General features: G+C 38.8%; 3 protein-coding genes across 6 annotated transcripts; all 3 read right to left on the bottom strand.

Annotated features, from left to right (window-relative positions):
* Nucleotides 1-13,862: 13,862 nt before the first annotated feature.
* LOC121317074 (toll-like receptor 5) lies at nt 13,863-24,035 on the bottom strand. Its single transcript, XM_041252661.1, has 2 exons — nt 23,873-24,035; nt 13,863-17,272 (listed from the first exon to the last, which is right to left on the bottom strand). Exon 2 carries the CDS (start codon nt 17,263-17,265, stop codon nt 14,668-14,670), a length of 2,598 nt encoding a protein of 865 aa, XP_041108595.1. The 5' UTR covers nt 17,266-17,272; nt 23,873-24,035; the 3' UTR covers nt 13,863-14,667.
* Nucleotides 24,036-29,847: 5,812 nt separating this feature from the next.
* Nucleotides 29,848-67,020, bottom strand: LOC121317072 (sushi domain-containing protein 4-like). Of its 4 annotated transcripts, none has more exons than XM_041252657.1 (9): nt 66,890-67,019; nt 66,321-66,490; nt 61,393-61,596; nt 60,277-60,456; nt 51,657-51,845; nt 41,641-41,832; nt 36,792-36,936; nt 34,029-34,414; nt 29,848-30,792 (listed from the first exon to the last, which is right to left on the bottom strand). In XM_041252657.1, the coding sequence occupies exons 2-9, from the start codon at nt 66,457-66,459 to the stop codon at nt 30,767-30,769; spliced, it is 1,461 nt and encodes a 486-aa protein (XP_041108591.1). In that variant the 5' UTR covers nt 66,460-66,490; nt 66,890-67,019; the 3' UTR covers nt 29,848-30,766. The 4 variants fall into 4 exon arrangements, with proteins under 4 accessions (XP_041108591.1, XP_041108593.1, XP_041108592.1 ...); XM_041252659.1 differs by having other exon boundaries at nt 60,277-60,426; XM_041252658.1 differs by having other exon boundaries at nt 60,277-60,450; nt 66,890-67,018.
* A 44,920-nt stretch (nt 67,021-111,940) lies between these two features.
* On the bottom strand, nt 111,941-113,854 carry LOC121317069 (thrombomodulin-like). The gene has a single exon (XM_041252654.1). The coding sequence runs from the start codon at nt 113,733-113,735 to the stop codon at nt 112,107-112,109; it is 1,629 nt and encodes a 542-aa protein (XP_041108588.1). The 5' UTR covers nt 113,736-113,854; the 3' UTR covers nt 111,941-112,106.
* Between the last annotated feature and the right edge of the window lie 18,057 nt (nt 113,855-131,911).

Raw genomic sequence — 131,911 nt, 5'->3', positions numbered from 1 at the left:
GTTTTGTTTTTTGCAGTTCTCAAATAAATAGTTATAAAATAGATGAAAAATTGTTCTTGGTTATTTTTTTTTAGAGATGTCTTAGTAATTCACAATACATTTGGAACCTGAGTGATTGCTCTAAAGTCACTTTAAATAAACAAAACCAATACATTAGTGCATTTTTTTTTTATTTTTGTTTTGCTTTCTATCCTCGCCTTATATAAATAGTTATAGATGAAAAATTGTTTGTTGTTGTTTGTTTTCTTTGTTAGGGATGTGATTGATTTACAATAAGTTTGAAACCTCAGACTACGAGCTCTCTAACATATATATATATATATATATATATATATATATATATATATATATATATATATATATATATATATATATATATATATATATATATATATGGAAGGTTATATTGCCTCCTGAGCCATAAAAAAAGGCATAATAGCACAGTAGTGATGTCAAAATGTCATAATTCCTCTAGAACTGGGGTGTCCAATCCTGTTCCGGGAAGGCTGTTGTCCTTCCTGGGTTTTGTTACAATTGTACCCTAAATTACTTAATTGGACCAATTATGTGCTTAATAGAAGCTTAATTGGTCCAATTATGTAATTTAGGGTGCAGTTGGAACAAAAACAAGGAGAGACAGCGACCTTCCACAACCAGGATTGGAGACCCCTGCTCTAGAGGAAAATATACTTGAACTTTGACCCATTCAACTCCTAGAGACCACTTTCAATTCATACCAAAAATGACTCGTTTTCAATCACTCGACAACACCCACAGTAGAGAAATCTTCATTAATGATCAGAAAAATGAAAATATGTTTTAAAAAAAAAAAGTTGGACGTAAAGCTGGATAAATTCTCCCTGAGCAGGTAGAAATTTAGCGGTACTAAGGGGTCGCAGTTGTGTGAGTACAGCCCCTCTCACGCTGGATATGAAACCTGAGCTGGAGCGCTGTGTTTCTGTTTGTGTTAAGTGTCGTTTGTCTTGAAGAGGAGGATTGAGAGCCATTAGCTGCAGCCACAGGGCCAGCACCACACATGAAGCACTATCGTCACTGCACTGTACAACACAGTCATGTACCACATCCTGCACTGAAGATCACAGTTTTCCTGCACAGAGGACTGTCGTTACTAGAGTATTACAATCGTGTTTGGAACTGAAATTCAACCTTTGAAAACTTACCCTATACCATCATTGGTATATGGTTGGATTGTTATTATATATTTTTTGTGAAAACTGTGAAATAAAAAGGATGTTTTTGCACTATAAAGTATTGCTTGGACATTTCACTTCATCCATGCATCACTCACATCCTGACATTGTGGTGTTTGTGTGGGATTTGAAAGATGGATCCAGCCATGGTAGCCACGCTAGAGGCAATGGAGCATCAGTGGATTGAGGAGGACAGAGGTAGAGAAGAAAGAGAGGCTCATAGGCAAGCATAGAACTGGCAGGAACTAATTGGTATGATGGAGAGGATGGCTAGTATGACCCAGACCAGTCACAGAAGGGCGGCCCCGGCTGAAAAAAACGGAGCCCAACCCAACTAAAATGACACTGGACGATGAACCCGAGACATTTCTGGTTGCGTTTGCGCATCAGGCCACAGTGGCCAGATGGCCTCGGGGGTGATGGACCACTCAACTAGGCCCCTGCCTATCGGGTAATTACACATTAGGCCGTCTGGATTACGACTTCATCAAGCAGGCCATTCTCTGGCATCTGGACATCACAGAGGAGACCTACTGCCACTGGTTCTGAGAGTAACGGAGGTCATCAGAAATCAGGCCCTGTGTGGTGGCACTGTGGCTGGCGGATCAGGTGACCAGGTGGCTCTGCCCCGACACCAGAATCAGCGCTGAAGTGGTGGAGGACATTGCCATCGAGCAGTTCAGCCAGGTGTTTGGGCCAGACATCCAAGCCTGGACCAGCTGGTATCTGCCCACCACACTGGAGGCAGCAGTCCATCTGGCCGAGGCATTTGAGTACTCCCTGCCATCATACCAGCTCATTCCTCTCTGCCAGCAAACTCAAGTTCCAGCTGCCGTGTTGAGGACAGTGACACCTCTTTCATTACGCACCTGTGATTACTAGAGTACAATTGTGTTTGGGACTGAAATTCAACCTTTAAAAACTTGCCCTTTACTTGCCCCTATACCATTGTTGGTATAGGGTTGGATTATTATTATTATTATTATTATTATTATTATTATTATTATTATTATTATTATTTGTGAAAAGTGTGAAATAAAAATATGTTTTTGCACTATAAAGCACTCTTTGGACATTTCAATACATCCACGCACCACTCACATCCTGACATATACATACTCAGTACCCCAATGACAATGCTCAAACTCCTATTCTCAAGCACCTGGTTTCGCAAAGTCAAATGGGAGTCAAAACTCCAGATGATGCTGGAAGGAATGTGAAGGCTAACTTTCTTGCAGTACATTAAATAATTCCTCACAGAGCACTTGGAGCCTTTTTCGCTTCATGCCAGGTGAACTGATGTGAAAAGCAGTTATGCCATATTAAACTTCAAAATCTTTACAGTTACTCCAGTTTCATACAGAGGCAACCAAGGACAGTAGTTAAATGATCCTGCTGGCATTTTTTTTTCGTGGTGGTTGGCACCGGGTCAAACTGAGAAAACAAAGTTATTCCACCCTTTCTAAGGAAACCAAGACATTGATGAAGCCACACCACTAACATTATTAATCTGCTTATGACTTCCTGTCATCTGAACAGTAGTGAGAACCCTGAAGGACTGTGGGTAAATAATTTAAATCTGCTATTGTATAAATAAAGCAATTTCATTTTGATCAATCAATACAATAGGCTGCCAATATTCAATTGCAAACCATGGAACATCTACTATAAATGCTGCTACTGTTTAATTCAAACAGGGCCCTTTATGTACCAAGACTATGAAAAGCAGTTATTGAACAGCGCATTTGGGTCTCACTGTAATGTATTTGTTGGCCTGTAATGTTTGTCCAACGAGTACAATTTTAAAATTGAAACAGCAAACTATGTTTATTGTCTTGATACAGCAATCTGAAATAATGACCTTTCAGTAAAGGCAAGCTTGCAGTGTTTCGGAGTTCCAGTGAACTACCTGGTTAGAAAATAAAATCAACAAAACGTTATCCATTGCTGCGTGACCACAACTCTCAGTTTAAAAACAGACCCAAATGCAGTTTGTATGCATACACATTTTCTAGATTGTTGTTAAAGTAGACTGTCACAAAAATGGCTGTAGTGGGGAACGTCAGACCAGAAGAAACACACAGTACTACGAAAGGAAATGATAAATGGATGCTCTGCTGCGCATTTTATTATTACAAAATAAAACGGGACAAAAACAGAACACTGCACTGGCCGCCAAAACAAAGACACAAACAAAACGGACTAACACTAAACAAAAACACGGTGAGCAGGTATTTTACTTCTATTATTGATCACAGTTATTACCTCCACCTCCTATCCCGTTCTCCACTCACCGAACACACAATTCACCGAGTGAGTAAAATGTGCATCTATATATACTGTTGTGCTGGGATTCAATTACCAATTAATTATTCACTTGAATCCCAGCACGTGAATTAATTATGTGCAACCTCGTGCTTACATATTAACTACTTTAAATGCACGTGAAGTGATGTACGATCCCGTGCCTAAATACAATTATACATTTTTAAACACACATGAAACGCAGACCCGTTTATATCCCATGTACCAATGCCTATACACCAACACTTAACACACCACATGCAACATATATAACAGAAAATACACACAGGGGCGGGCACTTTGTCACAAAGACAAAAATACTATTTTAATTCAACAAAACAGACAACAAATGTTCTTTAAATAACTCCTGAGCTAAATCCATTTAAGGAAAGCAGCTGTATGCAGGTGAAATAATAAAGAACATATACTACAAAGGTTCTTCTGTAATTGTATCTGAACACTTAATTCTGCCTTTAATGCTAAGCAGTTAATCACCTGGAAAGATATCCTCGGAGGGGTGGGAAAGGAATTGTGGCAGCATTGGTATGAGGTTTAGTTCTGGTGTTTGCTGATACTGGGTTTGAATAAAACGACTGGCCAAGTTCCCAGGTCAGACTTAACCGTGCCATGTGCCTTTCCTTTGGCTTTTTTATATACACAAACCTAAGTCCTCCATATCGATCTGGTTCCGATCTATTCATGTTAAACCAATATGAGTGCGGTCAGACTTGAACTTTGGGGTTAAGGATGTCTGCTCAAAAATAACCTTTAAAATGTCACACTTTACCTGCTTCATAGAAATCCCATCATTAAAGATGAAACAAAAACTTGTTTGTTGAAGTTTTAAATCTACCTGGAACATTGTAACTTCAAACAGAGTTCTATGATCAAATATCAGACTTGGTGCATCCAGAGGGTTTTTCCTTAAATAGCCTCATGAATTTATTTTGCGGTTTGTTCAAACATATTTGAACTACTCTACAGAACATATTTATACAAAAATGAGCCTCTCTGATCCAAACATAAGCATTCTCCAATAAATATGCCTGTAATTCAAGTTTTTTTCTCTTAAGAACATAAGAACATAAGAAAGTTTACAAACGAGAGGAGGCCATTCGGCCCATCTTGCTCGTTTGGTTGTTAGTAGCTTAATCTCATCAAGCAGCTTCTTGAAGGATCCTAGGGTGTCAGCTTCAACAACATTACTGGGAAGTTGATTCCAGACCCTCACAATTCTCTGTGTAAAAAAGTGCCTCCTATTTTCTCTTCTGAATGCCCCTTTGTCTAATCTCCATTTGTGACCCCTGGTCCTTGCTTCTTTTTTCAGGCTGAAAAAGTCCCTTCGGTCGACACTGTCAATACCTTTTAGAATTTTGAATGCTTGAATTAGGTCGCCGCGTAGCCTTCTTTGTTCAAGACTGAACAAATTCAATTATTTTAGCCTGTCTGCATATGACATGCCTTTTAAGCCATAATGTGGCAATTAGAGGCAAATACATTTCACCACCTTTATATAAAAAAAAAATATATATATATATATATTTTTAGAGAGACTATTAAGACCATGTTTGCAAACTGCAATATAACATATCTATTTATGTTTATGTTTGCCGGTGAAGCCATTGTGGTGTTTTATCAGGCTTGTATGTCTGTGTATACAACATTCTTACAATTCTATCTAGCAATTAATGATGAATAAAACAGATCTTGCAACAATCCGTAACTGCACTCAAATCACTGTCTTGTAATAATGTTCTGCAAAGAATTCAAAGGAATGACAGAGCTATGTTGCATGATGTATTTCCTCATTTTTCTGGCAAGTTTCCTTACCTTTTCTCGTTCTTTGTCTACATAAAAGAGGGAAAATCGGTCTCTTCCGGATCTGAATCATAACCTTTTGGTTTACCGTTCTGCTTGTTTGGTTTAGGTCGTCACAATAGCGAAAGGACGTCAAAATGGAATCAAGACATCAAAATAGTTATATATATATATATATATATATATATATATATATATATATATATATATATATATATATATATATATATATATGACTGCCTTAGCTTGTTGGCAAAATACTTGTTAGTCTTTAGGTGCTGTTTATGATTCAGTGCAATTCTGTTCTGTGGTCCAGCTTATATTTTCTGGTTGTCAACTGTTGCTAACTAAAAAAGAATCACTTAATATATTCATGTTTCATAGTGCATTATGTGAGCTTGTTATTTAGCTACACTATTTCAGATTTTCCTCATTTTAAATTGGCAGTTTTTTAGGTTTTCTTTGCAAATATTTCAAAATACATACATATTCATTTCAATAACACAACTGACCGTTCGCATCTCTGACATAACCAGCCAATCAGAAAGCACTTAGTTACGATATCCAACCACTATAACTTTCACCATGTTACGATGTAGGGTTTTCTTCAGTTAGTGTAAAATGGTAAAAAGGAGTGCCTGGGGAACTTCTAACAGCGACTCAAGGCAGGCAGAGCATTTGAAAGGTGGAATACATTGCATTAATTTCTTTCCCCAAACCAAAGACTCATTTTGAAAAACGTGAACTGTGGATCAAACTTTGTGAAAGGCCGCAAAAATAGCCTAGGTAGGAACTGCACCCAATGTGTACTGAACCTTTTAGGCTCGATTTTAAACTCTCAAGATTTTATTTTCCTAAATGGTGCAGTTTGAATGCTATAGGAATTGTTGTATGCATGTATGACTGCATTGCTTTTGAACTCTCTGTGCAGTCAGCCTTGTATTTTTCAAAATGTGTCCAGAGTACTAATACTTACTAGCCTGTAAAAATTAATTATTAAAAATATATCATAACCTGTCTGGAAATGACTATGTAATAGGAAATAGTTAGGAGTTCCACACTGCCTCAGCAGAGTGGGGTTGTATAGTAAAAGGATACTGCAGCTGCCAATCTCAGCTTTAACCGAGGAGTTTAAGTGTGCCAAGGTTTGATTGAAAATGACATTGGTAGAGTCGCACAATGAATGTGTGAGGGAGGCAGCACCTGTGTTGAAAACTGAAAGAAAGTGGGCGGCAAAGGAAGCAGTGGAAGATGCAAAGGCTGCCCTTCGTATCAGTGATATCATGGGCAGTGTCACAAAGACGGCTGCAGTGGGTGATGCCAGACCAGAAATAGGAACAACACAAAATAAACAGAGAGGTGGAGTTTTGGTGAAGCTGAGCACTTGCTTGCGCTCAGCATTTAATAAATGAACAGAGCAGTAAATAAAAGGTTTGAAAGACAAACAAAACACAGGACATGGCACTTGAGGACAAAATAAATAGACAAACAAAATGGATTAACACTAACAAACAGCAGACAAACAAAACACGTTGAGTCCGAACAAACACACAAGTGTCGTGCTGGTCCTTCCAGCAGTAAATAGCAATTTTGTGCTTGAATTTAAGTTACTTTACTTTTTTACTTTCTGCTCTCCACACCTGTTCTCCACTCACCAAACACACAAACCCCAGAGTGAATGAAAACATGCTGCATTTATGCAGCTGTACCGAGACTCAATTGCTAATCAATCATTCAATTGGAGTCTCGGTACAACTGCACGTGAATTAATAAAGTGCAATTCCCCGTGCTCACATATTATTAATTTTACCTGCACGTGAAGTGCTGTGCAATCCCTGTGCCTAAATACAAATATACAATTTAAATCACTTGTGTTCATAACCCGTATTATATCCTGTGTACCAACTACAATACACCAACATTAACACACTACATGCAACATACAACACAAATAAATAGCCCATGGGTGGGGCACTTTGCCACAGGTAAGTACAGCATGGAAGAGCAGGCCTTGGTCTCAGTTCAGCCCCTCCTACATGGCACAAAGTGGCCCCAGCTCAACGAAGGAAGCTGATAGTCAACAAAGTGCAAGAGCAGGAGGAGAGGATGAGGTGCATACAGGCAGTTTCCCAGGCCAAGCAGGCAGGATGGACGAGGTGCGAGAGTGTGGAACAATGCAAGATCGGCTGGCGAGATCTATGGACAATGGAACAGAGCAGGATCAGTTTCCTCATCAGGTCAACTTATGATGTTCTCCCATCACCACCTAAAATTAATCTATGGGTAGGAGAAGATCAGTGGTGTCCTTTGTGTTCATCACCAGTTACATTAAGACATATTTTGACAGGATATCAGGTGGATCAGCCAAGGATGGTTTACTTGGCGTCATGACCCGGTGCTGCGATGTTTGGCCTTATCATTTGAAGACAAGTGCCACATGACCAACAGGTTACCACCAATTCCAGACACACGAAGAACAACTGTCCAGGGGAGCAACCTCCAAGAAAATGTATTAAATCCAAAACTTGTCTAGGACAACTAGAAGTTGCTAGAAACTGGAAAATACTGGCAGATGTTGGACAAGGGCTTATTTTTACACCTGAGATTGCCTCCACAAACTTTCAACCTGATATCGTCTTGGATATGATCTGGATCAGCACACCTTGTTCACCTGGTACAGTTAACAGTGCCAAGGGAGGATGCTGTGGATGAGGCGTATGAAAGGAGAAACTTCGGTACACTCTACTGGCTGCTGAAGTGGAACAGCAAGGATGGGCAGTCCAGGTTTACCCAGTGAAGGTGGGTTGTCAAGGATTTGTGGCACACTTCACAACCCGGTTTCTAAGACATCGGATTTAGTGGTCAAGAGTTGCGATGCATAGTGAAGAACTTATCTGGAGCAGCAACTGGCTCTGGTTGAGACAAAAAGATTCTGGTTTGGGACCTCATCGATGTAAAGGAAGGTAAATAAGATGGGCTTAGCTGAGTGGGAAACAGAGTGGGGGTGACGATGGAAAGCCAGAATTACTGTTGAGCATTCTTAAGGTGTCATGGGCTAATCGACGAAACACCAAGGTAGAAGGTGCCCACTTGAAGACCCCAGAAAAGTATTGTACTCAGCTCAGTTCAGACGGTTGTCATGCTGATGCGCTAGGGAGGCCACACAGTGGTTGATCCCTGGAGTCAGCATTGCAGCCGTTGTGTGTGCTGATGCGCCAGGGAGGCAAAATATTAGCATGAAGTTTTAACACCTACTCTCATGTAAAGGAAATCATACAATACTCTCTGTGAGAACAAGGTATTTGATAATCACAATATAATATTGACTAGTGTAAAAAGCTACAGCAAAAATGATGGTCTAATGTTTTTTTAGCAAAGCCAAACACAAGGGTTTCAGCTTGACTACAGATAATAATTAGTTATCCCCTCTGCAGAGTATTTTATAATCAAGTGCTGTGAGGTATCCTGGATACACTGGGTGCATTAAATAACAAAGAGACTCAGAGCTAGAATTCTTCTGCTCGCTCAGATCACGATGAAGTCTGCTCTGTATCGCTCTGAGTTCAGAATGTGTGGGACTGAGTATGCTGTTAAGTGAGTTCTTTCACTGAGCAGCTCACTTATTTAATACACCCACTGTAAAACAGATGAGACTGAGTTTTACAGACTGGTTTCATAATGCAGATGGAAACATGGCATTATACATAGGCTTTCAATGGATGCCAAGCGGGCAATTAATGGTTTTCATGGGATGTTAAGCATGTGTTACTTTATTGGGTGCTATTCAAATGCTGCAAATGCATTAAACACAGTGTACTAAATCCATCCAATTCATCACTGCTCTTTAATTCCAACTTCACTAGCTTAAAATCAGTGAAGGCTTTAAAAACTCCCCTCCTGACTTTCAAGCTTGTCCATGGGGCAGTGCCAGCATATCTGATTGCTAAGTACTCTTCCAAGCTGAAACTTGAATATAATATATCACAAATCCAAGTCTATTCTAAAATCATACAGTACTTGACAGAAGTTTATTGCATTATAATAGGTTGTTGAGTTGCAGTGATATTGTTATTTTTTATATAAGTGGTTCTACTTAGTGTATGTATTGTTTGGGTTGCCAATCTTGGCTGTGAACCCCGCAATGTACCTAACACAAATCTTGGAGAATATTGTTGTGTTAGGGAAGTATATAAACGTGAAAGATCGAGATTAAAATTATTTATATATTGAGTAATAAGTATGTAATAAAAAAGATAAAATGAATCAGTTGCATTAAATCACTTGTAAATCTGAATCCCACATCTTCATCTCAAAGAAGAAAGTATAATCCATCCCTGTTACATTTGCCCTTGAAAGCCAAGCATTTCACGGGTTCAAACAAGGTACCCATTGCTGTAAAGATAATAACAGACTATTGTTGCAGCTGGGAACCAAGTTACTTTATGTAAAATTGTACATTAGGTTTATAGTGGAGCCACTGGTTAACCACCTGATTTTTAAGCCCAGGTCCAATTTATTAAAATCAATTCAAAATATATGGTACCTAAGTTAATTTGTGATGGTTGTTTGGGGCCTACTGTATACTACATTTTATAAAGCCTGTAAATGCAACATTAAATTATTTATCATATAGATGTTATTGAGGCCGCTACTTGAACACTACCTTCCATAACACTGAACAACTACACAATGGATTTGTTGACACCAAATTGTGGTACAGTGCTGTTTATGCTCTTCTTTAATACAAGTATTTATTAATAGTATATAAAGTACTCTTCAGTTATGTAACGGTTTGTAACAAAACAACAAGGCAATTTAATGTAACTACATCATTCACTATTCATTGTCTGTCCTTTTGTTTTTGTCAGTGTACCCTATGTCATTTTCTCTATCTTTCTTTTCTTTTTTGGCAAGTAATAACTATATAGTCAATTTGTCATCACATTGAGTAATTCTGGCTTCCCCAATGCATTGTCCCGGATTCCTCAGTTTGTCTTTTAAACTGCAGGTTATGGCTCGTTTTGATATCCCCACACTAAACCAAGAGAATAATTTAATCTGCAAACAGGAAAACAAAAAAACAACAGAGAAATCTGCATTGATATAAATCCTGTGGAGACATGCCAGTATCAAAAACAGGAAGGAAAGATTAAAGGCTGTGATAAAGGTTATGTTAATTTTACCATAATCCTTAGAGAACTGACTCTGCAGTATTTTGAATGCAATTCTAATGTGGTGGTACTGCAAATAACCCATTATATGCAAATGTACTGAAAAGTAACTGTGTCAAAATTATACACTAACTGCAATACTTTTAAATAATACCGCGGCACATTTTTGAAGGGGAATCCATTAATAAACAATGTTATAATTTGGAATTCTAAAGGGAAAGGTCAGGACAATCCATTATCAATAATAGATACAGTGGTACTGTTGAACTGCCGGGGTCTCCCTCTGTAAGGACATAGATCTGTTTAATTACTGTGACAGCAGGGAATGTTGCAAAATATCAAGACATTTTGCAGTTTGTTACCCAGTGCTAGAAGGCTTATTGGACGAAAGTTTATATTCCAGCAGGATAAAAAACCCTAATGATTCTGCATAAAATCTACAAAGGAATTTCTGAAAAAAGGAAGATTACAGTTATGGATTGGCCATCTCAGTCCCCAGACTTGAATCCCATCGATTGACTTAAAGGCTGCTGTTGCAAAAAGGAAACCAAAATCGACTGCAGAACTGAAAGCTGCATGTGTTGAAGAATGGACAAAAATGTCTCCGGAAAAATGCAAGGAACTGGTTTAAAATACAAAAGAAGACTGCAAGCTGTAAAGGAAGCAAAGGGTGGGCACACAAAATACTAATATAAGGATGACCAAATACTTTTGTCAAAGTATGACATTATTTTTTGCATGTTTTTTTTTCATTTTATGTACGTTATGTAATAATCTGTTCTTTTAATATACAGCTTAATTTCTACTTTAATTTATATCTTTCAATAGAACAATTAGAAATTATAGAAATCACTGTCTTTGTGGTTTTTCTCTTTTTTTTTTTTGTAACTGCCGAAATACTTTTGTCTACGACTGTATGTAATGATATACACATTTAAACTGTCAAGTTTAAATGTGTATATCATTAAAGGGCCATGTTGTAATGTAATGTTACTTTCTTAGTTTATCACAATTATCACAAAGGCACCATCTTTTGGATAAGAGTGATCCTTTTTTTTTTTTTTTTTTTTAAAGTGTATTCTGCCCTCTAGCTGTCAAATCCTATCAAGTTTCTGTTTGTGGTGGTTGTCTTTTTTCTTTTAAAGATGAAGTCCCTTATAATTAGCTTTTAATTCCTGTTGAAATTACTCAAATAATTGGTGTCAATCTCCCATTATTTAAAGCTTGAGTAATGTCTCAAAGCATGTAGTGTGTGTCTTATGAAAATTAAAAATAAGCAAATATTAATATTGGGTCAGAGGTCAAGGTCATCACATTTGAGCTTGCTATGTTATACACCTTGCAATAAACTAAATATCTCATATGGTCTCTGATATGTGAAGTGTTACTAATGCACCAGAAAGAAAATGGTTGTAAGACAAGATTTCCATCTCTGCTGCTCGCCTTGTCTTTTCCCTTCCTCGTTTCTCCCATGTTACACTGCTGCTCCGCTCTCTACACTGTCTCCCTATCGCTGCTCGCATCCTATTCAAAACTCTTGTACTCGCCTAGCGCTGTCGTGACCTTTCTGCTCCCTCCTGTCTCCAGACTATTATTTCTCCCTACACCCCCTCTCGGCCCCTGCGCCCCCCTTCCTACAGAGGCCCCTCCTTCGTCCTCAGTGGTGGAATGACCTACTAACAGATATCAGGACTGCTCAGTCCCTGACCATCTTCCGGCACCTCCCCAAGACACACCTGTTCAGACAACATCTGTAAACATCAACTCTTGCCTATGCTGGATTTTATGGCACCCAGTTGTACTTGCACCAAACTGCTCCATGCCTTGCCGCATTCAACTACTACTCCCTATAACTACTCACTGTATCTTGTATTTGATTTTACTGTTATAGGTAACCCTACTCACATTTTCTGAAATTTCTTATCTGAAATCATTCTCATCCATTTTATCATATTTAGTGTGTGTTCTAACTGGACTTTACTCATATGAGCAAATATTTACTATAAGTTTTAACTGCTCTTTGTCAAACTCGCTCTTAAAATAAATATTTACTATAAGTTTTAACTGCTCTTTGTCAAACTCGCTCTTAAAATATATTGTATTCTTTATCTTGCTCTTACTTGAATTTGCTCTTATTGTACTTTTCATAACTGCTCTTATCTGTATTATGATATTTTATAAAGTGATATTTTATAATGTGATAACTTGTAATGTGATAATCTATAATGCAATAAGGACGTCTGCTAATAAATAAATAATAATAATAGTCCTTGACATCCAAAAGTAATGTTCCAAATGTAAAACCATATGATCTATTTCATCTGGAATCCAAAATGTCAAACACAGTACAAAAAATATTAAAGTTTACTTAGTAAAACTCTTATCAACAAATTAGTTACTACAACTTGTGTCAAAAGGATGACATTTGGTTCACTCATTGTGTTTGAAAGTTGTGCTGTTGTTTTTACAGTTATGCAATTCAAATTAATTAATAACTTATCTTGATAAAGTTTAATGAAAAAGAACAGTGTTTCTATTGTTCAAATTTCAGAAGCATTCTGGGAACTGATCTATCGAGTTTTGCTGCATTTTCAGCTTCCAGATCTTGTTGTATGTCATACAGTTTTGTTTATATCTAAAAACTGTGTTCAATTGTTAAGAACACTGCAGGAAAAGTCTGTTTGTCTGAATAGGTTATGTTGAAACATGAAGTTGTTTTTTTTTAAAAGAACATAAATATGGAGGTACACGGTATAGTGCTAGTATGAAAATTGGTTTATACAGTCTTTAGCACAAGTAAATGAGAATCTCCAGCGAATATTTGAAGGCATCTGTCTGTCCGGATGTAATTTTTGTTTTTTACTTAGTGGTCGGCAATTGTTTTGTTTTTTTATAATTTTCTCCCAATTTGGAATACCCAATTATTTTTAGGCTCAGCTCACTGCTACCACTCCCATGCTGACTCGGGAGCGGTGAAGACGAACACACGCTGTCCTCCAAAGCGTGTGCCATCACCCGACCGCTTCTTTTTCACACTCCAGGCCCACCATGCAGCCACCTCAGAGCTACAGCGTCGGAGGACAATGCAGCTCAGGGAAGCTTACAGGCAAACCCGCAGGCACCTAGCCAGACCACAGGGGTCACTGGTGCATGGTGAGCTGAGGACACCCTAGCTGACCTAAGCCCCCCCTGAGCGGCACTCAGCCAATTGTGCACCAGCGACGTCCAAGCTATAGGGCGCATCCTGCACTCCACATGGAGAGTCTTTACCGGATGCACCACTCAGGAGCCCCTGGATGTCATTTTAACATGTGCAGAAAGTCCATATAGGTCATGGTATTCTATTTTTTCATTTGCAGATATGGTGGGGGATGTCTGTCACCAACATAAAATATGAAGTATTACTGTTTTGCTAAAGTGAAACCTTTTTAAATGTGTATAAGTCTTTTCAATGCCAAAGACTTAGGAACTGCCATGTAACACAATCAAGTGTATTTTATTACAAATCAAGTAATATTCAAGGTATTGGCTTGTGTTGACAAACAGATATTAATACATTCAAATGGCAAAATATTGAAATAACAAAATACATAATTTTATCGATATGTAAACATTTCATATTACCACATGTACAACTTTTATAAAAAAAAAAAAAAAAGCAGAATCAAGTATGAATTATGTTTCAATTAGAACAGTTCATTGATCATTTAAGTAATGGTTCTATAAAAGCCTACATTCAGAAAACACTTGGTTACTTATTAGATGGCTGCTGTCAGCACTTAGATCTGAAGAATACATGGGGTGACTGATGAGAAGGGGTCACTGAGGTGAACTATTCCCAGACAATTTTTCTCCCAAACCCATGAGAGAGAAAAGGTCAGTGCAACAATCCCTGTGGGCCACGATTTGAAACGGCAAGTTGGAGATTGTACGCGCTACCTTGCACTTCATGCAGTAGTACCTTTACTGGATGAGCCGTGACCCTGCTAAACGCTGTACTGTAAAAATAAGAACACATGGAAGTAGAATGGTCACGTAGGAAATGTAGGAAGAGGTACTGTTGAACCAGTACAACCTTTTGGGCCAAAATAATTGTTTGGTTTTTTTTGAGCCAGCAGTGGAATTTGAATATATCTGACATAAACCTGTGCTTTTTTAAATAATCAGGTTGCAACTGTCACATTGTGTAAGGTGATGTCAGTTTGCTTTTTTTGCTTTTTATCATGCAGAATCATATTGCTGAGTCTATCATAAAACCAGTCTATGTCTTGTATGTCTTCCGGCCAGTGTAAATAGTGTCTGCTTCGAACAAAAGCTCGGATTTGACTACATTTCATTAACTTGAACTGGGGAAGTCTTCCAACTACCACCATGACAAGAACATCTTTCAGTTCAGCAAAGTATCGACTTTGGGCCAAGTTGAAGGCTTCAATGCACCAGCCATCTCTCAAAAATTCTCTGGTCACAATGCAGACGGTTTTCTTACTGTTCCAAATAGCATCCCGTATATTTGAGATATGGTCTTCTCCCGGAATGAAATCCCTTGCCTCAAAGCACAAACGAAAATTGTTGTTCTCAGAAAACTGCGTGTCTAGCTGTTGAAGTAAGGCGGCTTCTACCCATTTAAAGTCTTTGTTACTGAAACATATGTATGCATCATACTTGTAACCGTCCCTACCAGCCTCTTGCTTAGGGACAGCAAGCAGCTTGTTGGTCATTTTTTTATAAAAGATAAAGCACAGACCACGGAAATGTGTAAAAATAATGACTGATGTTATAATTACTATCAGAGTAGTCGTGCAGCCAGTAAAAAGACAGAACTTTAATTTTATTAAAAGCCTTTGATCATCTTCGTCGCATTCATCGAAAGTGATGTTGGCAAGTGGAATCCCTATCAAATGCTGAGGAAAAGAACAGTACATATCATTGAAATCGCTAAAAGAAGTCACATTTGTTTTACTTATCCACAGTGTGAAGTTTTTTAAATGGCAGTCACAAATATATTGATTCTTTCCGAGGTCTAGAAACCTAATAAAACTGAAGGTATCAGGGTTGGGTGACAAAAGGATGTTTTGAGATAAATCAAGAATCTTCAGGCTCCTGGGGAATACATCTTTAGGAAGGTGGGCAAGCAAGTTGGAGGAGAGAACCAGCCTCTTCAGAGAAATTAGCCCCTTAAAAATGTCTTTCGGGAGAAACCGAAGTAAGTTTTGGTTAAGCTTAAGTTCAACCAACTTATTAAGGTTATCAAACATGTCTAAACATGTTTTTGCTTCCCATGCAACCTGCAACACGTTGTCTTCCAAGTCTAGGTGTATTAAGTTGTTTTTCTTTGGTATTTCTGAATGTTGAAAACAATGAGATAGTTTATTATGTCTCAGCAAAAGATATTGAAGATTTGGAAACTGCATCACATCATAGAATAGACTAAGTGATTTTAATTTATTTTCAGATAAGTCAATAAATATAGAACTGTCTGAAAATCTTTCAAGGCCATATGTTGATTGAATTCTGTTGTCACCCAACAGAACAAACTGAAGATTAGGAATGGCAGCAAATAAATAGAGGTCAATGATGGAGTTTCCCCGAAGGTTCAAAATAAACAAATTTGACAATCTCCTGAAAGAGTTCCTCTGAATAACACCGATATGATTGTTTGCCAAGTCAATTTCAGTAACATTACTAAGACCATCAAAGGTGTATTCAAAAATCTCACCCAAAAGGTTACTGGAAAGGTTCAGTTTTTTTAAGTTTTGAAGACCAGCAAATGCATTGTTTTTAATCTGGTTGATTTTGTTTTTTGATAATATAAGGTCTTCAACATATTTAAGTGGTTCAAATACAAACGGGTTAAGTGCAAAGATAAAGCCTTTCGACAAGTCTAGACTCCGGACAAAACTTTCTGCAAGGCCAATAAATGTCTGACTGTTTGGATCTTTACTGTTTGAGAACCCAAATGAACTCCCGAGTATAGTAGGACCGTAGACAATGTGGCTCATACTGGTCCCCTTTGTGGCTAAAAAGAAGTTCCTTGTTTCGTCAGTACCGAACCCATTCAATGACATGTCCAGAGTTTTAATGGTAACATTACTTAATGGGTTTCCACATGCCATCCAGTCAAACTCAGATTCTTTCATGTTCCGTAGGGGGTTGGAGGCAATACTGAGAAAACTTAATTTTTTTCCAAGGAAACTATACAAATCTCCTTCACATATTTTTTCTATTTGATTAAGGTTCAAGTCCAAGAAATTAAAATGTGTCATTTTCTGAAATAGCACGTTAGGCTGCAGCCGCTCTATGTTATTGTAACGAAGGTCGAGAGCCTCTAGCGAGACCAAATCTCTCAGGAACTCTTCTTCTAAAATGGATGCCGACAGATTATTCCGTAGTAAAATAAGTTGCTGTAAATTAAACAATCCTACAAATGCATCAGGGTGTAAAACAAGATGCTCATTGTTTCCCAAATGCAGCACAGCAAGGTTCGGAAGGTTCTTAAAAGCATGTTTTCCAATACTTAGCGACTGTGTCCTCTGCATTCCAAGGTCTAATACTTCTAATTGCTCCAGTCTTGGGAATGAGTTTTCATTCAGAACCCTGATGTAATTCAGAGCTAGGTAGACTTCAATGATGTCGGAGGGCAAATCTGGAATCTGAGTTAGGTTCTTGAACTGACAGTTGGCAAAGTGCTTCACAATAGTGCAAGGTGATTCTCCATTTACCAAGGCTGCTCCCAGTACAACTAGAAGATGATGAAACCACATAGTGTTCCTAAGTAAAACACAAAAAGAACATTGTTAGGTATAAAATGGAATGTATTTAGAAATACTGTTTAGTACAGTAGGATGTTGCTAAACTCTCAATTAACAGAAAGTAACTTTACAGAAAGACTACTCTAGGATAAATAAATAGTTATGTAGTGTATTATACTGAATATACAGTGTGTGTGTGTATATATATAATTTTTTTTTGGATGTACACAAAAGGTTTACATGAAAAAATATTTTTATTTTGTGTACATTCAAAAACAAAAATTCATTTTTAAGCACTGCATTTATACTGTACCTCCTTTCAAACACACACACACACACATATATATATACAAACACGACCAGTTTATATCAAGTATATATTATATATATATATATATATATATATATATATATATATATATATATATATATATATATATATATATATATATATATATATATATATATATAATATATATATATATGAGTGCTGGGACGAACACAGGATTTTCATGTTCGGATATTTGTGCATAATTTAAATATTCGTTCGTTTTTCAAAAAGTAACAAAAGCCATTATATTGCTCTGTACTCAGGCAGAGACAGCATAACAGCAGGAGCAGGGGGCGTGGCCGTGGCCCCTGTGTGTGCGCCTTTATTTTACTATAAGACTTTACAATATGTAACACGTTAAAATTGAAAAGTATCCCAGGAGTAAAGTTGTGTAGGGCTTACTTTACCCCAGTGAATTAACTACAAAACAAAGAATCACAAATAACAGTTCAAGTTAAACATTGTTTTGTTTATTCCTGAAATAAATAGTACATAAAGCTGAGACTGCATTTTATTTATGTTTTCTTTTTTTAAATTCCTTGCCATTGTTGTTTCTTCACAGTAAACAGTGGCCATCGACATGTTTTCATAAAGTAATAACATGAGGTTTACTTGTGCCATACTGTAGCTGAACAAGCAAACGAAAACTGAAATTTAACTTTAACACTTCAAATAAAACAAACGTGGAAATGGTGTTGTAAAGTGAAAGGGCAAAAAACTCAATAGCAGTAGTGTTAGCTTCAAGTACACAGCGCACTGCTTGCCCATGTCTAAACAACTTCCGATAAGAAAGCAGGGAAGTGCCCTTCAAATGTGGTACATTATGTTGTTTTTGGTCTTTTAAACCTTGTTTTTATTGAATTTATCATATTTTTCCACTGTTAAGAAAATAGTGTGCAAATATTTATCATATGCCATACGCTGGGTCGTCTACATTTTTTTTTTTTTACTTCTGCATCTTCACGGTGGACTTCTTATTTTGTCTTGTTTGTTGTGAATTGTTTTTTTCTTTTCAGATTAATTGATTGTCTGTTTCTAGTTTAAGTTTGCAAAAAAATATTAAAATGTATAATTCATTGTAAATGGTAAACCTTTGTTTACAGCATCTGTAAACCTCACAACTCTTGACTATACTGGACTATGTGGCACCGAATTGTACCAGTACTTGCATCATCTTGTACTTGCACTTAAGTGCTCCTTACTTTGCCGTATTCCACTACTGGTCTTAATTATAACTAGTTTCTGTATCTTGCCCTTGATTTTACTTGTATACAGTGCCATGAAAAAGTATTTGCCCCGTCTGATTTTCTACAATTTTGCATATTTTTGACACTGAATGTTACCAGATCTTCAACCAAAATCTAATATTACATAAAAGGGACCCTGAGTGAACAAATAATATGAAAGTTTGATACTTATTTCATTTATTTATTAAAGTCATGCAACACCCAATGCCCCAGCGAAGTAACTTACAAAAATGATGGTGATTAAGTAGATTCAAGAAAATGCACAGAGTCCTTTTCTTCAATCAGTTGCCAGGTTTATTGAAATATGCAGGGAGTCTGGTCCCAGGTACAGGACAAACAGAATACTCATCATTACAATGTTTGCATGACATTAAATACCCTTCTGTATAGATGGTCCACCTCCCCTTTCTCTGACACTTAACCAATGGTCAAGGTAATTTAATTTATTGTGTGAGTGTGTGTGTGTGTCTGTGTGTGTAGTCTTGTGTGACAACCATTCTTCACACTCCTGGAGACAACAGGTCCATACATCTGCCTTTTGTTATCTTCTTGCGACCCCCTTTGATCCTAGTGGCATTATCTCTTTCGATCTCTCTGAAGTCTTTAGAGCCTGTTCCCTTCTAGTCCACAGCATTGTTATCTTGTTAGCTTGCAGTCAATGTTGGGCAAGAGCTTGTAGATGCAATGTCTCTATCAATTGTTAGCAGTACATGCAATTTGAAACAAACAGTCTGCTATCTGCAATATTAGTCTCTTTTCAGAAAAGAACACCAGTATAGCTCTGCCAGTCCACATGCGTAGCAAACTCCTAATCAATTCTCGATCCATGTTTTCCAACACCCAGTGTGAAAAAGTAATCATCCCCTTAGATTCAATAACTGGTTATGCCACAATAACTGCAACCCAATGCTTCCTGTAGTTATTGATCACTCTCACACAGCACTGTGTAGGAATTTTGTCCCAATCCTTCATGCAGAACTGCTTCAACTCAATGGCATTTGTGGGTTTTCCAGCAAAAACTTGTAATGATCACTCTGCACAACTGAGAAGTAGTTGCACTGTCCTCCCTAAGGAGATACTACTGGCCCAATATCTATAACTAAGTCAGCAAGATTGACAGACAGCAAAAGCAGGGACGTCAGAGGTGTCAATTTCACAAACAAACGGTTTATTGTTGTGAACTATAATGTAATAAATGGAATATAAGGACAACAACTTATTGCAGAGAACATTTAGTGGAAGGTACAGGTGAGTAAGAAAGTAACGTGAACTAAACAAACATCCAAACAAACTAACACTAAAACGAAATGAATGCGGTGTCCGGTGGGCATCCAATAAACCCACACACACAGAAACACCACACCAATAGAAAACAAACACACCAACAGGCAAAAGAGACGAAGGTAAATGAATAAGTATATGGGAAAACCAAACACAAATGAAAATTTATGAAATTTAGGCCTAACAAGTCCAGTGAAGCAATGCACATGAAATCCAAAGTAACAAAAGAACAAAACCAAAACTACAGGAACCAAAGTATCAAAGTAGAAATAAACCCAGCAAACCGAAAAGGAATAATCTCACCAACAAATAATGAAGTCCCAAATCGAGTCCTGTACTGATGATGATGGATGAAGATTGATGAAAAAATAGCGATTGTAGAAAATGGTGAGTCTGTTGAGTAGTACTGGGTTGAGTGGTGAATAGCCAAGTATCAGGAGAATCAGGAACAAAATGGAGACTGAACACACCAACAAAAAAACAAACCCTAAACAGACCTTGAACAGCAACTAAACTTCAACTAGGTAAAAAAAAAAAAAAAAGAGATTATCAAAAAAGTAAATGGATGCACCAGTATTTATCTAAAATAAAGTTAAAGTTACACTGTAATTAAGTAATATGCTGTTTGTTTGTAAATGGATTCCTCAAGCAAAAAAGGAGTCTCTCCTGGCCTAGCCAGCCAGCTTTAATACCGGAGCTGGCTTCCAAGGAGCTCTGAGATTGAAGGAGTGTATAATTGAATGAGCTAATGGGGGGAAAGGATGAACAGAGGGTGATAGCAAGGAACTATGGGAATTTGAGTTTTAACCTGGCCAGGCTACTGACCCTAATTAAAGGGACATGTGGGTGAAACTTACACCCACTTTATGGAGCAAGTGAATTGCTACAAACTGCTTGTTTCAGGTCCTGCCACAACATCTCAATGGGGTTTAGGTTTGGACTTTGACTAGGCCATTCCAAAACTTTAAATTTGTTGTTCTTCAATCATTCTGATGTAGACTTGCTTGTGTGTTTCGGATCGTTGTCTTGCTACATGACCCAGCTGCGCTTTAGCTTCAGCTCACGGACGGATGTCCTGACATTCTCCTGTAGAATTCTCTGATACAGAGCAGAATTCATGGTTCCTTCAATGATGGCAAGTCGTCCAGGTCCTGATGCAGCAAAGCATCCCCAAGTCATGACACTGCCACCACCATGCTTGACCGTTGGTATGAGGTTCTTACTGTGGAATGCAGTGTTTGGGTTTCGCCAGAGATAACGGGGCCCATGTTGGCCAAAAAGTTCCACTTTTGACTCATCTGTCCATAGAAAATTGTTCCAGAACTCTTGAGGATCATCCAAAGGTGCTTTTTGGCAAACTTGAGACGAGCATTAATGTTCTTCTATGTGAGCAGTGATTTCTATCTTGCTACTCTGCCATGAGTCCCATTTTTGCGCAGTGTCTTTCTGATGGTTGAGTCATGAACACTGACTTTAGCCGAGGCGAGAGAGGCCTGCAGATCCCTGGATGTTGTTCAAGGGTTCTTTGTGACTTCCTGGATGATTTTATGCCTTGCTCTTGGAGAGATTTTGGCAGGACGGCCACTCCTGGGAAGATTCACTACTGCTCCAAATATTCTCCTTTTGGACAATATTGCTCTGACTGTGGTTTGGTGGAGCCCCAGAGCCTTAGAAATGGCTTTGTAACCCTTTCCAGACTGACAGGCATCAACAACTTTTTTCCAGAGGTCTTCAGGAATTTATTTTAATCATGGTATGATGTGCCTCTGGAACTGTGTGCTGACAACTTCACTCTGGTGGTAAGGGCCAAAGTTAGTCAGATTTATATTGGGCAGGGCTGGCCCAAATCAGACCTGATTGTTAACCAAAGTATTCAAACAGCTGACCCTAACTAACCCTTTAATTAGATTGAGTTAACTAGGGGGGACAATAACTTTTTTTCACACCTGAAGATTGCATGTTTGATTACCTTGCACACCAAACAAATGAAAGAAGCACCAAACTTTGGTGTCATTTTTTCTCTCAGACTCCCTCTAGATACTACTACAACCCCCCAAAAAAGATCTGACCAAATTCAATGTGAAAAATGTACAAAAATGTAGAAACTCAGACAGGGGGCAAATACTTTTTCATGGCATTGTAGGTATCCGTATTCACATTTTTTTTAACTGTTCTTATTTGAAATCATTCTCATCCCATTTATCATACTAACTACGAGTTCTCACTGGGTTTTATTCATATAAACAAATATTTTGCTGTAAGTTCAACTGCTCTGTCGAACTCGCTCTTAAATGTAATTATTTACTGCATTCTTTATTTTGCTCTTATTTGAATTTGATCTTATTTTCTACTATTTTACTGTGTTTATCTGTAATGTCACATTTTGTAATGTGATACTTTGTATTGTGATATTTTCTAACAAATGTAAGTTGCCTTGGATAAGGGAGTTGCCTTGGATGATGATGATAATAACAATAATAATAATAATAATAATAATAATAATAATATGAAAACACCCATCAAATCGCAATCGCTTGATTTATAACACTACACCCGTAAGAAATTGAAGTTACTTTCACCTCTGCACTCAATCCAGTTCTTTCAACTGTTTTCATTTGGATATTTAACTAAAAATAAACTTGTATAGTGTAATACTGTAAACGTGTGAGTTCTGTTACTTATGTGCATGTGAATGCCATGGTGCAAGCACCACTTGACACCCTGGATAAATCGAGACTAAATGGCATCCCCATGCGGTGTCAAGTTAACAGAGGTTGAGTTTTGCAATATCACAATCCAAGGGTTTTCAATTAGTTTTAAAGTATGTGGCACATCTAAGGTAGTAGGTGGCACCCATCTCATTAAGACGCGTAGCGCCAAGAGGTGAGTGTGCAGGAGCGGGGGTTCCCAGTTGAGGTTTTTGGAAAAAAAGGGATTCAAATGGTGCATTCTGCCATATTTTGGCATGGTTTAAGCATGTACTAGACTAGTAGTCGTCTGCTTGTGGTGTCTGACAAAGTACATTAGTGCAACGAAGGAGCTTTATTTCAGCACTACTCACAGCTAGGTAAGATCAACAAGACAAGATGGCCTTTGCGCATCAAAGCCCCTGCAACATGACTGGATGAAAATGTGTGTGGAATTGGTGACTTTTAAAGGTACACTTAAATGTTATGCTGAAAAATGTTGTTAACATTGGTTTAATAATATCTGGTTCAGTTGCACCTAAATTTTTTTAATTTTTATTTTACATAAATGTTTGAGCTTGCTTGTAGACCTGTTTCTGTTTGGCCTTTGTAATTTCAGAAACAGTAACCTTTCAACTCTATAATTGTGTACACATGACCCTGTGTCTTATTTAATCTAATTTAAGCAAGGATGCAATAAGGTCGATAAATGGCAGTCCAATAACAGGAAGAGAAAGATAATGGGAAATGTGTTTGCTGTCATGTGATAACACATGGCTCCGATATTCAACTACTCAAAAAAATACAAAACACTGTCATATACAACTTTTTGGATAGTGTTACTTCTATAATTCGAACACATCTATGTTAACTAAAGAATGTTTTATTTAGCATCCCGAATGATCAAAAAAGTTTCCAGTTACTCTACAGATGAGCGACGAAAAATATGATATTTTCATAACTGTTTTCAATTACTCTAAAACCTAGTATAAGTTGTCAATAATCGAGAAAACATAAAGCATTCTACACGCCATATAGCACATTCTAGAAAGCAAGCAAATAGTTTACTATACCTTTTTTATGGAACGACGTTCACACTACACAAATGAAGACAACAAACGTTTTCTGCCAATGAAGAGCTGTATGAAAAGTTACATTCTCAAGTTATCGTCGGTCTGCGTTTTGTGTTTACTCCTCCCCCTTTGTAAGAGAACTGACAACGTTATCCAAATAAATAAATAAATAATAAAGCAAATCCCAAGCCATAAAAAAAAAAAAAAAAAAAAAAAAAAAAAAAGTTTTAAGTTATTATTATTATTTTTTTTTTAACAGAAACGTTGAAGCTTTTTTTTTTTTTCAAATACTGGTTATGAGAACCATCGTTTGTATGTACAGGAACAGTACTCTGCACACAGCTAGAAATTCCAGCTCTGACCAGTTTAAGGTTGTGTTTTGGAACAACTTAACTGGTTAACTGGTGATCTGATCTTGTCTCAGGTCTTGATGGTCTTGAACTACCTTGTCCCAGGTAGTGCTGATTTTTTAACAAGTGATTTACAAAACTTGTTTAACAAAATGTAATTTAAATTTTTGACTCAAAGTAGCCACCTTTTGCAGATATAACAGTCGAACACACTCGTGGCATTCTTTCTACAATGGAAAATAAATATTGTTCGGAAAGTTCTTCCCAACACTGTTGCAGAAGTTCCCACAAATGTGTTGCACTTGTAGGTTGCTTTGCTTTCACCCTTCTGTACAGTTCATCCCAAACCAGCTCGATGGGGTTTAAGTCTGGAGACAGTGCTGGCCATTCCATTCCAAACAGTAACCTTTCAACTCTGTAATTGTGTTCACATGACCCTGTGTCTTATTTAATCTAATTTAAGCAAGGATGCAATAAGGTCGATAAATGGCAGTCCAAAAACAGGAAGAGAAAGATAATGGGAAATGTGTTTGTTGTCATATGATAATACATGGCTTGGATATTCAACACAGCATTATCTTAATGTTAGCACTTTACTGCATATTATACAGTATATTCGAATTATGCTTGAAGCTGTTGTCCTGTGAGCCGCCTATCATGCAAGCTGTTGACTCTCAGAAACTTGTCTTCTGATTCCGTTGTGGCTTTGGGTCTGCCAGATCTCTTCCTGTCAGAGTTTCCTCCAGTTTCCAAGTGACTTTGAATGATGTAGGAAACTGTACTCACTGACCCTTGGCTTTCTTTGCAATTTATCTCAAGAAAAGTCCTATACTTTTAAGGATTATAATGGTCTGTCTGTCTTCCTTTGTTAATTGCCTTTTTCTCACCATTATGATAGCAATATACTACTTCCTGCAGTACAATACTGTCCAAATAATGCTTAAGGTGTAGTAACACAGTCTGTTCCAACACTGCTTTTATACAGACAGAAGATTAGTAAGTAATCAACAAAAGTTGGGACACCTGTAGGAATTGTTGGCATCAACATTCAAGGCTTAATTTACTTCCATTGCTGCAGAACAGTTGTAAGTTATTAACCCATTACTTGTTCCCTGAAAAGGCCTTTTTGTATAACTCTGAAATAACAAACAATAGGTGTACAAATGTCAAATGCTCTGGATAAAAGCATCAGTCAAATCAATTAATGCGACATATTTTTCGGGCTTGCTATTTATTAATTTATTTATATATTTATAACATAAACATTTATTTCTACATTTATTTATTTAAAATATTTATTTCTAAATATATTTATTCCTCTATGCATTTTTAAAATAATGTATTTATGTTTACCTAATACATTATTCCTTTATTTATTTTTAATTAAATGTGGAACTACAATTTATCAGAGTTAATAGATTTAGACAAAGAAGATACATGCCACTCTTGTGTACAATTCCATTCTGTGGTATAACCAAACAGAAAACTAGATATTTTCAAACAGGAAATAGAGCATTTCTAGAATTGAGCCGAACCTTCAGGTTTTCAGCAAAAGGTGGCATGGATGTAAGCTTAAAAATTTAAGGCATTTCAACAACTGCACAGCGGGCTAAGATCGTGTGCTCTACAAGGACGTCATGTTGCCCGTTCAAACAATGTTTTTTTTTTTTTTTTTGGTGCAATGTGTGTTGTTTTAAAACATAAATAAATTGTTTAATATAAATGCCGTGGATATCAAACTGCTTGCGTTCCCTGGTTTATTTTGACGTTGACCAACATTTGGAATCACATGATTTTGCATAGCTGGGGATTTTTCAGGTTCAGCCCACCGCTACCACCCCTGTGCTGACTTGGGAGGGGTGAAGAGGAACACATGCTTTCCTCTGAAGCGTGTGCTGTCAACTGCCTGCTTCTTTACACACACAGCCCTGGGCAGCTTACCACAGGCGCCCGGCCATACCACAGGGGTCAGCGGTGCGCGGTAAGCCGAGGATACCCTGGCCGGCCTAGCTCTCCCTCCCCCTGGGCGGCGCTCGGCCAGTTGAGCGCCGCCCCCTGGGAGCTCCCATCCTCGGTCGGCAAAGAAATCGCCTGGACTCGAACCAGTGACATCCAGACTAGACCACAGGCACATGATTTTGGGAATAAACACAATCAACATTGCTAGATGAAAGGATGGAACTGCATTGTTTTCAATGAATTTTTAACCCTCTATTATATATTGTAACATAAAGGTAACAAACCTATTTGTGTTGCTTAATACACATAAATCAAACTGTCTCGAATTGACTCAAGACAGACAGGTGACTCGACATGACTCAACGCATGCAAACTCTGTGCCTTGACTCGAGTTTGGCATGTCAAAGACGCGACTCAACTCTTTACCACCCTGTGACTCTACTTGACTGGAGTCCCAATTTTTGTGACTCAGTTACAACACTGGTGAGACTAAGGTGAACTGTGCATCACAAAAGCTTCTGCAGTCACTTACAGTTTTACTTCTCATCCAAAGGACGGAGCACAAGGCGGTTAAGTGACTTGCCCAAAAATATCAGAAGTGGCTTCTGACAGTCTGAAACTTGTTGTCTCCGTCTGTTTTAACCTGATTTATCCTGAACGCTGTTTCCATCATAAAATGAAACACTTTTCTACATTTTTCCAACAGGTAGAATTGGTGACCTTTACATAAAGGTGGCGGAATAACTATTTCTTATTTAAATGAGAAACCTATGTGTTAATGACTCAAATGACAGTTTAAGTCATTTCAGGATTTTGATCAATGGACAGGTGGGATTCAAAGGTAGTAAAGGCAGAGAAAAGCAAAACAGACATGTTTCAGGAGATATGGAGAAGCAAGAATATACATTTAATAGAATAAATTAAGTTTACATTTTTAACAGAATTTAGGTATTTTGCATTCAATACATGAAAATAAATATGTCACTAACTTACATCCTGTCTGGGCTGTTACAGTTATCAGTTACCCTCAGTTGACTATTATTGGGGGAACAGTTCCTAACTTTGATAAACAGAATTTCCAGATACAGGTGCCATATTGTTAAATTAGGAGTTTTTGAGAGGAGTTGGCTGTAGTTCCGTAGTTATGATTAGCACATCTAGTGGCCAAATCATATTCTTCCATTTCTTCAACTGGCTTGCGTGGATCACTGAATCACGGCTGGCATGCTGCTCCTCACTTTTGCTGCTCTGCTACACTGCCACATACCCAGCAGTGGAAATGTTGGTAGCGGGTTGAAAGACAGGTGTCCAGCGACTAGCATGGGTCAAGGAAGCAGCACGGGTCCCGAGGGTCTGCATCTGCTATCGCCTCGCAAGGGTCCGCACCTGCCGTCGCCTCCCGAGGGTCTGCACTTACCATCGCCTTCTGAGGGACTGCTCCTGCCTTATCTTGCATCGCCTAGGGATACCAGTTTGCCATCGACCGGGGATGCCTGCACGCCATCGCTAGTGAATTTGTTGTTTCAAGAAGCAGCAGTTTCACTGCCAGACATTCTGTGGCCAGAGGCCAAGAAGAGGGATTTGCCAGCTACAGAGAAGGGGTGGGGAGCTGAGTAGACCACCACCCCTGTGCCACAACCCGGCGCCTGGGGGTTGGACCCCTTGACCTGGGTGTCTGGACCTATGGTTGCTGGGCCTGACCTAGGGTGCGGCACCACCATACACAGTTGGCTGCCTGGAATACTGTGCAGACCTTTGCCTGTTGAACATGACATTGTTTCTTTGTTCTTCATTTATGATGTCATATCAGTCAGCGCGCTGATATCTGTTACCCATATACATGTCAGTCTTGTTTTACCATTCTTCTATTAAGAATAAAATCAATCCCCATTATATAGGGCCTATATGTAACAAATTAATGCACTTGCTCGTCACATGTGATTTCCGACTCCGTCATCAGTTTTCTGATACAAAGACCATCTCTTCAATGTTACCGTTAATTTCAAAAAACTTTTTCTCTGCATGACAAATCAGTCTATTTTTATTGCGCAGTTACACAACGCTTTCTCCTGTTTCACGTGACAAATGCAGCCAAAACAAAGTGAAGAGACAGTCTACGGTAGTACAAAGTTGTAATACTGTTTTTTTTTTTTTTTTTTTTATCTGATCTTTAGTTGTTTTTGTGCATTTTCATTTGTAAGTGTGACATTAGGGTCTTATCGAGCACTATTTTCTGAATACTGACTTTGGATACTGTTTTAATTTTGGAAACTGTTTTTTTTTTATTTATCTTTTGCTAAATTGCATTACCTTTTACATTGTACGCAGTTCTACGCATGGGTAACATTTTGATTTAATTTTGCTGTTGGGTCGTTAACAGGAATTTCACATACTGCTATGATACGTACCAGATTTAAAAGTATGTACTGCAGTCCACATGTCGTCTCTTTTGGCAAATGATATTTTTAGAATCGTATCGTTCTGAATTAAAATATTGCTGGAAAATATAGTACTGTACCAACAAAACCAATACGGTACAACTAAATGAAAGCCTACTTATTTTAAAACACAGTCCTTTCAGATATGTATTTTTGATATTGTATCTTTTTTGTGTTCCCTGAGAAACGGACAAGGGTTGGAACGGGCCAAAATGAATCGGATATGTGTCAGACAAGTTTAACCATCACTGAAGTCAAAATTTCATATGGTCAAATATAGGTGTCCTGACTGTATTGGTGAATATTTATTTTAAATAATTGAAAGCCTACATCTCAAGGAGTAAGTTTCTATCGATTCAAAAAAAAAAAAGAGAGAAAAGGAGGAACAGACTATCAAGGAGTACATTTAAGCTGTAATCATGTCCTTGTTGCAAAACATGAACAGAATTAGGCCCACAGTCAAATATTGCTCAACATTTGTTAAGCACTTCAGTGTTTGTTTGAACTTTCTTGAGATTACCTTTGAGTATTTTGTAAGTTGACTCAGGCTAGATTTTTGTTTATGAAGCCCTAATCAGATATTGGAATTACACTGTTTACAACTTTGTTTGTAATATTGTTTTTATAATACAGTGCCTATAGAAAGTCACATTTTGTTCTGTTAACTTCTCAGTTTCATGCATTTAAATGAGGATTGTTTTTACACAATCTCCACAGAAATCATGTAAATCGCTAGTTTAACACAGGCAGAGGCCACTTAACTTGGTGTGTGATTTTGAAAGCGATTGGTTACACCTGAGCTAATTTAGGATTGCTATTACAAGGGGGTGGACACTTACCCAACCAAGCTATTTCAGTTATTTTTAATTTTCTATTTCTAGAATATTGTTTTCACTTGGATGTTGTGGGGTAGGATGTGCAGATAAAAAAAAAAAAAAAAAAAACACATTTTAATTCCAGGCTAAGGCAATAGGTGAACATTTTGAAAGGGGGTGTAGACTTTCTATAGGCACTATATACAGTTTACCAGTTGATTTCAAAACCACTTAATCATGTACATAGACCAATATCAGTTCCAATCTTAGTAAAGATACTAGTATAAATATGAATTATGTAGCTGAGAGCAAAAGAAGAGTGCATGTTTGGTTATACAATGATAAGACTTCTGTATATAGTATTGTGGCACAGTGGTTGATAGTGTGCAGGTGATTAAATAAGACAATTAGAATCCAGATGAAAAGGTTTTTTATTTAAGTCCAGTGCCTGACGGCAAAACAAATATATTAAAAAAAACAATCTCGCCTGCACATTGTGTAGTCAAATCAGCGTTGCCAACCTTGCCATTTTGTTTTTACTGACATACAGATTTACAGTGGGCTTTTTTTTTTTTTACTGACAATTTAAAAAAATAGAAACAATAAATATTATAAAATTGGTTAGTTGTGTACTGACATTTCTTTAGGTCTCATTTAATTCTTATGGTCATACATGGACATTTGCAGACTGGATCATTTGCTTTGTTGGTCTGAAGCCCTGTTGACACTCATTGCCTGTGGTGTGAAAGATACTTATCAAAAGTATAGGTTATATTCATTTTGTCATATCGCTGCAGTTTTGCTTGTCACATCATGTCTTGTGCTTAGCAGCCTTTACTCTTTAAATCTTGTGATGAGGTTTCAATAGATGTATTTATATGCAATTATTATTTTTCCACTAGCTACCTCCTTGGAAAGTACGTCTTGAATCTCATAGGTGTGATCCTGGTATGAAAATTGTTAAACACACAAAAACAAAACCACACATTAATTCCAAGAATTATGTATGAATTGTGGAAGGTGATCCTCGTTGCATGTGCACATACATTGTATTACAGATATGTTAGTTGCTTCCATTTACATCCATTCTTGATGCTCTTTTTGTGCACTGTTCCTGCAGGATGGTGATATCTGTTAAATTTGTCAACCAGCATTTTTAGCAAAAAAAAAAAAAAAAAAAAAAAAAGCTGCTGTTGGGAAAGAAAGAAATAGTCTAGAACAAAAACTGAATCAAAGCGATGATTCCATTTGACCACAAAGTGTTCTTAGATTTGTGTCCCATAGACTGGTATCCTTTCCTGAATGCAGTCCTCTCTTTTAAAGGATGAAAGATTAACAGTCTTCGACTAGTGGGATTTCTGGAAGGAAATGAAGAAATACATTCATGTGAATTAGTACACTGTAGTTTAAGGGATTCATCATAAACAGTGTATAATACACCTATACATGTGTTACCTATTTAAAATGGGTCCTTTAACTGTGTTGTGTTATAAACTGGGTTAATAAACAAGTCTGACGTCATACATTAAGATGCTCAGTAATGGAGCTTTAGTTTGAACTATATTCATTTTAAAATGTTAAGTGACAAATCTTCATACAACTGGGCTAAATTTTTTTTTAGAGTAAAAAAACCCAGATGTCTCAAAATAAATAGTGTGTTACTTTTTTTGTTTTAATTGCACTACTAAAATTGTAATATTTAGTCTTTTTTGATTAACATTATTTTGAAATGTTCACAAAACGCTTAAGTAAATAGCCATTTGAATACAATATTGCTATTCTCTATCAAAAAGAAAAAGCAAGCAAATGTATTTGTTAGATTCTTATTTGCAAATACACACTAATAAAAATAAAAGCAACATTTAAACTAGATTTTTCCTAAATAAATTGAGTATTTCAAGACGGTATGCTTTACACACTGAAATTAACAGATGCATACATTTTACTAAGGCCCATAGAATTCAAAATGCCTATAGGCATGGTCTCTAAAGATTAATTATTCATACCATTTGAAAATGGTCCGCATGAATAACACTATGTAACACAATTTTTGTTCCTGGGTAGTAAGTGTTATTTCCTAATTGCTTATGCCTCAAGTATAGAAAATGGCTATTATTCCCCAGAAACTTTGCTTTTGTGACCAGGACGGTGATATTTTGAAATTTACCTATTTCCAATGAGAAAATGGGCGAATTTGTCTTTTCGTTCACATGGTCAGAAAAAAACAACATATGAATCCAAATTAACATGTATTTATACAAAGTAATACAAAAGATTTAGAAGTGAGTAGTTTTTCGAGACTTACGATTATACTGTAAATAAATGTGGGGAATAATAGCCATTTTCTATACTTTTGAGGCATAAGCAATTGGGAAATAACACTTACTATCCAGGAACAAAAAAATTAATTTGTTACACGGTATAACCTGCTTGACCTCAAACCGGACTCATGGATGGTTTCTTAGTTTGGTTGTTTATGGTGACTCCAGTTGCTGTGGAAGAGTTCACACCAAATTTACATGTCTGTGTGTCAATGATGTTAACTAAAAATAAAAAAAAAAATTCTTACCTACCAATGTGATGGACGTGCCTGCTTTTTATCGCAGATTTCAGTAAAACTGCACCCCGATTAGTAAACAATGCAACCCCTAGACAGGGGTATGTAATTCTGTATTTTAAAATGAACCAATAGGACTTCAAGTTGTAAAAAGCTTTAAGCCGGTCAAAAAAAAGCCTCGATTTGCTGGCTCAGAAGGGACACAGGGAAGGAGGAGGGGCTAGAGTTCAGCCAATTACTGTTCATGGAAAACTGCTGTTAAACTAATTAAATACAACACAATGAACATTTTACATAACATTTTTAGTTATTTCAAAATCCAGACCAATAAGTATGGCAGAACAAGTCCAAAACCAGGTTATGCTTTTGAAAAACAAATCTAGGGTTCTAATTTAAAACAAAATCAAAAAGCAATTCAAAAGTTGCGCATTTCTTTCAACAAATGCAAAAGTGTAGAGAGAAAACAGATGGGGAATTTTGCATAAATACAATTTCAAATTTACAAATACACGCATTTAAAAATTTTTTTTAAATTAACTCGAATGTTATCATTGAACACTTGAGCTGGACATTTAAAATGCTATGTGTGTCTTCTGCAGTACCAAATCCAGCCAGAATAAACACATTGTATGAAGTGAATATTTCCAAAAGCTAAATTTGAAAGTAAAAGGTGACATTTATCAGTCAAAGACTTTTAGCAAACTGTTTACATGTTAGTGTTTAGTGCAGTCGTCTGTTCATGTTAATCATCTGCCAGACAATTAAAGCTTGTTGATGGGCACTCCCTGTATGATATGAACACACTCAATGGGTCTGGAATAGAGAATCCAATTCCAGACACTTTCCAATCCCAGGAGTTAGGGAATGATTTTTGTTTTGTTTTTATCCTGCAATTCCTTTTTTATTTATTATTATTATTAATAAGAATAAAAATACCGTGCTTTTGCTTCTATTAGCCTAATAATTAGCGGCGTACGAGTAGGCTAATGCAATCACTCGACAAAGGAGTTCTTCAATGAATTGGTCACAGTGAAAAAAACATGAAGCACTGCAAGTAAAAATAACACATTTGCATCACTCCAGCTCCAACACAGAAGTGAGTGATTTCACTGTCTAAGCAGGGCAACCCAGCTGCCTGCTCAACTCAATAATACTGTTATTTAAAAATGTAAACGTAGATAAAACACTGAACTGATTAAACTACTAGCACTGAACATTTAAACTCCAGAAAGTAAATGTACCTAGCAAATACTACACATTTTTAAAAGCAACATCATACAATGATTCGCCTACAGACTGCAGAACCACAGCCTGCTGTTTAAATATGTAACTTAGCTATGTGTGCGCTCAAAGCTCACTCACTGTCAGCAGTGGGCTGGGTGTTTAGTTAACCTCACCCAACAGAAAGGAAATGTACACCAGTAGGGATGTGGTTTTAGCTGAAAGTTGATTCGACATTGTTAAATCTATTGTCCACCATTACAGGCTTTTGCTCACGTCCATGCTAATATTATAGTGCTGTTTACCAACACATGCAAGCCATATGCTATGTGCCGAGTATCTTTAGAAGTTGATATTATATAATGTAGAAAGAACTATGATAGAAAGAACATCTAATACTATTTCTAAATACTCAAGTTTTTTTTTTGTTTTGTTTTTTTTTTACAGCCTTTCTAGTTAATTAAAACAAGTTTCCATTTTCAAAGCACTATGTAAAAATGAACCACATCACTGCCATATTATTTAATTTCTGGCCATATCAATAGTACAGGCACGTACTAGGCCCAAATTTTAAGGCTTGTTCAGATGAATATTTTGTTTTTAACGCTCGCTTTGATTTGCGGTTCATGAAACCTCTAACTGTTTCAGAGATTATTTATTAGTTTCATTTTCCACTTCAAATCACAGTTTGATATCATAAGTTCTGAAACACTCAAGCTGCATTTACACAGCTGTTTTCTGTGGCATATTTGGTTCAATTGCCATGTTATTGAGTAAGGATTTGCTTAAAATAACAGTTGTCATGTAATAACTTACCATCTGCAATGTCAATACTTGGACTTGTGGAAGCAGTGTCTGCTGTTGAAGTTATCACATTGGTTCTTTCTGAAAAGTTGTTCAATCCCCCAGGACACGAGGATGAAGGACATATACTTTGAAGCTGTTCAGAAGAATCATAAAAGCTCTCACAGGCTTCATATTCACTGGATTGTGGTTGTATGGCACTGCTGTTTTCAACAAAATCTAGATAGGCAGGAGGACCCTGGTCCTCTGAATGTAGGGATTCCCCTTGGTCAGCAGAGGGCGAGAAGCCTGGCGGCATAACATTACTGGTGTTCACAGCTTCATCATAAGAAGGCAGCATTACTGGGATTCCATCCACTACTACAAAATTAGGATCATTTGGACCTCGCTGTCCATCTCTGTGGGAAATATCACAAAAAAAAAATAATAATAAACTTTTTATATAGCAGATCTGACCCACTGTTTATGCAATATACATTGTTGGAGTAAATTAAAGTTTGAATATATAGTGCCGTGAAAGTATTTGCCCCGTCTGATTTTCTGCATTTTTGCTAATTTTTTACATTGAATTTGGTCAGATCTTTGGTGTGCAAGGTAATCAAACATGCAATTTTCAGGTGTGAAAGTTATTGCCCCCCCACCAGTTAACTCAATTAAACAGATAATTAGGGTCAGCTGTTTGATTAACAATCAGGCCTGATTTGGGCCAGCCCTACCAAATATAAATCTGACTAACTTTGGCCCTTACCATCAGATTGAAGTTGTTAGCACACAGGTTCTAGAGGCACATAAGGCTGTGGGGCTCCACCAAACCAAAGTCAGAGCCATATTGTCCAAATGGAGAAAGTTTGGGACAATAGTGAATCTTCCCAGGAATGGCCATCATGCCAAAATCTCTCAAAGAGCAAGGCGTAAAATCATCGAGGAAGTCACAAAGAACCCTAGAACAACATCCAGGTATCTGCAGGTCTCTCTCACCTCGGCAAAGGTCAGTGTTCATGACCACCATCAGAAAGACATTGGGCAAAAATGCGATTCATGGCAGAGTAGCAAGGTGGAAACCACTGCTCACTAAAAAAAACATGAATGCTCATCTCAAGTTTGCCAAAAAACACCTGGATGATCCTCAAGAGTTCTGGAACAATGTTCTATAGACAGAGGAGTCAAAAGTGGAACTTTTTTGGCCAACATGGGCCCTGTTGTGTTTGGCAAAAACCAAACACTGCATTCCACAGTAAAAACCTCATACCAATGGTCAAGCATGGTGGTGGTAGTGTCATGGTTTGGGGATGCTTTGCTTCATCAGGACTTGCCATCACTGAAGGAACCATGAATTCTGCTCTGTATCAGAGAATTCTACAGGAGAATGTCAAGCCATCTGTCCGTGAGCTGAAGCTGAAGAGCAGCTGGGTCATGCAGCAAGACAATGATCCGAAACAAACAAGCAAGTCTACATCAGAATGGTTGAAGAAATAAGAAATTTGAAGTTTTGGAATGGCCTAGTCAAAGTCCAAACCTAAACCCCATTGATGTTGTGGCAAGACCTGAAACTAGCAGTTTATGCTTAAAAATCCATAAATGTCACAAAGTTGAAGCAGTTCTGCATGGAGGAGTGGGCCAAAATTCCTCCAGGGCGCTGTGAGAGACAGATCAATAACTACAGGAAGTGTTTGGTTGCAGATATTGCTGCTAAAGGTGGCATAACCAATTATTGAGTTTAAGGGGGCAATTACTTTTTCACACGGGAGCATTGGGTGTTGCATAACTTTCATTAATAAATAAATGAAATAAGTATCAATGTTCTGTTATTTGTTCACTCAGGGTCCCTTTTATCTAATATTAGATTTTGGTTAAAGATCTGATAAGTGTCAAATATGCAAAAATACAGAAAATCAGACGAGGGGCAAAATCAGTCACGGCACTGTATACATATACACCATATTCCTTTGAATTTAAATGCACTTTAACCGTATTTTGCTTCTCAAATTCTGTATCTTAAATTTGAGTACAGTAGTGATGCATGTATTAAAAAAAAAAAAAAAAAAAATCACCAAAAAAAGACGCGACAACATGAGAACAAAAATGTCACTGCCCAAGTATACAAGCAGCAACGTGATTTACTGCCGCGAAAAGACGAACCAATACTACTGCCCTATCTCTAATCATCCATTACATACAGGCAGCCACTTTCAAAGAAGCACCATTAGCTTCTTGAGGAATTCAAAAGAAAAGATTTTACAATTTCAGTGTTTCTAACAAACTGTTCCAGCTTGGACAGATCAGAAATGCTGATCAGACGACCTCCGTATTTTTGGACATGCCAAACAATACCACAGTTCACAAATTGGGGTCCACTTTCTATTTATTTTGGATTTATAGCTATATCCACTCATTCACTAAAATGTATATAATTGGTATGTTCAATCCTTTAAACATACATGATCACTTTATGCAATAATGCATAACATTATTTTTCAAAATTCATACAATTTATTGTATAATATCAAGTGTGAAATTAGAATCCATGCAATTTATTAATAGCTCTAATGCAGCTAATTGTGGAAAATATAACTAGCTGGTAGTAAATAAGCAATTGGCATACAATGCAAAATATGTTTCATATTGTGTATTTAGCCATCAGCTATCTTATTGCACTCAGGAAAGAAACTGTCTCTATGTTAGTAGACACGGTAAAATTGCTTGCCTTATTAACAGTGGTACTAAATAACTCCAACCATCTCTAATCTTTCAACATCGCTGATACAATAAACACACCTTGAATGGCAGCGTGCCTTGAACTTTGTTTGAAATACTTTGGCTAGAATGACAAACAGTAATAATAGCAGGACGCTGGTAGCTGTGAATGCAACTACTTTCCATGTGGTCAGGAGGTTTTCCTGAGTGGCTGGCCAGGACAGCTCTGTAAAAATAAAGACATTCATTCATCAACTGTTCTGGTAGAAAGAACATTCAATAGATGTTAAAAGATCAACTTTAGTTATACAGAGAAACTTTAAATGAACTCTGGTTAACTTCCTGTGAAAGGAATACTTCAAGAATGCTACAAAACTAGTAAGAAACATTAGTAGGTGGATTTCATAGTCACTAGTTTTGTACTGTGGCCAGGTTTCTTTGCCTTTCAAATTGATATTGCAAATTGCACAATGGAGTACATTTAGGGGCCTTTATAACAAAGCATTATTTGTGTTATACAGTCTTTAGAAAGAATTACATGACACAAACAGCTTGAGTTTCAAAAGAGGCAGAGGGAAAAACAGGGTGCAAACAACTTTGCGACTCCAGATAAGTTGCAAAATGTAAGTCAGAACAGCCAATTTTAGGTCTTGCTCTTTTTTGAAAATACACTTGCATTACAAGCAATTGAAATTTATAGTTGGTTCTATTTTGCAAACACCACCTTATTTTCAAAAGGTTTAAAACACTAAAATACACTTGCTAATTAAGACATGTCCCCCCTCTTGTGCCTTATTTAAACTGTGACAGCTGACAGGGCTACTGAGCTGTAATCTACAATGGAGAATATGGAAGCGCTTCCAATTTTTCGACAGCAGCATGAGAGGGAAGGGATAAGAAACAAACGACCCTACACTAAACCCAGAACATTTTGTTCCTGTCAGACATTTCTAGATCAAACTACAAAACAAGCTACGTGTAGATACAGATTGGCTATAGGCACTATAACAGAGCTGTGTAATCTGCTTGGTTTGATTTAGAATCACAAACAGCCTGCAGTCATGCTACACCTGTACAGGTTAAAGAAGCCCTTCATTTTCATGCAACAGGTGCCATCCAGACAAAAGCTGGAGACAGATCAAGCATCTGCCAGTCTTCTACATTGACTGATGTCACAGATGCACTTTTCCGAAGGGCAAGGGTATATACTATTTCCAACTGGGGATGTGGAACAAAATAGAACCAAAACACAAATATTATCAGTTGTGTGGCTTCCCAAACATGCTGGGTGTAATAGATTGCACACATTTGCAATATACCCAGATTCAAGCAATGAAAACATCATCATTCTTAACTGTGAAAGTTTTATGTGATGACACCGTGTAACAATTTTTTTCTTTTTTTTTTGGTTCCTGGGTAGTATGTGTTATTTTCTAATTGCTTATGCCTCAAAAGTATAGAAAATGGCTATTATTCCCCACAAACTTTGCTTTTGTGACCAGCACAGTGATATTTTGAAATTTACCTATTTTCCAGAACATTCCAGATAGATTCAGTGCTGAGTAAACTTGGAGTAACTTCTAGAACTTTCCAGTAATATAAATAGTGGTATAAATAAAGGGGCCTTAAGCCCACCAGTTCAGTTTAGTTCCAGCTGCCTAAGTGGATACATATCTGCATTTTTCTGAGATGGCATCAAGAGGCTGCAGTGGTGGCATTCCTGATGGGTCTCCAAGGCGGTTTTACCAAGTTTCCCTGCTATCTTTGCCTTTGGGACAGCAGGGACACCAAGGCGCACTACCACAGGCGGGACTGGCCACAGAGGAACAACGTCAAGTGGGAGCCACTGGTGGACCCCCGGAAGGTGCTGATGCCACCACTGCACATCAAATTGGGCCTTATGAAACAATTTGTCAGAGCTCTAGATAAGGAGTCGGCAGCCTTCAAGTACCTTCAAGACTTCTTCCCTAAGCTGTCTGAGGCAAAGGTCAAAGCCGGTGTCTTCGTCGGACCACAGATAAAGAAGATCCTGGAGTGCAATGAATTCCCCAAGAAGCTCACTAGTAAGGAGAAAGCGGCTTGGAACAGCTTTGTCGCAGTGGTTCGGGGCTTCCTGGGCAATCACAAGGCCGAAAACTATGTGGAGCTGGTTGAGACTCTGGTGAAGAACTACGGCACAATGGGCTGTAGGATGTCCCTCAAAGTCCATATCCTTGATGCTCATCTTGATAAATTCCAGGAGAACATGGGAGCGTACTCGGGGGAGCAAGGCGAGCGCTTCCACCAGGATATACTGAACTTTGAACGCCGCTACCAAGGACAGTATAACGAGAACATGATGGGAGACTACATTTGGGGGCTGATTCGTGAAAGTGATTTACAGTATAATCGTAAATCCCGAAAAACTACTCACTTCTAAATCTTTTGTAGTCATTTTTGTATTACTTTAGTATAAATACATGTTAATTTGGATTCATATGTTTTTTTTTTTCTGACTTTATGTGAACGAAATGACACATTCACCCGTTTTCTCATTGGAAATAGGTAAATTTCAAAATATCACTGTACTGGTCACAAAAGCAAAGTTTGTGGGGAATAATAGCCATTTTCTATACTTTTGAGGGATAAGCAATTAGGAAATAACACTTGCTACCCAGGAACAAAAATTGTGTTACATAGTGAAATGTATTACGGATGTAGTTGCTAAGTACCCTGGCTCATGCCACGACTCATTTGTCATGGAGAACAGCATCTTGTTCAGAAATTTCGAACAGGAGGCTTATAAGTAGAGGCTTGCTAATTTTAGAATATATTAAATACATAATTAACATATGACTGATCAAAAACATATGTAGCAAACGCATATTAATGTTTAACATTTTTATTATGATTTTTCACAAACATACATAAATATTCCGATTTTGCATGTAAAGAATATTTATATTGCATCAGAAAATACATTATGATATTGAAATAAACAAATGACTTTTTTTTTCTATAGTCACACTATTACTATTACTACTATGTAGTCACTTAGCAGATGCTTTCATGTAAAGCAACTTACAGAGACTAGGGGCTGCATCACAACTTTAGAATCTGTTTTTGGACTTTTTTTTATTTGACCTTTTTATGGAAGAGGTTGCATTTATTTTTTCGGTTATCTTTCCGTATTTTAAATTTAGCCGTGGTGCCGGACATTTTGCCTAAAATGACAGTTTTATGTGATAAAATATCCTCGAGCAAAAGCTCAGCTTGGGTGTTTAACAATGTATTTTTCGTCCCTCCCCACCAATTGTTGCGATTACATGTGTGCTGCCTCGTTCTCCAGTTAAATGGAAGTCCAGACTATTGAAACGTGACTAATTGGCTTGTTAAATGAACTTGAAATTAAATCAGTCATAAGCAGGAATCTCAAATGCGAGGAGGAGTAGAAGAAAATTAACCTGCCCCTGATGAAAATCGAGATGTATAGTTATGTGGCAAAAAAAAAACTTGCATTGCAAATGCATTGCGACCTCTATTTTCTCTCTAAAAATGTGCCTTCTGAAAATCAGGCTGAAAGTGTTTAGATTCTCATAGCTATTTGCTCTGTGTTTTCATTATTTTAATTTTTTTTATTATTTTCGTAATTTGAATTTTCTAAATTATTTTTTTTTTTTTTAAATCTTAAAACAAATTACAATTAAAAAATGAAAACACCACCAACAACTCAGATATTACACATTGAGGCTTGCAATGTTGGTTTTGAGAAAACAGCTTTGAGAATTAGCCCAAGGGGTATATTGTTAAAACATTTATTCCAGTCTTTCATAAACTGCTGTTGTTTGAAAGGGGAAAAAAAGTGCCAGTTCTACAAACCATAAACCAAACAACTAATGCAAGCCACAAAAGCAATCAAACATTTGTTTTTTTTAAAAACAGTAAAATATAAGAGTAAACTATTTGAAAATGTACACCCAAGCATATTTGTAAACCAGCCAAAAAGTGTGAAAAACAAACTAATCAAAGTGAAAGGGTTCTGTATGCAGTGAAAAGCTCTTCATTTAAAACGTACTTCCTGTTTACTGATTTGAAAGTTGCTGTATAGATCAGCAGACATATCTTAACACTACTAAAGACATATATCAGTGTTAAAAATATGCATTTAATAAGAAATCAGGTGTTTTGCCTGTTACATTTTTACCATAGAAGCCAATTCCAATCCTCCTGTCATGAAAATCCCTCTCAATATTACTAACAAGGGCTTTCTCTTATGCTCCTTTCACACTGGCACTCCTACCTGGGTCCCAGCGACCCATTTGACCCGGGTGTAGACAAAATGCATTACTGCTGTTTGTAAGCCAATGAAATAACAAACAGCCATGCCTGTGTGAAGGTTTCACTTCTGCAAGAAACATTTTTGTTTAGCCATATTTTTGTTCATTTAGACACAGCATAAGCCAGACTGCAGCAGGGATGAAGAAACATTTGCTCTAATCAACATTTGGGCTGACGGTTCAATCCAGAGAAGCTTGGATGGAATCGTCTGTAAAAACAAGCTGCTTTCAGGTACTGTGCACTTGTGTCTACCACCCAGGTCAACCCTGCTTTATCAAAAGCAGTGTGAAATCTCGTAGCCAACCTGCAGGACACCGGTAACCAGGTAGGTTCCGAGTAGAGCATGCCAGGCTTTAGGCTCAGACATGACACACTTTTTATGGGTACTTACTGTAGAAGTTTCAACAGGAATAAAATGTACATATTTCTTTTAAAACAACAGACATCTTCATTTTAGGTAGACAAGAGGGAATATCAGGTATTACCAGTTTGTAAAGCAACCGTGACAAACTTATATTCTGATAGACATATCTGTCGTAATGAGTCAGTTTTAGACATGTGCTGTTTAGTATAATTTAAATGACAAGTTATGTACTTACATTGTTATACCTACCTAATTTAACACAATATACCTGGAGGTTAGGAAACCACTGCCCATACTGACAGGTGATATACTTGTAGTCATTAGCTAGAGTGTATCCAGGGTAACAGTGGAACTCTACCACAGTGCCATGATTGTATCTGTCACAGGGCTGTGGATGGCAAATGTAGTCTCCATGTTCCACCATTGGAGGTAGGGGACAAACTGAAAATAAAATAGTTTTAAAGAACAACATGTATGTAAAATGACTTCCTAATGTACAGTACTAAATGTAAACATGAACAAGAACATAAGATGTAGTGTAGTAATAACAGGTATATAATTTAGGTCTCTAGTGCCTCTACACCAGAAGCATACACTAATTTTAAAGTAAAACAGCCATTTTCAGTGCTGCTATGGAGGAACATGTTCCATAACATGGTACTGTGTCCGTTTTTCAAATACTACAATTGGATGTTTTTAAATGGAACCATTTTTACAACAAAACGGGCCACTCATAAGGTAATATAATAACATAGGTACAAGTGTCAGTTACTCTAGAGTGGTTGTCCTAGAATAATTTGGTGCTTCCTCCTTCCTCATTTCTCTAGTTATTTTTCACACAGCAGAGTTGCACATTGGCCAATTGACTTTATAATCATCCTGTTCTTCTACTGCTTTGCAAAACCTTGCATTATCCATAGTCAGCAAACATCCCATGTTTGTTTTTGTGCTTGCTTAACCAGTACAAACAGAGCTTTGTAATGATTTTCCAATTGCTATATGCAGCACAAGTATAGCCAGCTACTGCTCATTTAGACTAACATTTGTTTGCTGTCTCTATGTTACTCTAGCCTTCACAAATTTCCTTTGATTCTTGCATTTGCTTTTGCAGTTTTGTGAAACAGTCTCTCAGATGCCATAATGATAAATTACTTCTGGTTGGTTCCTCAATTCTATTGTCTGGCTAGGCATGTTATTGTTTATTTTACAAAAAACAGACACTGCTCTCCCATTGTTTTCTACTGAGATCAACCGTTCTGTTTTTTTGTTACTTCGTAACACACCACAGTAATGACATTATAATTATAAGTAAATAAAGACATTAATATTATTCTTAACATGCACTTCTTTACTGGATGGGAAAATGGCAACAGCAAACTTTGTCAAGAACAGCTATCTCTACAAAACAATGTTTTTAATTGAAATCAACTTAATTTCAAGTTTCTTTAGATACAGATATTTTGCAGCACCCTTTAATATATTTTAGCATGCTTATATAATGTGTTGCTTGGCTATGTCTTATTTTAGAAGTGCCTTCGACATTGCAGGTCTTGCGTACAGGGGATGCACGAGTTAGCACACTTAAATAAAAGGTAGCTCTGTGACACACATTCTATATATATATATATATATATATATATATATATATATATATATATATATATATATATATATATATATATATATATATATATATATATATATATATATAATGATAGCAGTGTTCATCTAAAAAAAAAAATAAAAAAAAATAAATAAACATCTAATATAACTCCTAGAAGGTATATTGACCGTTAAACCAATAAACTAAAACAAAAAAACAAAATACACTGGGGAAACTCTTTCTGCATATCCTGTAAATTTTTCTAAAATTCCTTTTCCATGAGTCACGAATGCCCAGGACATGTTTCAAACAATGGTTTATCTGTTTTACTGCTATTCTAAAGCCCGTTGTTCCACTTTTATTTATAGAGGTTTAGCTTTTGACAAAGTCCCGCACAAAAGATTAATTCTCAAACTGAACGCAGTTGGGATTCAAGGAAACACATGTACATGGATTAGGGAGTGGTTAACATGTAGAAAACAGAAAGTACTGATTAGAGGAAAAACCTCAGTATGGAGTGTGGTAACCAGCGGTGTACCACAGGGATCAGTATTAGGTCCTCTGCTATTCCTAATCTACATTAATGATTTAGATTCTGGTATAGTAAGCAAACTTGTTAAATTTGCAGACGACACAAAAGTAGGAGGAGTGGCAAACACTGTTGCAGCAGCAAAGGTCATTCAAAATGATCTAGACAAGATTCAGAACTGGGCAGACACATGGCAAATGACATTTAATAGAGAAAAGTGTAAGGTACTGCACGCAGGAAATAAAAATGTACATTATAAATATCATATGGGAGATATTGAAATTGGAGAAGGAATCTATGAAAAAGACCTAGGAGTTTTTGTTGACTCAGAAATGTCTTCATCTAGACAATGTGGGGAAGCTATAAAAAAGGCTAACAAGATGCTCGGATACATTGTGAAAAGTGTTGAATTTAAATCAAGGGAAGTAATGTTAAAACTGTACAATGCACTAGTAAGACCTCATCTTGAATATTGTGTTCAGTTCTGGTCACCTCGCTATAAAAAAGATATTGCTGCTCTAGAAAGAGTGCAAAGAAGAGCGACCAGAATTATTCCGGGCTTAAAAGGCATGTCATATGCAGACAGGCTAAAAAAATTGAATCTGTTCAGTCTTGAACAAAGAAGACTACGTGGCGACCTAATTCAAGCATTCAAAATTCTAAAAGGTATTGACAGTGTCGACCCAAGGGACTTTTTCAGCCTGAAAAAAGAAACAAGGACCAGGGGTCACAAATGGAGTTTAGAAAAAGGGGCATTCAGAACAGAAAATAGGAGACACTTTTTTACACAGAGAATTGTGAGGGTCTGGAATCAACTCCCCAGTAATGTTGTTGAAGCTGACACCCTGGGATCCTTCAAGAAGCTGCTTGATGAGATTTTGGGATCAATAAGCTACTAACAACCAAACGAGCAAGATGGGCCGAATGGCCTCCTCTCGTTTGTAAACTTTCTTATGTTCTTATGTTCTTATCTGGGAAATAACGTCATATAGTAAATACTATGGTATGAAACGGAAATTTAAAAAAAAAAAAGTAAAAAAAAAAAAAAAATCTGAAACAATTAAAAGTCTTTGTAATCGTGCTGCAAGAGGAGTGACCTGGGTAACAGCTTAAAGGGTTGGTTCTGATGGACAGACAGTGCTATTCTACCACTGTTACATGCTGTTCATTAACAAGAACAAAGAGAGATCCTCATGAATAGTCTCACTTTTGGAGAGGTCCACATCAGTCACTCTGTTGTCAATTTTGAGGCTGACCAGTTTACCCGTGCTTTAAAGATAAAACCCATTTAATGCACATGTATGGTAAACATGTATTTGATCTTTTATTGGTATTTTCCAAGAGATCATATGTATACTGTACTGATATTGAAAACGCACAAGTCAATGGAAAACAGCAATTGATTACAGAGAACGAACTTCTGGGTGATTTAAAAGAACTCAGACTCCCAGAACCCTTAGACTGGCTGTCCCTCTCAGTACCATAGTTGCTGTTTCTATGACCCGCATGTTTTGAACGTCGCTGTGTTCCTTTTTAAAACCTCTTGAATGGAATATCTGGACTGCGAGTAAAGCACTAAAATATCTTCGGGGAATGATTTATTAATGTATAGCTTTGACCAACAAAATTACATAAATTAATAAATAGGTAAGATTTGTTTTGCTGGTTTTAATACAAATTCTATAAAAAGTTTTACAAGCACTCTGCCGTTCAGAAATATATTTTGCAGTTTGCCCATCTTTTTCTGAAATCTTCATTCATTTTAAATATGCTTGACTTGTGAAATAAATGTACTTTGTCTTCCTGCTCCTTCTCGCAATTCATCTTGCCCTATGAATTAGGTTTAAGAGATTTCACGTCAACTATACACGGTAGTTTATCTAGCCTGTTAATGAGGCCTGTACTCTAGCAGTTGACCACTGGCACAAATTCCCTGCAAAGCAAATATAATTAATTTATGTTTGGGTACAAGCATTAGTGTTTTTTTTTTTTTTCTTTGGAGGCAGTAAATGACAGGCGCTGGTGAGATGATAGATGTTGTGACACTAATTGCATCCTATGTTACAGGAGGTGTGCAGTTAGATTTCTGAGAGGGACAACAAGTTTTGCCGTTATATTTGGACAAATCATTTATTTATTTGTCCCATGTTCATTCTGTTACTAGAAAAACAATCCAGGTATATTTATATATGCCATGCAAGTTTCTATATTTCTATAAGCCATGCAAGTTTCTGAAAAAGGAATTGCAGAAGTCTAGCACCAAAGCACAAACATTTCAAAAAGTGTTTATGTCCCACCCCTACCACTTATGATTGATTGGCTAGCTGTGGAAGAAGCTGATCTTCTATTGGTTGCAAACAAAAATCCAGAAATGGCTGTCTGAGAGCCTCTGGCACAGACTAATCCTTTAAACTTAAGGTATTATTTACATTATTTTGTAAAATTACCAAATTAGGGATACTGCTTTCTTAACACATGAACCTGACATTTAAATGGTAAAACACACACTAGTCGCTAAGGCATTAACAGATTATGAAAAATCGTGTTGTGTAACACTTCATGGTCAGGCATATACTTGTTGGGCTGTTTTAAAAAAAAAAAAAAAAGGAGGTGAAGTTTACTGTTTAGATGCATTACAAGACAAACCTTTCCTGGCAAAAAACTGAATTGTTTACTTTTGTTTTTATGGTTGCTAACCTATGCCATGGTTACTAACAATGGATATATATATATATATATATATATATATATATATATATATATATATATATATATATATATATATATATATATATTATATTATATACGCTGTTATAAATTTAGATTTAAACGCTGTTTAAAAAGAATACAGCAGTCTCCGCAAATAGGAACACCTCCTAAGAGACCACCCTTGTGGTGAAATGGCTCCCCCCCCCCCATTGTAAATGCTCCACCTAAAAGGAACAGGAACTTTGCTTAAAGGAGCACCTTTTTGGCAGTGCTAGCGATTCATTCACAATGGATATAGTACTGTTTTGTATGGAAGGCCATCTGGGTCAAAAACACGGTGTGTAGTACACGATTCAAGTATTCGCTACAAGTACTTATTTGGACCAATCAGAGCACAGAAATGACTGTATACCAATTTTAATCGGTACATGTTCTTAAAAAATGACACAAGCTACGTATTTCCTACATTGATGTCTAGCCATTTTACATTAGTAGCTTGCCATGACAACATATTTACGTGTAACTGCTTCTTATTCACAACGTAACTGGCACAGTAGCCAATAACCTTTGGTGTATCATTTAGACAAGACAACATCAATTTAAAATAAGGAATATCGCAAATATGACGGTGAGAGATTTTCTTCTGTGCTGCAAGTATAGATTTGCTGAGTGCAGCCGTCCGATTGAGATTTGGCATTTGTTATTTTACGTGGCGTGGTCCTGGCCTGGATAGAGACCTTGTTTATTATCAAGTATATTACATTTGATAATTGTTGTCTCTGTCTCCTGCTTTACTGTTAAAAATAGTAAGGGTCATCACAATATAATATTAGGCTTCCAAGCAAGGCTGCAATTGGCGCCGTGACACATTTTTCGATAAAACCTTTAGAAATCTTCATCTTGGGAATTGGTGAAGTGATTGATCTGATGCTTGGCATATATCACCAGCATCCAAACCCGCATAAAGTTTGCGAAGTAGAAGTTGCTGTGATAAACTTTAATGTTAACAAACTGCTGCTGTTTGAAAACCGTTTGACCAACGAACTTCAAACTTGGTAGTTATCGTCCCAGTAACAATGGGATACAAATATGTGAAAATAGTGGTTTTATAAAACAAAACTAGTTATACGTTTACATTTGAAATTTAAACCTGTGTCAGTTGACAAACTATTTACTTGACTAACTCCAAACTTCACAAGCATCTTCCCCGATACTGTATCAATACAACTGACTTTTAAAAAAAAAAAAAAAAAAAAAATGGTGTTGACCTGAAACGAAAATGGCTGTTTGACGCATTTTTTTAGAAACCTTTTGAAATCTTTTTCTTGGGAACCGGTGAAGCGATTGATCCGACACTTGGCATATAGCATCAGCATCCAAACCCGAATCAAGTTTGCGAAGCAGAAGCTGATTAACTCCAAACTTGAAAAACAAAAATAGCATCTGTGCGTTAAACAAGATGGCCGCCTGATGGATACTGCTACAGGGGCTTGGGAGCTGTAAAACTGCCTGGCAGTTCTAGCTGTTATTATTATTATTAATTTTATATAGCACCGGGGGTATTTCTTTACAATATTTGCCAGAAGACCTGCTAACTATTAAGACCCAGCGTTTATTATGTAACATCACTAACAACTTCAAATACTTCAGATGCAATCATAGAGAAGCCACTAACGTACAACCTTATATCATTAACATAACTAAATTGCAACATGGAGGGCAACACGTTAAAAGGTTGTGTCAGTGGGTGTTAAGTAACAGTTTTATTTTATAACACAATGCCACTGTATTGTACACCCCCAAAGTATAAAGCGAAAGTAAACAAGGTCATGCAAAAACGTTAAATGAACAAGCAGAAAAAAACGAATCTGCACTGAAAAACTGAATTCCATCTGTTAATAATAAAAACAATAAAATCCACTAACATCCAGTATAACACGCATTGCATTATTATTCATAATTCGCTGTTTAAAAAAGACCCGGTGATTGGAAGTTTTATGGTAACAGAAAAAAAAAAAAAAAAAAAATATACAGGAAAAAAAAGGCACATAAGCACTATACAAAACAGAAGCTAAAAAATTGGAAAGGCAAGTTAAAAAAAAAAAAAAAAGCATATTTTGAGACAGCTTTTAAAAATATTTAAATGCTCATATTCCCTGATCACTTTTTGAAGAGCATGGAAAAAGTGAGGCAACTTTTCATTTGATTATTTAGTACACGTACTACTTTCTTTGAATTCATTAGCTGTTATTTCATTTCTGAAGAACTGATTGGCCCAAATTTGTACATGTAGTAAAAATAATATGCGTAGTTAACAAAATAGCATGCACAATGTATAACAGTATTACGCATAGTAATTTATTTGAAATGTATACCAAACAGCACACGTTTTTGACCGAGATGGACTTCCATAGTTTTGTAGCCCGAGAACTCATCATCAGAACTAAATTCAAATGGTTCAATCAATCTTTTCAAATGCAACTTGGCCCACCGATTGGTTTATTAAATCTTTTCAGAACCGTCGTCATATCATTGTCTCGTTTTGTATTCTGATTTCCACGAGTACACCTCATCAACACAAGCGTGTAAACAAATAGCCAAACGTGCCACTGTTTGTCATGCTGCAAACAGTTGGAAATTGTCTGAACTCTTGGAGAAAAAAAAAACAGAATCAGACAAGTTGATGAGCAATTTGGCATTTTCTGTCTTAGTGAGTTGCTTCACCATTCTGTTAAATAATGTTGTGCATGTCTTGAATATTGCTCCTCTACACTTATTTATAATTAATCTAGAGCTGCTGCTGCATTTAACGTGTGTAAGGGTGTGGTGTTCATTTAGTTTGACAGGTAGTTTATTAACATTAGTTTGTCTGTACTTTATTATTATAGTTTATTAATATACACTTGCCTATTGCTTTCTTTACTAGATTTGAACAGAAGCCCTATTAGTTATTTCTTGAACATGCACCACAATCCATCAGTTTGTGAAACTATTTAAACATGAAGATTGACAAATGTTTAAAATGATAGAAATGGAATGCTTATACATGAGGTTTTGTACAGTATTTTATTTTAAAATAGACTGTAAATCTCATGGCAATGTATTTATGTATTCATTCATGTATGTTTTTATTTCAGTGAGTAGTGCAGGGAAAGAACGTTGCCCTCCCCCCAAAAGAAAAAATATAATAAAAGAAATTTAAAAAATAAGATATGGAAAAATATGGTGTGTGTGTGTTTTTTTTAAGTATGTAGTAGAAATAACCAAAACAAAAAACATATTTTGTCTTTGGAGAAATTGATGGAGCCTACTATAAATAGTGTGTGCATTTTGGTAGAAAAACAGTAAAAAATGCAGAGAAACTTGACCGACCGGTTATACACAAGTCCTTTAAAAATCTGGGATTCAGCAATTACAAAACTGAAAGAATGTCAAGAAAAATCAAAATTCCACAAATCAGCAGTAATAGTTGGCAGTGATTTCCTATGTGTGATGCAACAAACTAAAATACCTGGATCTGGTTTTTCTATGTTTGATCTGGATTATACTGTGCAATTGGGTTTTTCAAAGCATCAAAATGCAATCAGGATTACTGCTATCCAATTTCGTTTTGGTAATCCGATCGCACTTTTAATCACGATTAAATGCTGCAATTGGGTTTTTTGGAATTTAAAAAGAGGAGATCACGATTACTTTGATCCAAAATACCAGGATTATTGTGATTCTACTGCGGAGGTAGATTTAGCTTTTAAATGATAATCATCATTTAATCTATCTATTCTATCAAATCGCAGAACAGCAATATTTTGTTTGAATTGTCATAGCAAACACACACTATGTCAAAAACAAGTTATAATATCATATTTACATATTTAAGTTTTGTATCCATGCAAGCAAAAAGGAAAACTTATTTAATGGTATAGCTTTAATTTAAAAAAAGAAAGAAAAGAAAGCATATGCCTTTACATACGCCTCCTTAAAGCTCGTCTGACATGCTGGACTCCCGACCTATACTTTTTTTCAAAAGTTTTATTTTTATTCAATTAGATTTAGTTATTTAATTTCTGTTAAATAGGCAAAAATAAAACATTGTTTGCATGCGTTATATGTGCAATGACATAAAAAAAATATTAAAACATAAAGTTGTGTATTACTCATTACTACCACAATCTTATTCCTTTCGTTAAATTAGGCTAGATCATAAATAATGGCCAAAAAAAAAAACACATTATACACTACTAAGAACTAGCCCACAAAAAAAAAAAGATTCTGCAATCAGATAAATGTAATCCAGCAGTGACATTTTCTGAAAAACCTGATCAAAATGATCCAGATAAAAGTAATCTCGATCACAAAATATAGGATTACAAAATCCACATCACTGTTACCCAGATTAAAAAAAAAAAACGGCCCCTGTACATCAGGAACTGGATTCAGCTTATAGAGAAAGAGTGGGGAAAAAAAAACAGGCAGAAGCTAATTTTATATTTGAGCAAGTATTGTAGTTGTACTTTTAGTATGCTACTTACATTTACTAGTAAATGTATTCCAAACTGCAATGAAAGGAACTTTTCCTTAAAGTTTAAATGTTACAAATGTGAGGGGAGGTAGAGTCAAAAGGGAAGCCTTTGTGTGTCTTGCAGAATTTAGAGAGCCCGTCAAGCTACAAGGTTAGATCCGCTCCTGTTAATCACTAATTGATTGACTGTGTTTACTGTTAAATAAAACCAAAATCCTACAAGTTATATTCTAATTTTTTTGTGTGTGTTTTGTGCGACAGGGAGGGAGCAAGCAGATTTTCTAGCATTTTTCCCTTTCAAAAATTGCACACCCCTGTGTTAATATTAAGGGACTGAAAAGGATAACTATATATATATAGCCTTGCTTCTAAAATAACTAAATTAAAAAGCACCGTCATTTTAGGGGGTCACCCGTAAATGGCAATAATTTGAAACAGTGAATAAATGGTATGCATAAATAAAAAAAGAACATATAGAATAAAAGTTCTCCAAACCTAAAGCCCCATCATCTCCTTATTTAGTCAGACAAGCTTGCCATGGCTAATTTTAACAGATAACAGTTGTTAATAAAGTTAAGTCAACTTGCTCAGCTTTTTAACATGAGAAGGCTATTTATCTACCCTTTTTACACATACCATGTTTTGGCCGCAGACTTCCTATAGGTGTCAGGAACATGCATGGTGCAGTATGTGTGTGTTACATTCTCATAAGGGAGGGAACATTTGGAGTTTCAAAACTGCATGTAAACTAGGGCACTGTTTATGGTACAAGATCACATATCTGCTGGCTTTAGATGTGACTAGATCCAAACAGAGCAAGAAGAATGTGACCCCTACAGTTGATTTAACGCCCTACTGGTTGACCAGTACAAAAGTTTGTGCCACGATACATGTTGCTATATTACCTTCGACATCAAGGCACCTCGGAGGGCTCTCAGACCAGATCAGGTTGTACGTGCATTCCAGGATCTCTGCACCAACCAGTTCGTATCCAGGAAAACACTGGTAGTGCACAACAGTTCCCACCGGAATGGAGAACTCGGTTTCCGATATGTTAATGTAGCTGTGAGGAGGAACTAAAGGCCTCAAACATCCTACAGAGGAAGACTTAGTGTTAATGGAAAAAGTCTTAAAGTATCTCAACAGTGACGACGCCCATGTCAACAGCACTGTATAATCGCTGACCACCACCAAACACATATTTCATAATATGTCAAAGTTGTGTCTGGTACATGAAGTAACAGTTTCACAATCATAGCCTCTTGCACAATAACAGAGCCCTGTAATACTAAAAACAACTTTCCAGTTTACCACTGGGATACTGACTTAAATCTCAAACCCATAATACTTTTTATTTTGAAACCATATTATTACTAGTAGCTTAAAATATCATTTTAATTTTTTAAATTTTATTTTTCTTTACAAATGGTGTTTGCAAACATTCAGAGTGGTTTTGGGTGATCTTTCAACTCTCCCACTGAGAGCTGTTAAATGTCTCCAGAATAGCTTGAAGTCATGTAAATGGGGATTTAGATAAAAAATATCAACTCAATAATGAAGGAAATGTAACAAACTACTTCAGGATTACATTAGAAGCTACTTACTCTTTAAGGTTCTGTACATTACCTCCCCATTATTAAATAAACAATTAAATAAATTACGATTTTCACATTGTTTATACAACCTTACCTTTATTTCAACCATTTCCCTTGTCCCCTATCCAATAATTCCTACTAACAAAAAAAACAGGTGCTTTAATAGCCACCTGCTTTTCAGGAAACTGTACACAAGAAAAAACAACCCAACAAAAATGATCCAATCTCTGGCTAGCTCTGTTATCTTTGCAGCCAATCACAATAAGAATAAGAAAAATTAGAAGCTACACCAATTGAAGAGTAAACACCCCCTCCTTAAAAAGTTCCTTGGGCTTTTGCATTATTATTTATGCTCTAAAACATCCAGGGTCCCATATTAAACAACTGCTAAAAAAAAGACTAATATTAAACTAACTATTTCATAACTTATTAATGCATTTTCTTATCTTATTTACGTGTAGCTTTATATTGAAATTTTAACATGTTCACCAAGTATAATAATGTCATGTTAAAATACAAGTAACGTAATTAATTTGCAGAGTCAGTGTGATACCTCAAAAAAACGTGTTGAGCCGATTAAAAAAAACCTTGTAGAACACACACGTGGTTGTACGGGAGTTCAAAGTAACATTGCAGTTAAAATGGAAGGCACCATTACAATTAAAGATTGTACATTATTTATCGAGATTACTCATGACTTGAAAACACATTTTACTGTCTCAGTGTTAAAATTAGAGGGTAAGTTACTCCCAGACCTAAACTCTGGAGCGCTGGGGTCATGAAAGTATAAAATCCCTTTTCCTGTTAGTTATATATATTTGAAAAAACAGCTAAAGTGGACAGGAATCATCACCTTGCCCCACGATAATGCCATATTTGTTATATACTATGGTGTAGCAGGGCAGAAGCCCTGTCGATGAGTGTGTGTGTGTGTGTGTGTGGGGGGGGGGGGGGGGGGATATTGGGGGGGGATATTGGTGTGGCAGGGAGGGGGTTAAATTCCTCCCTGCAAAAACACATGGGGATGGGGATGTAGCTGGAGCCAAAAATTAAATAAATGATTAATAAGGCTCCAGCCGCAGGCATATAAAAAGGGTGATCACAGGTGTTAGTCAGGAGCGATGGTCCCAAACTTAACTACTTGTCCTAAGCAATATTAGTCCATACTATACAATACATTTGGCATTACGTTGGGGAAAAGCGTTTTTCGTACAGAAAAAACATCCTTAATGGAGCACTATATAGGGCTGTGTCTGTCATCTTTTTACCGTTGGCTATATGTGTGTTAAACGCAGTGCCCTAAATCTTCAACTATTTATTTATGTAATAGTTATCGGTCCACTTGATCTATGAAGTGTGAAATGATTGTGGGCAATATGTTTTTTTATATACAAGTTACACCGTTAAAGAGCTGTCTGTGACTGAGTGAGAAGCTGCAGTGCTAACTGTTGCGTCATAATACTTTGAACTCTGCAGCACTAGGGAAAAGCCGGAACGGCAATACATTTGACATGAATGCAGTTCTAGGGTGTAGCTGGTGTCTTTTATATTTGGATATAGGTATGTAAAACACATTGCCCCTAACCTTTAACTCATGTTCTAAGAGACAGAAGTAATGGAGTGCTATAGGGCTGTGCTGGCATCTTTTTACTGTTGTATTTAGGTGTATAAAACACACTGCCTCAGATCTTTGACTAATTCTTTCTAATAGATGTTAGTGGTCAATATGTGGAAAATATTAAAGGATTTTGGGGCAATGCGTACTTCATATAGAAATGACAGCCTTAATGAACCACTATATACAGTTATGGCTGACGTCATTTCAGTAATTAAGTAAGTAAATCGCATTGCCTCTAACCCTAACCCAACTATTTTTCCTAAACGATATGAGTCTATCATATACGAAACATGTGGCATTGTCTTGGGGCAAGGCATTCTTTACATAGAAGGGCCAGCCGTAATTAACTAACATATACAGGTCTGTGTTAAGGCATTTTCATGCTGGATGCAGGTGTGTAAAACGTATTGCCCCAAAACATGATAGGGTCTTCCACTCCATCTACTGTTTGGAACAAAACCACAACCAAACCAACACCTGACGCACCGGTGTGGAGGATGAATCTCTTGGTGAAATCTGGTGTGATGAGAGTGGGGGCCTGGCAGAGTCTCTGCTTTATAGTATCAAACACCCCCTAACATCTACTGACAACTTAATCAAATTTGGTGCAATATTTTTGGTGAGGTCAACTAAAGGATTGACCACTGTGGCATACTCGGGATGAATCTACGGTAATAACCGGCTAACCCCAGTAGAGACCTCACCTGAGCCTTGGTTTTTGGGAGAGCTGCGCCCACCAAAGCCTGGACTTTGGTGACAATGGGTTTCACCCTTACATTCCCCATTATAAATCCCAAATACAGTCTGTTTTGGCTGTCAGCCGGGCTACCCTTCCCTCTCGCCAGGTGGAGCTGTAAATAACCACATTGTCAATATACGCTGCAGCATATTCACGATGTGGGCATAAGACCTGGTCCATTAGTCTCTGAAAAGCAGCATGCGCACCATGTGGCCCAAACGGCATGGTTATGAAATGGTACAGCCCTTCAGGAGTTGAAAATGCAGTTCTCTCTAGAACTGCGAGTTAATGTCAGTATCCCTTCGTCAGGTCCAGAGTGGAGATAAACCTAGCCGTTCCCAGTCTATCGAGAAGCTTGTCGACCCGAGGCATGGGGTAGGCATCGAACTTGGCAATAACGTTTACCTTACAGAAATCAACGCAGAAATGGTTGTTGCTGTCCTTTTTGTCCACTATCACAATTGGACTGTACCACTCGCTCCTGGAAGGCTCAAATCACCCCAAGTTCGAGCATCGCCCATACCTCTTTGCTAACACCACTTCGTCGACTTTCTGGGATCCAGTAAGGTCTCTCCCACACCGTAACACGTGGGGGAGAGATAATGGCATATTCAACAAGGTTAGTTATACCAGGCAAGTCAGAAAAAGCATAATTGAACTCCTCAAATAACTCCCGTTGCTGATCTGGAAGCAACTGTTCCCCCATCAAAATGTCTTTGGTGCTAGGGGTCTCTAGACATGGGCCTAAATCATTCTCTACTTCACCTGGGGCTATAAATAAGGCCTCCCTTGCCTTCCAGGGCTTTAATACAATTTAAGTGATACATTTGGCGTTCATTAGGGCATAATTCACCTTTCTTATAGCCCCTGCCATTTCGCACATAATTTCGATTCTGACGAGGGAAGACGCAGCATTACTTTGTCTCGTGGTCAAAAGGTTCGAATTCATGCATTTTGATTGTAATGCTGCTGTTGCCAGTGCTGAGCCGACTTGAGACTGTCCTGGTCCTGCTCTTCTTACCCCTCTCTCAACAGACTGAGGATGCCTCGAGGCTATCAGCCATACAAGAGCTTGAAAAGAGAGAACCCTGTCGAACTCTGCAGCACCTCTCTCACTGCAAAAAGGAGGTAGGGGAGAAGCGATGCAAAATGTTTTTGCTCTTGGTTCACAAATCATCTCAGCATCTGCTTTAGGGTCTGATTAAAACATTCCAGCAAACTATCCGTCTGTGGATGATAAACAGATGTCCTGATACGACGTATTTTCAGTATTTTACTGTAACGTGTTAGACAGAAAGTTACTTCCATGATCAGTCAGGATTTCCTTGGGGATCCCTACTCTAGCTATAATTTGAACTAGTTCTTTGACTGTTGCAGCTCCACTAGTGGACCTCAATGGAACTGCTTCCGGGTATCGTGTTGCATAATCTACCACCACGGTTGTATGCGTATACCCAGAATCAGAAGGTAGCAAAGGGCCTACTATGTCCATTGCAATGCATTCAAAGGGGGTGGAAATAATTGGCAGTGGGACCAAAGGGGCAGAGCTCAATTGACCTGGTGCTAGTCTCTGGCAGTCTGGGCATTTGGCTACATATTTCATCACTTCATTATGAAGCCCTACCCAATAAAATCGAGCCAATATCCGTTCCCTCGTTTTATCAGCTCCGAGGTGCCCCGCAAAAGGGAAATCATGTGCCAGTCTCATGACCTCAAAGCCAACAAGATGGGGGAACCATCAATTGTGTTACAGGATATCCTGTGCCTGTGGCAAGGTTTACCCTATACAATAATTGCCCCTAAATAATGAAGTGTGGAAATACTAGCACTTTAGCGTCTTCAACATCCTTACCTTCAATAGAATGGACCTGTCCCCAAGTGTGTGTCATGTGTCACTATGTCTGCATGTGAGTGACACATGTCCGGTATATTGAGAGGGGCTGGAGAAGCTTCTGCCCTAGATGGCCCAATAACCTTGCTCTCTCGGTCACACCATGTTCCAACCCCCTTTGACTACTGTTAGTTACCAGCCTCATCTCATTGATGCTCCCTCCCATTTTTCGGTCCTCTCTATTTGTTTTTCTAGAACAGAAAACGTGGGAAAACATTTCAGCTTGTAACGGGGAAAATATAAATCTTTTTTGGTCTCAACGCTAAGCACTGTGTTTGGCGCTAGCCTAACACCGCACATCATCCTGAGAACACCATCCCTACCGTGAAGCATGGTGGTGGCAGCATCATGCTATGGGAATGCTTCTCTGCGTCAGGGCCTAGAAGGCTTGTGAAGATAAAGGGCAAAATGGATGCAGCAAAGTACAGAAAAATCCTGAAGGAAAACCTGCTGAAGTCTGGAAGAGACTTGGGACTTGGGAGAAGATTCACCTTCCAGCAAGACAATGACCCCAAACATACAGCCAAAACCACACTGGAGTGGCTTAAAAACAAAAAGGTCAATGTCCTGGAGTGGCCCAGTCAAAGCCTAGACCTCAATCCAATTGAGAATATGTGGAAAGAGTTGAAACTTGCTGTTCACCAAAGGTCCCCTTCCAACTTGACAGAGCTTGAGCGATTTTGCAAAGAAGAATGGGCTCAAAAATAGACTCATGCCTGTAATTGCTGCCAAAGGTGCCTCTACCAAATATTGACTCAAGGGGGTGAATACTTATGCAATCAATTTTGTATTTGTAATTAATTTAGAAGAGTTTGTAGATTTTATTTTTCACTTTGACATTATCGACTTTTTTTGTATTGATCAGTGGCAAAAACTCCTAATAAAATCCATTTTGATTCCATGTTGTAACAGAATAAAATGTGGAAAGGTCCAAGGGGGGGGTGAATACTTTTGGGAACCACTGTAATTCTTCAAATTTTGGCCAGTCTTGGCCCAGAATAACCGGGTGTGGTAACCTTTCCTCCACCCCTACTGCTAGGTGACATTTTATTGGTCCTAACGATAAGTATACTTTTAATGTGGGGTATGTCGCCATGTCTCTATGGATACAGGAGATAGCCACCTGACCTCGTGGCTGCCACAACACATCGCCCAAGAGAGCTGTCCGAATCAAGGTCTGCTCACACCATGTATCCATTAATGCGTTGGTTTTCACATTACCTAAAACCACATCAATACAAGGCCAGGTAAGCCTCCGAGTCATCTTCCACCGTCATCTTTTGTACCCTGACTTTTGGGGCCATCATCACTGGTCCTGCTGTCGCTGTGGACGGTATCACCTGCCCGACCCTCTGGATCAGTGACGTGTACTGCTCCTCTCTTCACCTTTCTTCAACTTCCCATCTGCTGTCCAGAGCCTCCAGCAGAGCTGCTAGTGAAATGTGATCCATCAGGAATGCAGCAGTGATCAATGAACGGACAGACAATGATAATGTTATTTTACTTGTAAATCCAATTGGTCTAATGACACAGATACAGTAAATAATAATGATAACAAGCAATACAGCGCTGTGTATTGCTTCGTTGTAATCCAGAGGTTGGTCCCAAAATAAAAATAGTCCTGATCGTTTTACACCCACACGTAACACAAACACAATCAACAGTCCACACTGCGCGCTCTAGTGCCCGTTATGCAAATACAGATTACTGTGAAACAAAGTGCAGTGTTGTCCGGGTTTAGTGCTGGCCTTTGGCGACAGCTCCGGATCGTGTTCAGCTTTCTAATAATAACAAACAAGTATTGCTTAGACATGACAAAAACAAAACAAACACTCACAATTACAGTTCTGTACACGTTCTCCTTCCGGTTCAACTTTAACCATACAAAGGAAGCGATCACTCCACTACGCCCCCTTCAATCATGACCCTTTGGTTAACCATTGCAACCGCTCCTCCAATCCGCGATGCCACGTCGTTTCCTTTCCGGGTCGATAATTTAGTGTATCGTAGCGCCGTCCCCTTTCTAGATGACTGATTTCCTTCTAACCCTGGGAATTAATTGTCTTGCCATCCTGTCCAGGGCACATTGTTCCCTTTACAAAGTGCCCTCACAGGTCGGGAGAGAGAATTATCATCAAGAATGATTCTATCTCTGTCACACAATGATAATAATGAGTAAACAATATAATAGTTTAACGATCGTGTTTGTAAAGATGGCATTTATGCAGGTCAAACAAATACACATAATTGAGAAGAAACATGTTTAACGTAAAATATGAATGTTTTATTGTAAATGTATGAATGTTAAATAGTTTATTTTTGTATAAAATGATTCCAGGTACAAATGTTTGTTGAATAATTAATCCTGTTAGGAGTAAGTGTGGCTGGAGATTATTTAATGCTGTGTCTTTCCTTAGCAGGCAGAGAGGATTATTTTGTCAGTCAGTGTATTTACAACCTGCTAGTCGGTAAGCATCAGTTGTCTTTTGCAAAATTTGTGTGCAGTATCCAAAGCCAAAATAAATATCTATACCTATGAATACTGACTGTTTCCTGTGTTGTAAAGAAAATAATGTGATGGAGGGGGGGAGTAAGCTCGTACCTTTCACCCCATTACACAAATCAATATCAGAACATATGGGAGGAGAGATATAATGCGGGGTACTTTTTCCTTTTGGGAGGGGACTTTAGTTACTATTTCCAGGAATCAGACCAACTTTTACTGAAACCACATACAAATAATGGAAGGGAAGAAACCATGTATTTTCTATTAATAATTCAAGCACCTTGCCCAGATATTTACTAATTTATAAGCATAAAGAATTATACAAGCCCTTGTTGTTGTGGGTAGTCTACAGGCTGGATTGCTCTTACTTTTTAGAATAATAATAGCAAGTCAAGAATGTAAAATGATGAACAAGTGCCAGTAATCTTTTTTTTTTTTTTTTTTTTTTTTGGAGGGGGGGTCCCAGTAAAGTGAATGGCATTGAGAATCCACGTTGTATATTGAAAAATCTATATTCCTAATTTCAATTTACTAAATTGAAATAAAATGTAAAACTTGTAAAAAAAAGATCATTACTGCTTGAAAAGGATTAAATGAATTTACTCAAGATATGATGTTTATTAGCTTCTGATTTGCAGTTGTGTTCAAATGTGGACAATATGACATACTATATTTTAATCCTCATTAACATGGACTTGCTGTAACATTTCATAACAATAGTATTAATATTTACTGCTCTTAAGTCTAAAATGTTACATCTGCATGAGAAATCATGGATCTATTCTGATAAATACTACACAGCGGTTTGGTTTTTAAAATGATGTATTTAAGTTGCAGGGTACAGTGTTGTTTTCTCTCTAAATACAGCAGTTTGTGTTCAGAACAGTAAATGGCTCCCCTGTGTGGCAAGTTTTTAAACTGCATGTTTGTTTCATTTTATGCAGCGTTAGCATTAAATACGCACTGTTATCATAGTGATTTTGTACTTTTTGAAAGGATAGCTATAAGGATAGTGGTAGTGTTTTTAAAATGTCTGTCAAAATGATGGTTTAGCGTTTCAGGGTATAGTGTAGGTACAAAACCAATCCTATTACAACCATGCCAAGACGTTTCTGCTTGACAAGAACCACTGCATTAATAACTACAGAAATGTTCCCCATCCAAACAATACAGCACCTTGACAAATGGGCAGTATATCCCAGGTTCCATCATCTTGGCAGAATGAGACCATGTTATCCATGTCAGGGTAGCGGATCTGGAATCCTTCGTGGCAGATGATTATCAACTTATCTCCAGGTCTGTAGGTCTTGTTATAAATTTCAGCATCTTCAATATATGGAATTAGACAATCTGTAACTTGAAATAGGAGAGTCAAACACTTGTTCCAAAAGCAGAAACGTTATTAAATAGGATAACAAATCTATTCATAAATGTATATTTTAACTGAAGATCTAATCTTGGTTTCCAGCCTGTGGAGCCATTCTGGTATCGAATGCAGACCATCTTCAAAGAGCCTTTTAGCCTATACCCTTCCAGACAGTTAAGGTCTTAGAATTATTCAGCATAGGGGGGGGGTATACGCCCATCTCAGCCAGAACTCACTCTATTGGGAGGCACCAGTGACATGCTGAACCGATATCCTAGCTAGTCCCTGGGCATTAAAAATTCCTATAGGACATCTTTCAAAGAACGGCAACTGTAGGTGGCAATGGATATGGATATATTCTCATCAAATTCAATAAATCCCCCCCCCCTACGCTGAATAATTCTAAGACCCGTAACTCTGATTTCCCTTTTCCTTTGTTCACCACTGTAAAGAAGAGCATTTTCCCATTTGGTCCTACCAGGTTACATAAAGAATCTGATATTTGAATCATATCACTTTCACAACAGGCAGCATTTGACAAGACATGCTCACTTTGTCAGAAATGCGTAATGCATGCATAAAATGCATGATAAGGAAAACATCAATATAAAAGCTATTCAAATTACTCATAGTACATAATGTTATTTTCATACATGTATATGCCAAGAGCTTTAACGATTTGCACCCAGAGTTCTATGTCGCTTTTTATAATTTGAAACTTTGCATTTACTACACAATGTTGCAATGCAAAAAAGGCAATTATGTTGGCTTATGAGCTCCAAATTATTTATTTTTTTCCTTGGGTACTGCACCAGTAGCTCCAACATCTAGGGATATTTTATGGACCAAGAAAAACTGAAAAACATACTACAGAGTCACATGTACAAGAAAAAACAAAGTGATCCATTTCAAAAGTACTTTCTCACCTTCAAGTAAGCACACTGGTTTATGACTTGGTTTCCAGCCTGTGGAGCCATTCTGGTATTGAATGCAGACCATCTTCAAAGAGCCTTTTAGCCTATACCCTTCCAGACAGTTAAAGTGTGCAACAGCCTTTTCAAAGAACACACCTGAGCTTGGTGTTCTGTTTCCATGTTCAGGAAACCCAGGATCGATGCAGAATTGCTGACCTGGAAATCCAACAGAAACATACACTTCTTTTATTCTCATTTAAAAGATTACACAATGGAATTTTCATGAAATGCTTTTTTGCTAAACAAGTAAAGGAAATCTCAAATTATTTAATCATGATCTCATTTTAAAAGGTAGAATTCGGCAGATTGTCAGTCTAAGTGAACTCCCTAGGATTAAGACGCAATGGGAGGGGGGGGGGGTCACTCCAGTGACGTTTCACAAAGACCTCACAAATGCAAAGCCCCTAATGTGTTATTGCTTTGCCTTAATCAGGTGCCAATACCTAATGCGTAGTTTTTATTCCTTAACCTTAATATGCATTTCAACTAGTTGTATGCTTTTGCACTGTTACTCATACCAGAATAATTACCAAAAAAACACAAATAATCAGTAACCCACTAGTTTTTCACTGCCTAAGGAGGCGTGAGTAATCATATGCTGAAAATCCAGCCTCTAACATGTAACTAAAAGAACTTCCTATTAAATGTGGTGTTGTGTACTCCCCCTCTGTAATGTAGACCATGGTATTATCTTGTCTCTTTTTCCTATGGGTATATTCTTTAACGTATATAATAAAAGGTGCTTAAAATGTGATCATGCTTGTTTAGTTTTACATGGGACAGTGAAAAAATATAACACATTAAGTGGTTCAAATATACTTTAGTGGAAAACCTAATAAAATCATACAGCTGAAGGCAATAATTCACATTGACCTTCTACAAAGACATGTGCTAAGTTTACACATTTTACAAGAGATTGGAATTCAGATTCTGAGAGAATTACATTTCTGTCTCGGTCTCCTGGGTCTTCGTTTAAATAAAGCCAACAAATTAGAAATATGCCCTTTAACATTTGGCTTTGAAATTCTGATCTATTACTTGGATGCATACATTAACATTTACATTATCCTAAATTACTGTTGGTCACTACACTAACAAATTAGCTCTATTTCCATAACTTACTGAGCTTGTTAATTCATCACAGCATTAATACAGACATGAAGAGGTGGACTTGAACATCAGCCTGTTAACTGAATGCTTTCAAGGTTAAAGGTTAGAGCAACAGTGCAGCACAAGCCCTTTACACTTATATTGCTTTGCACTAGACTAAGGGTCGGTTCAGCTCATGTAACAGTGGTGGTTTGATTTAAACTAGGCAGCTATAAAAGAAAAAAAAAAAACACACAAACTTTGGCATTTTTTATTACGGAGAAAAGAAAATCACACTAGCAAAATACTTTATGGTCACATTTATGGTCACATTTCGCCCTCCCCAAGGTGATCACAATGCAATGGAGATTTGCAAAAGAAGGAACCCTTTAATGCATGGCTTTGTTTTAAAGAATCAAAAACAGCTTTTCATTTGTTATGTCATATTTTGTAATGTTTTTCAGATTAAGAAAAATAATCCAGGTGTTGTTTGAGTTGTTCAGAGTTATTAGAAGCAGGTTAGTCAGAACCAGAATCCAAAATGCAATGGCTATGCTACTGTTTCACTTCCACAGACAAACAGCAAACATTGCAATGCTATTCGTACTGGTAGTAGTCCTAAAGATTAACCAGTAGTTTAATTTCAGCAACTTTGGTCATTTATTCTGTTATTTAATCTATTCAGTTAAACCATTAGGATTGCTGTTTTTCATAGAATTAATATGTTTAAGACGGCTTAATGAGCAAATTAGAAAACGGAATCGTATGTCCACAACAGTGGGATAAACACACTGACAAACAAATGCAGTGTTTGACTCTCCTATCTCAAGGGTTTTAAAAATGATTTACTTCATGAAGTGTCTTGTTAATTTGTTTTCAACTGCCCCCAAACCGTATCATACCCAATAAAAGTCAGTGACTTTTAAGGATGATCGTGGATCAATACTCTGTTAAGACTGCAACTTTCTCAAGCAGTATCCTTCCAAAGGTGACCATTCCCTGCTTCCCAACCACCTGTTTCAGTAATGAATAGTTATACCCGCTGGAAAGAAGGAACGTTAAATTGCCCCGGAATGCATCAAACAGCTTGCAAATCCAATGAATTTATTAGCACATGGATAGAGAACATTTCAATTTAAAGCTGTGCACCAAAAACTTTTTCACTTATCCTTCACAGCTAAATTACAATGATTTATTGAATAAGAAACATGTGCCAATACATTATTTTTGTTTACATCTATGCCTAAGTAACACAGACAGGTTAAAAAAGCTGACACAGTAAAACGCTATGGTCCTGTTGGGTTCAGCATTTACACACAAATCAACAAACTGCAGTGGGATTTAGCTTGTTATACTACAGTGAACAATTCCTGGGTGAACTTGTGTTATTTAACAGCAATAACCACACCTGAAAAAGAGATGTTCACCTACTTATACTGCAAAATAACTAGACTAACTAACATAGTGAATCCTTTACTATGGCAAAAGCATACCACAGGACTGCAATTAACCAGCTGCAACCCATTCATTTGTACAAGGCTGAAGACAGATGGAGGTGGGGAACATGTCTCCTTTGTTTCCATGGAAAAGTCTTTCTGAGCATGTGGTGTTGTGTTTAGAAATGGCATCCAGTGGGCGAGAGGCTTAAACTGTTACATCATTACCAATTGCGAAGTCACTCTTAACTCCTTTGGTACAGTAGTCTGGTGTTTAGCTTGGTGGTTGAATTCAGCAATTTGAACAAAGATATTACTATTGACAGGAATGTCAGTATTGATACTGTAATTAATCAATATATTTAATGAGTGTAATGGCACACTACACTAATGGAATTGTAACATGCAGATCACAATACATTATGTATCACAGTACATGGCCCCGATGGGCTACTTGTATGATGCATAATGATATCATGCGATCATCTATTGATAGACCATGTTGTTAAAAGCTAAAATTAGTTAAGGAGAGTATGTAGTCATACTAACTCTACAACACACATATTCTTCATTCAAGAACCATTTGGTGAACAACAATGAACTATTTTGTGTGTTTGGTCTAGTATCACAATACATACAGTAGCTCTTACTGAATTAAGAAATGATCACAATTCGTTGATACAGCATGAATCGTTACACCTGTAATATGTATAGTATCCTTATAGGTATAAGCTTTTAATATATTTATATCACAATCCTTACAGAAACTAAATACATTGTATTTGCTGTATCCTGTGTTGTGCACATGGCAACACATATATAATATATATACTATATTAAACGGAATGCAAATTTTTCCATTTTATTTACATATCATGGGTACAAATCATCTGCCAATTGCATTTCTTAACTTTTTCAGGAGCTCGTAGTATCTCCAGAGCTTGGTCCCTCTGTATGATCCCTTTCTGTTTGCACAATGAGCCATTCATTTCTATAAGGAATTTCCTCCTTGTGGCTGAATAACATTGGCGTCGGCATTAGAGACACATACTTACCTCTCAACAACGCAGCTTGCTCTTTAGTTGAATGGCAAGACGTTCGTCTTTGAATTGTACGATTTGCGTTTTGCGTCCAGCCCTTGCCTTGTCATTCAATTCAATGGGCCAAGATACCAATTCATTACACAGTGCACCAGCACGAACTGCAAACACTATGATGTTATTTTGAGAAATGTTCTTTTTCTGCACAAATAAAATATTTCCAGCCGATTTATTTAAAACTGTCAGGGTTATTGATTTATCTTCCAAACCTTTAGCTACATTGTAGAGATTAACAGGAAAAAAATGTGATATTTCTACAGGAAATAACACTGACAAAAATGGAAATGAACCAGCAAATCCACAGACGAGCATACTGTATAACTCACTGACTAAAAATCATTTTAAAAGTTATCACTGTGACAGAGCTGCTCAGATAGCCCATGAATGTAGAATTCAGGTGGATACAATATATCTGGAACCAACAGCTCTGTAAAATAAGTTTTTCCTCTTTTCTTTCAATTTAAGCAAGAAAAACACTTGTGCCAATAAATCTCTATAAAATGTTCTGAACCTATTGGACACCTTTATGCAAAAAGGCATCTGTTCTGGTATCCAAAGAAGCCTTTCAGCCTTTACAGGCAGCAGGTCATGCAGTGTGTGTTTTCTGTGCATTGCGCTTGTGTGGCTCACCAATGTTACTCCATTTGGTTCAAGTAGTGTTCAACTTTACTGCCTATTCTGGGACTGTCATTATTTCACATTGGGTTTGGCAATTTTCCAAGGAAACACATATTTTTCTTTTTGAAAATGTACATATGTAACTTAGTTGTTCAGTTTTAGCTTTGTAAAAATGAACAGAAATTTTACTTTTTTTTTTTTTTTTTTTTTTTTTTTTAAAATACCAGTTAACTAAAGACTGGAGTAAACACTTGGTAAACACAATATGGTCCATATTGTCAAGCAATACAAACTAATTGCATAAAATCATAAAACTGTACAGGTGCAACTCTGTGAAAGTTCAATAAAGTAAATGTTTTTGTGTACAATTTTGGAAAGAAGAAAGCAAATTAGCTCAACTGTCATTGTACAGTCAAAATAGTAAAACGAGAACTTCAGTTTTGCCCACTAATGTTAACAGTTACAATGTTAACAGACTATAGTTCACGTGGGCTGTGCAGATTCATTTTGCTGGGTAACTGACTATGGATAACACATTTTATACTACTACTACTACTACTACTACTACTACTACTACTAATAATAATAATAATAATAATAATACTTCACACATTTAAAAGGTAAACTGACAACGTACCCACAGTGAAGTCTGCAGTGCACAGTAATAACATCTGTAAATCAAGCCAGAAGATCAAATGCAACAGTCTCGAGCAGAATCTGTAGCAGGGGCATATTAACGGATCTGCACACTTTGATCTCATTACATGATGATGCATCTTTTATCAGCAAACATCAGCTCGCAGTGGTCTGAAACAAGAAGGGATTACAGATACTATTAATCTGGACAGGTACTAAATAAACCTAGCATCAGTGTTTTATGAGCATCACTTACAAATTATGTATTTAAAAATCATAACAATTCAGTAATAATGATACTAAAATAAATAAAAAAAACATACATTAAGAAAAAATGCACATACATTAAATATTTTCATGCGTGCACATTTTATATCGTTCCCAAGGCCTAGAATATGTTGTTACACTATTTTACTACGTACTACAACATTTCATAACACCACCCTGCCAGCAACATTCCCTTTTATACGTTTATGTACAATTGCATGGTTATTTATTTAATTCGCATATCTAAATGGTAACAGCTGTAGTTATTTATACTGTACTTTAACGTCCCATCCCACTGCTTACCTGCAAATGTCATGCATGAATTAAAAAAAAAACCGCTTTTCTCCTTCTACCCTGCAGATGCATGCGGTCGATCGTCGAGACTAGGCGGATTTCCAATGAACCGGTAGATAACAGGTACGCGCTCAGTGTGCGGGTGCACGAGCAGGGGACGCGCAGCTCCTTAATAATCTTCTCCAAGTAGCAACGTGAACGCATGAGGCGTGGACTGTTTATTATACAATACCACCCAGGTCAAAAAAAAAAAATCGTTTTATAAGTGGTTCCCAACCCTGGTTTTGGGGACCCACTGTGTCTGCTGGTTTTCATTCCAACTGAGCTCTCAATTACTTAACTAGACCCTTAATTGAACTGATGTGCTTAATTAGACCTTTTTAATTGTTAAACAGTTGCAGATTTCAAGCTAGCTGTAACATGTGATAAGTAACTTGAACTCTGCAACTGTAAGAACTGAAAACAATTTAAAAGGTCTAATTAAGCAAATTATCAGGTCAATTAAGGGTCTACGTAAGTAATTGACAGCCCGGTTGGAATGAAAACAAGCACACAGGGGTTCCCCAGGACCAGGGTTGGTAACCATTGATTTAGGGTGCGTTTTCACGCTATGACCAGGTCATCTGGTTGTGTGTTTTCGCGAGTTTGTGACACGGTTCATGGTTGTAACCAGAGGTATTGTGGGATAGATGTTTCCTGTCAAGATGGCGACGCAAGTTTTACAACTTGTTTCTGTAACCTTTTTCTGAATTATTGTGTAGCTTATTTTTGTTTTTCTGCAAATAATAAAAACGGCACGAAAATGCTTAAAACTTCAATTTCTGTGTCTGGGGCTGCTGAAAAAGAGCAAGCGAACCTTGGAAACAAGTGAAATCTTTCACAATATATATATATATATATATATATATATATATATATATATATATATATATATATATATATATATATATATATATTGTTGTGTGTGTGTGTGTGTGTGTGTGTGTGTGTTTCTATATATATATATATATATATATATATATATATATATATATAGAGTAACGCTGGGTCAAATGGGCACGAGCCCTGGAACTATCAGGACTGGTTTCGGGACTATCAGGGGGACTGGGACTATTGGGAGATGTGTAAATAGTTGATTATTATGTTGTTTAATGTGTTTTGTGCAACTTGTAACCTGTTCTGCTATGAATGTTTGACGGGCTGAGGTCAGAGCGGGACGCCGCCCTTGACAGAAGCCAGCAAATGAGATATGAGAATTTGCACCTGTGTGCTGATTGGTCCTCAGTGATCTGGCAGGCAGCCCCCCTATAAGAGGACGGGCAGCCCTACTATCCAGAGAGAGAGTTGTGCCGAGCAAGCTGCAGCATCAGAGAGAGACAGAGAGTGTAGAGTCCAGTGTCTGGTAATGTGAGAACAAGTCCCACAGCAAAAGAGAGAGAGTGAGAAAGAACACAGAGCCCTACACTACCTCCGGAGACAGCGAGCCGCTGCCGCCCACCACAACCACCACTCACTGTGTATAAACGGCTGTCTACACGCCTATCCAGAAAGGGAGCAACCTTCCGACCCAACAGAGGGAGAGAGAGACAGAGAGAGAGAGAGAGAGAGAGAGAGAGAGAGAGCGCAGCACCCCAATCTTGCACATCTCTTTTGTCATGCCACTTTGCAGCCAGCAACTTGTCAGTGTGTAAAAACTGGACTTCGCCTTTTTCTAATTTTGTTTTGAACTGGGGCATTCTTTTTCTGTTGGATTGCACAGTGCCACTAGTGTTTGGCTGTGCAGACACTCAAATAGGGCTGGGCTGTTATACCAATTATCTGTGTAGATGGTGTGGCCATTGCCCAGGTAAGGCTTCATGAGACTAACAGAGCCGGACACACTGAGATCTGTGTCATGAAGAATATTTGTCGTGCCACCAGTATAAACAATAAAATTCAAAATATACACAGTATATAGTATACATATACACATGCCGAAACAATGTCGCTTTGAGGGAATGTATTGCTTGAATGAGAGTCTTCCCTTGCACAGCGTAAGCGACTCATCAATGCACACATCTTGGAAAGGGTAGAAAACTCTTCTTGGGCAGTTAAAATTTTTCTGATTTTGTTCAGTGGGTCTACAATCTGCGTGGTGTTGTTATCAGAAAAAAGAAGAGCCCTCAGGGATTTTCTTTCAGGGATTTTTTTTGGCTCGAGCCCATGAGCAGAATGATAATCAGAAAGATGTACATTTCAGACATCGTTGTGTCCACATACTTATGAAGCTTTGACTTGACACCCAGCTGAGTGTTCTCTCTCAGATTCCTGGCAAACTTATTCGTCTTGCCGGTAACATGACACAGTCTCTTCATCAAAGAACAATTTGAAGCAATCTGCCTCGCTTAGGTCAGCAGGCAGAGAACAATCTTTGTTCAGGCCATACTGTGACAGATCAAACCTGAATTTCTTCTGAGTGAAGTCCCCAGGATTCCAGGTTCCCTGAGCTTGGTGCCGTCTCTTCGCTGGATGCCTGTCACTTGATGTTGATGATAAATAATTTTCTCTTCACTGACACACTCACTCACATCCAACTCAATGGAAGAATTGTATTTGAATTTATATCAGAATGTGAATTCAATATTATTTCTAATACTTCTTTCTCACTGAGCAGTTTTTGATGGTTTGTAGATGCTGTTGTTACTGGGTTTATTGTATCTAATTCAGTCACTATCTGGCAGAGGGTACAAGAAACCAATAAAAGGTGTTACAGAAACCTTGTGTTACAATATCATGTGATCAGGGTTTTTGTAGGCTCAGTAATTCAAGTTTAAAGTTGCAGAACTTACCGGTACATTGCACTCCCTGGGGACCAGACAGCAGTGAATGTACCGGTACGTTCGTACTGCTCAAAGAGTTGAAAATAAATAAGTAAATAACTACAACTGTGTGCTTCCTCCAGACTCTTGTCTGATCGCCCTTGAGGGGTAGAAAACGAGCGAGAAATGTGGTTCAGGCGAAGTACATTTTCGAGTTGAAGGGCCAGATGGCCCAAATACTCAGGCTCTTGGCAGGACAGCAGGCTCTCTCCCTTGCACCTGCCCCAGCTCCACCACCAACGCATGCCCCGGAGCACATGTCCTGGGATGAGGAGTCCTTCCTATGGAAAAAGACACAAGAGCAAGACCTGACCCAAGAAACGGTCCCCAGCTCTAAGCTTGCCTCAGAGCCTGAGGTTCCAGCATCCTCGGTTTGGGTGCTAATGGAGCGAGGCTCCAACTTTCTCTGGTTTCCCTGAAAGGCAATGTCCGGACTTTCTGGAGGAGGTAAAATCCTCCTGGCACCACCTGGCCTAGGCGCCCAGTGTGTTTCAGAGCACGACCACACTTGCCTCCATGGAAGGTGTAGAGGCGGTAGGGCTGGCACAGTTCCCTCCAGTGATCTCCACCATAGCGGCCCTAGTGCAAGCTCCCCCAGTAGGACGCCTATCCAAAGATCCTGTGTGCCCTAACGGCCAATGCAGGATCACAGAAGCCCACCTAAAAAGTCTTACACAGCTGATGCACAGGTAATGCGCCAACTCAGGAGGCCTCGTGACAGTCTACCTGTATGGTATGCTACGATCTGTAACCCTTCCCAAGCCGCTAGCTTCAGAGCTACGTGCGATCTCGGGCACTTTAATAAACTTTAATAATAATAATAATAATAATAATAATAAATAATAATAATAATAATATATTTATTTTTATATAGCGCCTTTCATACTGGACCACCATCACAAAGCGCTTTACAGAGGTCTGGCTTCCATCCCTGGCTTCCAAGGTCCACAGACAGCTGTGGTTGCAATGCTCCCCTACAATGGCCCAGCACAAGGAAGGGTGAGGCAATGGCGTCCAACAGTTACTACGGTAACCCAGAGTGTTCCAATCCCCATGGCGCCGCAGCATGACCTGGGGCACCGCCTCCAGGCCTTCGCAGCAGCTAATACATGGGGCCATCAGCAAGGATGGGGAAATGCTGGATGTGGGGCCACAGCGCACCAGTGTCAGGGAGACAGTTCCAATGGAACCACCCCAGGCAGCCTACAAGGCAGCCTCCACCCAAGCCTCAGCAGCTTGCGGCCTCAGACCCACCCATTTGTACAACACTAGTTACAATAATGGTGCAATTGCACCTCAGAGTCTTGGGTGCTTGCCACCATACACACCGGTTACACACTGCAATTCCACTCGGTCCTCCTCCCTTTCAGGGGATCAACGACTCTCTCCAGGTCTTGGCTCAGACAAGAAGTAGAAAGACTACTTCTAAAATAAGCCATCTGTCTCGTAGAACACACCTCTCAAAGAGAGGGGTTCTACTGGAAATACTTCTTGGTGCCAAAAAAGGATAGCGGCCTTTTCCCCTTCCTAGACCTGAGACACCTCAATGGGTTCTTGAGGAAGAGGAGGTTCCAGGTCGCCACACAACGCTACATTCTCCAGTCCCTCCAGCTGGGCGACTGGTTTATAACAGTAGACCTGAAAGACACGTATTTTCACGTTCCTGTCCATCCTGCACACAAGAAATATCTCTGCTTCGCCTTTAAGGGGAGCGATTTTTCCGTGCTGCCATTCAGTCTGTCCATAGCCCCCCACACATTTTCAAAGTGCATGGATGCCAAAAGCCAATTAATTCCTGTGCAATGTACGGTCTACTTGGATCTCCAGCTGTGTTCCCTTATGATGCGAGCCTACCTATCAGATGACAGAGTAGCTATCATTCCCAAATGTCTGGCCCTGTATCAACAAAAACTATTGGGTCTGATTGCTGTGGCTTCATCAGCCATCCAACTGGGGTTACTTCACATGCCTCCGCCCCAAGCTTGGCTCAATGCATTTTGATTACATCCCAAGCGCGACAGGCACCATTGGCTAACCATCTCTTACCTATGTTGTGAAGCACTATACTGGTGGAGGAAGTCTCTCACCTAAGTGAAGGCATAATGATGGGAATGATACACAACTGTCAAGTAGTGACAACAGACGCATCCATCTCTGGTTGGGGGGTGGTCTGGGATGACAGAGGAGTCTGCGGACCCTGGTCAGGTCACACATAAATGCACTGGAGCTTAAAGTAGTTCACTTCGCGGTGCAAAATTTCCTCCTTGTGCTCCAGGAGAAACATTTGCCTTGTCCACATGGACAACATGTCAGTAGTTTCATACATGATCCACCAGGGAGGGGTTCCCGGGGTTACACCGCATAGCCTCTCGACTATTGATCTGGGCACCGATGCACTTTCTGTCCCTCCGGGCTGTCCATCTCCCAGGAGTGGTGAACTGGGCAACTTACCTCCTCTCGACGAAGGATTCTCACCCATCAGAATGGCGACTGCACCCTCAGGTGGTGCAGCACATTTGGGAACGCTTCAGGGAAGCTCAGGTTGATCTCTTTGCCACGGCAGAGACGACCCATTGTCCCCTGTCGTTCTCCCTCTGCAGCTGCAGAGGTCTACTAAGCATCAACACCCTAGCATACTAATGGCCCAAAACGCTTTTGTACACTTTCCTGCCTATACTGCTGCTCCCTGCCTTTCTCAAGAAGGTCAGGAGAGACAAGTCGACAGTTCTCCTTGTGGCACCCAAATGTCCCAGGAGAATCTGGTTCTCGAACCTCTGCCAGCTGCTGCAGGGCCAGCCCTGGGAGATACCGCTACGCTGGCACCCATGGCCTGCCAGACTCCAGCTGTGGATCTGGCCCCTTTAGGGGACAGTCTGTCCTCCTTAGGGCTCTCAGAAGCAGTCGTCAGTACACTGCAAAATGGGGCTTCTTCTGCAAGAGCATTGTACACCTACAAGTGGAAGTGTTTTCAAAATTGGTGCATGACCTATAGCAATTGTTTTACAGTTTCTGCAAGCTCTGTTAGAGGTGGGTAAATGCCCCTCTACATTGAAAGTGTACCTAGCATCCATATTGGCATGCTATATCTCCATTGGGTCAGTTTCCTCAGGCGCTCATATACTAGTGATCCGTTTTCTAAAAGGTGCTCGGCGGTTACGTCCACATGAACCCTGCTTTTCTCCCTAAGGTGATTACAACTTTTCAATTGAATCAGTCAGTGGAACTACAGGCTCCCTCCCTTTGCAGATCGGAGATTGAATTCCCTTTACCCGGTTCGTGCAATGAGAGGTAATGTGAATAGAACGAGAGTGCTGCGTCAGTCTGACCAGCTCTTCATCTGGAAGGACCTGAGGTCAAGCTCTCTCTAAGCAGCGACTGTCCCATTGGATTGTGGACACGGCTTTGACTGTGTATGCTAATGCCAGCCTACCCCCACCTGGGAGGGTGGCCACGCACTCTACCAGAGGTGTGGCTACGTAATGGGTCCTCTTTAGAGGTGCCTCGTTGACTGATAATTGTATTGCAGCTAGCTGGGCTACTCCGCATACATTCACCAGTTTCTACTGACTTAATGTGGTAAATCCCTGTATGCCTTCATTAGGCACAAGGGTACTTGAGGTTGTACATGCACACCACCAACACTAGATGGTGGTAGCGAGATGTCCTTCATGTGTTGTCTTCTCTTTCTCCCTCGCGATGTCTTTGGTATACTTTCCCAAAAGTATAGTTTTGGTGGTCATCTTCGAATTGAAAGGGAACGATAGGTTACAGATGCAACCAGTATTCCCTGAAAGAAAAGATGACCACCAACGGGTTCAATGCAAAAGAGACTGAAGTCTCCGTGTAGCGTAGTATAGTGTAGTGTAGTATTTATTACCTTGGATGTGGGACTGAGGACGTCACTCCACATAGGGGCCTATTGGCAGCTTTGATTTAAAATGCTCAGTAAATACCTGACAAGCAGGCATATCCCAAAAGTATTGTCTTGGTGGTCATCTTATCTTCAGGGAACCGTGGTTACATCCGTAATCTATCTTTCTGTTGTGGTCAAAACGCAAAAAATGCACCCTAAGTACACGTTTCAAATATTTAGTACAAATTCTAAATTGACTTTAGTATGTGTTGTAATTCTAATTATTACACATACTAATTTAACCAATCAGATCACTGAAAACAAAATGAGAACCAATCAATTTAAAGAAAATAGTATTTACAATAAATTATCCAATTAAAAGTCACCTTATCTGCCATTCCCACTCAATTTGTGGTGGTATATGTACTTAGCATTGGGTATAGTCTAGTGAAAGATGAATAGACCCGCACCCTCCGAGACGACCATCAACAAGCAGAGCCTTATAAATCACTTTAGTTCAGTGGTAACCCCATCATAACTAATATGTTGAAAGATATGACATTGAATCTAATATTAGCTAAGGTAACTCAATATTTTGTGTAAAACTGAAATAAATAGAATTCACTAAACAATTCACAGGGTGGAGCTATGGCCCCTGAAGGTGTTTATTGACATATACACATGGAGAGAGGGGTTCCGCCTCTTCAAGGCCCAATATTCACTTGATCGATAGATACGATAAACAGGAGGGGGGCCACTGTCTTTGAGGTGACCCGACATACCAAGAGGGGCACTGTCTCTGAGGTTACCCGACATACGAAGAGGCTCGCGAACCGGAAAGAAAACAAAAAGTTAGTATTTGTTAAAACATATAATGCGTGGTGTTCTGCCTCTTCAAAGCCCAACATAATAGAAGTGGGGTTCCGTCGCTGAGGAGACCCGACAAACAGGAGAGGGGCCATCGTCTTTGAGGAGACCCGACAAACACGAGGGATGCCACCGCTTGGGGACCCTCATATAGAGGCATCAGACCTGAAAGAAGAATCCCCAAAAAAACATACATGCAGATGGAAGGGTTTGGCCGGGGTCCACTCTGACTCATGGAGAACCCTCCTCTATGAGGTAAATCAAGCTGAGCTTAACAAAGGGTTGGAGAAAGTGGAATCACTAACCCCCCCAGAGGAGACCGATGCAAAGGCAGTTGAGATGCTAGAGGAGGAGGACGGAGGAGGAGGAAATGAAAAAACACAAGATAGCTAGGTAGAGGTGACTAATGTTTAAATAAGGTAGATTTAATTGATGACAGGAGAAGATAGGTTGTTGGTGCCTAGCTCCGCCCCCTGAACCCCACGTATAGGTTAACATATGTAAACAATTACAAAAATGTTTGTCCACTGTCTTTCTTGTCATTTAACCCTCTGTTTTAGTAGCCTATATTTTTTTTTTTTTTTTATGGAGGTCACTGAACTTCCAAAATTTTATAGCCAAACCTGAAGTGTACTGTGGACAGTGTAGTAGTTCACAACTTAGTTGAACATTATGTTTTTGCAAGCGACTTGTCCAAAAAGACCCGGATAAACAGTCAGTCTCAGAGGACGCTGAATTGCGCTTAGCCAGTTCATTGAAGCGCAAAGAATACTCTTTCTGAATAAAGGCGATAAATATGTTACACATTGGGACAGCATCATATAATTGCTGTAACTGAATCTAAAATACTATTCAGTAGAAGCTCACTATTAAGGTCAGTCAAGGGATAACCAAAATGTGACCTTATAGAGAGGTGGTCTTACTACTGAAGGTACTGTATATAGAATTTATACAGACACATTTCTACACTAGTGTATTAATACACTAGGATGATCGTGGATTTGCTTAAAAGCGAAGGGAAGTAAACGGCATGGGTATCGCTTTAACATAATCATTGCAACAGATTTAGCAAGTCAGATCTTTACACCAAAGGGAATTTTGCCTACGAGTGATGGACAAAAATGTAATATTTACTATAGAAGTTGTTTCCCCTTTAGTGGAACTATTATGGGATATAGACTATTTCAAGACATTAACTTTTTTCTATGTAGGTCAACTTATGCAATTTTGCTCATATTAATGTTATTTTCCCTCCTTTGTTTTAATGTGAGTGGCATCTTTAAACAGTATCACCCCTGCATATTGATCACATGATGCTACACAACATACTGAAGACTAAAGGTGATTAAAGATGGAGTCCTTATATTTGACCTTCCGCCCTAAAAAATGGTGTACATTGAACTTTAGAGAAAACAAATTGACACATGTGCCAATTATCAATAGAAATATGATAAATACTACATTTGACATACACGTTTCTGCATGCACAATTAACAAAAAGCTGATCAACCCAACAGAACAATACGTGGTAATTTTCTTGTCTGTTGATCTCTTGCATCATTACAACTCCTCCTTTTTTTCTAAATAAAAAAAAAAATGATAGAAGTATAAAGAAGCTAAAGGAGCACATTATTTCAACCTGTTTCTATTTAGGTGGGGTTTTCTTTGTAAATAAATGTAAACCAGGAGGGTGCTATTGGACAATAGTTTTATAAGGATCATCTTTAGCCCAAGTTAGCCCAGGTTTACTGCCTATTAACACACCTGTGAAAGTCAGGGTTTGAATCCAAGTTAGGTCACAAGTGAAATGGGTTTGTTAGGGTAATAAAACAACGATATGGTTGCTATATAAGTGAAGTCTACATCTGTTCTCTAAGAGAACGGTACCATCAGGGTATACTTGAGGTGCACTGTGGAAAAGATGGTATTGCTATCATTGCTATATGTAGGATCCCTATTTTGATTAAATGAGCACCATCATTCTGCTGGCATTTATCTGTCTATTAAGCCAACAAAGACCCCCATTACATTCCTACCCTCACCTTGAACATGCATGTAGCACAATGAAGGCTGCTGCACTGATCTTGTGTGACTTGTTACAGTTAATCAATTAAGTGTAATGTCATGAATTGGACCACGTCACTTATTTTCAGTGCTAAGTATCCCACTTGAATACTCTGTAATACAGAATATTTCTATACATCTGGTCTTCATTTAGCAAGGGCACAAGTTCACATGGCTTGCATATTGCTGTTAATGGTCATAATAAATAATAACCACATTTCTGCACATACACTGTCAAGCAGTACCAGAAGAGGGCACTCTTTATACTGCATTCCGTAAAACTAGAAATAATCGCCTTTCTCCAATACGCGCCGGGTGTGCTGGCAAATATTATAAACAAACGCCGGGTCTCTGTCATTACCATTGAAGCTGAGGAAGATGGGGAGCTTGAGCGTAATGAACTACTAATAATGACAGCGATGAAAGTGACCCTCAGGATTAAATAATAATAATAATAATAATAATAAATAATAATAATAATAATAATAGAAAACGTAATTTAAGGTAGGCCTATATGTAATGCATATTTGTTTAATGCAGTTATTACTTTATTAAAAGTTTTGATAAATTTAAGCGTGCTTAAAGTAGGCCAGATACAAACCGCTTGGTGTATTGTAACATGTTTTGTTGTATTAACAATGTAGAAGTTTGAGATTAAACAGTACATTATTTTTGAAAATGATACGTGTTGCTTTTATTGTTCGTTTTTAAAAACATTATTATTATTATTATTATTACATTATTATTATTATTATTATTATTATTATTATTATTATTATTAACAACAATGATAGATCTAATTCCATTTTTAAATACAAATTCTTACTTGTGCTTGTTCATTTTCCAACGTTTTGCATACCGTATCCTTGTTAACCAGTGCATATATAAAATACCGTGATAAAACTTTCACTTTATACTTTAGGGTGTACAACACAATGTAATTTTGTTATAAAACAAAACTGTTACTTGGTTCCTGCTGGCACACAACCTTTTAACACAGTTGCTGGAATGTTTAAGTTTAGTTACGATGTTGGCGGCTTATCAATGGCATGAAGCATGTGAAGCAAATATTGTAAATAAATGCTGGAGGCGTTTAATCGACGTTTACGGTATGTAAACAAGGTAAATGAATGTGGCATAGTCATTCTATCTTATTAAATGCTGTTTGTGGCAATGTTCCAAAAAATAATCACTTGTTATAACTGTACTGGGGGTTGCTGCCAACAACATTTCTTGCCTTAAATTAGTAATTTTGCTTAAATGCTTTGTTTTTCTGTGTTTTTGACTATGTATGTTTGGAGAGAAAAGACTACTGTTCTACCGTTGTCAAACGATATTGTTTTTGACTAAAGTCTAGGCCCAAGAATAACCTCTTAGGTCAATGTTCTCTTTGGGTCTTTGCTTGTATTTTATATTTCAATTTGGAATGTGCAGATATTTCAAAGACAATGATCCCTGATATCAAATTGCTGTTAGGCAGTAGTTCTAATGTACTCAAATGCTCCAGCTGCAATCCAACCATGAGGCATAAAGCAGTTACCAGGATTAAGCAGATATAGAACTGTATTTTAATATTTACATATCCTGTGTAGTTTAAGAAAGCGTTCTTTTCGGATGGACTCCCTAAATCATCTGTAAGTCTCTCTGTAGAGATTAAACAAAACAACAAAAAAAAAAAAAAAAAAACAAAACAAAAAAAAAAAAAAGTAAAAGTTAACTCTGGGACTGTAAACGATTTCTCATTGCGCCTCTTTTTCTCTTTGTATGTTTTCCTCCATAAGCATTGAATTTGCTTCTGTAAAATATATGAAAAAAGCATATGTATCAGGAGAATTAATTCTCAAGGAGAGTAGTGTCAGTATAATCGGGAATAGAATACATGTTAATTTAAAATCTGTGCACCTTGAATGAACCTATAGGCTGCTTGAGAATAGAGCACACTGTGTGTGTTTTATACTGTTAACAGTTAAATGTTATTTTAATTAACCCTTGCATGGCGACCTCATATGGAATTGAATTAGAAAACAACAAAAAAAAAAAAACACATATATTCTATGGGGAACTATAAAGCAGTGAAAAAAAAAGAATAACAATGTGAATGAAAAATATATAATAAATATATTTTTCATTGACATTTTTTTCATTTTTTTTCAAAAAATATATTTTTTCAGCTGGCTCAAAAAGATCCGGCAAATCAGAGTTGATGCTACATTTATTACTAAGGCCTTGAAATACTTTGTCATACAGGAAATGTTGATTTGTTAGGAAGAGGAAGATCAAAACAAGGGAACAATGGGTATGCTGTAGATGCTGCTGACTAATGGAAAATCTTTTGGTTCCTCCTTTTATAGTTCTCAAACTGAACTGTGTTTCAGGATGGTGAGACAGGAAAGCATAACTATTGATGTTGTGTCTGCCACTGTGGCCTATTGCACGTCATTTAACAGTATGACTTTGTCAATGATGCACATTCCAGCCATAAAATATGTAATCAGATTGTCGTAAAGCTCAGTACTACAATATGTTTAAATGAATTATCTTTATGAAATTAAACCCAGGAGATAAGCCTCAAAAACTTAATTTAGAGGGCTTTCTATTCTTTTATATGTTGAGTGATATTTCCTTATTCATTTTTTTAAATAATTCATTAATATAGATACTTAAGGTATATGAAAATAAACAAAATAAAAAGTCTGTAAGGCTTAAAATTAAGATGCTGAGCATTAGCCATCAGAATCCTTGTGCTGAATCCATTGAATACAAAGACACAGAAATTAATAGAAATTAAGTTAAAATATGTAGGATTTTGAGTTCTTGTAAATGTTAATTCAATGAAAGAATGCTTCATTTTAGACTATGATCTGAGTATTATTTCTCTAGACACAACGTGAAACAATCTAAACATATCTATTTATTTTCTTCAGAAGAACTAGGAATCCCAGAAGCTTCAGGGTTGAGTTTGCCTCTCCAGTACCAATCGCTGTATGTCCTGTAACTGATGTTTTTTTCAGTGTCGTCTGCGTTTTTCATGCAAACTCATTAAGTTGAATGCTGTGAACCGCAAATGTAGAGTTGAAGTACAAGGAGAAATGTATTTCCCACTAATTGCTTGAAAAAAAAAATATTCTAATTCACCTTTACCATAATGTTTTCAGTTTTTTTTATTTTTTATTAAGGAAAATGTGATACGTACACTGTTGGCAATTTATACTAGCATCACAGGAAATGTTTTATATTTTGTAAGCTGAAATGTACCTTAAGTTTTTGTCTACACCAAGCCTGTAGCACAATGTTTTAAATGAGGCTTGCATGTTCTAAAACAAGGTCAAAGTTTGTTTCCAGATTTTTTTCTATTAGGAAATGGCTTTTGTATCCACCCAATTACTCAAAAGCACTGACTAAGAAATATCTTGAAACACTGTCTCCAGCTCCACCCTGAGAATTGCTGGAATTGCTTGTGGTTTTCAACACTGAAAAACAATGTCCAGGAAATAAGTTAATGACTAATTTTTATTAAATGTTGCATTGAAGGTGGGAAATACTTTCCTTGGGGATCGCTAAAGCCATTGGTATGTGAGAAAATGCTTAAATTCTGATACACAACACATGCTTAACTTATTGTCCATAACTTGAAGGTCCAAAACCAAGTTTTATCACAGTTAAATAAGCTGCTCTGGGTATGTGACAGCTAGACTCTTCAAGACGGTATGTGGTTTATGTAGTGTGGAGACCAAAATGAACAGTATTGTATGTGGTATTTCTTACTGATGTATTTCTTAAATGCACTAGCATGTTGCCAGGAGGAAAGGTTAATGCTTACACTATGGTGTACAATATGTACATATAAACCAGACATGGTTCTGAGAGCTCAACCGAGCCCACAGGGGTGCTTTAAACTGAGTAGAAACATATTACAAATTGCATAAACTGAAGTTTAAAACAAGATGGTCAACTAATTATACAGCAGTACATTAGCACCAATTGCAACGAACCAAGAACTTCCAGATATTTCCCAGGTGCCTATTAAAAATCTTCCCAATTGCATCGAACTGCAAAAGATGACTGCTGCCCTCAAAATGTTCCTGATTTACGGCACTAAATTAAGCCACCAAGCTCTTGAGACTAAGTAGGAGTTACTGTACTAACTCAAGCTGAAACGAGAAAACTAATTCAAGCCACATTTTCTGCAATGAAACGATTAATAAAACTGATATCACATATATAGAATACAGAATATGTTTTCTAACATTTAGCAGAGCTTTTGATTTTAAATAGGCGTGTAAATAAAACCTGATAAAGATAAGCTTTTATTAGTCACTCCATGTGCTTATGCGTTTATTATTCACTTTGATTTGTAAGCGTTCTGCTTTTTATCGGTTGAATTTCTCATTGTGTAACAGTTGCACTCATAGGGCTGTATTACAGAAAGATCCTAACTGCCAAATCTTATCTTATCTTAGATATAGGACGTTTAAGTGTCAGTTTAGGAAAATTCAGATAATTCCAACATTTGTCCTATGCAGTTGAAATTACCACCACGTTATTTTGATCTGTTTAGACTTTAGAGGGTGCACTATAGCACCAGTAAATAGTAGTGCAAGGTTATTTGTATAATATTTGGGTTGTGTTCTTAATTATTATTTTGATAACCTGCCAGCACGCTCAATCTTCCACTATTAGACTGTTTTGTATAGAGTACAATTATGTAGATATGAGATGATTATGAAACATATTTGGATGATTAAAATGGAATTGTCACAGGGTATTTCCTCTTCATGCTGTGTGTCTCTCTCTCTCTGCACCTGTGAAGAATGGCCCGTTAAATTAATACTACTGTAGCAATCCCGGTTCCTGCAGGCAGGCGCATCACACAGGATGAGGCAATCCACACACAGGCGGAGGGCGGGTTTGAATCCGGGACCTCTCGCACTGAAGCATAGTGCTGATACCTCTGTACAAAAGAGCCGGCTACTAGGCTTTGCTGTACCTCCGCCATTGAGTGATTCTGCCAGCTGTTGCATATGTCAACCACCAGGGTGGCTTCCGGTCCCCGGGGTTACATCACATTGCCTTCCGGCTCCCTACTTGGGCACAATGGAACCTGCTGTCGCTATGCGGTTGTGGGCACGTTGCAGAACACTAGGGCAGACTCCACTAGGTCGGTATATGCCTATAAGTGGAGATATTTTCAGAACTGGTTTCTGACTAAAGGTTATGAGCCAGTCTCTTGCCCTGTGCCAGTTATCTTGCAGTTCCTACAAGAACTGCTCGATGCTGGTTGGCCACCTTCTACATCGAAGGTATACTTGGTGGCCATTTCTGCGTGCCATGCCCCGTTGATTCTGTATCTCCGGATGTACATTTCTTGACAACCCATTTTCTCAAGGGTGCTCAGTGATTATACCCTCCAAGGAGGGCTGTTCTCCCTGAATGGAGCCTTGATATTGTACTGGAGGCTCTCATGAAGGCCCTGTTTTAGCCCATATATGCCATAGAGTTGAAGTATCTGTCTATGAAGACAGCCTTCTTATTGGCTATCACCTCCACAAAGCGGGTCAGTGAGCTACAGGCGTTGTTGGTGCACAGCTCCTTTATGCTCCTGCTCCTGCTTTCCTCCCTAAGGTGATCACAGCTTTCCACATGAACCAGTCTGTGGAATTGGAGTCTTTCCATCCACCTTTGTTTTCTTTGGAAGAGGACAGGAGATTAAACTTCCTTCTGCCTGGTGTGTGCATTGAGGTGTTACGTGGATAGTGCTCTGCATCATTCTGACCAGCTCTCTGTCTGTCATGGTATATGAACCTTAAGACAGCACCTCTCAAAGCAGCGACTGTCGCACTGCATTGTGGAGACAGTCTCGACTGCGTATGACAATGCTGGCTTGCCCCCACCTGGACAGGGAGGCTTGTACTCTACCAGGGGGTTGGCTACATCTTGGGCCCTCTTCAGAGGGGCCTCGCTGTCCGATATTTGTACTGCGGCTAGCTGTGTTACTTTTTTCAGGTTCTATTGCCTAATGTGATAGACCCTTCCCTGCCTTCATTAGGCAGAAGGGTCCTTGAGGTTGTAAACTCGCACCACTAACCTTGGGTTTTGTGGCTCTGATGCATCCCTCATCTGCTGCCGTTCCTTCTCCCATGCAACTGCTCTGGTATTCTTTTCCCATAGGTATGGTATGTTGGTGGTCATCTTCAAATTGAAAGGGAACGTTAGGTTACCCTGGTTCCCTGAAAGAGAAGACGACCATCAACCAGGGAGGTCTCATTAGTCGCCCTCATGGGTTCAATACAAAAAAGGAAATGGCTTCTGTGGGTTGACTGTTTAATCCCTCGGTAGGCGGGACCGAGGACATCACCCCAGGAAGGGGTCTATCGGCAGCTCTGATATAAAGAGCTCAGTGAATACCTACCTAAGGTAGGCATATCCCATGAGTATGTTGGTGGTTGAGTGAAAAAACACTTTTTCCCCCATATGGAGTGACACTGTAACAGCTCTGAAAATGTTTAAATTACAATAACACACTTGTATTTGCTAAGCAAATATTGCATCACGTTTTAAAACCATAGATAAATACAAATGCATGCTTGCATCATAATACATTTTTTTACTGACCTCACAAATTCTGTATTCATTTTTAAAAATTTTTACATCATGTTTTCAGATGAGTGTTTTTGTATTTTGTAAAACAAAATTTAAAAAAAACTTAACTGCTCATCACATCTCCGTGTGATGCACATTCTTTTTTGTTTTCACATATACTTCTCAGCACTTGCTGTAACATTTGTGGCTTGCTGGTAAGCTAATCTTAGAAAGCAGAACTAGTCATAACTTTAAAATGATACTGTACCAACGTAAGACTCAACTATCATCCTTTTTCTTTCATCATTCCATTGCACATTTAACAAGGACAAGATTCTCCCAACATTTGCATTGTGACTTGGAACTGCAAAATAATAACCAGCTAACTTAAGCAGTTGCGTGTACTGTTCCACATAAAGTATGTGCAGGACTTGAAAAACTGCACCCACTTTTCTGAGCAGCTAAGAGAACTCCACTGTCCCAGCCTCACACTCTTCTGTTCAGTGACAAACCTTTTGACAAATGTAAGTTGATCAAAGAGCACAGAATCATTAAGATCAACATTCATTGAGCTCAGGTTATGCACAGACGCCTCAACAATAACCAAGGTGGTTCACATAAAACCATCCACATGAAACATTTGTACTGGTTGAAGTTGCTAATCCACTTCTCTAAGTACTCGTGAGGCCCTGGAATCGCATTTGACCCTAGTCTGTGCATCCTGACCAAGCTTTCCTAACACATTTTTTGCCTTTAAACTGCAGAAGTTCTGCTACATTCATTCCTGGATGCGACCTGCCGCTGAGTTTAGAACTGTATACACTTCAGCTAAAGAATCAGTCTCTTTCTCAACCTTCAGAGTAGCATTCTGAAAAAGTGACATCTGGTGACAAGTGACATCTATGTTTTTTTTGAAAAACTTTGCAGGAAACGGGGAAAGCCACTGTGATCTTGAATGAGACAACATATGTCTGAACTTCACATTGATAAACTCACAGAATTCCATTAGCTTCTCAACACTCACTGTGTAAACGGAAAAGTAATTGAAAATGTTAAACACAATCACCTTGTGGCAGAGCAAAGCTCTGCCCTTTTTAAATTGGCAGGGATGGGGTTAACTTCCCCTACCTGCCTGGGTTTATTATGTTCAGGTGGCTGGGGTTGATTAGTTGATTAGGTTGATTAACGATCAATCAGCGCCCAGCCACCTGATATAAAGGAGGCCTCTGCTTCTCATTTGGAGAGAGGGAGCTGAGGAAGCAGGCTGGTTTTTTTTTTTGGTTGTTTAGAAAGTTTGAATCCAGTGAAGGCATTGCCCAGCCTGGAAACTGTTATTTTTGTAAGTTTTGCTTTTTATCTTTTTTGTGTTTAAATTGCTTTGTTTTGGCCCTTGTGCCCTTTCATTTTTGTGTTTATTTATAATAAAAGTATATTTTTTTGAACTGAAGTCTGTCTCTGGGCCTCTATCCACTCGCCAGCCTGCCACATTTGGTGTCAGAAGTGGGATAGCGCCACCTAGAGGCTCAGCAGTATTTTTGTTTTGTTTTGTGGCATTTTTGGGATAAATTTTTTTTTTTTTTTTTTTTTTGAAAAAAAAAAAAAAAAAATGGGAAAGAGCAGACAGCGGCAAAGGCAGGAAAAGCAGCAGCAGCTGAAGAAATGTAAGCTGCTGCAGCCACCGCTGGAGGACCCGGCCAGCCTCTTCCCCTGGTGTTCCTGGTGTGGGAAGGAGGACCATCGTTGGCGGTCCTGCCCAGACGTGCCACCGGCAAACTGGTGTGGCCGGTGTGAGGAGGACGGCCACAAATGGGCAGGATGCCTCTACAACCAGGCCCAGGAAGAGGTGCCGTGTTCACCCCGGGCATCAGGGGCCACCCCACTACCTCCAGCACCACCACCTTCACCACCTTCACAGGAGATCTGGGACTGGTTGATGCACCCTGAGGCAGACCTCGTCCATGATCTCCCCATAGTTATCAACACGCTGTGGCGTCGAGATGGGGAGAGGTGGGAACAGTGGGAGGAACAACACCACCCGGCCTCCTTCCCAGAGGTTGCCTTCATGGTGGTTAATTACCTGGCTGTAGACATGGGAGATGCCCCGGTCACTCCAATAAAGAGGGGTGAGCCGCCTTCCCAAGAGCCAGAGAGGGGTGAGGAGCCGGCGTCGTCCCCAGAGCCAGAGAGGGGTGAGGAGCCGCCATCGCTCCCAGAGCCAGAGAGGGGTGAGGAGCCGCCGTCGCTCCCAGAGCCAGAGAGGGGTGAGGAGCCGCCGTCGCTCCCAGAGCCAGAGAGGGGTGAGGAGCCGCCGTCGCTCCCAGAGCCAGAGAGGGGTGAGGAGCCGCCGTCGCTCCCAGAGCCAGAGAGGGGTGAGGAGCCGCCGTCGCTCCCAGAGCCAGAGAGGGAGGAGCCGCCGCCGCCGCACTCAGAGCCCGAGAGGGAGGAGCCGCCGCCGCTCTCAGAGCCCGAGAGGGAGGAGCCGTCGCCGCCGCTCTCAGAGCCCGAGAGGAAGGGGCCGCCGCCGCTCTCAGAGCCCGAGAGGGAGGGGCCGCCTCCGCCACCAGAGGGAGCCGGGCCGCCGCCGCCTCCGCCACCAGAGGGAGCCAATTACCACCACGTTATTTTGATCTGTTTAGACTTTAGAGGGTGCACTATAGCACCAGTAAATAGTAGTGCAAGGTTATTTGTATAATATTTGGGTTGTGTTCTTAATTATTATTTTGATAACCTGCCAGCACGCTCAATCTTCCACTATTAGACTGTTTTGTATAGAGTACAATTATGTAGATATGAGATGATTATGAAACATATTTGGATGATTAAAATGGAATTGTCACAGGGTATTTCCTCTTCATGCTGTGTGTCTCTCTCTCTCTGCACCTGTGAAGAATGGCCCGTTAAATTAATACTACTGTAGCAATCCCGGTTCCTGCAGGCAGGCGCATCACACAGGATGAGGCAATCCACACACAGGCGGAGGGCGGGTTTGAACCCGGGACCTCTCGCACTGAAGCATAGTGCTGATACCTCTGTACAAAAGAGCCGGCTACTAGGCTTTGCTGTACCTCCGCCATTGAGTGATTCTGCCAGCTGTTGCATATGTCAACCACCAGGGTGGCTTCCGGTCCCCGGGGTTACATCACATTGCCTTCCGGCTCCCTACTTGGGCACAATGGAACCTGCTGTCGCTATGCGGTTGTGGGCACGTTGCAGAACACTAGGGCAGACTCCACTAGGTCGGTATATGCCTGTAAGTGGAGATATTTTCAGAACTGGTTTCTGACTAAAGGTTATGAGCCAGTCTCTTGCCCTGTGCCAGTTATCTTGCAGTTCCTACAAGAACTGCTCGATGCTGGTTGGCCACCTTCTACATCGAAGGTATACTTGGTGGCCATTTCTGCGTGCCATGCCCCGTTGATTCTGTATCTCCGGATGTACATTTCTTGACAACCCATTTTCTCAAGGGTGCTCAGTGATTATACCCTCCAAGGAAGGCTGTTTTCCCTGAATGGAGCCTTGATATTGTACTGGAGGCTCTCATGAAGGCCCTGTTTTAGCCCATATATGCCATAGAGTTGAAGTATCTGTCTATGAAGACAGCCTTCTTATTGGCTATCACCTCCACAAAGCGGGTCAGTGAGCTACAGGCGTTGTTGGTGCACAGCTCCTTTATGCTCCTGCTCCTGCTTTCCTCCCTAAGGTGATCACAGCTTTCCACATGAACCAGTCTGTGGAATTGGAGTCTTTCCATCCACCTTTGTTTTCTTTGGAAGAGGACAGGAGATTAAACTTCCTTCTGCCTGGTGTGTGCATTGAGGTGTTACGTGGATAGTGCTCTGCATCATTCTGACCAGCTCTCTGTCTGTCATGGTATATGAACCTTAAGACAGCACCTCTCAAAGCAGCGACTGTCGCACTGCATTGTGGAGACAGTCTCGACTGCGTATGACAATGCTGGCTTGCCCCCACCCGGACAGGGAGGCTTGTACTCTACCAGGGGGTTGGCTACATCTTGGGCCCTCTTCAGAGGGGCCTCGCTGTCCGATATTTGTACTGCGGCTAGCTGTGTTACTTTTTTCAGGTTCTATTGCCTAATGTGATAGACCCTTCCCTGCCTTCATTAGGCAGAAGGGTCCTTGAGGTTGTAAACTCGCACCACTAACCTTGGGTTTTGTGGCTCTGATGCATCCCTCATCTGCTGCCGTTCCTTCTCCGATGCAACTGCTCTGGTATTCTTTTCCCATAGGTACGGTATGTTGGTGGTCATCTTCAAATTGAAAGGGAACGTTAGGTTACTTACCACCATGACCCTGGTTCCCTGAAAGAGAAGACGACCATCAACCAGGGAGGTCTCATTAGTCGCCCTCATGGGTTCAATACAAAAAAGGAAATGGCTTCTGTGGGTTGACTGTTTAATCCCTCGGTAGGCGGGACCGAGGACATCACCCCAGGAAGGGGTCTATCGGTAGCTCTGATATAAAGAGCTCAGTGAATACCTACCTAAGGTAGGCATATCCCATAAGTATGTTGGTGGTTGAGTGAAAAAACACTTTTTCCCCCATATGGAGTGACACTGTAACAGCTCTGAAAATGTTTAAATTACAATAACACACTTGTATTTGCTAAGCAAATATTGCATCACGTTTTAAAACCATAGATAAATACAAATGCATGCTTGCATCATAATACATTTTTTTACTGACCTCACAAATTCTGTATTCATTTTTAAAAATTTTTACATCATGTTTTCAGATGAGTGTTTTTGTATTTTGTAAAACAAAATTTAAAAAAAACTTAACTGCTCATCACATCTCCGTGTGATGCACATTCTTTTTTGTTTTCACATATACTTCTCAGCACTTGCTGTAACATTTGTGGCTTGCTGGTAAGCTAATCTTAGAAAGCAGAACTAGTCATAACTTTAAAATGATACTGTACCAACGTAAGACTTCTGACAGTCTCAACTATCATCCTTTTTCTTTCATCATTCCATTGCACATTTAACAAGGACAAGATTCTCCCAACATTTGCATTGTGACTTGGAACTGCAAAATAATAACCAGCTAACTTAAGCAGTTGCTTGTACTGTTCCACATAAAGTATGTGCAGGACTTGAAAAACTGCACCCACTTTTCTGAGCAGCTAAGAGAACTCCACTGTCCCAGCCTCACACTCTTCTGTTCAGTGACAAACCTTTTGACAAATGTAAGTTGATCAAAGAGCACAGAATCATTAAGATCAACATTCATTGAGCTCAGGTTATGCACAGACGCCTCAACAATAACCAAGGTGGTTCACATAAAACCATCCACATGAAACATTTGTACTGGTTGAAGTTGCTAATCCACTTCTCTAAGTACTCGTGAGGCCCTGGAATCGCATTTGACCCTAGTCTGTGCATCCTGACCAAGCTTTCCTAACACATTTTTTGCCTTTAAACTGCAGAAGTTCTGCTACATTCATTCCTGGATGCGACCTGCCGCTGAGTTTAGAACTGTATACACTTCAGCTAAAGAATCAGTCTCTTTCTCAACCTTCAGAGTAGCATTCTGAAAAAGTGACATCTGGTGACAAGTGACATCTATGTTTTTTTTGAAAAACTTTGCAGGAAACGGGGAAAGCCACTGTGATCTTGAATGAGACAATACATGTCTGAACTTCACATTGATAAACTCACAGAATTCCATTAGCTTCTCAACACTCACTGTGTAAACGGAAAAGTAATTGAAAATGTTAAACACAATCACCTTGTGGCAGAGCAAAGCTCTGCCCTTTAAATTGGCAGGGATGGGGTTAACTTCCCCTACCTGCCTGGGTTTATTATGTTCAGGTGGCTGGGGTTGATTAGTTGATTAGGTTGATTAACGATCAATCAGCGCCCAGCCACCTGATATAAAGGAGGCCTCTGCTTCTCATTTGGAGAGAGGGAGCTGAGGAAGCAGGTTTGTTTTTTTTTTTTGGTTGTTTAGAAAGTTTGAATCCAGTGAAGGCATTGCCCAGCCTGGAAACTGTTATTTTTGTAAGTTTTGCTTTTTATCTTTTTTGTGTTTAAATTGCTTTGTTTTGGCCCTTGTGCCCTTTCATTTTGTGTTTATTTATAATAAAAGTATATTTGTTTGAACTGAAGTCTGTCTCTGGGCCTCTATCCACTCGCCAGCCTGCCACATTTGGTGTCAGAAGTGGGATAGCGCCACCTAGAGGCTCAGCAGTATTTTTGTTTTGTCAGTTTTGTTTTGTTTTGTGGCACTTTTGGGATAATTTTTTTTTTTTTTTTTTTTTTTTTTTTTTGAAAAAAAAAAAAAAAATGGGAAAGAGCAGACAGCGGCAAAGGCAGGAAAAGCAGCAGCAGCGGAAGAAATGTAAGCTGCTGCAGCCACCGCTGGAGGACCCGGCCAGCCTCTTCCCCTGGTGTTCCTGGTGTGGGAAGGAGGACCATCGTTGGCGGTCCTGCCCAGACGTGCCACCGGCAAACTGGTGTGGCCGGTGTGAGGAGGACAGCCACAACTGGGCAGGGTGCCCCTACAACCAGGCCCAGGAAGAGGTGCTGTGTTCACCCCGGGCATCAGGGGCCACCCCACTACCTCCAGCACCACCACCTTCACCACCTTCACAGGAGATATGGGACTGGTTGATGCACCCTGAGGCAGACCTCGTCCACGATCTCCCCATAGTTATCAACACGCTGTGGCGTCGAGATGGGGAGAGGTGGGAACAGTGGGAGGAACAACACCACCCGGCCTCCTTCCCAGAGGTTGCCTTCATGGTGGTTAATTACCTGGCTGTAGACATGGGAGATGCCCCGGTCACTCCAATAAAGAGGGGTGAGCCGCCTTCCCAAGAGCCAGAGAGGGGTGAGGAGCCGCCGTCGCTCCCAGAGCCAGAGAGGGGTGAGGAGCCGCCGTCGCTCCCAGAGCCAGAGAGGGGTGAGGAGCCGCCGTCGCTCCCAGAGCCAGAGAGGGGTGAGGAGCCGCCGCCGCTGCTCTCAGAGCCCGAGAGGGAGGAGCCGCCCCAGAGAGCCAGAGGGGAGGAGCCGCCGCTCCCTCAGAGCCAGAGAGGGAGGAGGAGCCGCCGCTCTCAGAGCCCGAGAGGGAGGGGCCGCCTCCGCCACCATTGCTTTGTTTTGGCCCTTGTGCCCTTTCATTTTGTGTTTATTTATAATAAAAGTATATTTGTTTGAACTGAAGTCTGTCTCTGGGCCTCTATCCACTCGCCAGCCTGCCACACACCTCAACATAAACACTCAGAGAATCATTTGCAACCTGGATGGTGTTATGCAAAATGTGAGAAGGGCAGCCAATGTCAACTAAATTGTTTCCTAGTGGAAGAGTGTCCTTCAGTCGAGCAGAAACATTGTTATTACCAGTTCTATTTGTGTTATCACCTCCAAAGGGAATGCATTTTCCAGAAAAGTTATTTTTCTCTAATGTGTCACTCATACAGTTTGCTACAGTTTAAGGCATCTCATTTTCTAAAGCTCTTAGATTCAATAACTTTGTCTGTAAACCTCCTTCTTCAAAAGAGAAATACTGAACCGTGATTGCTTGCATCTGTGGAAATGCTCAAATAATTAACAGAGGCTAAAGACTGTTCGAAGCATTTGACTGCATGAGGAGCTAAAACATTACTATTGTAGGGGCTGAAGACATTTTTTTAGCAACTGTGGAGTCCCTGAACAGTTTCCTAGGCAGAGAGGCTGTACAGTCCATTGAAGTCAAGCTACGGTGATGCTTGACAATGTGGAATGCCATAGTTCCCTCTGCAGCTGCTACCTTGGCTAACAGAAAAGTAGCAACTGAAAAATAAAAAAAAAACAGAAATGTCCCTGCTGGCTTGGCTTACTCTGAGCTTACTCTGAAAACAAGCATGAAGGAAAATACAGTATTCCTAATTCATTCATATAAGCAAATTATTTTTATTTCAGGTTTTTACAGCACTAAAACATCCTGGGTCTGTTTATTTACGAATCACAGCTCTGCCATAGCTTTATTACTTAAATTGAACATTTAAGCTACGCAATTTTTTTTTTTTTTAAATAAAAAGCCATAGATAAGGTTAACTACTAAAAGGACGACAGCAACATTCGTACATTCAATGTATACATTATAATCTTACTGGCACATTTTAAGTGGAAATCTAACTGCATTGGGCAAGACAAAAGCCTTTTAGTTTTAGACCAGTGGTCCTCAAATTGGGTTGCCAGCTGTCTGGTTTTGGACCGGAAATCCTGTTTCCTGTATTAAGGGAATTTGTACAGCGTCCGGTCAGAATCATAAACCGGACAGCTAAAGTCTGGCTCTTGCAAATCTTGCTTACTCACTGGTCATTGCTATTTTGGGTAGGTCCTCTCAATGCACCACTGTTTTTTGGTTTTTTTTTTTGCTGTAGGTCTGTTAAGTTCGAGAACTACACTGATATGTATTCTGCTTTATTTTGCCATTCACTGCTTAGTGGGATACGGTTGCTGAGCATCTACATTAAAAAACAAAACAAAACAAAAAAACAAACAACCCAAGGTTAGGTTTTAGGGCAGGGGTAGCTTAAGGTTGGGGTTGGGTAGCTTGATTTCTTAGAGTTGCCGAGCTCTTGAAGTGACAGGTGGGAGTAAATTACAAATGCTATAGAATCATCAGATGCCCTCAGGACGCTCTCTAGAGGATATTCCTTTAAGATGCACAAGACCCTGCCCTCCTCCTATGGAGCGCATTTATTTTGTTCTTAATGTTTATTGAAGTTAATGTTCTCACTGATTCAGCACCAAAAAGCGTTTCATAATTCCCCACCACTTCATCTGCTAAGTGGTTGTCTGAGAGTGATGGGGACGAATATAATATTTGTGGGTATACACTGTATAGGAAAGACAGACAGGACAGAAGAGGAGGAGGGATAGCGCTATACATAAGAAACAGTCTTGAAGCCCAGGTGTTAAACCTGGACAAAGAAAATAAAACCGAATCAATATGGGTCAGAATAACGGACAAAAATTCAAAGGGCATATTAATAGGAGCATGCTATAGACCGCCAGATTCAGACGGAGAGCAAAATAATCTGTTATACAATGACATTAGAAATGCATGTAGCAAAGGAGAAGCCATACTAATGGGGGATTTCAACTTCCCCCATATAAAATGGGAAAACCCGGTGGGTAGCGCGAAGGATGAAATAGAAATGGTGGAAATGACAAATGACTGCTTCCTAACACAATTTGTCAAGGCACCGACTAGAGGGGAGGCATTCCTTGATTTAGTCTTTTCAAATAACAAAGATAGAATAACTAAAACAGAGGTCAGAGAACCACTGGCAAACTCAGACCACAACATTGTCTCATTTGAAGTGTTTTTTAAATCCCCAAAAGTAATGACTAAAGCTAAGGTTTACAATTTTAGAAAAGCAAACTATGAAGGTATGATGAAACAGAGACTAACAGAAGTAGATTGGAGTAAAATAGAGAAAACACCCACAGAAGAAGGATGGTTGTTCTTCAAAAATGTAGTACTAGAGGCGCAAAACAATTATATCCCTAAAGTAGACAAATCTAAATGTAAAACTAAATTGCCAAAATGGTTTAATAGATCAATTAAAAAAAATATTCAGCGAAAAAAGGCACTTTACAGAGCATTAAAAAAGGACCAAAAAGAAAGTATGCAGAAAGAGTACACAAAACTGCAAACGCAAGTCAAAAAGGAAGTTAGAAAGGCCAAGAGAGAAATAGAAATGAACATTGCTAAGGGAGCTAAAACCAATTCCAAAATGTTTTTCCAATATTACAACAGCAAGAGAACATTCAAAGAGGAGATTAAATGTTTAAGAGATACAAATGGCAAAATCGTAGATGAAGAAAAAAAAATAGCAAATATATTAAATGATTACTTTTCACAAGTTTTTACAAAGGAAGATACTGACAACATGCCCCACATGTCATCCAGTTCCTATCCAGTTTTAAATAACTTTAGCATAACTGAGGCAGAAGTGTTAAAGGGACTAGGAGCTCTTAAAATAAACAAATCCCCTGGGCCGGATGAGATCCTCCCAGTAGTACTCAAAGAAATGAAAGAAGTAATTTACAAACCGCTAACCAAGATCATGCAGCAGTCTCTTGACACAGGGGTGGTACCGACAGACTGGAAAATTGCAAACGTAATACCGATCCACAAAAAGGGAAACAAAACTGAACCAGGTAACTACAGACCAGTAAGCCTGACTTCTATTATATGCAAACTTATGGAAACTATAATAAGATCCAAAATGGAAAATTACCTATATGGTAACAGGGTCCTGGGAGACAGTCAACATGGTTTTAGAAAAGGGAGATCGTGTCTAACTAACTTGCTTGATTTTTTTGAGGATGCAACATCGATAATGGATAATTGCAAAGCATATGACATGGTTTATTTAGATTTCCAGAAAGCTTTTGACAAAGTCCCGCACAAAAGATTAATTCTCAAACTGAACGCAGTTGGGATTCAAGGAAACACATGTACATGGATTAGGGAGTGGTTAACATGTAGAAAACAGAAAGTACTGATTAGAGGAAAAACCTCAGAATGGAGTGTGGTAACCAGTGGTGTACCACAGGGATCAGTATTAGGTCCTCTGCTATTCCTAATCTACATTAATGATTTAGATTCTGGTATAGTAAGCAAACTTGTTAAATTTGCAGACAACACAAAAGTAGGAGGAGTGGCAAACACTGTTGCAGCAGCAAAGGTCATTCAAAATGATCTAGACAAGATTCAGAACTGGGCAGACACATGGCAAATGACATTTAATAGAGAAAAGTGTAAGGTACTGCACGCAGGAAATAAAAATGTACATTATAAATATCATATGGGAGATACTGAAATTGGAGAAGGAATCTATGAAAAAGACCTAGGAGTTTTTGTTGACTCAGAAATGTCTTCATCTAGACAATGTGGGGAAGATATAAAAAAGGCTAACAAGATGCTCGGATACATTGTGAAAAGTGTTGAATTGAAATCAAGGGAAGTAATGTTAAAACTGTACAATGCACTAGTAAGACCTCATCTTGAATATTGTGTGCAGTTCTGGTCACCTCGCTATAAAAAAGATATTGCTGCTCTACAAAGAGTGCAAAGAAGAGCGACCAGAATTATTCCGGGCTTAAAAGGCATGTCATATGCAGACAGGCTAAAAGAATTGAATCTGTTCAGTCTTGAACAAAGAAGACTACGTGGCGACCTAATTCAAGCATTCAAAATTCTAAAAGGTATTGACAGTGTCGACCGAAGGGACTTTTTCAGCCTGAAAAAAGAAACAAGGACCAGGGGTCACAAATGGAGTTTAGACAAAGGGACATTCAGAACAGAAAATAGGAGGCACTTTTTTACACAGAGAATTGTGAGGGTCTGGAATCAACTCCCCAGTAATGTTATTGAAGTTGACACCCTGGGATCCTTCAAGAAGCTGCTTGATGAGATTTTGGGATCAATAAGCTACTAACAACCAAACGAGCAAGATGGGCTGAAAGGCCTCCTCTCGTTTGTAAACTTTCTTATGTTCTTATGTTCTTAATACATTTAGCTCCTTGTCTGTAAACATTAGATTCCTCAATCTGTCCTCCTTGGTGACTGTGAGAAACTGTGTAAACCTCATGCATATTTCCACGTGTTGAATTCTGTCTGCTGAATTCCGTGCGTTGTGACAACTTGCAAATGAACCATTTAGTTTGCTTTATTTGTGCATATTATTAGCTTGGTGAAAAGACCTACCGCTTGTTTATTTTTGCGCATGGTGTGGCTTCCCTCGCCACGCTGGTAGTGTCTGCTTTCATTCCAACCAAACTCTCAATTACTTTGATTTGCTTAATTAGACCTTTTTACTTGTTTTCAGCTCTTGAACAGTTGCATATTGCAGGTTAGCTATAACATGTTATAATTAACTTGAACTACAACTGTGTCACAGGTGACATCGAACCAGGTATTATATGCACTAAGACATTGGATCCTTTTGCATGGAGAATTTCAGTGGCTAGGGTGCACGGCTCCTCGATTGATTCAGATTCGGTTGTGTTAAGTTTGCCCACAGATGATGCAGAGCAAGCTATAAGCTGGGTGCCTGCTGATATGAAAAATAGTGAGTTTTGGCCCCCTACTGTATTCTGGATGAATGGCATCCCTAGTAAAGTGTCTCTGTGTGAACAACAGGAAATGAATACAAGAAATATGTATAGATCTAGAATGCTTGTGGAAGGCACAGAGTTAGTTCTGAGTAATGACATGAGAACTAAACCTCACCTCCGAATGTGTGGATGTGATAGATGCAGGGGTGATTCATTCCTAGCCGGGCCTAAGCCATGTCCAGCCTGCAGTCATGTAGCAAGACACTGTAGTTTTCTGTTTGAATGTAATGATTCAGAGGGGTTCTCTTTCTCTCATTTGAATGTGAATCCACGAGATGTAAAAATAATTGTATGTATGGATTGTGAGGGAACAGGTCACTTATTAAAATGGGCACATCTGGGCAAATTGGAATGTAAAGAAGGTGTCCCTACTAAGCGTGTACAAGTGTCTTGTAGATACAACATCAAGGCCATAGCGACCCACACCTGTGATGCGAGACGATGGATTCAAGGGCCCATTGTCGTGTTCGCTGAGCCTGCCCGAGTCGAACCAGAGACCGAGGTGGAGTCTTGCTGGGAGCGAGCTGAAATCCTGGACATGGACTGGAGAATTTAAAGTGAAATGTATTAATGGAAAATGGAAAATTATAATCTTTTGTAGTATTTGTATAATCTTTTAGTTTGGAAAATTATAATCTTCTGTAGTGTTTGTATAATCTTTTAGTTTGGGAAATTATGTGAATGTGTAATAAAAAGTAATGTTTAATGCTACTTTAATCAATAATTGTGAAAATCACGCATTCTTTAGGTATAAAATGATGCCGTAAGAAACTGGTATAAAATAGTGTAGTAAGAAACTGGTATAATTTGATACATAGCCAGCTTTTGGGCAGTGGCCAGTCTTTGAGCAGTTTCTTATCAAGTTGGGCTTGATTCCCAGAATTAAAAGACAAGTTTCTGTAGCACTTTTTTACTGTGTGAAGAAGGATAGAGTAGGATTTTGTATAGTATGCTTGTCTTAAGAAGTAGTATGAACAATAGTATAAAATGCGCACACATGCTTAAACACTGCCTGGTATGATAAAATGTATAAAAACTGTTTCACATTTAAACAACTATGGGGTTTCTCTTAGTTCATCTCTTCTACTCCTATATTGGGAAGTTGGGGAATGGAGAAGATGAATGGAATGAAATACCTGATGTGCTTACTATGATGTTGAAATATAAAAAAGGGTAATTTTAAGAAAAAGAATAGATGGGTTTTAAGAAAGTAAAAACTTTATAACTTGTGAGCCTGTCTTGAAGTCGTGCCAGAAAGTAAAGGGATAGTTGGCACAAAGAGCGGAGTTCTCTTATCGAACAGCGTCAAGGTTAGAGTGTCTTCTCGCCATAGAAAAATTAGGAGGAACCTTGACTATCGCTGGAAATTGGAAAGCTAAGCGCACAACTGGCAAATTGGTTTTAGCTGGTTTTTGTGCAGCTGAAAAAATAAGAGATCATTCGCAGTTTAGCTGAGTTCGTTTAACTGTTCTATGGGTATTCCTAACAGCATGAACTTAGTTAAAACTACTGAATTCGTGCTGTTGGAAGGCTTATGGAATAGTATTACACTTGGACAAACAGAGTGTTTATGAAGAGAAACTCTATATTGAAAGAAAACATAAGACAAAAGTTCCCTATAATGTCTGCTAAACACACCAAGAAAGATGGAAAACTAATTAGCAGAAATAAAATAAGAAAAAGAGATACTTAAGTAATCAGTTACATATAATCAACTTATAACATTTGAGACACTTTTTGAAGTATGATTCAGACCTGGGAAATATATTAATTCTAACAGATATATTTGCTTGTAATAAGACAAAATATTAACTTGCACTCACATTTCAATAGAGACCTTGCAAATAAATAGCCGAAAGGTGAGACAGGTCATTGATCGAGAAGCAAGTGGGTTTTTCTCTGTTACAAGCTGTCCTCCCAAATTATAATAATAAAATAGTATCAATGACACAAGTACATTTAACTAATAGTGTTGTATATATTTCAAACAACACTTATATACTCAACAATAACATTAGTGTTGCATATATTTTAAACAACACTTATATATTCGACAATAACATTAATATATTTTAAACAAATATACTTGACAATAACATTAGTGTTGTATATATTTTGAACAACACTTATATATTCAACATAATTTTATTTGTTTCACCTAACTTTTTAGATAGAGGAGGGGTCGAGAGATGAGCTGGTGAGATCATGATCGGGTGTGTGGACCAGGTGTTATATTTCTATTAATTGTTGGCACAAGGCTCTAAATTTTTAGGCTGTTGTGTGCCAAAAAGATAAGAATTGGACTTGATAAAGATTCTCCATGTATTCCTATGGAGACGAATCCTATAAAAACTCACACTTTTCGCAAAGGGGTACCACAATCAAGACCTTTGCTTGACAGGGTGAAGTGGTCCATCACTTGCAGATCTCCACCAGACTGATTCCTTTGTTCACGCTACTTATCCTTATAATAGGAGGTAAGCATATTACTAACATTATTATATCTTACATGTATTGGTTGCATTGCTATAGGGTTTTGAAACTATGTTTTGGTTTTAAGAGAGTGTTGTATTGAATGAAACTGAAATATAGAAGTGGGTGCTTATAAACTGCTTGTGTTGGAATTTGGAGGTCTGATCAACCTACCTTTTTCCAAATATTAAAAGCATTTTAATAAACCGAAGGAGCATTGCTCTGATTCGTAAAACTTAAAATAACGGAGTCTTGAGTGTCTTTCTTTTCGATTAAATAAAGGTTATATGAACATACTTACAGCTCGTCCAGTGCTCGAACATAAACCACTAGGGGTTTATAATATCTCTGTCCTCCTAACGTCTCCCCTGAGTTAAGAGTGTGCAGAGTAAATAGAAAATAAATAAGACTGAGTAAAAAGAGTACGTGAAAATCTGCAAAACGCAGCAGACATGACAACTGTTTAAGAGCTAAAAACAAGTAAAAAAAGGCCTAATTAAGCAGATTATCAGTTCAATTAAGGGCATATTTAAGTAATTGAGAGCTCAGTTGGAATGAAAACCAGCAGACACAGGGGGTCCCCAGGACAGAGTTTAAGAACATAAGAACATAAGAAAGTTTACAAACGAGAGGAGGCCATTCGGCCCATCTTGCTCGTTTGGTTGTTAGTAGCTTATTGATCCCAAAATCTCATCAAGCAGCTTCTTGAAGGATCCCAGGGTGTCAGCTTCAACAACATTACTGGGGAGTTGATTCCAGACCCTCACAATTCTCTGTGTAAAAAAGTGTCTCCTATTTTCTGTTCTGAATGCCCCTTTTTCTAAACTCCATTTGTGACCCCTGGTCCTTGTTTCTTTTTTCATGCTGAAAAAGTCCCTTGGGTCGACACTGTCAATACCTTTTAGAATTTTGAATGCTTGAATTAGGTCGCCACGTAGTCTTCTTTGTTCAAGACTGAACAGATTCAATTCTTTTAGCCTGTCTGCATATGACATGCCTTTTAAGTTTGAGAAGCCCTGATCTAAACCAATGCACAAATATTTCATTTTTGTTTAGCAGTTCAAAGGATTAGGTCTGAATAGAATTTACACATGTTCAGATATTAGGCACGGCTGCATTTTAGTGACAGATCGTGGCATCCAGATAAAAAATTATATAAATGTCTTGTAAAAGTGCAAAGCGACAGAATTTTATACATAGTTCCTTTGGATCATTTTATGTTGTCTTAAATACAAAGTTTATTTATTATAGTTTTATCTTAAGATTAATGTTTTTACTTTTGTAAACATTTTAAATGGCACACAATTATGCCAGGTCGAGGGTGGCCCAAAACTCAGCCAGAAGATCCAGCCCTAGGATATAGCAGTCTTGGATCTCAACCAGTCAGAACATTCTGTACCCTATGACTACCGAGCTGGACCAAGCGGTGAGGCCCGAGCATGGGGGTGACCTGGCCAATAAATGGGGGGAAAAAATTGTTAATCCTATTATTCTGCATTTAATTTTATTGCAACTGTAGTACAGCAATCATTTCCAATGCACAAGCCCCTTTGGGCCTGTTTGCAGGAACAGCTGCAAGGCTGTAATAATGGCAAAGTGTATTTATATCATGTAAAAATCCTTAATAATGGAAACTTGAATGTTAAAAAAAAACAAAAAAAAAACAATGTAGTTTATGTACTTCTGCAGTGGCACGGGATATAAAGAACCCCAAAGAACCCTGACGAATAAATAAACACTGCAAAGACCTCACCCTGTCCTGTTTGCAACTGATAAGCCTGATTAAGACATGGGCAGCATTCCAGATAAGGTTTTGGGCCACTAACACTAACTTATGAGGTGTGCATTAACTACAACCTTATATTTTAACTGTAATATTACTTTTAACTATTGTACTTTGAATTACTGTACAAATACCTCACCCTCAGTCCTGTTTATAACAGATAGGCCTTATTTGGATGTGGTATTTCAGGGCTCCAATTATTATTAGAATAATCGTGCTTATATATATATATATAAAAAAAAAACTTTTTCTCGATATTGCTCTCTGAAAATGACAGCAGATTTATATGTTAGTATAAAGTCATAACTACTTCATCTAAAGTAAACTTCATAAATCATGTTTGTTACACAACCAGTACTTACTAGGAATTTATTCAAAACGCCAACAGTTATTAAACGTGCAATCACATAATACTGTGATGGGAGAGAGGCAGATGCAGAAGCTCTGTTAAAGGATATTTAATAATGCAAGCACTGCTAGCCAAGGTCGATGCGTTGGTATGGTAACAGCGCGGTGGGTTTCCCCATCCCTCTTCCTGGCCCAGGGTCAGATCTCAGCCAGCCAGAACATTCTGTACCCTGTGACTTCTGAGCTGGACCAAGCGGTGATACCTGAGCATGGGGGTGACCTGGCCAATGTCAGTATGTACACGGACTCTGGTGGGCATACACTAAGATTGCGGAGAGGACCTCGGGCCACATGATGGAGATGGTGGAGCCAGTATCCAGCAAGGAATCGCACTGGACCCCGCTGATTATATAGGGTGCATACAGACTATTTTGGATTCACAAACACTGTCTTTTGATTCTGTGCATCCAAAGAAATGCTATTAAAAGTTTTAAGAATTACTGTTGGCATTATACCCTTAAGCAGCAGTTTGTCAATCCCAAACTGCTGTGATATAAATGTTATATTTAATAAACGGGGGAAAAAATTGTTAATCCGATTATTCTGCCTTAGTTTTATTGCAACTGTAGTACCATTCAGTAGAGTAACAATTGTAAAGAAGTACCTGAGCTGAAGCCTCCAGAAAAAGGTGTACAGTTTTTAAAAAAAGTTTAAAACCACTGGTGTAGAGCAATCATTCCCATTTTTTGGGGTGGTTGGCCTACTGTTTGCAGGAACATCTGCAAGGATGTAATAATAGCAAAAAAAAATAATTATATGATGTACAAATCTTTAATAATGGAAACTTGAATGTTAAAGATAACAGTGCAGTTAACGTACTTCTGCAGTGGCAGGGGATATAAAGAGATTACACTTCCAAAGAACCCTGACAAATAAATAAACTCTGCAAAGACCTCACCCTGGCCTGTTTGCAACTGATAAGCCTTATTTAAACATGGGCAGCATTCCAATTTACTCTCCAATTTAGACACTATGTAAGTAAAATGCAACATTAACTTGAAGTCATGAGTACTTGTAATAAATACTATACATACTTTAAGGCTAATGTATGGATTGTTCATTAACTACAACCTTATATTTTAACTGTAATATTACTTTGAACTATTGTACAAAGACCTCACCCTCAGCCTTGGTTGCAACAGATAAGCCTTATTTAGTTATTGATATTCAGACATTTAAAAACATAGAGCTAACAGAAGCTCTTTTAAAGGATATTTAATAATGCAAGCACTGCTAGCCATGGCCGACACGTTGGTTTGGCGTCGCCACGTTCCTCTTCCTGGCCCAGGGTTAGTCGCAGGCAGCTCTGTATGATTTGGAGGGTTTTCTTGACCGGGTCGAGGGTGGCCCCCCAACTCAGCTAGAAGATCCAGCCCCAGGATACAGCAGTCTTGGATCTCAGCTAGCCTGAATTCTGTACCCTATGACTCCTGAGCTGGACCAAGCGATGGTGCCCGAGCATGGAGGTGACCTGGCCAATGACAGTATGGAGACGGACTCTGGTGGCCGTCCAATAAGATTGCCATCCACCGTGTCTTGCGGGGAGAACCCTGATCCACACGATGGAGATGGTTGAGCCAGGGTTTTCACTGGGTCCTGCTGATTATGCAGGATGCGTGCAGGCTGCTGCCCTGGCCAATATGGCCAATATGGCCCACCATTTCCAATGTGTCTTTGTGGCGGTGTCCCGCCCCTTTATTTATTATTGTTTTGATGTATGTATTAATGCGATGGCTAAAACCGTTCGATATTATTATTATTTGTTGTTGTTATTATTATTATTATTATTATTATTATTATTATTATTATTATTATGTATTATTTGGCCGGACGAGTGAGACGCCGTCCGCCAGGTTATTGTTTTTATTTTTAAAAACCTTGTGAGGATCTGTGACTGATCAACTACTGATTACTTAACTAGCTGACAGTCACGCATCCCTATTTAATCTCATGCAGACTATGGCCTCAGGGTAATAAGGTAATTTAATTAATAGCTAGTTAACCCCTCGGCCAATATATAAAAGCCGGCAGCTGTCTGCGCTGGAGGTGGAGTGTAAGAGTAAGGAGAGACATAAGTCTGTGCGAGGGGATTTAAATCTAAACTAAAAACAATTGCTATACGTGCTGGCTAAAACCCAGCACGATACTTGTTTGTTTCGTTCAATGCGGTTTTGTTTATTATTTGTTTATTCATTTGGACAACGCATCCTTTATTTTGTGAGTGTTTTGTTCACAATTTGTTTGTTTATTATTTAATAAATATACTGAGCGCCACGGCTGTTTTCACCCTCCATTCCTCACTGTTTGGAGTCTGTGTTTCTGGTCTGACGTCACCACTGCAAGCCATCCTGCTCACATATGGTGTCAGAAATGGGACAACAGCGCCTCCAAGTGTCAGACCAGAAATACGGCAGGGTGAATTTATTTATTTTTCGCAAAAGGAGTGTTTTTGTTTAGAAGAAAAAAAAAAAAAAGGAAAAAGTGTCAGGAGAAAGCAACAAACTCCCCAGCAACCAGAGTAGGTGCTCTGGCTTGAAATGACTGCATCCAGTGAAATTCGGGACGAGGACCTGGATGCATTTGTGGAGGCTTGGGAGAGCCAGGGGGGATGGTGTCTCCTGTGCAAGTGCTACGGCATGGAGTGGCTGACTGCCCTCAACCGGATACAGAAGAGGGGCACTTCTACCGCCATTTCTACCGCCCAAGGATGGCTGCCTCGCTCCGCTCAAGGACAGAGGGTGAGTACCTACTGGTTCCATTTCTACCGCCCAAGGATGGCTGCCTCGCTCCGCTCAAGGACGCATGAGGCTCCGTATCGCCTAGGGAGCTACTTGTTACAGGGTACGAGGGAGAGGTGGAGCTCCCGCTGCTGGCTCCCCTCCTGAGTTCGCCTCTTGAGGGTCCGCTGCTGCTGCTGCTGCATCCTGCTCACAGGCCTCTTCAGTGGTTGTCTGGACAGGGGAAGGAGGGGCATGGGGCACGGCGGCAATGTCACCCTCTTCCTCACAGCACCCTCTGGTGGTCTGGCCTCACTCACCCTCCAAGGCCTATTACAGGGAGTTTGGGCAGCAAGCCAAACCTATTGTTGGAGCCAGCTTAGGGTCCGGCTGCTCCATAATGCCTCCATGGCCAGGTCTTCTTGGATGGGTATTCAGGGTACCCTCGTCGGTCCAGGTAGACGACATCGGCTGAGAGGACCCCCAGCTTTTCTTCAACAACCCACTTTTCCAAACTGACGGTCAAGCGCTGCTGAGAAAACATTAAAGTCGCATTGGCTCGCCAAGTCGATGTCCAACAGTACTGCAGAGCTTTGCAGTTGTCCTGCTTTTCACCCAGGCCGCTATGTGGGGCTTTGTCTGTGTGGGGCTTCATCTGGTAACCCTCCCAGGGGAAAGATCTATCATAGCGGCTGTACTTAATGCAGTTGTCAGTGGGTCTCAGGATGCAGGAAGCCCCTTTGTTCTGCTCACTCACCCTGTGACACCTGGCATCTCATCACTCCTCTCTAGATGTAGGTGTTCCAGCTCTTCCATTAGCTGCCGCACCTCCTCTTTCAGAGTGTTGACCTGTGCCTTCCCCATCATCCCACTTCTGTAGTGCACTTATAAGCACCATTATGGGTTAGCTACCCAAAAGAAGAGAGGCAGACACAGAAGCTCTTTTAATGAGTGTATAATAATGCAAGCTCTGCCAGCCACTAGCGATACAAAACCACTCTCACTACCGCACAGATGCAGACATTCTCCTAACCCACAGTAACACAGTGATAAACAACAATGAAACAAAACAACCTTCTCAATGAATAAGAGAAAATGACAACACAAAAATGGCAAGAAAACAACAATTAGTAATGGTCAAATATTTACAGAATTAACGATTTCCCCAAAACAGTTTGTCAATCTCAGTGTCCTTTGCGCAACTAATTTACATACCACTGCATCCTGAGACGAACCTCACACAGCCTCCAGCAGATGGCCCAGCATGCAGTCAGCCGTGCTTGTTACAGTACATTCAGAAAATCAATTAAGCATGCAAAAATCAACAAAATCAACAAAAACAACCTCACAGTCAATATTACACTAAATAAAACAACATTACAATAAAACCCAAGGCATTAGGAAACAATTAATTGAATGAAATGTTAGTTAAATTACCCTTAGCATATACTGACAATTAACAACATATGGACAAATCACACCAAACCCACGATTAAATCTAGCTATTCTCGATTGGAGTTATAAATGAAGAGTTATACTTAGTTAAACTCCTATGCTTAATTAAAATATTATTCAGATAGAAAATTTAATTAACAGTAATGTCTTGGGGCAGATAGCAGCAGTACAAGGACGGAAAGCAATAGGCTACAAATAAACATAAAAAACACAATTATATGGCAACAAGTACGCTTACATAGTAAAGCAGATTATTTGCAGTCAGTTTATCCATGAGCGAACAGATATCTAAATACATTTCCAGTGAATTATGCCTGTAATATTCCTGCTGTCCTTCATTTCAACCTAATACCCAGTCATACATCTATGACATAAAACCTGAAGTTTGTCTTATACATTGCTTAGATATCCAAAGCTCTTTATTTCAATATCTGCTTTAATTGGCATGACATATTTTTCCAAAATGAAATAAATCATAAGAATTATAATAGGTGTTTCCTCCTTTACATGTACAAATAATACAGAGCTTTAAACATCTGTCCATGTGAGGAGTGTCATCAGTAACTAATGTTATCAGTTTCATCTGTACATTTTTAAATTTCTATTAACTAACAGAGACTTCTAAGCATTCTTCTGTGTGGTTACCCGCTGAAGACAGACTTCATGTTCTGCACTGCTGCTTTTAAAGTCTGAAGACGCTTCACATTTTTCACACTGTTTAACGTGGTGCACAAGAAAAATTAGGATCAAGATCACCACCACGATGCAAGCGATGATTCCAAAAAGAGCTCCGGGTGTTAAAAGAGTGACTAGAGTAACGTTTGTGGTGCCGGAACCTTCTTCAGTGTCTTCAGGAACACAATCATACCCATCAACAGAGTGTGAATCGTGACAATAACATGTATAACCTCTAAATGAGGTATCACACAGCTGTTCACAGTGGGTCCCCATCTCAAATTCGTTTACACAGAAACGCATTTTCCCTGTTGTCCAATATAAATCCATCTGGACAATTACATTGCTAGGGTATAACTGGATCACATTCAGCAGGACATTCAGAAGCAGAACAATGTCACTTACATTTGAGATGGTCTTCTGAGTCTTAAATGTACCCCTCAAAACAGGTACACTGGTAGCTCCCCAGTACATTTTTACAGTCATGCTCAGGGCAGGATTAAGGGTCGTGGGGGCCCTACAAATACAAATAACGTGGAATTTTAATTTATTTTAACAGTTGATATGTTAAAAGTAGCGGCTGGCTTTTTTCTGTATGATTTATTGTTCTTGTTTGAATTTAATGTTACATTTACCAATTCATGTCGAATTGATCATCTCTCCAGCTAGTCGCATGTTTCAGCTAGCTAACTTTAGCTGCCTAAATCATTCCAGAGTTAGCTAACGCCAGCTAGTTCTTGTGAAAAATAGAAAATACATTTAAATTATTAGTGCTTAATTTATCTTGCTTAGCTTGACTTAGATAATGACATTTGATAGCTAAAGTTAGCTAGCTAGCCAGTAGTGGTGTGACGCCATTTTGCGTCAAGGAAAATCTAGAATGCCACACGTGTTACATAGCTAGCCAGGTTGACATTAGCTAGCTAGCTCATACAATTATAACTGTTATTATTCTGTTATAATTCAATGAGCTAATGTTCCCCAATCAACTTAAGCTAAATGCTATTATTGTTTACTGTTATTGGCCACCAGGGCAATAACTTAAGTCCACTTTTCTTATCCATTGGTTAGAGCTCCAAATTGTAAGCTATGTTATGAGGTTCAGTCAAGTTGATTTTCGATTTTATATTGTTTGAAATTGAAATTGGCTAATGTTAGCTAGCTAGCTTACTATCCAAGCTCAAGGTTGACTGCGTTGCAATTTTCTAAGTTTCAGTGAGCAAGCACGCCAAGTTTTATGGTGGTGAGCACATGGATGGAGATGGCGTACCGAACTGAAGCAGTGAGTTTAGTAATTGACGTTAGTAATTAATCATTGAATTAGGTAGCTGCTTGGTTAGGTTTACAACTGTGGTTTCATATTGATTTATCCCTTCAACAAAAGTTAATTATACGTTTTAAAATATCGATGGGCAGGCTTCTCTGACTTGATGATAGAAACATTGTCTGTTCATTTTGCAGACTTACAACAAAACCAATGTTCTTATGCAGGTGCAATGCAGAAGTAACAGAAAATATATCAAACTCCAAGAGGCCAGCTTCAATGAATTAATCACAGAAGGCAAGTTTTACAAGGACTAGTTATCCTTTGTTTTTGGTGTGTATGTTTTAGTTTGTTTGTAGCTAATTCGAAAAATAATTTATTGGTTTAACATTATTGTTTATTGATTCCAGTCCTGTTGGAGTTTTGATGAACACCTCAATGAGATTGAGGGGCAGCATCAACCATACCTCCTTGCATCTGGAAACCACAAAAAGTAAATGTCCACAGCTTTTACATAGTGATGGACAAAAAGTTGAACCCACGTCAGGCAAGCACATCCTTGGCTGCCTTTGATGAGCTATTCAAGGCTAATTTCGTTTTCAGTTTAACATATGATGAATCCCTCAGCAGCATGTATAGAATTCTCCAGACAACTATGTACAACATTGATGTGGGTTGCACCAGAGAAAGACAAAAGTAAAGAAGCTGAGGGTTAAACTGTTAAACAACGTACAGGTGCTTCATATGTAAATCCTTTCATGTACAACCATTCAGTTGATTCGCAACCTTAAACTTTCAAGTTTTTATCCAGTGTAAGGTAGCAGGGAGAGGGTGGATTTTCCCTGATTAAAAAAAAAACAAAAAACATGTGCAAATGCACGTCGTGGTTAATTTAATTGTATTGTTAATTGTTTTATTGGTAATTATCCCCTGCATCTGGAGGTAATTGTAAATTAGAACTACGTGCAGGGTATTTAAGAGGTGCAGCCAGTTTGTACAGGGCTGCTGTGTGGAGAGCCTGCTTGAGAGTGTGCACATTTGTATGAAAAGGTGCTGTGTGTTTTTGGTTTGTTTGGTTAAAAGTGTGTTTTGTTTGGCAGGTAAACAGCTTAGCTATCCTGCACGTTAGTCAGGAACCTGCATCAAAATTTTAGTTAGCACTCTGAAGTGGAGTCAGGTGTTTGTTTTGGTTTTCTTTATTTGGTTCTTGATTTTTGCAAATAAAACAGCACGAAAGTGCTATTAAAACACATTACCATAACATTACCATATGCTCATAGGGCCATCTTAAAGGAACAGAAGGAAGGCAGTGTGCTGGACAGAGGTGAGTGCATGTTTCCACACTCGTCTGTTGGGAATGGGAATACGGTATAAATGTCACTATGCTATGAACATGTTATGTTATTATGGAAACAAAAAAGAGGCTTGTTGTTTGTATGTTTTTGCTGCAAATTGACTATGGTGATGCAGTATATAGGTTTGCATCACCATCAATTTTAGGTAAACTGGACTCGTTATTTCATGCAGCATTGAGGTACATTACAAATACAAGATTTAATACTCATCATTGTACATTGTACGAATTGGTAGGCTGGACTACTTTGGCTTTACGTAGCTTGAAGCTCTGGTATATTCTGGTATATAAGGCTATTCAATGTAAATTATATGAATATACTTATTTAAATGTTTATCTTCATTGTAATTGAAGAGTAAACTGCATGATTTCGTGACTGGGTTCTAAATGTTTTAAATTGTTGCCTACTTTTGTGTGTTTTGTTTTAAATGTGATATATTGTTTTAAATGTGATTTGCCTGTGTCTTAATTGTATTGTGTATTTGTTATCTGATTGACTTGCTGCTACCTGCTTGGCTAGGTCTTATTTGTAAAAGAGGTTTCAATCTGACTACCGAGTTAAATAGTGTGTGTGTGTGTGTATGTATGTATGTATGTGTGTATGTATGTATGTATGTATATATATATATATATATATATACTGGTATTGACTGATCTACTACAAAATAGGAAGATATTGCATAGTCAGCAACCAGTTTGGGATCATACAAGTACTAATGTATTTGTGCACAGTTTTTGCGAAGGCTTTGTTAGGCACACAAGCCATCATCTTATATATTATAGATTATAAAACAACGACTTGTGTGTCTAGAAAAAAACTGGGTTTCTGAATAAGATGTCTAGAAGGGCTAGAATTCCAATAGTATCCTAATACTAAGTGGGTATTTGGTATCACGTTTTTGGAATACTGGTATCCAGAATACGGACGGATTCATTCGGAATACCCTGTTTAATTTCGGCACAACGGCCATTTGCGATGCACATACCCCTCTGCAAAGTACGCAAACCTTTCAAATATCGCGCCCATAGAACCTCTGGAGTTTATGAGCAAGTCCTTGTACATGACACATTCATATATGTCCCATTACTTAAAACTTTAAACTTCATATTTAAAAATGAAGATGTATGCAGTTATATCCAGTCTTGCCGTCAAAGTGACATGTATTAGAATTTGTGATGGGCACTACATCAAAAAACATCCATTGCTTTCAATGGAAAAATGTGCCTTACAAATTAAGTTTTATGATAACTTCGAAACAGCTAATTCTTTGGGCTCAAATCAAGGTATTCATAAAATTAGTTGTTTATTTCATTCTCAGAAATGATCTACAGATGTCATATGGAAATGGCTCATTGTTTTATGTTTCAGATTGTTGCCTTCTGTAATATTCAATGTACACTAAGGCCTGGATTCAAACAGCCAAATTTACAGAGAATTTGAAACATTTGAGATGTATTTCTCAATTACTTTGAAACTCAAAGTGTTCTAAGAATGACAAGCCATATGCTTGTTTGGTCAATGAGGCCAATTTGGTCAAAAAAGCAGTTTAGGTTAAATAAGAAGCCAGGAAAAATGTTGGTCTTAACATTTCCCTGGGAATTTGGCTGTTTTAAATACAGGCTTAAGTAAATTTTACCACTGTGGCTGATACCCTGATACCTCACCATTATTTGAGTGACCTCTAGAATGCTATTGACTCGCTGTGGATAAGTGAATATGGTCAAAAGCACTTGAACTGATTTTAAAAATTAGACAGACATTGTCGATATGGCTTAAAATGCAGAATTGCAAAAAATCGGGACTTAAATGTCCACCATCTCATGTCACATGTGAAGAGCATATATTTTGAGGATTTGTTACTCTGTGCACCGCAATGATATTTTGTGCAGACTCCTTTTTTGTGTCAATGTAACTTCTATGTTTCAACGTGACATTTTATGCAATTCTGCCACGGTTCATAATAAATGTCTTAATTATTCCACTTGTCAGTTTTCTAAATTGTAATTGGGGCAATGTTTTGAACTTGGCTTTTAGAATATCATTGACCAACTGGCATAAGGTAACATGAATAAGGTTCACTTTGCTGGTGTTAGTTACACTGGAATTGAGTAAACAATTTAACTCCAAACAGTGTTGAAAAACATGCCATATTGCCACTTTATTGATGTTGGCTACACTGGTACAGGGTAATATTCTAACTCAAAAGAGTGTTCAGAGACATGCTAACTTTTCACTGTGCTAGTGTCGGTTATACTGTTACAGGTACATTTTTTACTCTAGCTAGTATTGGGAAAATGCTGTGTTGCAACACTGAGCATAGTGCTATTAGCACTGATGTGGTGTTTATCTCTCTGGTGTTAGAAAATGAACTCTGAGACAGTGTTAGAATTTCAATACTTTTAAAAGTGTTGATTTAACACTGTTGTGGTGGTTCCCATATATATATATACACTTAAAGTAATGATTTTAACACTCAGTGTGTTAAATTCGCCCATTCAAATTTGCAGAGTTGATAACGCATGCCTTATTTGTACTTAAGGGTCTGTGAATGAGGACCCAAATTTTATTATACAATGAATACGAACAATTGTACATAATGAAATGGCCATTATCAAGCTATAATTTAATCCTCGGGGAGATCAAAAAGGGTAATGCAGACCCTAAATACTCTCCCTTCTCAGTACTGTACCCTCTGTTCCTGAGTTGTTCAGGAAGGATAGAGAACTGCACTCTCTGTCATAAGAAATACTTTGACTGCTATCATAAAGCTCTTTCATATCTGCTTCTTTCTGACTCTTTCTTTGCACCCAAATAAGACCATTTTGAAATATGACTTATTTGTGACCCTTTTAGAGCTGACACAGCTGTACTGCCACTTCATAAATCTCATTTTAATATCACAGACTTCATTTACAAATGAGCCCCACCTACAATTTGCCCATGCACATAATTAAGGCTTGACAAGCCTTAAAATGTATGGCTAAGGGAGCGCATTTTGGCGGTGCTAACACAGACTTGACTTGCCAAAAGTGTCATGATACATATGAGGCAATTAAGGCCAGTATATACTCGGCACTATGGTATAATGCAGTTGCAAATGCTTGATACATGACCCTCATTGATATTATAATGTGTTAATTGAAGCAACCAGCTCAGATATTTACATATTTAGAAGAATAAGAATGGTCCGTAGATTTTGTTGGGGGGAGGGATGTTTGTAAAAAAAAAAAAAAAAAAAAAAAAAATATATATATATATTAAGCCTGTAATGCTAAGTTTCTCTTAACCTAGAGTAGTACCAGATATCCTCCTTTTAAAATTAATGTTTTTTTAAGCATGTATTACTTTCAAAACAAAAGTGCACATTTTGGATCTATATGATGAATGGATGTGCATGGCAGAGAAAATGTATGGAACTTTTGTTAGCTGCAAGTACTTTAACTAAAGAATGCCTTTTTTAAGTTTCATAATCAATGTGGGTGGATAAGCATTATTTAGATATTTTACATGCACATAGATGGCCAGACAAACATATACCCAATTGTGTTACATTTAAAAGCTTGTGCTAAAGCAATTTTTATCACAATTGGACAATGTGTTCTCAAGATAAAGGAAGAAATGTAAGCGTGACATATAGACAGTCAGATGAACAAACACCATATGCCTCCAGATTGTTACACCCAATAGCTCTGCAATATCACTGCTGCTGTACAAGCACTTCTCTAAATATATACAAAACTCAAATCGGACAGAAAGACAGTTGGATGAACAGACAAACATCTATATACCCTGAAATTAATACAGGTTCAGTAATTTGTGCTAAAAATGGTCCTTAGTAAAATATTTGGACTAATGGTTCTCTTGATTTATGCAAAATATTAATTATTCTGAGAGACAGTTGAACTGCCAGATGAACAGCATCTATACCACAAGATTATGATCAGGTATATAGTTTTTTCTGAGGAATATCCAAAGCATGTTCTGTGACAATTGGACAAGTGGTTCTCTAGATTATGCTAAACTTTAAAATGTCTTTTAATCTTATAGATTATGTAATTCGTGCTAAACAAGGTCCTAAACATGTTTTGTAACAACTGGTCAAGCAGTTCTCATGTGACCTAAAATGCTACATTGTTACAGGATCATAGCAGCTGTGCGTGTGTATAGGTATGTTCCTACGTGTTTGTGCAGTCTGAATTTACATGACTTTGAAATGGTCTGTTAGCATGGTGGTAGATAGTTTCAAAATTATGTTTTGTAGCTATTATAAACCAAGGTTACGTTTTTAATCAATGTAAAAACTACAGTAAAAGTATTAAATACACTACTGTAAAGCTTCTGATATTTTATTTTGAAAGTTACATGCTTACATTGTACATAAAACTATGTGAACACTATGTAAAATATTGCTGTATATTTTACCAACAGATTTCCATCACTAGCTGTTGTATCTTATCAGGAATTTAGGCCATAGTATATACATATATATACAGGAGCAGACAGAGGCAGACAGCAACAGATACAAGGACGGAAAGCAATAGGCTGTATGCATTAAAAACCACAAAAACCACTCATTGAAAACCACAATTATATAGGAGCAAATAGACTTAGGTTACACAGTAAAGCAGGTTATTTGCAGTCAGTTTATCCATCCGTAAACTGATGTCTAAAAACATTATTAGTGAATTACACCTGTAATATTCCTGCTGTCCATTGTTTCATTTCTATTAAAACAGACTTCTAAGCATTCTTCTGTGTGGACACCCGCTGAAGGTCAACATCTTTTTCTGCACTGCTGCTATTAAAGTCTGAAGATGCATCATATTTAGCACGCTGTTTAAGAATGTGGTGCACAAGAAAAACTAGGATCAAGATCACCAACACGATGCAAACGATGATTCCAAAAAGGGCTCCGTGTGTTAACAGAGTTTGCCCCTCTATAGTATAGTTTGAAGTGGGGGTAACAAGAACGCTGATGACTGGAGTAGTGCTTGTGGTGCCGGAACCTTCTTCAGTATCTTCAGAAACACAAGAATATCCATCACTGTCAATAGAGTAGCCATCATGACAATAACATGTATAACTTCCAAATGAGTTAATACATAGCTGCTCACAGTGGGTCTCCATCTCACATTCGTTTATGTCTATGCAGAAATACATATTTTCCCTCGTGTCCAATACAAATCCATCTGGACAATTACATTGCCAGTACATATTTGGATCACAGTCAGCAGGGCATTCAGAAGTAGAACAATGTAACTTACATTTGAGATGGTCTTTTGAGTCTTGAATGTACCCCTCAAAGCAGGAACACTGGTAGCTCCCCGGTATATTTTTACAGTCATGCTCACAGGGGTATCTCCGGCATTCATCAACATCTTCACATTTCCCATTCATCTCAACAAACCCAGATTTGCACTTACATTCAAAACTTCCAGGTGTGTTCACACACACCCGATCCTGGTCACAAAGATTATGCCCCATTTTACACTCATCAATGTCTCTGCATCGGGTGCCATCCGGATCCAGAGCATATCCATCACGGCACGTGCAGACATAGCTGTCTTCATACAGGACACACTGGTGCTCACAAGTTGCAATGCTGCATATGTCTATTTCCGAGCAGGTCATTTTATTATCTTTCAGCTGTCTACCTGGCGGACAGAAGCACTGGGGCTGACTGTTGTTCATTTGGCATTGATGTTCACAACCACCATCATCAATCTGGCAATCCCAAGGACCTCTGTCCCAATCAGCTTTACTGGAACAATAAACTTTGAAACCAGAGGGTGAAAAGGTTGCAGTACTTCCTGGTGGAAGCGATCTAGGGTCAGATACCTGAAAACCTAGTGGTGTGCTGTATAGAACAGAGCGGTCCATATCTGCGGGTAGAGCTTCACATGTTCTATTGAAATTGTATTCACACAAAAATCCTGCCAGTTCATCCTGGCATGGTCTTTCTTCCCAGCTTAGATCACTGGAAAGCGAGACACACTGCTGAGTGCAGGTTGAATCATTGCCTTTCCAATTTGAAAAATGTGTGCTTTCATTTCCTGTTATCCACTCATACCCTCTTAGTGTTATATTATTGTTGGTGCATTGTCCTTTAGGAAGCTGCAGGCCAATCCAGAAATCTCCTTGTTCATTAGCCATCAGGGTAGACATTGCATCGTTGGCCACTGTTGATCGCACTGTCATTAAATGTCCTTGCTGTTTGTTGCACACATCATTTGCACTCTGAAACGTCTTGGAGTCCTGGTGTATGGTGTAGCAGTCATTCCCAATGCACAAGCCGTTTTTGGGTGGTTGGCCTGTTGTTTGCAGGAACAGCTGCAAGGCTGTGATAATGGAAAAAAAATCCTTATACATTCCCAGCTTGTAAAAGACCCTAAGGAAGATGTATATTAGTCAATAATGTGCTTTCTGCTCCTATATATGCTATAGAGGAGCTCTAGTGACAAACCAAGGAAACGGCTATTAGTGAAATACCACAATGTCCACGCCCTGTTTGCTGTTACAACGGAAGTTTTTCCACACTGGATGAGATCATTCATTTTGAAAACTTCCTCTGGAAAATGAGAATGTGCTTTTATGTAAAACACATGTGCGTCTTTTACAGCTAAAATAGATTCCAGGCCGTGATGTCATACTATAATCTGTCCAAAAAACATTAGAATAAAAGAACCAGCCCTATGATATCTAGAAAGGGAAGTAAGTTAAAAACAAAAGGATCAGTAGTGTAAAGATGCAATGTAAAAGTTAAACAATACACAATTGGGCCAAACCTGGCCCCTTATTTTTATTGCTGTTGTAACTAGTAGCAACATAATTAAAAGTGTGGGCCTAGTTTGTCCCAATTATCTTGTAGAAAGTATTACAGAAACCCCTGCAGTATTTACAAGAAACAAACGACTTTACCCTTTCTGTATCACGTGTTGTCCATATGGCAGCAATTTCATTTTCAACATATTCCTGACAGTTTTTTTTTCAACTTTTACTCAGGAATGTGAACGAGACCAAAAGAGAATCAAAAGAAAGATTCTAAACATTGCAGTGTTCACTCTCCCTCCTGCAACATTTTCATTAAGAGAACCAGCATTGTTGCAGGATCTGGACCACACTGCAATCCTTATTTTTCTCCTGACAAACGCTTCTGAGTAAATATTGAGAAATGCATTATCCAGTTCATTTAATAGGTTTAGAAATAACACTGCGTTAAGTACACGTCAAAAGTAACGTAATGTGTTTCTGTAAACTTTTACATTACATCTTTACAGAACTGAACCTTTTGTAGAGATTATTTTACTATGGCTGGTCCCTTTACTCTACCTGGCTTTTGCATGTGTCAGACATCACTTTTTGGACATATCATTTTTTTTTTAAATGTTCTTAAAGAAAACCTACTGAATAATGTTACATTGACATATTAAATTACTTTCCACTTTGTAGTTTCCATATACTGTACTTAACAAAAAAACTGGTCAAATTGAAAAATGTGACATTTCAAAATCTAACTTGAAATACTGTACTACTGTTAATTGCTTCCAGTAGACTTTTGCGAAAATTCTGCAGTTTTTTTAATGACATGCAGTTTCATTTTTTTTAAATGATACCTCAATTGTAAAATTTTAGGTGATGCAAAACTTTTGGCCAAAGCTGTAGGTGTGTTGAAGGCACAATTCTTTATACTGCTAGGGCACACTGACCTTTTTTCATCCTGTTGCTCTTGAAGCCCTACTGGCACAGGAGGTAGTGAATGTTTCAATTCAGTAATAACACTGCTGAGGTGAAATGGCCTAGGAAGTGCAAGTATGCCTGTTGCATAAAAAAGGTTAGAGAAATTGAATTATTTTGTTTGCTACCTTTTTAAAGGGCTTTTATGATAGAATTAGGGTCAATATAATAATGTTGTCTGTAGGATTTCTGTGACAGGTTGGCGTGTGTGGCGACGTCAGGCCAGGAAGAAATTGAAGTGAATTGTGAGTGTGCTGCTTGCGCGGTTTAATACATGAACAAATAAACAGGTTGAATAAAATAAAACACTCCAAAACAAAACGGCATGTTGGCCAAAATGAATACAGACAAAATACAGTGGGCGAATACTAAAAGTATCAAGCTGGTGCAAAACCAGCACGAATAGCAATTGTAATTATTTGATGTTTTAAAGCTTACTCACAACTTTCTCTCCTGTTCTCTCCACACCCGAACTGAGGGAGTACTTTATGCATTTTCTGCATATATACAGTTGTGTTAAGAACATAAAGTTACAAACGAGATAAGGCCATCTTGCTCATTTGGTTGTTAGTAGCTTATTGATTCCAAAATCTCATCAAGCAGCTTCTTGAAGGATCCCAGGGTGTCAGCTTCAACAACATTACATGGGAGTTGGTTCAAGACCCTCAATTCTCTGTGTAAAAAAGTGCCTCCTATTTTCTGTTTTGAATGTCCCTTTATCTAATCTCCATTTGTGACCCCTGGTCCCATGGATCGACATTGTTAATACCTTTTAGAATTTTGAATGCTTGAATCAAATTGCCACGTAGTCTTCAAGACTGAATAGATTCAATTTAAGCCTGTCTGCATATGACATACCTTTTAAACCCGGAATAATTTTGGTCGCTCTTCTCTGCACTCTTTCAAGAGCAGCAGTATACTTTTGTAGCGAGGTGACCAGAACTGAACACAATATTCTAGATGAGGTCTTACTAATGCATTGTACAGTTTTAACATTACTTCCCTTGATTTAAATACAACACTTTTCACAATACATCCGAGCATTTTGTTGGCCTTTTTTTATAGCTTCTCCACATTGTCTAGATGAAAGCATTTGAGTCAAACTCCTAGGTCTCTTTCATAGATTCCTTCTTCAATTTCCATATCTCCCATATGATTTATAATGCACACTTTTATTGCCTGCATGCAATACCTCACACTTTTCTCTATTAAATGTCATTTGCCATGTCTGCCCAGTTCTGAATGTTTTCTAGATCATTTTGAATGACCTTTGCTGCTGCAATGTTTGCCACTCCTCCTATTTTTGTCATCTGCAAATTGAACAAGTTTGGTTACTATACCAGAATGTAAGTCATTAATGTAGATTAGGAATAGCAGATGACCTAATACTGATCCTTGTTTTACACCACTGGTTACCTCGCTCCATTTTAAGGTTTCTCCTCTAATCGGTACTTTGTTTTCTACACTCCTTAATCCATGTGCATGCATTTCTTTGAATCCATATTGCATTCAGTTTGAGAATTAACCTATGCAGGACTTTGTCAAAAGCTTTCTGTAAATCTAAAACCGTGTCATATGTTTTGCAGTTATCCATTGTTGTTGCATCCTCAAAAGTCAAGTAGGTTAGTTAGACATGATCTCCCTTTCCTAAAACCATGCTGACAGTCTCCCGGGATACTGTTACCATGTAGGTAATTTTCCATTTTGGATGTTATTATAGTTTCCATAAGTTTGCATATAATAGAAGTCAGGCTTATTGGGCTGTAGTTACCTGGTTCAGTTTTGTCTCCCTTTTTATGGCTTGGTATTACGTTTGCAATTTTCCAGTCTGTTGGTACAACCCCTGTGTCAAGAGACTGTTGCATGATCTTGGTTAGCGGTTTGTAAAGAATGTCTTTCATTTCTTTGAGTATTATTGGGAGGATCTCTCCTGGCCCAGGGGATTTGTTTATTTTAAGAGCTCCTAGTCCCTTTTACACTTATGCCTTTGTTATGTTAAAGTTATTTCAGGGGCGTGAGCTGGGGGTGCAAAGGTAGGGCAGAAGAAGCAGAAAGGAGCAGTTAGTAGGACAGAGTGCTGGCTAGAAAGGACTGGACTTAGGATAGAGGAGTGGGCAAGGCCCTGACTCTAGTAGCAGAGCCGGAAATGGAAACTAGATGTTATGATTGGAAGCAGGGTAGAATATATTTGGTTATTGTTGTTAATCCTTGTCAATGTAGAACAACAATTGCATATTCTTTTAGATTTGAATATATTAATTACATGTTTTAGGACAGTTAGTCATGTATATGAATGTTAACGCATATTTAGATGTCACAATTCAACGAGTTGAACGAGCCCTTGCAGGTTGTGAAAGCGCAGCAAGAAGCCAGGAGACTGCAGTACTGAGGCATGGAGCTCGCAGTACCGGATGACGCTGCCTGGTCACTATGGCAACTTACCACTCCCCACAGTCCCTCAATGAGGGCGTTGCCTTGGTAGCCATGGTCTGAGTGGTGGAAAAGTTGCAGAGCAGCAGTGTTGTAGCATGTTGTGACGAGTCAAAAGCACGAGCTGCCACAGGTTGAAATGGAGTATGAAATGGGCTGGATAGGTCTTTTAAAACATTGAACGTAGTTGATGGAAATCCAGGGCAGGATCTTCTGAAGGAGCGATTCAATTGTGCTGGCTCTGGGAGTGGGGGAGGGGTGCTTGATTGCAAGCGAGGAGTAGAGAAAGATTCAGCTGACAGAGCTTTGTGGTGGATTTAAATAGAGGAGCTATGGCAAGACAATCGCTGACAATGAGAATGTTTATCTTGTTGAAGGAGCTTTGAAAGTTTAAGCGGAGGGCCAGTCTGTCTAATAAAGACGCGGACAAGTTGAGTAATGAAGCTGCGGTTTGGACAGTGCTATTGCTGGGCTGGAAGCTGGATGGAGCAGGAAAGACTAATGTTGGAGCTCCTGCAGCCGAATAGAGAAGCTGAATGATGAGAAGAATCACCGGAGCAGGTAGGACAATAATTGATAATATCTTGGTAGCGCTGCGCAGAAAAGTGACCTGCAGTGAAAAGCAACAAAATTTAGATTGGCGGTGCAGTACGAAATGACGGCGCCTGAGTGTTTGCTACAAAAACGAAACACTAGACAGCGAAGGTGCAAATGATCAGGGCTTAAATAGAGAATAGGTACTAATTGACAGGAAATTGGAAGCCCCCCGCTCAACGCCCCCCGAACTACGCTGGGTAACATGTAAAACTGAATAGGAACAGGTCGACATGTGGGGCATGTTGCCCATATCCTCCTTTGTAAAAACTTGTGAAAAGTAATCATTTAATATAACTGCTATTTATTTTTCTTCATCTATGACTTTGCCATTTGTATATTGGACATTTTACCTCCTCTTTGAATGTTCTCTTGCTGTTATAATATTGGAAAAACTTTTTGGAATTGGTTTTAGCCCTGTTAGCAATGCTCATTTCTATCTCTCTTGGCCTTTCTAACTTCCTTTTTGATTTGCGTTTCCAGTTCCAAGTATTCTTTCTGTGTACTTTGTTCCTGGTCCCTTTTTAAATGCTCTGTAAAGTGTGTTTTTTCTCTGAATATGGTTTAATAGATCAATTAAATATATTTTGGCAATTTTGTTTTAGATTCAGGTTTACTTTTGGGATGTAATTGTTTTGTGCCTTGTGTGTACTAGATTTTTTTTAAAAACAGCCATCCTTTTTCTGTGGATGCTTTCTTTATTTTACTGCAAACTACTTCTGTTAGTCTATTTCATTCCTTCAAAGTTTGCCTTCCTAAAATTGTAAACCTTAGCTTTAGTCATTACTTTTGGAGGTTTTAATAAGCACATAAAATGAGACCATGTTGTGGGTTTGCCAATGGTTCGCTGTTTTAGTTATTCTGTCTTTGTTATTTGAAAAGACTAAATCAAGACATGACTCCCTACTTGGTGCCTTGACAGATTGCATTAGGGAGCAGTCATTTGTCAATTCCACCATTTCAATATCATCTGTCATGCTGATTAATGGGGGATTTCAACTTCCCCCATATAAAATGGGAAAACTTGAAATCCCCCATTAATATGGCTTCTCCATTGTTGCACACATTTCTAATGTCATTGTATAACATTTTTACTTGGTGCCTGAATTTGGCAGTATATAGCATGTCCCTATTATGCCCTTTGAATTTGTGTTCATTATTGTGACCCATATTGATTCTGCATTGTTTTTTCTTCCAGATTTAACACCTTGGCTTCAACTATTTTTGATGTATGGCACTACCCCTCTGCCTCTCTTGTCCTGCCTGTCTTTCCTATACAGTGTATATCCACTAATATTATATTCGTCTCCATCACTCTCGCATAACCAAGTTTCTGTAACACCTTTCACATTGTAGTTACCTGTTAGTGCAGTAGATTCGAGTTCTAATATTTTGTTTCTGAGACTTCTAGCATTTGGACAAATACATTTTAATGGCTGTCTTACCTGAGTTGTTGCCCTTGTTTTGATGGTCTCCCTTCTGTTTTTGTTGATTTCTCCCCCCTTTTCTAGTTTTAAACTAAACCTCCTCAAGGATCCTTTCTCTGTGTAGATTGGTTCTCTTTTGATTTAAGTGCAGTCCATCCCACCTATATAGATAATCCTTGTTGTAGACTGTGGTCCAATGTTCAAGGAAGGTGAAGCCTTCCTGTGTGCACCACATTTTCAGCCAGGCGTTCAGATTAATTATTTCCAGCTGTCCATATGGTCCTTTGCAAGGTGACGGCAGTATCGCAGAAAATACCACAGTTTTGGTCTTGTCTTTTTTAATTTTCTTCCTAGCTCTCTGAATTTGTTTTGCAGGGATTTTGGCCTGTCTCTTCCAATATTGTTTGGATTAATTGCTAATTAATCCATTCACTTGAATCCCAGCATATGAACTAATTTATCTGCATGTGAAGTGTTTGTGCAATCTCCAGTGGGACAGTTGCTGCTGTTCAGTATTCAGTATCCTCTCCTCCTCCGAATCAATGGGAGAGAGGTGGAAGGCCTATAGTTTCACTGATTGGTTCAAGTGGAAAGCTGTAATCACCTTAGGTAGGAATGCCAAGGAGAGGCCGAATGGTGGCACGGAAAACTCAAATACACTATTTCCCTCAAGAACCTGTTGGTGTCAAGACTTTCTTTTTTAGCACCAGAAAGTATCTCAAGTAGAACCCCTCTTCTAGTAGTTTCTCTACTTCTTGCCCGAGGGCCAGAACCAGAAAAGGGTCATTCACGGATGTAACCATGATCCTTTGAAAGGAAGCAGGTCTCGCGTGGAACTGCAGTGCGTAACCGGTGTGTATGATGGTGAGCACCCAGGAGCTGAACTGTGGGGACTGGGACCGTCCGGGTTATAATGTGTGCCTGAGGAGATTGCCAGCAGCTCAACCTGCCCCTCTCCAGAGCACAGGGAGGGAGAAGCACTGCCTTTTTCCAAGACACCTTGCGTTCTTGTTGGGAGCGTTGCAGGATCTCCTCTATTGCTGGCCCAAAGGTATGCCCCGGGCATCCAACAGTGCGGTCTTATCCACATCGGGGACCCTCGCCTGTGACAGCCATAGCTGTCTGTGAGTCACCACCAGGCTTGCCAGGCTCTGGCCTAGGGTTTGCCCTTCAAGGCCAGAGATCTGGAGCAGTGTGCCTAAAAGGTGGCATAATTCAGAAGCCACCAGATCAGGGAGCGGGGCTTTCAGTAGTATGAGATTTGTATAGGCAATCACTTGTGCATCCCCTGTGTATGCTCACTTCAGGTGCATCTCCATGACCCTGCATTGTGGGTTCAGGAATGCAGGGTCCTTGGGTAAGCCCCCCACCGGTGGAGCCTTGATGAAGGCTGCAATGGTGGAGTGCACTGGGGGAAAATTTCGCCAGGCCCAGCTTCTCCATGCCTTCCAAGGAAGTGAGCAGAGCCGCTTGCTTCAGCACACTCGACGCTGAGGCTGGATAATCCATGAAATCCCGGAATGCTATGAAGAGCTGAGGACTGGGAGTCACAGCCTGCATCCTGAACATGCAGTCAGCCGCTGTATTCCAAAGGACATGCAAGAAGTTTGCAGCGCGTTCCATCACGGCCGACATGGAGCTCAAACAGGGGTGCACTAGCCTCCGAGGCAACTTCGGAGCTTGGCTCTGCCTCGGGCTTCTCTCCTTCCTCCAGAAGGAGTCCTCATTCCAGGAGGCCGCTATTGAGAGGGGGTCCTCTTCCTCTGCCATCGATTCCAGCTCACTCTGAGCTCCCCTGGGGGAGACGGGCTGGTACTGGGATGGGCACTGGCGTAGCTGTGGCCAGAGCTGCTCTAGGACCTGGAGCAACTACAGGACCTGTGCCTTAAGGTCTATTATGCCTCTTGTCTGTCTCGAGCGCTCTACCCGCTTCACTCTCTGTGGAGATGGGGAGTGGCTGCGAGAGGGTGGCGGCTGAACCTGTGCACAAGGTTACCCTGCAAGGGCCTCTGGGACAGTTTGGAGGAGGGAGTGAACCGGGGCCCCTAGGGCCTCTGATGGCTCGCTCACAAGGGACAGACATTCTGTCCCCATGGTCCTGTCAAGCCTTTTGTAAAGTACCCTGGGCTGAAAAGCCACGCAGGTTTCACAAAACGTCTCGTCCCCTAGGGCTAAAGTGGAGTGCTGGACACCCAAGCACACAATGTATACCCATCCTCCTGAGGCATGTTCGTCCTGCAGGACGTGCAAGTGTTACAGGTTTCATATGAGTGTCTGAATGACACTCATATGCTTCAAGACAATTGATCATCAACAGTATGTGTCTTGTTATTTGTAAATTATATAGGACAATATTTTAGTGACTTTGAATCACATTTTAGTCTGCACAGTACTAGCTTTAAATATACACATTAGCCTATCTCAGTTGGTGAATAATTTTGTTTAACGTTACAATAATAATGCAACATAGTACAAGTTGTATGTACTTTACAAACAGAATAGTGTATCAGTATTAATAAACCATTGTTTCAGAGTGAATTCAGTATCAATCATATTAACAACAATACAGTATTGAATAGTAAAAATGCATTCACCCATAATCTAAATAACAAGGGTAACTAAATAATGATTACCAGATTTCAACCAAAATGGCATTAATTGTGGTTGTTAATTTTATACAAAACCGTTTCAGTATTGAAAGAATTACCAGCATTTAAATAACTGTGCGTCATTTTGCGGTGTTTTACAATTGCAGTGTTCTAATTTATCAATGTACACATCATAAAAACAAATTAGTCACTTTTGCTTTGGTTTTGTGATAAAAATGGTACTTGCATTGATTTTATTGTTAATCTTTGAACAGTTTGAAGCATTTGAGTGTGTTGTGGGCCAACAGTATGAATTTATGTTTCGTATTAACACAGGATCTCACGCGATTGTTTCGCAATGAAGATTCGTTCTCCAATTGCCCATGCTTACCAATGTACACGTTTCGAGGGTGAACAATAAATATGTGTTAATAAAGATGATACTTATTGCTTTTATTATTTTAAAACCATGTGTTTTTTTTTTATTGTGCTGCAGGCCTACCTTTAATATACGCTTGTTTCCGATATTTACAGGGCTGTTTAGTGGATTTCACTGTTTTTATTATTATTACAATAAAACTGTTATTACCCACTGACACAACCCTTATTAACGTTGCTGGAATGTTGTAATTTACTTGTTTCTATAAGGTTGTGTGCAGGCAGCTTTTTTCATGATTGCATCTGAAGTACTTGCAGTTGTTAGTGATCTTAAATAATAAATGCAGAAAAGACTACGACACAAAGCGAAGCAGGCTGTGAAGAGGAAAGAAAGACACTGAAATGGAGCCCCTGATGCCACAAGAATGGCAAGCCAGCTCTCAGCAGGAATGTAAGGGAACTGCAGTCGACTCAGAGGAGCTCTTTCAAAAACACTCGGTTTGTGACACAGAAGCATACCTTACCGTAAAGGGACTACTTATTCTCTCGGGACCGAGGAACCTATGGGCAGCTCTGATATTAAATGCTCAGTAAATACCTACCTATGGCAGGCATATCCCAAAAGTATTGGTTGGTGGTCGTCTTTTGAAAGGGAACACACCACATAGAACATAAAACACAAAAATGCAGATGAGATGAAAATCATAAATTTGAATTTTCTTTAATACCCTTTGTGACAGAGCGGAAGCCTGCCTTATAAATGGTGTATGTGTGCTTCCTGTGTAAAAGATTTACTATTTTGAATTTAAGTTTGGCAGAGATGGGGTTAATTCCACCCCTTCCAAATGTGGAATGTGGCTGGGACTTGATTGAGGAATGGATCAACAATCAAGTCACATGGTATAACAAGGATGCCAAATCCTTTGTTTGCTGGAAGAGTTTTAGAAGATTGATCAGTGAAGGCAAAGGCCCAGCCTGAACAAGAAAGGGACAGAATTTAGTGAAGGCCAGGGCCCAGCCTAAAGGTACCTGTTGTTAATTATGTGTTTTGTTTGAACCACTTATTTTGGCCCTGTGCCTTGTTTGTTTATAAATGTATGTATTGGTGCTTTAATTGCAGCTTCCTGACTCTGAGCTTTCTGATTTAACAAATGCTGGGGGGGGGGGGAGTTCTAATTTGAAGTTTTGCTTTGAAAGTTCAGCTTTGAAAGATGGAAAGTCACAATTGCCTCTTCATAAAAATACTTTATCATTGTCACAGTTAATTGCATTTCTTTTAAAACTAATGGAAGTTTCCATATTGATATTCATAAAAATGGTTGTTGATGGAGGACTGTTGCTATTTTGATGACATTGTCAGCCCTGGAAGTGTTCTCTGAGAGCTCTCATGAGCTGCTGAATCCATAAGCAATGGAATCTACCAGTATGAGTAGCACAGAGGCACGCACAAGCACGACAAAGAGGTAAATTAGTTCTTGAAAAAGTGCTGACAAAACTGGCTATTATTCCCCACAAACTTTGCTTTTGTGACCAGGACAGTGAAAGTGAAATTTTGAAATCACTATTTCCAATGAGAATGAGAGCTTTTGTGTCTTCGTTCACATAAAATCAGGCAAAAACAACATATGAATCCAAATTAACATGTATTTATACTAAAGTAATACAACAATGACTACAAAAGATTTAGAAGTGAGCAGTTTTTCGAGATTTACGATTATACTGGAGATTTACAGACGCAAAATGTAATTCATGCAGCAATTAAGTAATGTTTAAACAGTTGCTGGAGATTTTTGAGAATCAAGGTATACCAACAAAACATTTCTACATTGCTAATTTATATTTTATTTTTAGTTAGGAGGAGTCCTAATTCACCATCTTGGGGGCGATGAATTCCATAACGGGGAGCTCCAACAAGCTCTTCAGTTATGCTGACAACAGGCAGGCTGAATTAGCCAACAGTGTTGCCTGGGTGCTTACCACATAGGCCTCGGTGGCCTTGCACCATCTATTGGGGCATACAGGATCCTAATGGCGGGGCTGCCACCAAGTCCAGGAAGGCCGAATCGAGCAGGGGGAAATCCTGTAGGCCAAGGTTAGCTGCTTCCTGCAAAAGAGCAAGGGGGGCAGCCGCCTTGGCAACTGGCGGTGTAGAGGCCGGTCTAGACCATGAAGAGCAGACCTCTCTCAAAAACTCTGTGTGGCGGGAATGGCTGTATGCCTGTCACAGGCAGTCACCGAGCATGGTGATAAAGCACCAGTTCCGACGGCTCTACTGCCACTTGCCACGGGAGTTTGAGGAACTGGGCAGCCCTTCCAATGACACCTTGAAAGGTCAATGAGGTTGGTTCCGAGGAACCCCTGTCCATCACTTCCAGTGATTCTTTCCCTGTAAAAAAACCTCCCTAATTCCTGAATGGAATCCAAGGACTAAGATGCAGCTACCAAGAGTGCATCTGAGCAATCCCATTGGGGGGAGCCCGGCAGGGGAGCCATTTTAATTATTGGCTCTGACCCCACTGGCAGGGAAAGAGAGGCCTGCAATGACCAAGTCAATGAACTCCAGAACCTCTCATCTGATTTTGGAGCACTGTGAGGGCCAACAGTTCTGTGTCACACGCTGCCGCTTTCTCACAGGAGGAGGCAGGGTGGAAGAAGGGAGCTGAGTATCCCAGACTGTGGTTGCACCATGAGAGGCCACTAAAGTGGCTGCGGTGGACGTGCCTACGCTAGTGGCAGGCACTCCCATAAGCAGCTGCAATCTCTACATATCCGGCATGAGTCAGGATCTGTAAGGGCACGCGAGGCAATCCCCTAACCCTCTTGAACAAGGGAGGGGGAGGGGGAGGGGGGGGTGCTGATGTACAGCTTCCCTAATACTCCAAAACTCCGGTGGCCTTTGGCAGCTTTGATATTGAAAGCTCCTCAGTGATTCAACATGTGACCAGCACATATCCCAGCAGTGAAAGGGGAGGGAGCTGTGACCCTAAAATTGAACACATTTTTTGAAAACAAAAAATACTAAAATCACTTTTTTTGGTTATTAATTCATGACCTGTAATTGAGGTAAATATCTAGTTTTTTTTTTTTTGCAAGAGGGGTGGCTAGGTGTTCAATTATAATGTTTAGAATTAGACATTTGTTAGAATAAAATAAGACAAAACCGCAGCTGCATAGTTTTAATTGTTTTTCTCATTTATCATTTGACTCCCAAAAATGCCAAATTATGAATTTGCCCCTCCCCACCACACACACTTGCATACACCTTCCCAAGAAAAGCACTGTTGTATTCTTTAGGAAATAAAAGATATTAAAAAAAAAAAAAAAAAAAAAAAAAACTTGAATAAATATCAAGTGATTTCTTTCCACACTACCTTGTCTTCTGCCATCTACTTTTTCTTTTTTTTTTTTAAATATCTGTTTTTAATATTCTTCTGCTGCTGGCACTGCTCTTATCTTCTATGGGGTAAGGCACATCTTGGGCCACATCTGGCATTCTTCTTCTGACTGCAATGTGGTGCAAGGTACAACAAGCAGTTGGGATGGGGCAGTTTGTCTGGGTTGAACTGAAGTGCACCTCCAGTCCTAATCAGACACATGTGCCCACCAGATGCATCTTCAGTAAGCCAAAGTCCTCTTGATCACATTTCTTGGCGTCCATTTGCAGCACTGTATTGAACTGGTGCGAGGAGCCATGGCAGCATTGGGTACATAAAATCCCCAATAATGAAGGGTCATTTAAAAAAAAAATATTCTTCATGTACCTGGAGAACAGCAGACTTGTGCACAGCAATTAAGGTCATGCTTAAATTACTGTGCTACAGTTATATAGTATTAGGGTTTTCAGTGACTTACAGTAGTTGCTAATTGTATTCCAGATATAGTCACATTATCATTACTGGGCACACTGTTCTACAGTTACACCCGTTAAATGTATTTTAAATGTACATTAGTCTTTTCACCAAGTGAAAGACCATTCGGTCTGTTGGGGCGCTGAAATAAATCCCACAGAGCTGACTGCTGCAGAACGCACATGCGATGGCATGACCCAGGGTAGTTTGTGTAAGTGCAAGATATTACTAAGGAATCACAAACTACCTGCACGTTAATACTATAAAAGGTGTGTCTAATAATATTGGAGAGCAGTGGTGGCTGGTGGCCAAAAAAATTGGGAAAAAGGCAGAGGAATTGGGGTCCCAGCAGCTGCAGAATCCTATTGTATTCTAACTGACACTTTTCTGACAGTATTATTAGTTTTTCTTCCCAAAACTTTAAAGTACTCCTGTTTGTACGCGGTGTAACCAATCAACATGAAACTTGGCAGGAATCATCCCGTGTTGATTACAGTTCAGATGCAAAAAAGTGCGCTCCTGCGACAACGAGGATGGCGGCCTTTTGCATTTTTTGGAAATAAATCTTTCAAAATCATCTTCTTGGGAACCGATGAATCGATTGATCTGAAACTTCACATATGCTATCAGCAACCAAACCTGCTTCAAGTTTGACATAAATTTTACTATCAAAATGGCTGACACCAATTTCACCAAAACGTGCTCAACATCAAACTGCTTCTGTTTGCAAACCGTTTACAACTAACTCCTAACTTGGTAGACGTCATCCTGGGGACAGTAGAATTCAAATATGGCAAAATGTAAAACAAATGGCCGCCATGCCTATATTAAATTTAAAACCACTTCAGTTGAAAAATGGTTTATTTGATTACCTCTCGAGTGACTTCGGGCCTCTTTACAGAGGGTGGCAATGCTGCGCCCTCTGGCGGTTCCAGCAGCAGCGGCAGTACTGGGCACTCCTGCAAGTGTCCGGGTCTGGGATTCCTATCACGCTGGCTCTAGGGATCATCAGCATCTTCTTGCTTACAAATTAAAGCTGCAACAGCCATCATGGTAGTGACAGCTTGCCTGTGTGTTTGTTACACAATTCACATACTGCAGGATGCGATCATTATCATCTTGCTTAAATTACATTAACAATAGCTAACACAATTCAATGGCTATTCTTATGATATGTATAATGTATAATGAATTGGCATCTCAGCCAATTGAACTGAATGGAAAGGCAAGGGCTGGATAAGATCCACAAACCACATGGTTCAAAGATGAGCATCTTACCATTCAATAAAAGAGAAAGCTTTGTAGTCGAGAGGTAAGTATGTGTCTAATGCCGATGTCATTATTAACTCACCAGCTGCTAGGAGGAAATCCATTACAAATTACTTGTTTTTCAAAATATTATTTATAGGTAGTAATATGTGGATGTCAGGGGCTCAGATTATTTGTTTTGATGATGGTGATCAATTACATTTTTTAAATGAGGCTGCCCTTAGTCTAGACTTGAACTTACCCAGCTTTCAAGAAAACACCTGGTTTGTCGACAGCATTTTGCTGTCATTCAGGTTTATGATTAGGTTAATATTTAGACCCAATTACCTATGTGTTAACATTTATCTAAATTTATTTAAAATATTCTATTAAGTGGGGATTAACGACCAATGTCACTTGTGCCCTTATGAATAAAAAAGCAGTTATTGTTTTTTGGGGGAATGTACTAAAATGACACCTGTGTGTCTACCTGTATTTAAAAGGGCCGGTATACAATACTTTTAAATAACTACTCTGCCACATCAGTTCTTCAGGGTCCTATTCAGAGTGCTGCCCAAAATATGGTATTAGCCTTTATGTTGGGCCTTGCACCAGTGTGACAATTTGCCCATTGGAGTACACAGCAATAACCAATAATTTTCCAAACATATTGGTCAAGACGCTTAGCATTGCTAACAAAAGTCTATGAAAGGACATCAGTGTAGCGAAAGAGTCTAAATCAGGCGTGTCAAACTCCAGTCCTCGAGGGCCACAGGGTCTTCTGGTTTTCATTCTAAAATTGATCTAATTATGTGTTGAATTTGACATGATGGTTTTAAAAATGCACTTGATTCAAGGTACACTACCTATGAAACATTTTAATGCTTGAAGAGAAGTGTTAAATGTGTCCAATTAATCAAATAATTAGACCAATTAATTAATTGAGAGCTCTGGTGGAACAAAAGCCAGAAGACACTGTGGCCCTCCAGGAACTGAGTTTGACACCCCTGGTCTACATTTTACAATTGCAGGCATGCCAACTGTTATTGGAAACTGTTAACTAATAGAAGCATCAAATGAAGAAAAAAAGTAGTTTGAATACTCAGTTAACTTGCAGAATACAGACATACGCAAACTGGGAATACCAAAGATAAACTAAAGAAATGCTAGGGCATGTTCACCCAGCGCACTGGCGAAGGCTGGAAAGCACCTGATACATTACACAACATACAGCAGATCTTAACCACTGTATCAGAGAGCCAGGCTCATGAGCACGAGTAGTTACAGACATGTTACAACACGTACTTGCACTTATCATTAAAACATCATCACATGTTTAATGTTTGATTGATGCGTGCTGCAAATCATTTTATATGTATCTAGAACACAAATAAACAAACAAATAAGAAAAAAAAAAACATACCACAGTGAAAAAAAGGGCAGGATGAATTCAGAGTCATGGCTAGTTCAGATTTTCAGAATCATGGCAAGCCACATTATAGGCATACCTGCCTCAGTAAGTATACTGTGCGAATGGTCAGTAGCCCAACAGATAGGTACAACAATTAAATAATGGGAAATTCAGGGAAGTTTGTCCAATTTGTTTAATCAACTACTGAGGAGTAAGTTATGGTTAGGGTTAACCCCTGAGCCACACAACCACACTAGAGTGATCCTAGTGGCCAGGCGCCCAATGAGCAGAAAGTAAAAATTCTGGGAATAAAGAGGCTATTAGCTTGGTAATGGGATTGGAGGACAGCCACTGACCTTCGGTTTTCTAGTTGCAGTGATGGAACATTATTGCCAATTCTAAATTGTAGAAAGAAACAGGGCCACTATAAATTGTAATAAATAAATGAACAAAACAGACAGGCTGTTTGCATAAACAGTTACAGATGTCATGCCTTGAGTGCATTACCTCGTTTACACCACAGAAGTCAGTCTTCTACAGACTCTTCTCATACATCTCTAACCCTGCACTACATAAAGGAGGATATGGCTTATGCTTGCCCTTAAAATGGTAGAAAATGTCCTGTCATGTTGGTCAAACAAATTATGAATTTACGTCTGTTGTTTGGTGTCTTCACATATTTCATTATACAGATACGATAAAAAAAATAAGGTGTTCACTGTATCTGAATGTCTTGTTTCCAGCCTACTGTATTTGCATTAATTTCAACAAATTATGTAAGTATAATGTTTACGTAGCCTGTCAGTGCTCCATACGAATCAACTTGCACGTCATGGTTAGTTGCCCGTTAGGTGTAATGTTCTTTTTTTTTGTCTTGTGAAGTTACTGACATCTAGTGGCAAAACAGAATAATTGCAAGAATTCTGTTCATTTTTATGCACAACTGAATACAAACAGGTATACTTTATATCTAGGATACAATGATCAAGAAAACATTTGATGTTCTTATTATATTTCTATTTGTTATACAGTATTTTGAAAATACAAAAATCTACAAAACTGCATATAATTTTATGCAAAACACTGCATCTAGTTTTTAAACATGAGAAGGACATGAAAGGTGTTTAAGAAAGGGACAAAGTTTGTTGGTAAATGTCCGAAATTATGAAGAAATAGATCTGTATTTCTGCATACATATTTTCCATTACCAAAAAACAATGATATTTAGCAATGTATGTATTTCTGCATCCAAATGTTCCATTAACAAAAACCATGAATGTCGAACAATATATTTATTTCTGCATACAGTTTCCATTAACAAAATAACCATTAATGAGCTTAGAGTAATGCACAATTGAGCAATTTAAACTAGATCAACACGGTACTGAACAATATCATGAACTTATGTAGAACAACCACCATACTGGTAAATTTGCGTATGAAACCATTTACAATAGTGTTGAAGGATAGGCTATTGTACTGCAAATACGTAGTAGTTTGATTAAAAAAAACTAACATTCCATAAATGCAAATTAAACAATTTAACAGAAAATCACTTTGTTTATGGTACAAAATGCAACACAGACAGGCAGTGAATAGAATGGCATACTACTGCAGTGTGGTAGACTCTTGTGGCACTTGAAGTTACATGTACACAACTCCTGAAGCCTAGCTACAATGTACGAAAGCAAGAGTTTGGGCCATCATTAGACAGAGGCACTTGTTTATTCATGAGATTTACCGCTAAATGTCCCAAGTAAAACATTTTCATGTTTATTTTGTAAAGACATTCGATCATTAGCCGAAACTGCTTGGTTATTCTTGAGTTGAGATGTACCAGTAAATCTTAAAATCGGTCAATATTCGGACTTTTACCGTAATATATACATTGTAAAAAAGCACTTTGATTTGATCAGAATGTTGATTAAACTGTTGATAAATCAATATTACAACAAACAAATGCCACAATCGTTTAGCTTTTCAAAGCATGTAAAAAACAGGCATTTCAAAATGCAGTGTTTATACTTTTGCATAACCAATTAACATATTACACATTTTCACACTTTAAGTGATCAGTAATTACAATTCATTCAGTTAACATTTACAAAGTGATGAGTTTACAAGTGGAAGAAAATGCTAACAGCCACATCTTTCTATAAAAAGAACAACACCAAAGCTTATTGTATTCTATAGGGATGAGGGCGCAGGTCGCCCAGACTGACATATGCATAATGAAGCTTAACAACACAGTCCCTGGTTATTAAATAAAGTATTTAGCAGTTCATCTAAAACTTGTCCTAAGCTTATTTTAATCTTGTCCTATAACACTATTGTCAAATGAATGCAACATTTATATCAGTTGTATGACTTTTTAATCTTTGGAATCGGGGATATTTTAAGCCTAAACACGCTGTACATTTACACAATTGTAAACATGTCACATGCAGGCCGAGAAGGGGTTGTAGCATTCTGTGGCTCGTGGTACGGACCACTCAGCGCTGTGACGTCGTTGTGGTCCCGATATGTTCCGATTTCACAGTTTCCTTTTCTTTTTCTTTATTTGCAATTATGTTATTTTACAAATACGTATGTTAAAGTAATACATGCCAGTGTTAAAGTTTATAATAAGTAGAGGGGTGTGACACGATGACGAGGGGTGACGTCAGGCCAGAGGCAGGAACTGAAAACACCCAGGGAAGTACTGCAGTGCAGCGTCATTTATTTATACACAACCAAAAATAAATAAAATATTTGAACAAAAACAAAACACTTTGCTCACAGAGCACAACAGAAAAGGTTTGTACCAAAACACATCACGAACACAAAATAATAATAATAATAACAATAATAATATCTTAGGTCAGCTGGGCAGTTGCTGTCGCTGTTC

Source organism: Polyodon spathula, chromosome 6 (genome assembly GCF_017654505.1).
Source record: "Polyodon spathula isolate WHYD16114869_AA chromosome 6, ASM1765450v1, whole genome shotgun sequence".
Lineage (NCBI taxonomy): Eukaryota > Metazoa > Chordata > Actinopteri > Acipenseriformes > Polyodontidae > Polyodon > Polyodon spathula.
Note: the sequence above shows the minus strand (reverse complement) of the source record. Positions and strands in the feature narration are given on the sequence as shown.

Excerpts from the sequence above, each read along its gene's own strand:
- LOC121317074 (XM_041252661.1), bottom strand. The coding sequence starts at position 17,265 with ATGTGGTTTCATCATCTTCTAGTTGTACTGGGAGCAGCCTTGGTAAAT.
- LOC121317072 (XM_041252657.1), bottom strand. The coding sequence starts at position 66,459 with ATGCATCATCATGTAATGAGATCAAAGTGTGCAGATCCGTTAATATGC. Across the intron at positions 36,937-41,640 it reads GGTATATTGTGTTAAATTAG|AGCTGTCCTGGCCAGCCACT; the intron begins GTAGGTATAACA and ends TTATTTTTACAG. Across the intron at positions 34,415-36,791 it reads AAGGCACGCTGCCATTCAAG|AGATGGACAGCGAGGTCCAA; the intron begins GTGTGTTTATTG and ends TATTTCCCACAG.
- LOC121317069 (XM_041252654.1), bottom strand. The coding sequence starts at position 113,735 with ATGTATAAGGATTTTTTTTCCATTATCACAGCCTTGCAGCTGTTCCTG.